The following is a 124,988-nucleotide window of genomic DNA, read 5'->3' as shown; positions in this document are numbered from 1 at the left end:
AGTAGATGCAGAAAGGATGTTTTGCCTGGTTGTGGGGGTCTAGTATTGGGGAACTCAGGGGTAGGCCATTACAGGGGAAGGTGGCAGGTTAGATCCAAAATTGGTTCAGTGACAAGAAACCAAGGGTAATGGTCAATGGGTGTTTTTGCAAATGGAAAACAGTCTCTAGTGGTGTTCCACAGGGCTCTGTGTTGAGGCCCTTCCTGTTTGTTGTACATATTAATGATTTAGATTTAAATGTGGGTGGCATGATCGGGATATTTGCAGACGAGAGAAAAATTGGCCGTGTAGTTGATAATGGAGAGGATAGCTGTCGGCTCCCGGCATAGTTGAGTGAGCAGAGAAGTGGCAAATGGAATTCAATCTAGAAAAGTGCGAGGTAATGCATTTGGGAGGACAAACAAAGCAAGGGAATACTAAACAAACGGGAAGATATTAAGAGGTGTTGAGTGTGGTGCTCTTTGTGTTGCTTATTTCAGGATGTTGGCGTAGTGTTCACAACATAGCTTGAACTTAAACAAAGCTATAAATTTATTAACACTACTAATTTGGATTTGACACATACTCCTAACGAATACACAGTTGATTAATAACATTTAAATACACTTATTTACAGCTAATCTTAAGACGACTATAAACTATGATCTGCTCTCACTTACACTATTTGTACTTCTGGTTCTCTCTAGCTAATTCCTGCACACACTCTCCCCACAAGGCTCAGCAACACTGCCTTATGTAGTTCTAACTGTAGCTCCCTCTAGTGGCTACTCTAGATACTTCATTAACCCTTGCAGTTCTTCCAGTTATGATAATACCACATGGAGGAAGTGACAGACCTTGGAGTGCTTGTCCACAGGTCTTTGAAGGTGGAAGGACAGATTGACAAGGTGGTCAAGAACGCTGTCCTTTATTGGGTGAGGTATTGAATACAGAAGCAGGGATGTAATGACGGAACTGTATAAAATGTTGGTCAGGCAGCAGCTGGAATTTTGTGTACAGTTCTGGTCACCACATGTCAGGAATTTCTCTAAAGAGAGTGCAGAAGAGATATACAAAAATAAATGTTGCCAGTGCTTGAAAATTCCAAATATGATGAGAGATTAGATGGGCTAGCTTTGTTTCCTTAGAACAAAGGAGGACAAGGGCTGGCTGAATTGAGGGGGACAAAATAATGAGGGACAAGAAAGACTTGTTTCCCCTAGCTGAGAGGTCAATTACCTGGGGACATAGATTTAAGGTGATTGCTAGAAGGATTGGAGAGGACATGAGGAAAAACCTTTTCGCGCATACGGTGGTGGATGTCTGGAATTCACTGCCTAAGCAGGTGGCTGAGGCTGAAGCACTCAATTCACTTAAAAGGAACCTGGGGCGAAATTCTCCGACTCCCCGCCGGGTCGGAGAATCGCTGGGGGCTGGCGTGAATCCCGCCCCAGCCGGTTGCCAAAGTCTCCGGCACCGGAGATTCGGCGGGGGCGGGAATCGCGCCGCACCGGTTGGCGGGCCCCCCCGCTCGATTCTCCGGCCCGGATGGGCCGAAGTCCCGCCGCTAAAATGCCTGTCCCGCCGGCGTAAATTGAACCACCTACCTTACCGGCGGGACAAGGCGGCGCGGGTGGGCTCCGGGGTCCTGGGGGGGGTGCGGGGCGATCTAGCCCCTGGGGGTGCCCCCACGGTGGCCTGGCCCGCGATCGGGGCCCACCGATCCGCAGGCGGGCCTGTGCCGTGGGGGCACTATTTCCCTTCCACCTCCGCCACGGTCTCCACCATGGCGGAGGCAGAAGAGACTCCCTCCACTGCGCATGCGTAGGAAAGTGTCAGCGGCCGCTGACGCTCCCGCGCATACGCCGCCCGGAGATGTCATTTCCGCGCCAGCTGGCGGGGCACCAAAGGCCTTTTCCGCCAGCTGGCGGGGCGGAAATTCCTCCGGCGCCGACCTAGCCCCTCAATGTTGGGGCTCGGCCCCCAAAGATGCGGAGCATTCCGCACCTTTGGGGCTGCGCAATGCCTGTCTGATTTGCGCCGTTTTGGGCGCCAGTCGGGGACATCGCGCCATTTCCGGAGAATTTTGCCCCTGATCTGCACCTGAAGTGCTTTAACCTGCAAGACTAGGTGCTGGGAAGTGGGATTAAGATGAGCGGCTAGCTTCTTTTTTGGCTGCTGCAGGTACATAGAACATAGAACATAGAAAATACAGCACAGAACAGGCCCTTCGGCCCACGAAGTTGTGCCGACCTGTGAAACCACTCTAAAGCCCATCTGCACTATTCGCTTATTATCTATATGTCTATCCAATGACCATTTGAATGCCCTTAGTGTTGGCGAGTCCACTACTGTTGCAGGCAGGGCATTCCACGCCCTTACTACTCTCTGAGTAAAGAACCTACCTCTGACATCTGTCCTATATCTATCTCCCCTCAATTTAAAGCTATGTCCCCTTGTGCTAGACATCACCATCCGAGGTAAAAGGCTCTCACTGTCCACCCTATCCAATCCTCTGATCATCTTGTATGCCTCAATTAAGTCACCTCTTAACGTTCTTCTCTCTAATGAAAACAGCCTCAAGTCCCTCAGCCTTTCCTCATAAGATCTTCCCTCCATACCAGGCAACATTCTGGTAAATCTCCTCTGCACCCTTTCCAATGCTTCCACATCCTTCCTATAATGCGCGACCAGAATTGCACGCAATACTCCAAATGCGGCCACACCAGAGTTTTGTACAGCTGCAACATGACCTCATGGCTCCGAAACTCAATCCCTCTACCAATAAAAGCTAACACACCATTTACGCCTTCTTAACAACCCTCTCAACCTGGGTGGCAACTTTCAGGGATCTATGTACATGGACACCGAGATCTCGCTGCTCAGCCACACTGCCAAGAATCTTACCTTTAGCCCAGTACTCTGTCTTCCTGTTATTCCTTCCAAAATGAATCACCTCACACTTTTCTGCATTAAACTCCATTTGCCACCTCTCAACCCAGCACTGCAGCTTATCTATGTCTCTCTGTAACTTGTAACATCCTTCCGCACTGTCCACAACTCCACCGACTTTAATGTCATCTTCAAATTTACTCACCCATCCTTCTACGCCCTCCTCCAGGTCATTTATAAAAATTCCAAACAGCAGTGGCCCGAAAACAGATCCTTGTGGTACACCACTAGTAACTGGACTCCAGTCTGAACATTTCCCATCAACCACCACCCTTTGTATTCTTCCAGCTAGCCAATTTCTGATCCAAACTGCTAAATCACCCTGAATCCCATGCCTCCGTATTTTCTGCAGTAGCCTACCGTGGGGAACCTTATCAAATGCTTTACTGAAATCCATATACACCACATCAACTGCTTTACCCTCATCCACCTGTTTGGTCACCTTCTCAAAGAACTCAATAAGGTTTGTGAGGCACGACCTACCCTTCACAAAACCGTGTTGACTATCTCTAATCAAATTATTCCTTTCCAGATGATTATACATCTTATGAACCTTTCCAAGGTTTTTGCCCACAACAGAAGTAAGGCTCACTGGTCTATAGTTACCGGGGTTGTCTCTACTTCCCTTCTTGAACAAGGGGACAACATTTGCTATCCTCCAGTCTACTGGCACTATTCCTGTAGACAAAGATGACTTAAAGATCAAAGCCAAAGGCTCAGCAATCTCCTCCCTAGCTTCCCAGAGAATGCTAGGATAAATCCCATCCGGCCCAGGGGACTTATCTATTTTCACACTTTCCAGAATTGCTAACACCTCCTCCTTATGAACCTCAAGTCCCTTCTAGCCTAGTAGCTTGAATCTCATTATTCTCCTCGACAACATTATCTTTTTCCTGTGTGAATACTGATGAAAAATATTCATTTAGCACCTCTCATATCTCCTCGGAATCCAAGCACAACTTCCCACTACTGTCCTTGACTGGCCCTACTCTTACCCTAGTCATTCTTTTATTCCTGACATATCTATAGAAAGCTTTAGGGTTATCCTTGATCCTACCTGCCAAAGACTTCTCATGTCCCCTCCTGGCTCTTCTTAGCTCTCTCTTTAGGTCCTTCCTAGCTAACTTGTAACTCTCGAGCGCCCTTACTGAACCTTCATGTCTCATCTTTACATAAGCGTTTTCTATGGTTTCTATTGTTCCATTTAGGACTGAGATGAGGAGGAAATCATTCAGTCAGAGGGTGGTGAATCTTTGGAACCCCCCCCCCCCGAGGCTGTGGAGGCTCAATTATTGTGTATGTTCGAGATTCATATCAAGAGATCGAGGGATTGGGGATAATGCTGAAAAAGGGTTACGGTAGAAGATCAGCCGTGATTTTTTTCTTCATTCATGGGATGTGGGCTTCGCTGCCTTGGCCACCATTTATTTCCATCTCCAATTGCCCTTGAGAAGCTGGTGGTGAGCTGCTTTCTTGAACCGCTGCAATCTCTGAGGTGTAGGGAGGGTGTTCTGGGATTTTGACCCAGCGACAGTGAAGGAACAGCAAAATATTTCCAAGTTAGGATGGTGAGTGACTTGGAGGGGAATCTCCTGGTGGTGGTGTTCCCAGATATCCATTGACTTTTTCCTTCTGGATGATAGAGGTCGCAGGAAGGTGCTGTCTAAAGAACCTTGGCGAGTTACTGCAGTGCATCTTGTAGATGGTACACACGGCTGCCACTGTTCGTCGGTGGGGGAGGGTTTGAATCTTTGTGGAAGGAGGAGCAATCAAGCGGGCTACTTTGTCCTGGATGGTGTCGAAGTTCTTAGGTGTTGTTGGAGCTGCACTCATCCAGGCAAGTGGAGAGTGTCCCATTACACTCCTGACTTGCGCTTTGGAGATGGTGGACAGGCTTTTGGGGGTCAGGAGGTTAGTTACTTGCCGTAGGATTCCTGGTTTCTGACCTGCTCTTTAGCCACAGTGCTTATAGGACTAGTCCAGTTCAGTTTCTGATCAATGGCAACACCCAGGATGTTCGTAGTGGGGGATTCAGTGATGCTCCCTGATCCCCCCAGGGATTGCCAATGGCCTGGGAGACCCCCCCGCAGGTGTCGTGACACCTGGTCCACATTTCTGTGGACCAGTACTAATTGGCACCCGTGTGATCGCTAACTGGGGAGCTGGTTAGAAAATGTGAGGCTGATGGATAGAGATCCTTTCCATTAATGAGATTGGCCTTAATTGGTGATTATTGGTTTCTTGCCACGCCACGGCAAGATCCAGATCTTGCCATGGGGAGGGGGGCGGTTAGATCAGAAACCTATCGGCACCTGGCACTATTCCCTAGTTTGGATCTAACTTGATCTCTCGGAATCGCGCCCTCTGCAACTGAGCAGAGTTTGCACCCTATATCTCTGTTCACTGCTCTCTTTACTGTTGCTGAGTCAAATCTTGAAACTCTCTCCCTAACAGTACAGTGTGTACCCACACCACATGGACTGCAGCGGTTCAAGAAAGTGACTCATCGCCACCTTCTCCAGGGTAATTAGGGATGGGTAAGAGATGCCTATGTCTCAAAAACAAAATTAAGAAAAGCTCGAGCACTCTAATCAAATCTCCACTAACATATATTCTCCATTCCATCTTTTTCACCAGCCAAGGTCAGCCTTAAAGGTACAAAACAGAACTAGCTCTCGCCTTACACTTATGGTAGTCAGGGAACAGAAATCAGTGACATTTTGCAATCAGATCCTCATATACCTGAAGATCAAGTTAGCTATTTGCCTGTGGTGTTCTCATAGTTGATGGTACTTGTGGTGGTTAATTTAACTATATGGTGTAAGATCTGAGGGTCGCTAAATATATGCTCTAAGTGTATACACCTAAAGCATCAAGCACACCCTTCTTTATGACAATTGTCTACATGGGGTGAGAAATTATTTCGCAAGACTCTGAGTCACTTTGCTTTGTTAGAACGCTTTCTCTCTGGCTCCTCTGCAAAAATACAACCCGGGTTATGAGCCAATGAAGTTCTAATTAGTTTCTGTCTGGTTTATGAAGATACTAATCAACAACAAAAGACAATTACTAACAGCCAATTATTAACACTCTCGATAGGGCATGGACTTTGCACATTCTCCCCATGTCTGCTTGTGGTTTCCTTCCACAGTCCAAAGGTGCTTTACATGAGAAGTTAGGGGATTGGCCATGCTAAAGTGTCCCTTAGCATCCAAAGATGTGTCGGTTATGGGGTTGTGGGGATGGGGTGGGGAGTGGTCCTCTGAAAGTGTTCTTTCAGAGCGTCGGTGCAGGCTCAATGGGCCGAATGGCTACCTTCTGCACCGGAGAGATTCATAATCTATGATTGGAGATGTCTCAAAAGGGTGGAAAATTGCACATATAACACCATTATTCAAGAAAGCAGGGAGGGACCAAACAGGAAACCATTGTCCAGTTAGCCTAACATTTGTCATCTGGAAAATGGTGAACATCATTTTTAAGGAAATAGTATCAAGGTATCGTAATACAATCAAGCAGAGTCGACATGGTTTTACAAAAAGCAAATTGCTTTTGACAATTTTTTAAAGAGTTGTTTGAGCAAGGAACAATAAGTGGGCCCAAGTAGATGTAGTGTATTTGGGTTTCCAAAAGACATATCAGATATGATGGTATTGAATCACAGAGTAATTGAATTGTTACAGCACATAAAGAAGCCATTTGGCTCATCATGTTTGCACCAACTTTCCAAACTAACATCACAACTTGGTGCCATTCCCCAATCTTTTCTCCATACCCCTGCACATTATGTCAATTCAAGTAATCATCTAATGTCCTCTTGAATGCCTCGATTAACCAAGAAGGTAGATGAGGGCAGTGCAGTCAACATTGTCGACATGGTCTTTAGCAAGCCCTTTGACAAGGTACCACATGGTAAATTGTTGCAAAAGGTTAAATCTCATGGAATCCAGGGTGAGGTAGCCAATTGGATACAAGGTTGGCACGGCGTAAGTTCAGCATAACCTCCTTGCTCTTGTACTCTATGCCCCTATTAATAAAGCCCAGGATACTATATGGTTTATTAACTGCTCTCTCCACCTGTCCTGCAACCTTCAATGATCTATGCACATATACACCCAGGTCCTTCTGCTCCTACACCCGCTTAAGAATTTTACCCCTTATTTTAGATTGTCTCTCCATATTCTTCCTACCAAAATGCATCACCTCATACTTCTCTGCATTGAACTTCATCTGCCAACTATCTGCCCACTCCACCAACTTGTCTATGTCCTTTTGAAGGTCTACACTGTCCTTCTCACACTTTACACCACTTCCAAATTTTGTCATGTGCAAACTTTGAAATTGTGCCCTGAACACCAAGATCTAGATCAGGAAAAGCAAAGATCTCAATACCAACACCTGGGGAAACACCAGTACAAACCTTCCTCCAGCCCGAGAAATATCCATTGACCATTACTCCCTGTTTCCCATTATTCATCCAATTTTGTGTCCACGTTGCTATGTTTATCCCATGAGCTATAACTTTTCTCACAAGTGTGTGAGGCGCTGTATCGAATGGCTTCAGAAGGACCACGTATACCACATCACCAGCATTACCCTCATCGACACTTTCTGTTACCGCCTCAAAAAACTCCAGAAAGTTAGTCAAATATAGTTTCTCCTTTAGAAATCCAGGCTAGCTCTTCCTAATTAACACACATTTTTCCATGTCACCACTAATTCTATCCGAGATAATTGTTTCTAGAAGCTTGCCCATTACTGATGTTAAACCTACTAGCCTCTAATTGCTGGGGCTATCCATACAACCTGTTTTCAACAAGTGCATAACATCTGCAGCTCTCCAGTCCTCCGGCACCTCTCCTGAGCCTAGAGCAGACGGGAAGATTATGCCCAGCGGCCCTGCCATTTCCATTCTCACTTCTCTCAATATCTTTGGATGCATCTCATTCAGTCCCGGAGCCTTGTCAACTTTCAGTACCCACAGTGCATTCAACACTTCCTCCTTATTAATTCTGAGTCCTTTTAGGGACAGAGTTTCCTCCTCCGTCACCATGTCTGGGGCTGCATCTACCTCCTTGGTAAAGACCGAGACAAAGTTTTAAATTAATACACAGCCATGACCTCTGCCTCCATGTGTAAGGTCTCGAATCAGCCCCACTCCTCCTTTTACCACCCTTTTTCTATTTATATGCCGATAGAAGACTTTGTGATTTCATTTTATGTTGGCTGCCAGCCTTTTCTCATAATCCCTCTTCCTTTCTCGAATGTGCTTTTTCACCACTCTGGTTCTGGATTCCTCTTTGTTCTCAACTGTATTTTCAATCTGACACCTATCAGAAGCTCATTTTTTTCTTCCTCGACTTAACTTCCATCTCCTTTTTCATCCAGGAAATTCTGGATCTGCTTGCCTTACCTTTCCCTATTATGGGAATACACCTTGACTGTGTCTGGACCTTTTCCATTTTGAAGGTAGCCCATTGTTCAGCTGCAGTTTGTCGCGCCAACCTTTCTTTCCAGTTTAACCGGGACCAGCTCTGTTCTGGCCCCATTGAAATCGGCTCCCGACCCCCCCCCCCCCCCCCCCCCCCCCCGCCCACGGTTAACCCGGTTAATTTTCCTTACTCTGGATTTCCCTTTGTCCTTTTCTACCATCACCCTAAACCTCTTGATACAATGATCACTGTCTCCAAAATGCTCCCCCACTGACACACGAGGGACTGGTTTAGCACAGGGCTAAATAGCTGGCTTTGAAAGCAGACCGAGGCAGGCCAGCTGCACGGTTCAATTCCCGTACCAGCCTCCCCGAACAGGCGCCAGAATGTGGCGACTAGGGGCTTTTCACAGTAACTTCATTTGAAGCCTACTTGTGACAATAAGCGATTTTCATTTCATTTCATTTTCACAATCAACTTGGCCCACCTCCTTTCCAAGAGCCAGGTCCAACAGTGCATCCTTAGTTATTGGACGGGACACATACTAGATCATAGAATTTACAGTGCAGAAGGAGGCCATTGGGAAGAGCACTGTACTTAAGCCCACACTTCCATCCTACCCCCATAACCCAGTAACCCCAAACTAAGGGCAATTTAGCATAGCCAATCCACCGAACCTGCACATCTTTGGACTGTGGGAGGGAACCAGAGCACCCGGAGGAAACCCACGCAGACACGGGGAGAACGTGCAGACGCCGCACAGATAGTGACCTACGCCGGGAATCAAACCTGGGACCCTGGAGTTCTGAAGCAACCGTGCCACCGTACTGCTGTGGAAACTTTCCTGAACACAATTTAGGAACTTTTGACCCTCTTCACCCTTTACACTATCACTGTCCTAGTTGACAATTAGGGCAATTGAAGTCCCCTTATCTCTAGTTTAATTGATTCCATCTTTGCACCCTCTGGGACATCCACTTTTCCCACTGCTACAATGCAGTCCCGAACCAGGGGCTGGTTTAGCACAGTGGGCTAAACAGCTGACTTGTAGTGCAGAACAAGGCCAGCAGCGCGGGTTCAATTCCCGCACCGACCTCCCTGAACAGGCACCGCATTGTGTCGACTAGGGGCTTTTCACAGTAACTTCATTGAAGCCTACTTGTGACAATAAGTTATTATTATTATTAACCAATACCACCACCCCTCCCCCTTTCCTATCTTTTCTGAAGGGGCTGTCTTATGACAAAAAAACATACTGTTTTTGTAAACTGTTACTGTACTACATGTTTTGTGGTAAACCACTGCCTGATGGCTCCGCCTCCCCTCGGGCTCGGTATAAAGGTGGCTGACCTCCGGCCCTGCCCCATTTCAGGATCAGAGGCCAGGAGGCTTTCTGTTTAGCTTATTCAAGCCTCAGCTTTGTTCACTACTCGTCTTGTGATTAATTGATGGCACATCAACTAGGTCCACTGGTAAAGGCAGTGAAGTGGCGTTGAGGCCAAGATCAGATCAGCTATGATCTTGTTTAATGACAGAGCATGTCCAAAATTTTTTGTTTTGTTCTGTTAAAGTGTGGAATCCAATAGAAGTCAGCTGCTGTGTTCGTACTTGTACGCAAACTAACTGCGTACGAACATCCACGTACTGAAGTCCAAGGGGAATGTACAGCTTCTTACATAAACTGAGAATCATAAACGTTTCAACACAGCGAGATACCCTTTGGCTCACTGGGACTAGCTGCTCACAGTGCATTTTCCTGCTCTGTCCGTCCACTCTTGAATCATTTTCTTTATCCGACCACCTTGATTATTGCGATTGCCTTGGCATCAGCTATTCTTTATTTTAAAGACATTTTAAAGACACATAATCTCCCTCTTCATGCCTGAGCGCTCACCCTGTGTCAATGCCAGGTTAATACAAATTCACCAGCCAGAGGAAATAGGCCTTCAATAATCTCGGTCAAATTGAGGCAACCAAACATCCTGACAGAATTACACAGAATGTCCCGTCCACAGACAAACCACTCAGCCCGACTGACTCAGTGCAGTGTGCCTGCTCCTCACAACTTTCCATCTCTTCCTCGTGTGTTTATGAAGCTTCCCCTTCACAGGAATTTGGGCCTCGCCGGCGAGACCAGCATTTATTGCCCATCTCGAGTTGCCCTTCAGAAGGTGGTGATGAGTTGCCTTCTTGAGCCGCTGCAGTCCTTCAGGTGTAGGTACACCCACTATGCTGTTAGGGAGGGAGTTCCAGGATTTGTCCCAGCGAGAGTGAATGAACATCGATATATTTCCAAGTCAGGCTGGTGAGTGACTTGGAGGGGAACCTCCATGTAGTGGGATTCCCATGTATCTGCTGCTCTTGTCCTTCTGGATGTTAGTGGCCATGGGTTTGGAAGGTGCTGCCTAAGGAACCTTGGTGAGTTACTGCAGTGCATCTTGTAGACGGTACACATGGCTGCCACTGTTGGTCAGTGATGGAGGGTTTGAATGTTTGTGGAAGGGGAGTAATCCAGCGGATTGCTTTGTCCTGGATGGTGTTGAGCTTCTTGAGTGTTGTTGGAGCTGCACTCATCCAGGCAAGTGGAGAGTATTCCATTACACTCCTGACTTGAGCCTTGTAGATGGCGGACAGGCTTTGGGGGGGGGGGGGTCAGGAGGTGAGTTACTCACCAGAGGATTCCGAGCTTTTGACCTGCCCTGGTAGCCACAGTATTAATGTGGCTAGTCCAGTTGAGTTTCTGGTCAATGGTAACCCCTAGGTTGTTGATTGTGAGGAATCCAACTATTTTAATATCAATAAATGGCAAGGGGCTGCGGTTAGATCCTCTTTTGTAGGAGATGGACATTGACCAGCCCTTGTGCGGCACGAATGTAACTTGCACTTGTCAGCCCAAGCCTGGATATTGTCCAGGTCTTGCTGCATTCAGGCACGGACTGCTTCATTATCTGAGGCGTTGTGAATGGTGCTGAACATTGTGCAGTCATCCGCAAACATCCCAAATCTGACCTTATGAAAGAAGGGAGGTCATTGATGAAGCAGCTGGAGATGGTTGGCCTAGAACAGCACTCTGAAGAACTCCTGCAATGTTGTCCTGGAGCTGAGATGATTGACCTCCAACCACAACAACCATCTTCCTTTATGCCAGGTTTTGGCAATCAGTAGCTAGTGGTGTCCCTCAGGGATCAGTGTTGGGCCCACAACTGTTCACAATTTACATAGATGATTTGGAGTTGGGAACCAAGGGCAATGTGTCCAAGTTTGCAGACGACACTAAGATGAATGGTAAAGCAAAAAGTGCGGAGGATACTGGAAGTCTGCAGAGGGATTTGGATAGGCTAAGTGAATGGGCTAGGGTCTGGCAGATGGAATACAATGTTGACAAATGTGAGGTTATCCATTTTGGTAGGAATAACAGCAAAAGGGATCATTATTTAAATGATAAAATATTAAAACATGCTGCTGTGCAAAGAGACCTGGGTGTGCTAGTGCATGAGTCGCAAAAAGTTGGTTTACAGGTGCAACAGGTGATTAAGAAGGCAAATGGAATTTTGTCCTTCATTGCTAGAGGGATGGAGTTTAAGACAAAGGAGGTTATGCTGCAATTGTATAAGGTGTTAGTGAGGCCACACCTGGAGTATTGTGTTCAGTTTTGGTCTCCTTACCTGAGAAAGGACGTACTGACACTGGAGGCTGTGCAGATGAGATTCACTAGGTTAATCCCAGAGCTGAAGGGGTTGGATTACGAGGAGAGGTTGAGTAGACTGGGACTGTACTCGTTGGAATTTAGAAGGATGAGGGGGGATCTTATAGAAACATATAAAATTATGAAGGGAATAGATAGGATAGATGCGGGCAGGTTGTTTCCACTGGCGGGTGAAAGCAGAACTAGGGGGCATAGCTTCAAAATAAGGGGAAGTAGATTTAAGACTGAGTTTAGGAGGAACTTCTTCACCCAAAGGGTTGTGAATCTATGGAATTCCTTGCCCAGTGAAGCAGTAGAGGCTCCTTCATTAAATGTTTTTAAGATAAAAATAGATAGTTTTTTGAAGAATAAAGGGATTAAGGTTTATGGTGTTCGGGCCGGAAAGTGGAGCTGAGTCCACAAAAGATCAGCCATGATCTCATTGAATGGTGGAGCAGGCTCGAGGGGCCAGATGGCCTACTCCTGCTTCTAGTTCTTATGTTCATATGTTCTTATGTATGACTCCAACCAGCGGAGAGATTTCCCCCTGATTCCAATTGACTCCTGTTTAGCTAGGGCTCCTTGATGCCATACTCGGTCAAATGCTTCCTTAATGTCAAGGGCAGCCACTCTCACCTCACCTCTGGCATTCAGCTCTTTTGTCCATATTTCAACCAAGGCTGTAATGAGGTCAGGAGCTGAGTGACCCTGGCGGAACCCAAACTGGGTCTCGGTGAGCAAGTTATTGCTGAGTAGGTGCCCCTTGATAGCACATTTGATGACTCCTTCCATCACATTACTGATGATGGAGAGTAGACTGACAGGACACACCTGGGTAACTTTCCACATTGCCAGGTAGATGTCCGTGTTGTAGATGTACTGGAATAGCTTGGCTTGGGATGCAGCCAGTTCTGGAGCACAAGTCTTCAGTGGGGCTGATTAGCACAGGGCTAAATCGCTGGCTTTGAAAGCAGACCAAGGCAGGCCAGCAGCACGGTTTGATTCCCGTAACAGCCCCCCCCCCGAACAGGCGCAGGAATGTGGCGACTAGGGGCTTTTCATAGTAACTTCATTTGAAGCCTACTTGTGACAATAAGCGATTTTCATTTCATTTTTTTTTCAGTACTATTGCCGGAATATTGTCAGGGCCCATAACCTTTGCAGTATCCGGTGCCTTCAGCCATTCCTTGAGCCATTTCGAATTGGTTGAAGACTGGCATCTGTGATGCTGAGGACCTCAGGAGGAGACCTTTAGGAAAATCTCTAGAATCACTGAAGGTCACTGATTAAGTCGGGAATTGTTACTCATCAAATATTGTCTAAGGCCACAACTGCAATCAATACCCTGTTTGCGAGCCATATCCAAAATAGTAAGAACATTCAGTTACCAACATAAGCATTTGTTTACTGATTTCTGCCCTCTGTAAATTATGACCTTCTGCCACCAGAGTGAGACCAGGTGTCAGAGATTAAGGACAAGTTCCATAGACTTGGTTGGCATTCCTCCGAGCACATGAAATTGTTAGTCAATCTGGTCGAGACGTTTGCAATTTCAAAAGGAAATGCTTGGACAGATATGAAGAACTATTCTTGGGAAGCAAGAAGAGCTGTACAGATTTTCAAAAGATTCTTAATTAATTCTCGGCCATTAAGGAACAAAATCAGGAAGCACATTTTTTTCCCCATGAGGGGTAAGAATAATATGGAATTTATTTGAACACTAGGCTATAAATTCTGAGTATTATTGGAGCTTCCAAGACTAAAGGCTGGATTTTTACCACTGCGGCAGGTAGGAAGATGGGAAACTTCCTGGTTCGCAGCTTAAAGTATCCGGACACACAAACGTTTCGCTCCGGAGTCCTGGAAGGTCACAGGACTGGTCGAGTGCCGAGGCAGACTGGTTAGTAGTCCCGCCTTGGTTCTCCGGAACTTCATTTCAGTTGTAATGGAATAATTTAGGCCTTCTATCCCTCAGAGTTCACACATTCGCACCCAAAACTCACTCCTCACTGCCCCTTATGCCCGCCATGCTGACTCATTGCCAACTCATTCCCCTCAGCCACTCCCTATGGCCCCCATACTCTCCATGCCAATTCATGCCCTTTCAATGCCCATTCACCCAGTATGCACTCTGTATATAATGATTGAGCCATATAATACCAATGGCAAGAGTGGAACTGCTGACAAAAAAGAACACCCATTCTGAAATGCCCTTTGAAAAACAAAGTGCTGTTCCGGCAACCCCATAAAAGTGCGAGTCAGACAAATTATTAACGAGATTTTAAATGTTTCACACACGGTAGCACAGTGGGTAGCACTGTTTGCTTCACAGCACCAGGGTCCCAGTTTCGATTCCCGGCTTGGGTCACTGTCTGTACGGAGTCTGCATGTTCTCCCCGTGTCTGCGTGGGTTTCCTCCGGGTGCTCCGGTTTCCTCCCGCAAGTCCTGAAAGAAGTGCTGTTGGGTAATTTGGACATTCTGAATTCTCCCTCTGTGTACCCGAACAGGCGCCGTAGTGTGGCAGCTAGAGGCTTTTCACAGGAATTTCATTGCAGTGTTAACGTAAGCCTACCTGTGACAATAATAAAGATTATTATTATCCCTTAATCTTGTCCAAATAAACATTGAGATATTGGAAAAATAGATCACAGAAAGAAAAACGTATTATAATCACCTAAAGATGCCAATCAAGCAAAGTCTTGGGGGCATGAGTTGGCATTAAGTTGACATGGAGGATATGAGGTGCTATGGGGATTGGCTGGAGGCATGGCCAAGACATTTTGAACTTACCTTTCCTTGGATTGTTTCCGAATCCAAACTGTGGTTTATGATCCCTCTGAGCTTCCATGAACCACAAGTCATGGAAAAGCTGGCTCGATTCCACAAAATTCTCAGTGCCTTACCGAACAAGAATCCATAAGTCTCAGGGCAGGATTTCCGCAGAGTTTGGATACTGGATTTCAGGATTCCCAGGCTCAGAAATAAAACTCTGCGGAGATCCTGCCCTGAGACTTATGGATTCTTGTTCGGTAAGGCACTGAGAATTCTGAGCCATGTCAGAAAAATTGAGTTGAGGTACAGATCAGTCATGATGTATTTGAATTGCGGGACAAGTTCAAGGGGCTGAATGGCCGACTCCTGTTGTTATATACTGGGACACAGCAGTTTCCTATCGGAAAGCTGTAGGACAGGAGTTCTATTTGAATAGGATAAAAATAACAACTAAGCTTTTCTCAGACTTGTGTTCAAATCCCTCCATGTCTTTGCCCCTCTATATCTCTGTCACCCTTCTCCAGCCAATCAATCCCATAGGATCTCTGCTTTCCGACAATTCTCTCCAAATATCATTACTCCATCATCAACAGCCATTCCTCAGCCATAGAATCCCCACAGTGCAGTAGAAGGCCCATCGAGTCTGCAGGGACCGTCCAAAAGAGCACGCTACCTAGACCCCACCCCCCTCCCCTCATCCTCATAACCCTGTGCATTGATCATGGCCAATCCACCTGGCCTACATATCCTGGGACATTAAGGGGCAATTTAACATGACCAATCCACCTAACCTGCACATCTTTTGTCTGTGGGAGGAAACCGGAGCACCGGGAGGAAACCTACGCAGACACGGAGAGAACATACAACCCCCACACAGGCAGTCACCCGAGGCCGGAATTGAAGCCGGGTCCCTGGCGCTGTGAGGCAGCAGCGCTAACCACTATGCCACCATGCTGCCCATCTTGGACCTGAGTTCCCGAAATCCCTTCCTAATACTTCGCCGCCTCTCTTTCCTCCTTAACTCCTCCCTCTTTGACAAAGCCTCTGGTCACCTGCCTTCGTACCCCCCTGTGTGGCACCGTGTCAAATTATGTTGGTTAACTCTCCAGTGAAGCGCCTTGGGACATTATGACGACATTGAAGGCGCTGTACAAATTGAAATTCTTGTTGCCTTTGAGTTAGTCAAAAGTGCGATGGCCACTTTCACTGCCACGGGGACCCAGCTTGACAGCAACAAAAAAAATTGGGCGGGATCAGCACGGTTAATATTCTAAAGCGGGGCAGCTCATCAATGAAGTTTGAGCAGCTTGGAGAGCAGGCGGTTTGGCAAGGGTCAAAGGTGAAAGGAAGACTGGTCACAAATGACGCCTGAGTTGTTTATGCAAATGGCCTTCCACTTTAACACGATTAAATCACTGTTCTTACTGTACAAGGCCACTGTGATGTCGGGGGAGGGCTCAACACACTTGCATTTATATAGCACATCAGACAGCTTCAAATCCAGATGGCAGATGCTGTCTCGCAGCCTTGTTTATTAAACCTCTGGCCTGATATAAACATGCCCTGCGGCATTTGAAGACTATACGTCTCGTGCCAACTGTTAGTCATAAAGCAGGGGAAGAGCTTTTATGAATTATATCTTTGTAGAGAGCTACAAAATCCCTTCATGTTTTTCTTGCTCGAAACAGATAACTATAATTTAACATTACCTACTCACTGCCAAATCCCTCTTTTATTTCTCCAGCTATTATCATTCACATCAGCTAAGTCCAATGTCTTATTTCTTTTCGTGTTCCACCCAGGGTTTACTTTGCCTTGCACCTTCATCCCTTTCAAAGAAAATTACTGCGGATGCTGGAATCTGAAACCAAAGAGAAAATGCTGGAAAATCCCAGCAGGTCTGGCAGCATCTGTAGGGAGAGAAAAGAGCTAACGTTTCGAGTCCAGATGACCCAAGATGACCCTCATCCCATTTTGTCATTTCGATCAGTTTGATTCTCATGGTCCTTCCCTTCCATTTTGTTCCTCCACACCTGTTTTTCCTGCGTCTGTACCTAGTTAGAAATCGTCACATGTCTCCCACTTCAGGTGAAGTGTCACCGACCTGGGTTCAATTGGGAATGAGAGGCAGGGGTTCGATGGTACCGAGTGTGCCGGAAACCTGGAAGTAACTGTTGAGTCTCAGGATACCCATGAAACCCTTGGGTCTGAAAACAATGGGAAAGACACATCAAGATCCCTCTAATTGAATGGTTTTCCAAGGAAAGTTGATAGCCCACCTCCCTGGAGGGATTTCAAATAGTCACCCAACACATTGGAATCCAGCAGACTGGCAACCAGCTCTCCAACTCGCCGACACTTTTGCCGGTTTTGCCAGTTTTGACCAGCCCCACCGCCTCCCCTCACTTCCATCATGATCCAAACCCACAATGCTCTTCCACCAGAGAATTCAGCCTCTTGCTTGATTGTTAGATCCCTCAAAGTTGCCACCCAGGTTGATAGGGTTGTGAAGAAGGCGTATGGTGTGTTGGCTTTCATTAACAGGGGGATTGAGTTTAAGAGCCGCGAGGTTTTGCTGCAGCTTTATAAAACCCTAGAATTCGTCGCCCACCACAAAGACTGAATCTGTAGACTGAATTTTTGTACATTTTGTGACTTCATCGATTTAACCTCTGTAAATATTGTTTTGTTTGCCATGTATATATGTTCATTTAGACACCTTTTGTATATAGTCAGGCAGATACGCACGCACACCTTAGTATTTATTTATCTAAAAAAAAAGGGGAGATGTCATAATATCCATTCGTATATAATGAGATGCAGACAGGCAGTGATTGACACACAGGATGACCAGTAAGCACACAGCACAGTGCAGCCAATCACCAGACAGGACACTTCCACTATAAAGCCAGAGGGCACTAAGTTTCCCGCTCTCTCGGGACCCAGCCACTGAGACAGTCAGAATCCACGAGCTAGCAAGTGCAAACACCATGCGGTAGCTAGTAAGTCTGGTCAGGCTACTACAAGGTCTCCAGTCAGTTCAGTATAGTGGCGACCCACAGCTGAATATGTATATCAGTTCTATCATTGAATCTTCTCCAGTGTTAGACGTCTGTTTCTAGCTTCCCTGCATCGGGTGCAGTCCACATCAAACCTACCTGCCTAACACATCAAGACCCACTAAAAATTTCCAACATTTCCGCTGTTTTTTTTTCCAAGTATCCAAGGCACTGGACAAGAAAATCAACAGAGGCGTCAGTCCATCTGCCAAATGCAACTAACCATATCCTGGAGTGGAACAGACGTTAAATAAAACACAGGGTCCTGCCCTCATTCATTCAAGGCCGGCAATCGTCTTTTACAGAGGTGAATAAAACCTCGATTTCACACACATTTCACGGAGTAGTCTGAGAGCTTGCCGAAAAGGGGGATCTTTCATCTGACTGGGGTTAAATTTAGAGAATCGGAGTGAGAGGAGGCCGTTCTGCCCTTTGAGCCTACTCCCCCATTCAATATGGTCATGGCTGATCCTCTACCTCAAGGCCACACTCCCGCCAAATCCCTTGACACATTTAGAGTCCAGGAATCTATGCCCTTTGTGAATATATTCAGTGATTTGGCCTCCACAGATATCTTTACCAGAGAATTCCGCAGCTTCACCATCCCGTGTTCAGTGAAGAAATTTCCCCTCATCTCAGTCCTAAATGGTCTACCCCATATCCTGAGACTGTGACTCCATGTTCTAGACGCCCCCGCCCCCAGCCAGAGGAAACAAGATCCCTGTATCTAGTCTATCTAGCCCTGTCAGAATATGTTTCAATTGGATCCTCTCTCGTTCTTCTAAATTCCAGCGAAAAGAGGCCTTGTTGACCCAATCTCTCCTCATACAGCAATCCTGCTGTCCCAGGAATCGGTCTGGTGAGCACGTGCTGTACTTCCTCTATAGATGTGCATTTAAATCCTAGTCAGAGTGATGAAATGCAACATCCACTCCCTCGACGACAGATGTACCATGGTAATATCTACAGGATGCACTTTATCAACTCACTAAGGCAACTTCAACAGCACTCATCTCCAAGCAAGCTCTAACACAATGCAAACTTACAAGAAGAGGATTATTTAGGCCATTTACATTCTGAAGCGCTGAAGGATATCTACATCCGGCCCGCCAACCAGGTTTTTGCTCGCTACCAGCTCGCCACACGACGGCAATTTCCGGGGGAATCGCTGGACGAGTTTTATAACGCCCTGCAGATCCTGTGTCGAAACTGCAACTGCCCGGCGGCAACAGCGAGTGAACACACAGAGCGCCTGGTCCGCAATGCGTATGTGGCAGGTTTGGCCTCTTCCCAGATCCGCCAGAGGCTTCGGGAGAAAGAATCTCTGGGACTTACAGAAGCTCAGGCCCTGGCGGCATCCCTCGATGTGGCCTCGCGTAACGCCCGCGCCTACGCCCCCGACCGCACTACAGCCCCTTGGGCTCCGTGGACTCCCGCTGCGATCGACCCTCCGGCACCCCCCCACCCCTGCAAACCTGCGCGGCCAAAACACCAGACCAACCAGGGGGGCCCCGCTGCTATTTTTGCGGCCAGCCGAAACACTCTCGGCAGCGCTGCCCGGCCCGCGCGGCTACCTGCAAAAGCTGCGGGAAGAAGGGCCACTACGCGACAGTGTGCAAGTCCCGTGGGGTCGCCGCTATCTCCGGGGAAGAAACGGGACCACAGGCCCAGCCCCCCCAGCGATCCACTTGCGACCAACGGACGCCGCCAATTTGGACCCCGGACGCCACGAGGGAGAGATGGGCGCCGCCATTTTGTCCACCCCCAACCGCGCTCGATCCGTGGATGCCGCCATCTTGGCTGAAGGACCCCGACACAGACGGCCACATACTGCCTGATTACGATGCTCAACTTCAACAGCCACGTCTGGCTTCGACGACCCTCGACCAGTCGCGACCATTTTTACACTGTTCGGTTTCCCCGTCTATATCCATAGCGACAGGGGGTCCTCCTTTATGAGTGACGAACTGCGTCAGTTCCTGCTCAGCAAGGGCATAGCCTCGAGCAGGACGACCAGTTACAACCCCCGGGGGAACGGGCAGGTAGAAAGGGAGAATGGAACGGTCTGGAAGGCCGACCTGCTGGCCCTCCGGTCTAGGAGTATCCCAATTTCCCGCTGGCAGGAAGTCCTCCTGGATGCCCTTCACTCTATCCGGTCCCTGCTGTGCACCACCACGAATCAAACGCCTCACGAGCGCCTCCTCCTCTTTCCTAGGAAGTCCTCCTCAGGAACGCCACTTCCGACCTGGCTAGCAGCTCCAGGACCCATTCTGCTCCGGAAACATGTGCGGGCGCACAAGTCAGATCCGTTGGTGGAACGGGTGCATCTCCTTCACGCCAACCCGCAATACGCCTATGTGGAGTACCCCGATGGCCGACAGGACACGGTCTCCCTGAAAGACCTGGTGCCCGCCGGAGCTACCCACACACCCCCAACGCCAATCACCACCTCCTCACTCCCGCCGGTTCATCCCACAGCCACCCCCTTCCCGGGGGGTTCGGTTCTCCTCCCAGACCCGCCCAGGAGTAAGGACACAGGGGACAGCGCTACGCTCCCAGAGTCGACGGGACTCGAGCCAGCGCCATCACCACCACGCCCGAGACGATCGGAAAGGACGACCAGGGCGCCCATCCGGCTCATCGGATCACTTTAACTCTCAACGTTTTCAGTTATTGTGTCTTGTTATAGTTATGGCATCATGCCGACCCTGTTTGGCCCGTTGGCCCAGTTGAAGCGATAATTTTGTGTTTTGTTCAAAGTTACGACACAGTACCGACTCTGTAAACCACCATGCGAACCACCATCCCGCCGGGTTCTTTTTCAACAAGGGGTGAATGTGGTGGTATGTATTAGGGGTAATACGGTACACCACGTGTCGACAGGCTATTGGTGGACGGATGCCAGGTCCTGATAGGATCTGCCACCTACTGGACTCCACCCAGAAATGCCGGTATAAGAACCCAGCTTTTCCCTCCATTTCCCTCAGCAGCTGCATTCTATAACCCCGCTGCTGGGGATAAAGTTCTGCTTAATAAAGCCTTCAATTGACATTACCTCACCCTGCCTCGCGTCATATTGACAGTGCTACAAGCGCCAAAGACTGTCAGCCATCTGCAAAGGTCAAGTGAGGGTGTCATGGTATTCACTCCAATGAGAGCAGCTCCGATAACATGCAAGAAGCTTGGCAGCGCCCAGGATGAGCAGCCATTTGATTGGCACCCCATCCACCACCTTGAACATTCACCGGAAAAGAAAAGGGGCAGCAAATGATGGAAACAGCAGCACCCACAAGATCCCCTCTCAGTCACTCACTATTCTGTCACTGGACCTCACTCCCTGACAGCACTGTGAGTGTACCTACATCACATGGGCTGCAGCGGTCCAAGAAGGCGGCTCACCACCACCTTCTCGAGGGTAATTAGGGATGGACATCCGATGCTGGCCTAGCCAGCAACATCCAAACCCTGTGAAAGAATAAATTTTGAAAAAGGACGCACTCAAGATCTGAAATAAGAGTCTTCGTCAGCCTCGCCTACAAAATTAACAAGCTATCATATAATCATGGTCTTACCACATTTGATATTTGTGCGTAAACACAAGCGCAGCAAGAACATTATGAGCTTAACCCTGCACTGTAGAAGCTGCTGTGACCACAAGCCCTCTGTGATCTGTCCAGTGTGGTCACAGTGTAGCAATCCATCAGTCAATCATTGGTCGATTCAATCGGCCAAATCCCCTCATCACTGCAGTAAATGCGTCACTTCACGTCAGCAGAATATGCAAACAAAGGGACTCTTGAACAGTTCACTCATCCAAACCATTGCTGATGAGTTTCTTTGGAGGGTTGCTCAAGTAAAATGACACTGTTTGTTTTTCTTAAAATTTAGAGTACCCAATTCATTTTTTCCAATTAAGGGGCAATTTAACGCGGCCAATCCACCTACCCTGCACATCTTTGGGTTGAGGCGGCGAAACCCACGCAAGTAAACACGGGGAGAATGCGCAAACTCCTCACGGACAGTGACCCAGAATCGAACCTGGGACCTCGGCGCCATGAGGCAGCAGTGCTACTCACTGCGCCACCGTGATGACACTGTTTTTTAGGCCTCTGATCAAAAGATGGTGGTTCAAGTTTAACTTCTAGACTGGAAGAAATTGCATTTAAACTCCACATAGTAGTTTTTAACCATGTTTTGTTCCTACACTCTGCTCCCTCTCATCTCCTCTGCCAAAGGCACTGACTAATTCTGGGGAATGGGCCCAAGGGAGCCAGTTGCCCTCCAGTTTCTCACCCAAGTGACCACCCAAGTGATCACATGGGTCAACCTGGACTGTTGGATGTATCACATCTGTTCTCCCCAGTATCAATAGAGGCCACTGGATAGCAGTCAGCAATGATTGATTTGTCTTTCCACAGTCCAGTGGGACTGGGTAGCAGTACAAAGCTGATATAACCAGCTCAAAGCTTATTACTCAGCCTAACACTGTCCAAGATTGAATCAGATGGGGTTGGATTGGTTTACTATTATATGTATCGAGGTACAGTGAAAAGTATTGCTCTGCGTACAGCTCAAACAGATTATTCCGTAAAATACATAATAGAGCAAACGTAAAATACACAAAGTAAATACATAGACACAGGCATTGGGTGAAGATGTGTGAAGAGATCAGATCAGTCCATAAGTCCATCAGTCCATAAGAGGGTCGTTTAGGAGTCTGGTAACAGCGGGGAAGAAACTGTTTTTGAATCTGTTCGTGCGTGTTCTCAGACTTTTGTATCTCCTGCCCGATGGAAGAAGCTGGAAGAATGAGTAAGCCGGGTGGGAGGGGTCTTTGATTATTCTGCCCGCTTTCCCCAGGCAGCGGGAAGTGTAGATGGAGTCAATGGATGGGAGGCAGGTTCGTGTGATGGACTGAGCTGTGTTCACAACTCTGTAGTTTCTTTCGGTCTTGGGCTTAGCACTTGCCATACCAGCTGTGATGCAGCCGGATAGGATGCTTTCTACAGTGCACCTGTAAAAGTTGGTAAGGGTTAATGTGGACATGCCGAATTTCCTTAGTTTCCTGAGGAAGTACAGGCGCTGTTGTGCTTTCTTGGTGATAGCGCGGCGTGGGTGAACCAGGACAAATTTCTGGTGATGTGTACAGTTCGGAATTTGAAGCTGTCAACCATCTCCACCTCGGCCCCATTGATGCAGACAGGGGTGTGTACAGTACTTTGCTTCCTGAAGCACTGTTGCTTCATAGCTCCAGGGTCGATTCCGGCTTGGGTCACTGTCTGTGCGGAGTCTGCACATCCTCCCCGTCTGTGCGTGGGTTTCCTCCGGGTGCTCCGGTTTCCTCCCACAGTCCAAAGACGTGCAGGTTAGATGGATTGGCCATGCTATACTGCCCTTAGTTGTCCAAAAAGGTTAGGTGGGGTTACTGGGTTACGGGGATAGGGTGGGGGGGTGGGCTTAAGTAGGGTGCTCTTTCCCAGGGCCAGCGCAGACTCGATGGATCGAATGGCCTCCTTCCGCATTGTAAATTCTATGATTCTATAAGTCAATTTTTTTCTATAAGTCTCTTTAGTTTGCTGGCATTGAGAGAAAGGTTGTTGTCGTTACACCACTCCACTAGGTTCTCTATCTCCCTCTTGTACTCTGAATCACCATTGTTTGAGATCCGACCCACTCAGGTTGTGTAGTCAGCAAACTTGTAGATTGAGTTGGACCACATTTTGCCACACAGTCGTGTGTGTATGGGGAGTCGAGTAGGGGGCTGAGTACAGAGCCTTGCGGGGGCCCCGGTATTGAGGACTATTGTGGAGGAAGTGTTATTGTTTATTCTTACTGATTGTGGTCTATGGTTCAGGAAGTCGAGGATCCAGTTGCAGAGTGAGGAGCCAAGTCCTCGGTTTTGGAGCTTTGATATGAGCTTGGCTGGGATTATGGTGTTGAAGGCGGAGCTGTAGTCAATGAATAGGAGTCTGATGTAGGAGTCCTTGTTGTCGAGATGCTCTGGGGATGAGTGTAGGGCCAGGGAAATGGCACCTGCTGTGGACCATTGCGGCGGTATGCGAATTGCAGTGGATCAAGGCGTTCTGGGAGTATGGAGTTGATGCGCTTCATGACCAACCTCTCGAAGCACGTCATTATGACTGAAGTCAGGGCCACTGGGCAATAGCCTTTGAGGCACGTTGCCTGGTTGTTCTTTGATAGCGGAATGATGGTGGTCTTCTTGAAGCAGGTGGGGATCTCGAAACGGAGAAAGGAGAGGTTGAAGATGTCCGCGAACACATCTGGCAGCTGGTCCGTGCAGGCTCTGAGTGCACGACCAGGGATCCCGTCCAGGCCCGTCGCCTTCCGAGGGTTCACTTTCAGGAAGGCCGATCTGACTTTGGAAGCTATGATGGTGGGTATGGGTGAATTATGGGCTGCTGGGGCACTCGACAGCGGATTGATGGTTTCCTACTCGAACCAAGCATAGAATTCATCGGGGAGGAGTGCGTTGCTGCCGGAGATACTGCTCGACTTCGCTTTGTAGCCCGTTATATTGTTTAGTCCTTGCCACAACCGCCGAGAGTCTGTCTATGACTCTAGCTTGGTTTGATATTATCTCTTGGCATCCCAGATGGCTTTGCGGAGGTCGTACCTGGATTTCTTGTGTAGGTCAGGGTCGTCTGCCTTGGACGCCTCAGATCTGTCCTTCAGTAGGGAGACAATCTCGCGATTGAGCCATGGTTTCTGGTTGGGGAACGCACGTACTGCTTTCTTTGGCACGCAGTCGTCCACACATTTGCTGATGAAGTCTGTGACGGTGGTGGCATACTCATTTAGGTTGGTCGCTGAGTTCTTAAATATGGACCAGTCCACTGTCTCTAAGCACTCACGTAGGAGCTCTTCAGTTTCTTCGGACCAGCACTGCACGACCTTCTTAGCTGGATTCTCCCGCTTGAGTTTCTGCTTGTATGCTGGGAGAAGGAGCACCGCCTTACGGTCTGATTTCCCAAAGCGCGGTCGGAGGATGGAACGGTAGACGCCCTTGATTTTTGAGTAGCAGTGGTCAAGAATGTTGTCACCCCTAGTGGGGCAGGAGATTTGCTGGTGGAATTTTGGCAGTACACTCTGAAGTTGGCCTTGTTGAAGTCTCCGGCCACGATGAACAAGTTCTCCGGGTGTTCTGTTTCATTGTTGTTTATAACAGTGTACAGTTCGTCCAGCGCCTTCTTCATTTCTGCCTGGGGTGGGATGTAGACCGCTGTGATAATGGCTGACGGGAACTCGCGTGGAAGATAGTATGGGTGGTACCTCACGGTCAGGTATTCCAGGTCTGGGAGCAGTAGGTCGCCAGGGTCGACATGCCCAAACACCAGGAGGAGTTGATGAGGAGGCACACCCCTCCACCCTTCGCTTTGCCTGATGATGCCGTGCGGTCCGCCCGATGAATTGAGAAGCCTTCAGGTTGTATGGCACAGTCCGGTGAGGCGGGGGTGAGCCATGTCTCTGTGAAACAGAGCACACAGCAGTCTCTTACTTCCCTCTGAGAGGTAAGTCTAGCCTTAAGTTCGTCCAGTTTGTTTTCGATCGCTTGTACGTTTGCCAGGAGTCTGCTGGGGAGAGGAGTCTTGAAACCGCGTTGCTTCAGTCTGACCTGCAGACCGCCGCGTTTCCCTCACTTCCTCAGCCGGCGGCTGCGGCTGGGATCCGATGGGAGAAGTCAGGCCTTGTGAAAGGTAGGTGGTTGCGTCTGGTGAGAGTCGGGTCGCTGGCGGGGGCCGTGGCGTGGTTTAATTTTCGGGGTCACGCCTGGCAGGGTGCCTGGCAGGGGTTGCGTTTCTGCGGTTCCGAGGAGCGGGGGAGCATGTGTGCGATCCGGTCGTGCCCCAGTGTTCCGCGGGTATGGGTCTACCTTGCAGCATGTTCAGGTCTTCTCACGGGGTCTCTGTCTTTTTGGGGGTCTTTAATCCGGGTTTGAGTCACAGGCAGGGCTTCCTGGGCCAGGTTGGGCCGGGTCCTGTGTTCTGCTCCAGCTTTGGTGTCTGGTCGGGGGTTCCTGGAGTTAGGCCTTGGTCGGGTCTCCACGTGAATTCTTCCTTCCACCCTTCGATAAGTCGGGTCGCTGGTCGGGCCTCTGGGGTAGAGTCAGTGGGCAGACCTCTCCGGGTCAGGTCAGGCCGGTTCTTGTGGTCGGGGGCAGGGGTGGGTGCTCCGGCAGCTGGATCTAGCAGTCTGCGGCTGATGTCGGTTCCTAGGCCAGGTTGGGAGCTCCGAGGGCCGGGTCAGGTCCAAATAGAGGTTGGGGTCCGACTTCCGGTTTGGGCCTCTTCAACTTCCAGATCAGGTCGTTCAAGGAGTCCTGCTGGATCGGGTTAGGTCAGGTACAGTCCACGGGCCTCTGAGAATCTTCAAACCTGCAAGGGAACATAAAAGGGAAAGGTTAGTGGTAGTGCTAGCAGTGTTTGTTGTCTGGTAAGGAATCCACAGAACTGCTGGTAACTTGTCCAAACCAGGATTCTTATTAAAGCACACGTGGTAAGGTAATGATTAGATACAGAGTCAGTTATCATGGAGTTTCTTTATACTCTCCTGAATCAAAGAATTTTTAGTGCGGAAGGAGGCCATTCAGTCCATCGAGTCTGCACTGGCCCTTGGAAAGAGCACCCCACCCAAACCCACACCTCCACCCTATCCCCGTAACCCAGTAACCTTACCCCACCTTTTTGGACCCTAAGGGACAATTTGTCACGGCCAATCCACCTAACCTGCACATCTTTGGACTATGGGAGGAAACCAGAGTACCCGGAGGAAACCCACACACACACGGGGAGAACATGCAGACTCCGCACAGACAGTTACCCAAGCCAGGAATCGAACCTGGGACCCTGGAGCTGTGAAGCAATTGTGCTAACCACTGTGCTATAGTGCTGTCCTGGAACTACCCTTATGCATGATTGTCCTCATGTATGAATTACAAACCTCTGACGATCACCAGATCTGCACTGACTTATAGCTGAGTGCCTTGTCACATGACCACTGCCTCGAAGCCGCATGGTGGATCTGTACCGCCACTTGCTGGTTGGAAGTCTACCAACTATATACAACACCGTCTACAAGCATCTCACCACATCCCCCTTCCTTAGGAGATATTGAAGTTTGTTTACAAACATGATAACTATCATTACTCTACACATTAGTAATAAGCATAAACATTATAATAGGTTTATCGAGGGTGTCCATAAGCATGATGCTGTTTGCTGCTTCACTGTATGTTTTCTGTCTCTTCTGTCTCTGGCTTGTCAATCATGACCTCACCTTCTTCTCTTTTGCTTTTGTCAGTGGGATGAGCGCGCTCTCCCAGTCTTCTCCTATTCCTCCTTTTGTTTTAACAATTGGCTTGTGAATTATTTTCTTGTTATGTTTGGGCTGGGCAGCCCCAGGTTCAGTGCTGGATTGCACGCTGTGCTTGGAGGTCTGCGGATACTCGGGTGGATCTTGAGGCTCCAACGCATCATCACTGGGTTGTGCGACCATGTCCACTTTTGCGCCCTCAACTGGATGCTGGAGCGTTTCGCTTTCTGGTGCCTGGGTGGAGGTTAGATCTACCACAACAGGTGCCGCCCCTTCTTGGTTCGCTGGAGCAACACTGAATGCCTCCTCATCACTGCAAATAATGATGCAGACACTCTCTGGTCACGATGACCCAGGCGTTGGGTCATCCTGGTCTTGCTCAAGTAGATGTGTGTGATCAGTTGAGCTACACAGTGAGATAGTCATCAGCTCCTCTGCTGACTCACACCCAGAGTCATCATGTTCAACATCATCAGAGCTGGTCTCATCGTATTTATCATCAATATCTTCTCACTCATCAGCTTCAATATCAATTTTATCGTATTCATCATCAATATCTTCTATCTTCCCACTCATCATCATCAATATCAATGTTATCGTATTCATCATCAATATCTTCCCACTCATCCTCAGCAATATCAATGTTGTCGTATTCATCATCAATATCTTCCATCTTCCCACTCATCATCATCAATATCAATGTTATCGTATTCATCATCAATATCTTCCCACTCATCATCAGCAATATCAATGTTATCGTATTCATCATCAATATCTTCTATCTTCCCACTCATCATCATCAATATCAATGTTATCGTATTCATCATCAATATCTTCCCACTCATCATCAGCAATATCAATGTTGTCGTATTCATCATCAATATCTTCCATATTCCCACTCATCATCATCAATATCAATGTTATCGTATTCATCATCAATATCTTCCCACTCATCATCAGCAATATCAATGTTGTCATATTCATCATCAATATCTTCCATCTTCCCACTCATCATCATCAATATCAATGTTATCGTATTCATCATCAATATCTTCCCACTCATCATCATCAATATCAATGTTGTCGTATTCATCATCAATATCTTCCCGCTCATCATCAGCAATATCAATGTCATCGTATTGATCATCAATATGTTCCCACTCATCATCAACAATATCAATATTATCGTGTTCATCATCAATATCTTCTCAATCATCTTCCGATGGGGTGACCTCGAGCAGCAGGGAGTCGATTACCGGAACCATTTCAGAGGCCTGAGACGACCCACCAAGTTCCTCTGGAGAAAGCTTTTCCAAGACTGGTATGATGTCATCTGTTGCTGGCTTGTTTAGTCCGAGGTATCAGCTACTGCGATCTCAGTGTTCGGTGTTCATTGAGTAGTCTTGCGACAATGGCCATGTGACAAGGCAATCAGATATAAGTCAAGGCAGATCGGATGAAGGTTATAAGACGTACATGAGGACAGTCGTCCATAGGGGTAATTCCAGGGGAGTATAAAGAAACTCCATGATAACTTGCTCTGAATCAGATTGTTACCTTACCATGTGTGTTTTAATAAAAATCCTAGTTTGGACAAATCACTAGTAGTTCTGTTGCTGATTGGAGGTTGCAGCACCAACTATATACAACACCGTCTACAGGCATATCACCACACTGCATGGAGTGTAAAAACTGGTACAACTGGACAGGACATTGGTGAGAACGCACCAAGAGCACTGTGTTTAGTTTTGGTCTCCTTATTTAAGGAGGATCATATTTGCATTGGAGGCAGTTCAGAGAAGACTCAGAGAATAATAATAATCTTACGTTAACACTGCAATGAAGTCACTGTGAAAAGCCCCTAGTTGTCACATTCCGGCGCCTGTTCGGGTACACAGAGGGAGAATTTAGAATGTCCAAATGACCTAACAGCACATCTTTCGGGACTTGTGGGAGGAAACCGGAACGCCCAAAGGAAACCCACGCAGACATGGGGGGAACATGCAGACTCCGCACAGACAGTGACCCAAGCCGGGAATCGAACCTGGGACGCTGGCGCTGTGAAGCAACAGTGCTGAACCGGAATAAAGGGGAAGGATGAAGGGAAGGAGGAAGGATTGAACAGATTGAACCTACATTCATTGGAGCTTAGAAGATGGAGAGGTGATCTGACTGAAACATGTGTGATTCTGAGGTGGTTTGAAAGGGCAGAAGCTGAGATAAGGTTTCCCCTTGTGGGGGGGGAATCAAAAATGAGGAGGCACAGTTCAAAACTAATGGGTCTCCCATTTAAGGTGGCAATGGGAAAGAGCCTCTTCTCTCAGAGGTTGGCTGATCTTTAGAATTCTCTTCCCCAGAGAGCAGTGGAGGCTGGGTCATTGAGTATATTCGAGGCTGAGTGAGACTGATTTGCGAGTGACAAGGGAGTCGAGGGTTATGGGGACAGGCAGAAAAATGGAGTTAAGGCCACAATCAAATCAGCCACGACCTTACTGAATGGCGGAGCAGGTTCGAGGGGGCGAACTCCTACTCCTAATTCTTGTGTTCCTGCGATCTTCTTGGCCAGAATTCTCCAGGCATTGCAATTCACTTTTCCCGAAGGAAAGGCACGGGTTTCCCGACGACCTGGGGTGGCTTCAATGGGAAATCCCTTGCACAAGCGACGGGAGAATTGAATCCCGCTGCCAGGGATTGAATTGGATCCCACTGCTGCTGCTCGCCAAGAATCACGAGGCCCAGGGGCCAGAGAGTCCAGCCCACGATCTCCGCTTCAGTCGTCCAAGTTTCTGAGTCACTCACAGAGTAACATGACCGCCGCATGACCTCATCCACTAATGCGGCAGACAGATGATTAATCAAATTATGCAAAAAGAAAAGTCACAACTCTATTAATTATTTGATGCACAACTAAAGCAGTTTGAGCTACCGCAGTTATGAGTTTTTAAAAGCAGTGTCCTTCCACTCTGAGATCGATAACTCAAATTTAAATAAAGCTGTTGTATTTGTTCTATCAGTCTTGAATTGAAAGGGTAACAGTTGCATAATTCCCAACCAAAGTCCTGTGGCAACTACTATGAAACATGTATGAGGGAAAATCTATCCTAATTTCTTCCATTTTGTCATCATCCCTGTCAGCTACCATGTATCTGATCTCTGAACTGTAAAGTAACATCACTGTGTAGTCAGGTTTTGGTAGAGATTTATGCCTCAATTATTTCTAAAACTGATCAGATAATCTACCTTCTCCTATGGAGGGCATGGTAGCATATGGTTAGCGCCAGGGTCCCAGGTTCGATTCCCGGCTTGGGTCACTGTCTGTGCAGAGTCTGCATGTTCTCCCCATGTCTGCGTGGGTTTCCTCCAGGTGCTCCGGTTTCCTCCCACAAGTCCCGAAAGACGTGCTTGTTAGGCAATTTGGACATTCTGAATTCTCCCTCAGTGTGCCCGAACAGGTGCCGGAATGTGGTGACTAGGGGTTTTTCACCGTAACTTCATTGCAGGGTTGGTGTAAGCCTACTTGTGATAATAAGGATTATTATTATTATGTGACTCACTATTCTATGGCAATGTGGTCATTTGTATCATCTTCAGGAATCAGCTGTGGTTCAGCAGCAGCATTCTCAGCTCAGTGTTCGAGGCCCACTCCAGACATTTCAGCAGTAATCTAGGTTGTCACTCCAGTGATGTACTGAGAGAAGGCTGCACAGCCTCTAACAATGGTTCTGACTTTCAGAAGAGACATCAATACAGTGCTACGTAACAGGATTGTGAGAAAAGTTTGGAATAAGGTTTTTACGGTGGCCCAGTGGTTGGCACTGCTGCCTCACAGCGCCAGGATCCCCGGTTCAATTCCAGCCTTGGGTGAATATGGGTGCGGAGTTTGCACTTTCTCCCCGTGTGTGTGCGCGTGTTTCCTCCGAGTGCTCCGGTTTCCTCCCACAGTCCAAAGATATGCAGTTAGGTGGTTTGGCCATGATAAAATAGTTAGTATGGGTTATGGGGATAGGTTGGGAGGGTGGGGGAGGGGTGGGGGGGGGGGGTGGGGGGAAGGTGAATGATAGGCCTCGGCAGGATGGGGGAGGTGAGTGGTAGGCCTACACAGGGTGCTCTTTCAGTGGGTCGGTGCAGACGCAATGGGCCGAATGGCCTCCTTCTGCACTGTAAATTCTACGATCTATGATTCTGCAAATGAAGTCAATTCACATTGCAGCGTCAGCTGGACATGATATCAGAGAAGTGCACTCTATTTACTGACAACTTGTTTTTGTGATGCAGAACAAGGCCGGCAGCATGGGTTCAATTCGCATACCGGCTGAGAATTCCAAATTCTTCCCCAAACAGGTGCCAGCATGTGGCGACTAGGGGCTTTTCACAGTAACTTCATTGCAGTGTTAATGTAAGCCGACTTGTCAGAATAAAAAGATTATTTATTTATTTATTTATTTAAGAGCAGCTATGAAGCAGCTGAACCATTGTCTGTCACTTTAATTGTGGGAGGAGAAGCTGTCCCATCCTACTAGCTGCTGCCCCCGCCTAACATACACACCTGTATACTCTGGCAGTCACTGGTTTGGTTTCACGGACAGGATATTCCTCCAAACCTTTTCCACCCTGAACTATTCAGGCTAATTGATGTTCCCAATCACTGCCCTGCCCCCTCCCACCCCACCGCCTCTCCAATCGGCTGCTACCGTACCCCCTAGCCTCAGAAATACCTCACGGATTCTACTCAACAGAATGGGGGTTGAATCAATTCCAGTCAAAGCCCTACTCTTTAAGCATTTCCTTATATTCCTCAATGCCTTCCAACCCATTGAGCTGAACAGCCTGGCATTTTTGATGAGGTGAGTTGCACCAATAAGCAGACACCACTTTGAGAGTGTGGCTGAAAACTGATTTCTCCTCAAGAGTGGCCTGCCAAATGTAGAATATTGCCATATTTTTGTACAGAGGTGATTGAAATGACTGCAGTGCTACAATTCTGTCTTTTAAAATGCATTTTGACAGTTCTACGGTTTTGTAAGGGCCACGAAGAATCCAGCACGAGTTTTAAGGATACAAAGTAATAACATTTATTTACTATAACATATATACATAACAGTAGCAGTAACTTCCCTTGCTACATACTCCTTCCTGCTGGTTCCTGAACTGGCCAGCTTTATTTATACTAGGAGATTACTAGTGGTTTCTCCGCCCCCCTCATTGGGGAAGCTCATACTCCCACAGGATTGAGGGATTGTCCTTAGTCCCCAGCCAATGGTAAGTAGGCAGGTTATAACATCCGGGAAAGCTGGGTATAGAGGGATATGGCCAAATGTGGGCAATTGGGACTAGCTTAGTGGTAAAAACTGGGCACAGTAAGAAGTCTTACAACACCAGGTTAAAGTCCAACAGGTTTGTTTCGAATCACCAGCTTTTGGTGCTCCAATTCGAACCCGGGTCCTCAGCGCCACAGTCCCAGTGCTAACCACTGTGCCAGGTGCCGCCCCTCAAGTAATCATCTTTATGCTGTTTTGTTCCTGTTTTCAGCTTCTTCTTTGTGTGTTGTCCACCAGAGGCCCTGCCGTTCACACCAGCACTGCTGGCAGCTACAAAATGGTGGAATCTCTCTCTCACGCCCAGAATATGTGACGTCAGCATGTGGGGCGCGTGACCTGCGTACTGCTGAGGGGGCACTATGCGCGCAATGACCGCCATTATGAAAGCCGGTCGCAACCAGCATTTTTAAAAGCCAGTCACGTGGTTGGTCACTTCTTCCCTCGATTGGGAACGCTGCGATGCATGGCCCCGTGACACTCCTGACACCCTTCAGTGACCCATCCGCGGGTCGCGACCCTGGGTTTGAAAATGACTGCTGTAGACCTCTATGACCATGTGACTCTGTGACATTCCGAACACACCATATCAGCAAAGGTTTTCACCCTGGCAGAAGGCTCGATATCTACACTGTCTGCCTGCTTATGATGGCAGGAGGAGAGGGAAAGTTACAATTTGTCACTAGAGAGCAGCTCTTGCGTAATTACAACTGGCCGTGAGAGTCCCGTTTTAGCAACACTTGAGCCAAATGTTGCTGTTTCTCAATTTAAAGATAAATGCATGAAGTTGTGTGAAGGTATGGAGGGCATTAGCTGTGAGGAGAGTTTGGATAAACTCGGTTTGTTCCCACTAGAACGACGGAGATTGTGGGGCAACCTGATAGAAGTTTACAAAATTATGAGGGGCATGGACAGGGTGGATAGTCAGGAACTTTTTCCCAGGGTGGAAGAGTTAAATGCTAGGGGACATAGGTTTAAGGTGCAAGGGGAAAAGATTAGAGGAGATGGACGAGAGAAGTATTTTACACAGAGGGTAGTGGGTGCCTTGAACTCGCTGCCGGGGGAGGTGGTGGAAGCAGGGACAATCGGGACGTTTAAGGGGCATCTTGACAAATACATGAATAGGACGGGAATAGAGGGATACGGACCCCGGAAGTGCAGAAGGTTTTAGGTTAGACGGGCAGCATGGTCGGTGCAGGCCTGGAGGTCCAAAGGTCTGTTCCTGTGCTGTACTTTTCTTTGTTCTTTGTTAACAAAAATCCATGCTTTTCGGTGTCAGCCTTGGCTCAGTGGCTAGCACTCTCGCCCATTGAGTCACAACGATGTCGGTTTGAGTCCCCGTCCAGCACTTGAGGTCGAAGGTCTATGCTGACATTCCAACACAGCACGGAGGGAGCACTGCACTGTCAATGTGAACCATGGTGCCGCCTAGCCCTCTCAGTTTGACATGAGATCCCATGACACTGTTCTAAAGAAGGAGAGCAGGAGAGTTATCCCAAGTGTCCTTGCCAGTATTTATCCCTCTGATCAATCCGACTGATCTCTGTCACGTTGCTGTTTGTGGGAGCTGCTGTGCTCAAATTAGCTGCCTGACTTTCAATATTGCAACAGTCACTACACTTCAAGGTCCTGAGGATGAGGGAGGTATTTCCTTTTTTCAAGGTTGAGTCTTTCCATATTAATAATAATAATTTTTATTGTCACCAGTAGGCTTACATTAACACTGCAATGAAGTTACTGTGAAAAGCCCCTAGTCGCCACATTCCGGCGCCTGTTCGGGTACACAGAGGGAGAATTCAGAATGTGCAATTCACCGAACAGCACGTCTTTCGGGACTTGTGGGAGGAAACCGGAGCACCCGGAGGAAACCCACGCAGTCACTGGGAGAAAGTGCAGACTCCACACAGACCCAAGCGGGAATTGAACCTGCGACCCTGGCACTGTGAAGCAACAGTGCTAATCACTGTGCTACCGTGCTGCCATACAAACTCTCATGGCAGCAGACATGTCTCAGTTAGTTGCACTCTCATTCACTGAGTAAGAAAGCCATTTGTTTCCAAGCAGAGGGGTCAAAGAATTCACATTAGGGTGTTGCAGTTTTTTGTCCAGCCTGATATTGTCACTCCATGATTTTTCTTGCAGAAACATTGAATTTTCTCTTTATTTTTTTATTTATTTATTCATTCGCGGGTGTGGGTGCCATTGACTAGCCCAGAATTTGTTGGCCATCCCTAATTTCCCTTGATAAGTTGCTGGTGAGCTGCCTTTGAGAACTGCTGCAGTCCATGTGATGTAGGTACACCCACAGTGCTGTTAGGAAGGGTTTTGACCTAGCTCCAAGTGATGTAGCTCCAAGTCAGCATTTTGTGCGGCTTGGAGGGAAACGTGCGGATGTTCCCATGCATCTGCTGCCCTTGCTCTTCTTGGTGGTAGAGGTTACGGGTTTGGAAGATGCTGTCAAGTGAGCCATGGTGAGTTACTGCAATGCATTTTGTATGTGATACGTACTGCTGCCGCTGTGCAGCGGTGATGGAGGGAGTGAATGTTGATGTTGGTGAATAGGGTGCCCGTCAAGTTGACTGCCTAGTCCTGAATGGTGTCCAGTCTCTTGTGTGTTTGGGGGGCTGCACTCACCCAGGCAAGGGGAGAGTATTCCATCACACTGCTGACTTGTGCCTTGTAGATGATGAACAGGCTTTATGGAGTTAGGAACTGAGTTACCCACCTCAGACTTGTTCTTGTAGCTACAATACTACATAGAATTTACAGTGCAGAAGGGGGCCAATCGGTCCATCGTGTCCGCACCAGCCCACAGAAAGAACGCCCCACCCAAGCCCATGGCCCCACCTCATCCCCTCAACCCAGTAACACAACCTTACCTTTTGGACGCTAAGGGGAAATCCACCTAATCTACACATCTTTGGACTGCGGGAGGAAACCGGAGTGCCTGGAGGAAACCCACGCAGACACGGGGAGAAAGTGAAAACTCCACACAGGCAGTCACCCGAGGCCGGAATTGAACCTGGGACCCTGGAAGCCGCGAGGCAGCAGTGCTAACCACTGTGCAACCGTGCAGCCCCAGTTTATATAGTTGGCCCAGTTCAACGGTAACTTCCCAGCATGGTGATAGTGGGACTCACTGATGGCCATGTCATTGAATGTCAAGGTGCAAAGGTTGGATCCCCTCGTGTTCGAGGTGATTTATGTGGTGCGAATGTTACTTGACTCAGCCAGTCTGGATATTGTCCGGGTCTTGCTACATATAAACATGGACTGCTTCTGTGTTTAATAAGGTTCGTAAGCCCCAATTGCCCATCAGAGCATTAAATTGTCCATGAACAGGCAAGGAGGTTGAGTGATATAATGAGGAAAAACAGCACCAGAGAGACTGGTTAAAGCTGAACACATTTTCAGTCGGGACACATTATGAAAGGGACATGGTTAGTGATTTAACATAGTTTCCAATGATTAATCTGAGAACTATTCCAGCCTCAGGAATTTATTTACAGCTTTTGCTCTGTGGACTTCAGATAAGCTTCAATATTTTAAACTAACTTCAGAATTAGAGGGAATAAAAACATCAACTGTTCACTGAAAGATGATATTTGCCCAATGCCATTCTGCAGCTGTGCTTAGCTAATCAAGCCTCAGCGAGACCAAGTCGACCGCAAAACAGCTGAATTGAGGAATAAAGCACCATCTGCAGCAAACATAACTTATAGTTGAATAGCACCTCTGATAAGGCAAAATGTCCAAGGGCGTTTCAGCGCAGGGTTATTAAATATAATCTGACACCAATCAACTTGGAGAAACAGTACGAGAGGTGATCAAAAAGTGTCTTAAAGGAGGTGAGGCAAGCAAAGGTTGAGGATGGGAATTCCAGAGGTTAGGGCCTCGGGAGCTGGAGGCAAGGTCGTCATTGATGAATCAATTTAAAATCAGGGATGTGCAAGACACCAGAATTGGAGGAGCGTAGAGGTTTTGGAGATTTGTGGAACTCGAGGGGATTTACAGAGATAGGGCAGGACTAGGCCATGGAAGAATTTGAAAACAAGGCTAAAAATTTTTATCATATTATTATGAAACTGAACAGGCCGAGGTCATTCTATGGACCGGGCCTTATTTGACAGCGGTTTGCTGTACCTTCCCACCTCTGCATCCATATCTGTGCTGCTGCCTTGGAAAAGCTCCTATTTGGTTTACACAAGCATTTCACTCACTGGTAGTCTAAATGAACTATTCCAATGACTCCAAGCATCTGAGGAAAACACAGTTTGCTTTGTCTGGCATGAGACTGCCCTTGAGTCACTGGCAGTTTGACTTTTAACACAAGATGTTTTGTCCAACCAAATTTTGCCTCAAGGTTTTGTTTTCCTTCGTAAAATAACACGAGACTAATGTCTGGGATGTAGCTGTAACTTTGCTTCAAACGGTGTTCCCTTACTGCTCAAACATAGCAGCTGAATTAGAAACTTCAGAGACTTGAGCATGTCTTCTGGGCTGGCAAATTTATGGAACACACATTGAGGGTTCATTTATTGAGACTAGGCACATAGGAACAGTTGTAGAGATGTTAGGTGTAAGGACATGCGGGGCGGGATTCTCCAACCTTCCGCCGGGTCGGAGAATCCCCGGGGGGCGGCGTGAATCCCGCCCCGCCGCCAGCTGCCATATTCTCCGGCGCCGTTTTTCGGGCAGTGGCGGGACTCCAGCCACGCCAGCCAGGGGCCATTGGCAGCAGCCACCCCGGCGATTCTCCAGGCCCCGATGGGCCGAGCGGCTGTCCATTTTTGGCCAGTCACGCCGGCGTGGATTACGGATGGTCCCACACGGCGGGTCCTGGCAGGTAAGTCTGCGGGGGCGGTCCTCGGGAGGTGCGGAGGGATCCAACCCCGGGGGGCCCCCAAACGGTGGCCTGGCCCGCGATCAGGGCCCACCGATCTGCGGGCGGGTTTGTTCCATGGGTGCACTTCTTCCTTCCGATCCGGCCCCTGTCGGGCTCCGCCATGGCCGATGCGGAGAAGAGAACCCCTCACGTATACGACAAAATACGACGGCCGGTCTGCGCATACGCGGAACCACGCTGGCCGTTCCGCGCATGCATGAGATCACGGCGACCGTTCCGCGCATGCGCAAATTCGCGCCATCCCTTCAGCGCCGGCTGGAGCGGCGCCAACGTCTCTGGCATCAACCTAGCCCCCTAGACAGGTGCGAATTCCTCACTTTGGGAGCCCGTTAAGCCGGAGCCGTTGCCGCCAGTTTTGCCGCCGGCGTGGGGACTTAGTCCCCGGAAGGGAGAATCCTGGCCCAGGGGCAAGATTCTCCGACCCCCCGCCGGGTCGGAGAATCGCCGGGGGCTGGCGCGAATCCCGCCCCCGCCGGTTGCCGAATTCTCCGGCACCGGAGATTCGGCGGGGGCGGGAATCGCGCCGCGCCGGTTGGCGGGCCCTCGCCCGCGATTCTCCGGCCCGAATGGGCCAATGTCCCGCTGCTAGGATGCCTGTCCTGCCGGCGTGGATTAAACCACCTCTCTTACCGGCGGGACAAGGCGGCGCGGGCGGGTTCCGGGGTCCTGGGGGGGCGCAGGACGATCTGGCCCCGGGGGGTGCCCCCACGGTGGCCTGACCCGCGATCGGGGCCCACCGATCCGCGGGCGGACCTGTGCCGTGGGGGCACTCATTTCCTTCCGTCTTCGCCACTGTCTCCACCATGGCTGAGGCGGAAGAGACTCCCTCCACAGCGCATACGCGGGGATGCCGTGAGCTGCCGCAAATGCTCCTGCGCATGCGCCGCCCGGCAATGTAATTTCCGCACCAGCTGGCGGGGCACCAAAGGCCTTTTCCGCCAGCTGGCGGGGCGGAAATTAGTCCAGTGCGGGCCTAACCCCTCAAGGTTGGGGCTCGGCCCCCCAAGATGTGAGGATTCCGCACCTTTGGGGCGGCGCGATGCCCGACTGATTTGCGCCATTTTTGGCGCCGGTCGGCGGACATCGCGCCGATACCGGAGAATTTCGCCCCAGAACTGTGCATGGGGAGGCTGTTGAAAAGCAAAAGGGGAACTAAAAGTGGATCGCACCGCCTTTCTAGTGATGTAGTTCTCCAATCCCTGATCGACATATAACATCACCCCTTCTTTTTAAATATACCTTCCCTCCCCCCTCCTCCGAATAAGTATAATTGGTGGCACAGTAGCATTGTTGCTTCACAGTGCTAGAGTCCCAGGTTCGATTCCCGGCTTGGGTCACTGTCTCTGTGGGGTCTGCACGTTCTCCCCGTGTCTGCATGAGTTTCCTCTGGGTGCTCCTGTTTCCTGCCACAAGTTCCGAACGACGTGCTGTTCGGTGAATTGGACATTCTGAATTCTCCCTCCGTGTACCCGAACAGGCGCCGGAACGTGGCGACTAAGGGCCTTTCACTGTAACTTCATTGCGGTGTTAATGTCAGCCTACTTGTGGAAATATATCGCCGTTCCTTCACTGTCGTTGGGTCAAAATCCAGGAATTCCCTCCCTAACAGCTCTGTGGACGTACCTACACCTCTGGAACTGCAGCGGTTCAAAAAGGCAGCTCACCACCACCCTGTCAAAGGCAGTTAGCGATGAGCAAGAAATGCTGGCCTGACCAGTGATGCCCTCACCCCCGAAATGAATGCCATAAAAAAGTACAGATACAAATGTAAACCTTTAAATGAGGACAGGGATGTTGATAGATGTATGACAGAATAGTCCAGGTCCAAACATTAATAATTTCCTACTTCAACAGAATGTCCCAGGGTTATCATTGAACAATGACCCCACCATGAGTCACTGCCCTTTGTAGCATGTTCCACCACAGTGAATTGCTTCCTCCTGAACAATGCTCCACCATCAATCACTGCCCACTGAACAATGCTCCATCACGAGTCTCTAGCCATTTTATTGTCCTTCAGCATAAATCACTGCTCATTGAAAAGAAAGGAATCTCTGGTAGAAAGTGAAAGGAGGGGCTTCAATTACATTCGGAACCACAGTTCAAACCCAGGTAGCAGCATGCTCTTCATAGTTAAGTCAACATGACCCCTATTTCGACTTTAATTGCAAACTTCAAGAGAGCCTCCGGGCAGTCATTCGATTGTTGAGAAATCATTTGAAACCAAACTGTTTGAATTAGGAAGCTGCAGCGGAATCTTCTAAAAAAGGCATAATTGACACATGTTCACAATCATTTTCATGTCACTGTAGTGAATTATCACAGTAGGAGTTACTGACCATAAAATAAAAACAGAATTAGAACCGTTATAAACACCAGCTGGACACATTGGATCTATTAGTCAGGGCAGATTAACTGCAGAATTTGTTTCTCTTAATACCGGTTCTGTTTAGACAACATGCTCTTTAAAATACCACCAATATCGCAAATGTTTCATCACCTCGACAGCCATGTTGAGTAACAGAGTGACAGAGCTCATTGCAAAGGGATTGTGGTTGGTACAGCACATTTCCAGGCTTCAAAGCAGATTTTAAAATGGTCGGCAGCATGGTCGCAAAGTGATTAGCACTGTGGCTTCACAGTGCCAGGGTCCCAGGTTCGATTCCCGCTTGGGTCACTGTCTGTGTGGAGTCTGCACATTCTCCCCGTGTCTGCGTGGGTTTCCTCCGGGTGCTCCAGTTTCCTCCCACAAGTCCCGAAAGACGTGCTATTAGGTAATTTGGACATTCTGAATTCTCCATCTGTGTACCGAACAGGTGCCGGAATGTGGCGACTAGGGGCTTTTCACAGTAACTTCATTGCAGTGTTAATGTAAGCCGACTTGTGACAATAAAAGATTATAAAAGAAAGGGGTCCAATTCTGCATCGGAAGGCCACCAAAAGTGCACATGTGCCATAGTGATCCAGGTTGAACAGACATAGGATTGCAAAATTTAGGAGAATAGGCCATTCAGCCCTTCGAGCCTGCTACGCCATTCAGTCAGATCACAGATGTGCTGTCTGCCCCCAATTATTCTTGGCTCCCTTGTCTACCCCGTGTCCCTTGTTGCTCGATGACCATCCAAAATGGCGCCTTCCAACAATTGCAGCTATCATTAAATATGATAATGAGAGCCCTGCAGTGCAGTCGGGTCCTGTTAAATTGGTGCCTGTGCATGCCTGAAACACCACTTCAATAAACCGCCCAGGAAATCATGGTGGGGGCAATTGCCAAACAGCTTTCGCAAACCGCTATTTAACGGGATTGAAAGCCCACTTCAAAGTAAGTCTCTCAGTTGCTGAGTTAGGCTGATCAGGTCACGTTGTTTTAGTAAGTGTTTCCCACTTTAATATATTTGAAGAGGGACAACCACTCAAGAACTGTTTCACGTGAATTACTGAACATGGGATGCTACAGCAACATCTGCAGAGAGGGCGGCAGCAAAGATTTGCACAGACTGCAAGATGAAAGCACAGGAAGTATTACGGTGTTTCAACAGAACATTACGGTGTGTCGAAAGGAGACTGACAGTAAATGTCAGATAGATTTATGTACAAGTATTTACAATGGTCTGCATAACCCAGTGCATTCATCACTGGGAGAACTTATCTCTCCAGGTCTTGATCTCGGCCTACTTTGGATTTGGATTTGATTTGGATTTTGCTTATTGTCCCCTGTACCGAGGTACAGTGAAAAGTATTGTTCTGCATACAGCCCAGACAGATCGTTCCACACATGAAAAAAAACATAAGACATACATAAAAACACAATGTAAATACATAAACACAGGCATTGGGTGAAGTATACGGAGTGTAGTACTACTCAGTAGAGAAGATGTCTGAAGAGATCAGATCAGTCCATAAAAGGGTCATTCAGGAGTCTGGTAACAGCGGGGAAGAAGGATTTTGACCCAGCGACACTGAAGGAACAGAGATATAGTTCTAAGTCAGGATGGTAAATGGTTTGGAGGGGAAATTGAAGGAGTTCCCATGCATCTGTTGCCCTTTCTAGATGGTAGAACCTACATGCTTGGAAGGTGCAATGGCAGAAGCCTTGGCAAGTTGCTGCTGTTAATTATATGTGTGGTACACACTGCTGCCACTGAGGTGGTGGAAGGTGTGAGTTTTTAAGATGGCGGATGGAGCATCGCTCAAGGCTTTGTCCTGCACGAAGTTTCCTGAGTAGCACCCAACCAGCCAAGTGGGGAGTATTCCATTGCACTCCTGACTTGTAGCTTTTAGCTGGTGAAAAGTCTTTTGGGTGTCATGAAATAATCACCCATCACTGAATGCCCAGCTTTTGACCTGTCTGGTGTCTGGTCCAGTTCAGTTTCTGCTCAATGAATTCAGGTGGAGGATGGTGGAGGGTTTGACGATGGTGATGGACAATGGAGGTGGACCTTAGATTCTCCCATATTGGAGATGGTCATTGCCTGGCATTTCTGTGGCATAAATGTCACTTGTCACGGATCAGCCCATGTCCTGAATGTTGTCCATATGCTCATATGAACATGGATTGTTTCCGTTTCTGAGGGGTCAGGAACGGTGCTGAACATTGTGCAGTCATCAGCGAACATCCCCACTATTGACCTTATGATTGAGGGAAATTCAATGATGAAGCCAGCTGAAGATGGTTGGGCCTAGGACATTATCCTGAAGAACCTCTGCTGTGATGTCCTGGGACTGAGATGATCGACTTCAAACAACACAACCACCTTCCTTTGTGCCAAGTATGACTCCAACCAGCGGAGAGTTTCCCCCCCATATCTATTAACTCCCGTTTAGCTGGGGCTCCTTGATGCCACATTTGATCATATGTTCCATGATGTCAAGGACAGTCACTCTCATCTCACCTCTGGAATTAAGCTCTTTTGTCTATGTTTGAACCAAGGCTGTAATGGGGTCCTGGCAGAATCCAAAGTGATCATTGAAGTTATTGGTAAGTGCTACTTGACAGCACTGTTGTTGATCATTTAAACAACACATGTCATGTGAAATTCATTATGATACCAAATTTTTGTTCCTTTGGCTTTCTATAAACCTCTTCTGATCGTATAATAGCACAGTGTCAGGGTCCCAGGTTCGATTCCCGGCTTGGGTCACTGTCTGTGCGGAGTCTGCACGTTCTCCCCGTGTCTGAGTGGGTTTCCTCCGGGTGCTCCGGTTTCCTCCCACAAGTCCCAAAGGACATGCTTGTTTGGTGAATTGGACATTCTGAATTCTCTCTCGGTGTACCTGAACAGGCGCCGGAGTGTAGCGACTAGGGGCATAGTAACTTCATTGCAGTGTAATGTAAGCCTACTTGTGACAATAATAAAGATTATTATATAAAAAAATTCAGGGAGATTTCTGTGTTCACGCTGATCCAGAAGGTCACTGATGCACTGTCTACCATTATAGCTGATAGGCTGAATTGGAATTGCTAGATTCTTGCGGATACAGGGCACCATGTTATTCTCATGTAGCCCCGAGCGGTTGCCCACAGGAACCATCTCTGTTTCTCAACAGGAAGAGCTTCCATTTGTTCAATCTTCAACTTGTTTATGACCACAATCAGTAACTCACATATGCCAGCGCCCAGTTTCCTGGCCGTAGTCATGGCGCTTTCCACACTGGTCCATTCCTCTTTACTCCCTCTATTCTCTGCTTTCTTTCAATGCTGTTGGAAGATCCTGGTGACCTAATCGATTTATTTTGCAACTTACCTAATGCTAAATGGCTGCCCACTGCTGCCAGGTGGGTAACCAGGGCCAATCTGACTCTTCCTCCAGCAGGGAGGGTCGTCTTACCTACCTAATTTCAAAAATTTCCCACACTTTCACCTCTATAGCCCTTCCGTGCAACTGATAAGATCCAACCAATGAGCAATGCTCAGCGAGAAGAGCTCTGATTGAAGAAACCATTGTATCCTGAAACAACAGATGCCTGGACAACTAGGAGGTGGGAGAGGGATTACTTCAGCGCATCCAGCGTGAGTTCCAAGATACATTATTGTTTGCTGACGGCTACAGAATATCTGCCACCCAAAGTACTTTGAACCCGCCGTGGTATAGAAAGACCTGAGCAAGAAGGAAGAGAAGTTACCTCACAAAGAGGAAGACTCACCCTCAATAAATAAGAAGTGCAAAGTGAATTTTTAACCATTAAACCCTCATTAAACAATCTACATTCCCACGGAGGCCTTGGGGGGGCAATGAAGTAGCCCATTCAGTGCGTCACACACCAAATCATATTACGTATTAACAAAGGTGACTCGTCTATACCTCCATAACATAGAGAACATTAATCTCAGTGCAATTGCTCTGATAAACCAAACTGTTTAACACCACACTGCAAGTACTCAGACAGGAGATAATGCTATCCTGGATTTAAGATTGTGTGTTTTTGCACTTTGGCTTATCTTTGAGTTCAATGAACTCCTCTGGGTAATATTTCAACAGCCACCTTTGGATTTGTAATTATATTTGTTCTAGGTCTGCGGGTTTAGGTACTGCCCTGTAAATCGGGTGAGTCATTTCTTGTTGTCACCTTTCCTATAATTCTCTTCTCTCTCTTGAGGCTTTGAGATGAATTATTCCAGGGAATGTCAGTCTCCGTCTCACCTCAACAAGTGATCATTCTTTACATGAAAAAGAGAAATTTTCCCAGTGTCTCGATTGACACTAATATTTCCAAACAAAATGATTCAGTAAACAAAGTTGCACAAGCCGGCCGTTCACCTTATGGCCAGTAGTGTGATGTGGTCTGTTTAAAATGGCGGTCATGTTTGGTACGGTCGCCATTCCTAAAAAGTAGTTCATTATGGTTTGAGATGCTTCTGTGGTATTATGGGCATAACATTTGGATTTCTATTGCCCAGTTTGGGGCCATTAAAGGCCCAAAAAGATATCCATGACATGGATGCCCATTTACGGGGCAGGTCACACTAGATACCAGATTAGTGAGGGAGGTGGCAAGCAGGCAGTGAGCACACTGGGGATAAGTAGAGTTTTCAGTCATAATAATAATCTTCATCAGTGTCACAAGTAGGCTTACATTAACACTGCAATGAAGTTACTGTGAAAAGCCCCTAGTCGCCACATTCCGGCGCCTGTTCGAGTCACAGAGGGAGAATTCAGAATGTCCAATTCACCTAACAGCACGTCTTTTGGAACCTGTGGGAGGAAACCGGAGCACCCAGAGGAAACCCACACAGACACGGGGGGAACGTGCAGACTCCGCACAGAGACCCAAGCCAGGAATTGAACCTGGGACCCTGGTGCTGTGAAGCAACAGTGCTAACCGCTGTGCTACCATGGCAGCACTGCTGTTTCAGAGATCAGTGCTCCAGCTAATGCCAATTCCTATTATGGTCACAGTTGGTTAGATAAGCAGTCAGCATGAAGAAAGACCAACGCTATTTAAAAGCACTATCAAATACTTTCATGGTTAGATGTTAATTGATTTCTAATGGCTTTTTCTGACTGTAAAAGGGGTTCGGCGCTTCTCAGAATTCTTTAAAGTTCCTAAAATCTCCAGGGGATGGTGTAGTGGGTGCTGAGGAACATTGTACTGGCTGTAAGGTTTCTGTACAAACCAGCTGTTCCCAAACAATATGATTCGAGGATGAGCAGTAGGCACAAGCAGCGAGATAAACTGCTGAGACATGGAGAAGGAGATCGGGAGAAGGGCTCTTAACAGGCAGATCACCTGTCCACTTGAAATGCCACAGCATGCAAGGCTCTGACCATGTCCTGGAAAATGGGATCGGAATAGATAGGAGATGCAGAGACGATGGGCCGAAGTGCCTCCTTCTGTGCAGCAAAACTCTGTGACTCCATGACACGATGTTCAGGAAGCAATTCACTTACCTGAACCTCGGTGAGGAACAATGGCCAGGATTCCCTGATCCGAGTTCACTCCACCGCTGCGGCGAGCGGGGACGGAGAATTTGAAGCTCAGCCAAACCGTCACTCACCGCAATGGGACCAGAGAATCCCGTCAGAGTGAACGGACAGAGAATTCCGGCCAATGTCTGTGCTTCAGTAGGGGGCGTCCTAAGCTATAATCTACTGAAGCCACAGCTCTAAGCACAGAAGAGGGTGATGACGGCATTCCCAGTGACTGTGAATCTGATGGTATCCATGAACTTTGATACATCACGGTCCTTCCAGGCTACAAGTGATGTGCAACATCTCGCAATTTACCATCAACTGCTGCAGTCCAAAGTCACCAAGGCTCTCTATTCAAACACAGGTGACTACGTTTCATTTTCTCTTACCGGAGACAAGCAGGCAGAGCCAGCCTACGTCTCAGTGAGGAATGTGTGAAGAAGCTTCACACCCTGCAGGGTACCATTGACTGTACATCCACTGCTTTGCAGGAGGCTCATTTTAGCTCCGAGATGCACCGCAGCTAAAACAGATTCCACCCTCTTAACCTGGGGCTGGTGTGTGACCTCACACAGAGTATCCTGCAGCAGCCATGATGCCGGTGGTGGCAGCCCACTGTGCTGAGCTACCAAAGGGTGGTTCCTCAGCGATAAGGGCTACCTGCTGATGACTGTGGTGCACAAGCCATGCACACGTGGGAACCTGCCTCCAGTGAAAGCCGGGCTGATACAAGAGATGTGACAGAGCAGAGCGGCTCTGCAGTAAGAGGCAACGTCGGTGTCGAGACCCATGCTGGTCTTCTGCAGGCCGTACGCACACCCTGGCTACCATGAGGCCATAGATACTCAGCCAGCAGCTGAGGAGCAACACGAAGAGCAGAAGTAGGAGGAGGATAGAGGACGAAGGGTGGCACTGTGGCACAATGGTCAGCGCTGCTGCCTCACCCACAGTGCCAGGGACCCGGGTTCAATTCCGGCCTTGGGTGACTGTGTGGAGTTTGTACATTCTGCCCGGGTCTGCCAGAGTTTCCTCCGGGTGCTCCGGTTTCCTCCGACGGTCCAAAGATGTGCAGATTAGGCGGTTTGGCCATGCTAAATTGTCCATTAGTGTCTAAAAAGTTAGGTGGGTTATGGATTACGGAGGTAGGGCAGGAGAGTGGGCTTGGGTCGGGTGATCTTTCAGAGGGTCGATGTAGGCTTGAAGGACTGAATAACCTCCTTCTGCACTGTAGGGATTCTATGATTCTCAGAAGGCAGTCCCATTCTTGTTGGTTTGCCCATGAGTTTGCCCACTCTGGATGTGACGCCTCCGACTGCAACCTCAATGCCACATTCCCCAACAGCCCCATAACTTTCCCTTCCTTCTGAAACTGATCGGCATACAATGCACAATACCAAAATAAATGGCAACACAAAATAAACATTCTAGAAATCGTACTGTGCCATATCGCTTACAATCGTCTGCCAGTCGTCCTTGTACATCCCCTCAGTGCATGTCTTCTTTGTGCTTTTGAATCACCCACAGTTCCTCCACAGTGCTTCCCCGGTGTTGCTACCTGATTGGCGGAGGTTGTTCACTTTCAGTGGCAGAGATTTCAGGAGGGGGCCTTCCAACAGCTCAAGGCCTGGCTTCGGACTGCACCATCGGCATCTGGCCTGGCTGGCCGAGAGGCAACGGCAAGGGCACCGGCTGGGTGTCAGGAGCGGGTGTGCCATCCTGAGAGCTGGCAGCAGGTTCCATACCCCATTCACCACTGCCATTCCCTTGTGGTTGGAGGTGGGACTCTGGAGGAGAGTGGCGAGGGTGGGGGGGGGTCAGACCTAGCAATCTTTGGAGGATAGACTGCTATGAGAGCCTACAAGCCCCCTTGAGCACAGGTAGCTGCCGCCATGGTGACAGCAAACTGAGATTGCAGACCAGCAAGCCATCTATCAAAGAGACAATCCTGAGATTCCATCCAGACTATAGCTGGATTCTGCTTGTACTGCAGTGAAAGCTGAGGTATCGGCCATCGGATGCTGCATCAGGCGTCCACAAGTGTGCTAATGGCGTTGGTCAACGCTCCCAATCCGGAAAAGGTCGGCTCCAAACTCTGCGCAAACCCCAGTGCAAGGTTAGTGCTCTACTGCTCCATTCTCCTTGATACTTTGGCATTCTAGCAGGCCTGCCAATGAACCAAACATGTCATCGGGATTATCCATCAGCCTTTCTCTAGCCTTCCCCCATCAAAGTCCTCATCTGAATCCTCATTATGGTGAGCTGGGACCTGCGCCATCCTTGCCCTCTGCCCTGGCTGCAGCCCAATCTTACTTGGTGTCTCACCACTTGCAAAACCTGCCTTTATGCCATCCTCTATGTTCCTGGCAGCATCAATGTCTTAGCCGCTAGTTACATGTGTGAGAAAAAGTGAAAACATTTTTTCCTCATCGCCGCTGCCTGACCAGGTGGCAGGTCTGGAAGGACAAAGCCTCAAGGTTAAGGTTGTCATGGGGAAGCAAAAGGCCACAAGACCATAGGACGTAGGGGCAGAAGTAGGCAATTCGGCCCATTGAGTCTGCTGCGTCATTCAATGAGATCTGGACTGATAGGGTAATCCTCAACTCCAGTTTCCCGCCTTATCCCTATAACCTGAAATTCCCTTACCGATTAAAAATCTGCCTAGTTTACACCATCTGCAGCTGATAAATCAGAACAGAATTCGGGATGGGGCGGGGAGGGAAAGCGAGATGTGAGAATTGGATATGAGGACACCATGATTGTCGATGGTTTCACCCCTGTCACTGACCACGGCCTCAGTTGTGGCCTCTCCAATGGTGACGAGCACTGCCCCTTCCATGGGATTAAGGACATGCAGGAATGCCTGTTCCCCACCAGTAAGCTCCTGCAACCTCTTACTGACGGCTGTGCAGAGGAAATTCACTAGGTTAATCCCAGAGTTGAGGGGGTTGGATTACGAGGAGAGGCTGAGTAGACTGGGACTGTACTCGTTGGAATTTAGGAGGATGCGGGGGGATCTTATAGAAACATATAATTAAAATTATGAAGGGAATAGATAGGATAGATGTGGACAGGTTATTTCCACTGGCGGGTGAAAGCAGAACTAGGGGGCATAGCCTCAAAATAAGGGGAAGTAGATTTAGGACGGATCTTAGGAAGAACTTCTTCACCCAAAGGGTTGTGAATCTATGGAATTCCCTGCCCAGCGAAGCAGTTGGGGCTCCTTCATTAAATGTTTTCAAGAACATTTTTGAAGAATAAAGGAATAAAGGGTTATGGTGTTTGGGTGGGAAAGTGGAGCTGGATCCATAAAAGATCAGCCACAATCTCATTCAATGGCGGGGCAGGCTCGAAGGGTCAGATGACCTACTCCTGCTCCTAGTTCTTACGTTCTTATGTTCTTATGCACAAGCTTGTCCTGGGAGGGAGAGGGAAGCGTGTCTGTGAGTGCGGTGCAATAGCTTTGGGTAATTTGGCCAAATGTTTGAATAGTGTGTGCAAATTGTGAGATGTGGGTTGTGTGGTTTGCAGCAGTGTCACGGGTGTGAGGACAGAGAAGTGAAGCACATGAATGTGTAGTGAGTGTCCTAATTGATCGGGCTATGGCTGTAGGTGAATACTGGCGGGAGGTGTACTGCCTCGAAGTGCCTTGGTCTAGTAATGGAGTTGGTGGGATTTTGCGTTTGAGGCTGAATACACTGCGCTTGACGACTTGTGTATGGTTCTTGAACTTGCTGCTTCAGGTACCTCAGGACTTGAATCCTGGCATTGACCACGACAACTACCTGGTGCCACTGCCTTCTAGGCTTTCTTCTGAGGGGTCATCTGACTCTGTATGGATGCAGCACATCTGCCACCATTTGCAGCTCTTCTGCCTCCAGTCCAATTACAGAAAACCTCGAAGTGTGCTCTCTCCCATGGCCGGCACGGTAGCACAGTGATTAGCACTGTTGCTTCACAGCTCCAAGGTCCCAGGTTCGATTCCCACCTTGGACCACTGTATGTGCCGAGTCTGCAAGTTCTCCCCGTGTCTGTGTGGGCTTCCTCCGGGTGCTCCGGTTTCCTCCCACAGTCCAACGATGTGCAGGTTACGTGGATTGGCCATGCTAAATTGCCCCTTTGTGTCCAAAAGGTTAGGTGGGGTTACTGGGTTACGGGGATAGGGTGGAGGTGTGCGCTTAAATAGGTGGCTGTTTCCAAGGGCCGGTGTAGACTCGATGGGCCGAATGGCCTCCTTCTACACTGTAAATTCTGTGATTCTATGATGTTGTGCCGATATTCAGTCTTTTCATGTTAGAGCAACTTGCACACAGGTCGTCGACCACCTGTTCCAGCCACACTACAACTCACGTTTTAAGTGTGGCTTTAAGTAGTGCAGGCTAGTTTTAACTCGTGCTAGCCACTCACGATTTCGTGCTCATTGCTGAGATGTGCACTGTCAATGCAGATGTGCAGTGGAATCATGGTAATGTTGTTGTGAGCGTACCATCACGCCTACATACTGTTTTGTATCCTTTGGGGCATAGTGAGGGAGGTGTTGGAAGGATTTCCAAGCTGATCATCAGCCAATTGAACCATGTTGAACGCTCCTTCTGTGGCCAACAAGTCCTGCCGTTGGGCTCGAGCCCGAAGGTTCGGGTCCAGCGGTAGGGGCATTAAACGGGTAGAGGCTAACTGCACCTGGCAACGCCAAAGTGCATTTTCAGGAACTATCCAATCTAGCATTGGAACAAGAGGAGACCATTCAGCCCATCGAGTCTGCTCTGTCATTCAATGTGATCATGGCTTGTCAATCAGTTCAATGCCTTTTTCCAGCTGTGCATTTACACCCTGACTGCATTGACGTGTGTGTGAATTTGACCTTTGGTAAAGTGTCTTCACAAGCCTCCACTCTGACCAGCCTCGGGAAGATCACTGGCAGGTCAGGGTCCCTCATTGCCTTTAACCTGTTCTATGTTTATCACAGGCGTTTGTGTTCTCTAAAGATTGGAAGGGTTGGCAAATAATGTGGTGTGTGTTTTTGATGCACCTATCAGCAGGCTGTGATTAAAAGTAATGATAACAGTCATTGGGAGTAATTACCGTAATTTATCAGATTGTACTGTAATTTACCGTTAATCTTCTATTTCAGTGCTCCTGAGAACCAACCTGTTATCTTGGTGCTCAATTTGCCAGGTGTGCCAAGGTGCAGTTTAGAGCGCGATTTAATGGAAACATTTTGAAGTGTCAATTTCACGTCAGACAAAATAATCTTACCCTCCCAGTGAACACATGTCCATTGCCTCTCAGGATCTTCATCTGAAGGGGTCAGGCCATCTGGAGTCATTTCCCCCCCTGTCACCCAAGAGACCACTTCAAAGGAGAGCTCCGAGGAGACCGCCATCTCCGTGTCACAGCTATCATTCACATCCTCCACCAGTGCAGAGACACACACCTCGGAGGGCGACATTAGAACATAGAACATTACAGCGCAGTACAGGCCATTTGGCCCTCAATGTTGCGCCGACCCGTGAAGCCACTCTAAATCCCATCTACACTATTCCCTTATCGTCCATATGTCTATCCAATGACCATTTGAATGCCCTTAATGTTGGCGAGTCCACTACTGTTGCAGGCAGGGCATTCCACGCCCTTACTACTCTCTGAGTAAAGAACCTACCTCTGACATCTGTCCTGTATCTATCTCCTCTCAATTTAAAGCTATGTCCCCTCATGCTAGACATCACCATCCAAGGAAAAAGGCTCTCATTGTCAACCCTATCTAATCCTCTGATCTTTATGCCTCAATTAAGTCACCTCTTAACCTTCTTCTCTCTAACGAAAACAGCCTCAAGTCCCTCAGCCTTCCCTCATAAGATCTTGCCTCCATACCAGGCAACATTCTGGTAAATCTCCTCTGCACCCTTTCCAATGCCTCCACATCCTTCCTATAATGCGGTGAACAGAATTGCACGCAATACTCCAAATGCAGCCGCACCAGAGTTTTGTACAGCTGCAACATGACCTCATGGCTCCGAAACTCAATCCCTCTACCAATAAAAGCTAACACACCGTACGCCTTCTTAACAACCCTCTCAACCTGGGTGGCAACTTTCAGGGATCTATGTACATGGACACCGAGATCTCCCTGCTCATCCACACTACCAAAAATCTTACCATTAGCCCAGTACTCTGTCTTCCTGTTATTCCTTCCAAAACGAATCACCTCACACTTTTCTGCATTAAACCCCATTAGCCACCTCTCAACCCAGCACTGCAGCTTATCTATGTCCCTCTGTAACTTGTAACATCCTTCCACACTGTCCACAACTCCACCGACTTTAATGTCATCTGCAAATTTACTCACCCATCCTTCTATGCCCTCCTCCAGGTCATTTATAAAAATGACAAACAGCAGTGGCCCCAAAACAGATCCTTGTGGTACATCACTAGTAACTGGACTCCAGTCTGAACATTTCCCATCAACCACCACCCTTTGTCTTCTTCCAGCTAGCCAATTTCTGATCCAAACTGCTAAATCATCCTGAATCCCATGCCTCTGTGTTTTCTGCAATAGCCTACCATGGGGAACCTTATCAAACGCTTTACTGAAATCCATATACACCACATCAACTGCTTTACCCTCATCCACCTGTTTGGTCACCTTCTCAAAGAACTCAATAAGGTTTGTGAGGCATGACCTACCCTTCACAAAACTGTGTTGACTATCTCTAATCAAATTATTCCTTTCCAGATGATTATACATCCTATCTCTTATTAACCTTTCCAAGACTTTGCCCACAACAGAAGTAAGGCTCACTGGTCTATAGTTACCGGGGTTGTCTCTACTCCCCTTCTAGAACAAGGGGACAACATTTGCTATCCTCTGGCATTATTCCTGTAGACAAAGGTGACTTAAAGATCAAAGCCAAAGGCTCAGCAATCTCCCCCCTAGCTTCCCAGAGAATCCTAGGATAAATCCCATCCGGCCCTGGGGACTTATCTATTTTCACACTTTCCAGAATTGCTAACACCTCCTCCTTATGAACCTCAAGCCCTTCTAGTTTAGTAGCTGTATCTCAGTATTCTCCTCGACAACATTGTCCTTTTCCTGTGTGGATACTGACGAAAAATATTAATTGAGCACCTCTCCTATCTCCTCGGACTCCACGTACAACTTCCCACTACTGTCCTTGACTAGCCCTACTCTTACCCTCGTAATTCTTTTATTCCTGACATATCTATAGAAAGCTTGAGGGTTATCCTTGATCCTACCTGCCAAAGACTTCTCATGTCCCCTCCTGGCTCTTCTTAGCTCTCTCTTTAGGTCCTTCCTAGCTAACTTGTAACTTTTGAGCGCCCTAACTGAACCTTCACGTCTCATCTTTACATAAGTTTCCTTCTTCCTCTTGACAAGTGTTTCAACTGCTTTAGTAAACCACGGTTCCCTCGCTCGACCACTTCCTCCCTGCCTGACAAGTACATACTTATCAAGGACATGCAGTAGCTGCTCCTTGAACAAGCTCCATATTTCCATTGTGCCCATCCCCTGCAGTTTTCCTCTCCATCCAATGCATCCTAAGTCTAGTGGACGGGCCTCTGTAGTGCACCACCGGAGAGGTCCCGGCATTGAAACCGCATTTTGAGCAGTCCGATGCACCGCTCACTGACAACACGGGCCTCATTATATCGGGTCTCAGCCTCGGACTCCAGCCTCTGCACTGGCGCCATCAGCCAGGACCTCAACCATTATCCCCCAAGAGCAAACTCATCATCCTGGGATGGTTCTTGAAGATGCCGGGGATGTCCGAGTGTCCCAGGACATAGCTATCATGCACACTCCCTGGAAAGAGTGCACACACATGCATGCTAACATGGTGGCGTTCGCACATTCAGGGAGTTGAACGTTCAGGGAGTGGAACCCCTTCCTGTTAATGAAGGGCACTCTCCGATGACCTGGGACACGCATGGCGGCCTGCATGCCATCAATTATCCCTGGATCTGGGGCATCCAGGAGAATCCTGCAACCCGGGCATCTGGGTGGGCCTGGTCCAGCTCGGCACTGCAGGTGCTGAGAAACACCCCGCTAAACGCACCCAAAACGGGACTCTGTTTTCTCCCATTAAATTTCAGTCATGACCTCATTGAATGGTGGAGCAGGCTCGATGGGCCGAATGGCCTACTTCTGCTCCTTTGTTTTATGGTCCTTTGTGGAGAGTTGGCAGGGCTCGACAGACTGAATGGCCTCCTTCTGTCCCATAACCATTCTATGATTCTACCATGCGACGTTCAGGTATGGCAGGCAAGCACCACACCTTTTGTCGCGTTTCTGAAGGGCTGCTGATTTTGCCATTTCTGCTTCTGGTCAATGTGTTTGATGTGTGTGGAAATATTTAACTGACCAGAGGTCAATATGGCGCCATTTTCCAAAAGTTGGCATGGTAACATAAAGACAAGAAAAATCCAACCCAGATAATTATCACTTGATCAGTCTACACTCAACCATCAGCACAGTGATGGAAGAGGTCAGAAAAATCGAATGAAGGTATATCAATAACCTGCTTCGCTGTCCTGTCACGATCTTTTTGTTTTTAATATTCTATTCCTCTGTTTACAAATTGCTTTTTACGACAAACATATATTCACAGGCGCAAGTTAGAGCAGCATATAAAATGGTGAGTCAATATTTAGCTCTCTGATACATTTTTTAAATAATAATAATCTTTATTAGTGTCACAAGTAGGCTTACATTAACACTGTAGTGAAGTTACTGTGAAAAGCCCCCAGTCTCCACATTCCGGCGCCTTTTTGGGTCACAGAGGGAGAATTCAGAATGTCCAATTCACCTAACAGCACGTCTTTTGGAACTTGTGGGAGGAAACCGGAGCACCCGGAGGAAACCCACGCAGACACGGGGAGAACGTGCAGACTTCGCACAGACAGTGACCCAAGCCGGGAATCAAACTCGGGTTCCTGGTGCTGTGAAGCAGCAGTGCTAGCCACTGTGCTACCATTGTTGACACGGAAATAGCGTTCAGATTCTTTCAGCCCTTTTTCCCTTCAGCACCTTTCACTTTGATCCCTTGGACGAGTTTGTTTTAAACCTGAGGCACTCATGGGAATCTGTCACATGGCAGTAGAGTCAAGATGAGGAATGACCTCAAGGCCTTTAAACCGAAGAACGTCTTTCATATCACAGGCAACAACTTTATAGAATCATAGAATTTACAGTGCAGAAGGAGGCCAAACGACTCTCAGGTCAGCACCTGCCCTTGGAAAGAGCACCCTACCTAAGCCACGCCTATCCCCAAAACCCAACCTAATCTTTTGGACACTAAGGGGCAATTTAGCGTGGCCAATCCATCTAACCTGCACATCTTTGGAATGTGGGAGCAAACCGGAGCACCCGGAGGAAACCCCCGCAGACACGGGGAGAAAATGCAAACTCCGCACAGGCAGTCACCCGAGGTCGGAATTGAACCCAGTTCGTTGGAGCGGTGAGGTTTTGTTTTAAAGTAGTCTTTACCGATTGGTACATTAAGATTTTAATATTCAGAAAACATGAATAATTCTTGTTTTACAGTTTGACAGCAACAAATCTTACTGCAAAACACACTGCAGTATATACATTCCTTAACAGATTGCTTGCACTGTGCCAATAGCTCAATTATCTTCTCACAGTCCTGGTACTTATAATTTGCACTCTTTGCTTCTGCTTGTAAAATTACTTCTTGCCTTAGTGTCAGTGATGAGTACATCATCTTCCTGGAGGTTCACTAATGGTCTTCAGGAACATTTGAGGGAAAAGGCAGGACTAGAAAGCAGCCAATCACATGATACAGTGGGAATGGCAAAGATCAATTAACAGCCAATAAATGTCTGACAAAACAGAGTCCAAAGGGTTAAAAATGGTTCCAGTGGGAATGGCCATTTTAGAAGAGTTTGAACGAGGTAGACTGGGCTTGGTCAGTCTATAACTAAGCTTTCAAAACTACAGTGCTCCATAGCCACTTACACTTGCTACCCACATTACTGTGGGCAGCATGGTAGCACAGTGGTTAGCATTGCTGCTTCACAGTGCCAGGGTCCCGGCTTTGATTCCCAGCTTGGATGACTGTCTGTGCGGAGTCTGCATGTTCTCCCCATGTCTGCGTGGATTTCCTCCGGGTGCTCCGGTTTCCTCCCACAGTCCAAAGATGCGCAGGTTAGGTGAATTGCACATTCGGAATTCTCCCTCTGTGTACCCGAACAGGCACCGGAATGTGGTGACTGGGGATTTTCACAGTAACTTCATTGCAGTGTTAATGTAAGCCTACTTGTAACAATAAAGATTATTATTATTAGGTTTGTTTATTCAGAAGCCATTGTTAACCGAAAGAGGCTGCTCGTCCTTTACAACTGGCATGGAGGCTGCAGTCAGACATTGTGTGCGTGCCTCACTTTCTCCATCACTGTCCCACCACCTCCTCTCTCCCTTCCCCAACTCCCACTACGCAAACACAAAATGCTTTAAAAGGAAGTGGACGGCAGAACACAGTTAAATTACTTGTTCATAGGTAATGTTCTCAAACTCAAAGGCCATGACTTTCTTTTATTCAGAAAACACTGTCCGGCCTTGCTGGAGCCGAAACGAAGAAAGAAAAGACAATTGTTTGAAAGGGTAAAAACCGTAATTTTTTGTCATTTCAAATTTTCATAGTTAATTGATGACAACGGTGATGGTAGACTTTGATCTGCCTGGAAAGTGCATTTTGAGCTGTATGAAGCTCAGTTTCAGTGCTGGTGATTACATGTCTGCCACTGGTGAGGGTGGGGATGGTTGGTCCATTCAAGGATATTGGAGGGAATCTACGTTTAGAACCAGAGGAAATGGGAGAGATACTAAATGAATACTTTGCCTCAGTATTCACCAAAGAGAAGGACTTGGTAGATGAGGAGTATAGGGTAGAGTGTGTAGATATTCTGAGTCATGTTGATATTAATAAAGAGGTGCTGGACATCTTAAAACACATTAAAGTAGATAAGTCCCCAGGGCCTGATGGGATCTACCCCAGAATACTGAGGGAGGTGGGGAGGAAATTGCTGGGGCCTTTACAGCAATCTTTGTATCCTCATTGGCTACAGGTGAAGTTTCAGAGGGCTGGAGAGTAGCCAATGTTGTTCCATTGTTTAAGAAGGGCAGCAGGGATAATTCAGAAATTATTGGCTGGCGAGCCTTAACTCAGTGATGAGCTAGGATTTACTCACATTTGGAAACAAATGGACTTATTAGTGATGGACAGCATGGTTTTGTGAAGGGGAGATTGTGCCTCATTAATTTGATCAAGTTTTTCAAGGAAGTGACAAAGGTGATAGATGAGGGGAAGGCAGTAGATGTTGTATACATGGACTTCAGTAAAGCCTTTGACAAGGTTCCTCATGGTAGACTAGTACAAAAGGTGAAGTCACATGGGATCAGAGGAGAGCTGGCAAGTTGGATTACAGAACTGGCTTGTGCACAGAGGACAGAGGGTAGCAGTAGAAGGGTGCTTTTCTGAATGGACAGCTGTGACTGGTGGCATTCCACAGGGATCAGTTCTGGGGCCTTGTTGTTCGTGGTGTATATAAATGAGTTGGAAGAAAATGTAACTGGTCTGATTAGTAAGTTCACAGACGACACAAAAATTGGAGGAGTTGCGGACAATGAAGAGGATGGTCAGAGGACACAGCAAGATATAAACTGGTTGGAGCCTTGGGCGGAGAAATGGTAGATGCAGTTTAATCCGGACAAGTGTGAGGTAATACATTTTGGAAGGTCCAATGCATGTAAGAATTACACAATAAATGGTAGAACACTTGTGAATATTAACAGGCAGAGAGATCTGGGCGTGCATGTCCACCGATCACTGAAAGTGGCAACGCATGTGGATAAGGTGGTCAAGAAGGCAGTCGATTTCAGCGGGAGCGGAGCAGGTTAGTCAATTTCAGCGGGAGCAGTGTGCAAGTGATTGCTGGGAGGTAAGTTTCTCCTTTAAAAACACTTGTCTTTGCAGGAGCAGGCCAGTCGATTTCAGCGGGAGCGGAGCAGGTTAGTCAATTTCAGCGGGAGCAGTGCGCAAGTGATTGCTGGGAGGTACGTTTCTCCTTTAAAAACGCTTGTCTTTGCAGGAGCAGGCCAGTCGATTTCAGCGGGAGCGGAGCAGGTTAGTCAATTTCAGCGGGAGCAGTGCGCAAGTGATTTCTGGGAGGTAAGTATCTCCTTTAAAAACACTTGTCTTTGCAGGAGCAGGCCAGTCAATTTCAGCGGGAGCGGAGCAGGTTAGTCAATTTCAGCGGGAGCAGTGCGCAAGTGATTTCTGGGAGGTAAGTATCTCCTTTAAAAACACTTGGCTTTGCAGGAGCAGGCCAGTCGATTTCAGCGGGAGCGGAGCAGGTTAGTCAATTTCAGCGGGAGCAGTGCGCAAGTGATTTCTGGGAGGTAAGTATCTCCTTTAAAAACGCTTGTCTTTGCAGGAGCAGGCCAGTCGATTTCAGCAGGAGCGGAGCAGGTTAGTCAATTTCAGCGGGAGCAGTGCGCAAGTGATTGCTGGGAGGTAAGTTTCTCCTTTAAAAACACTTGGCTTTGCAGGAGCAGGCCAGTCGATTTCAGCGGGAGCGGAGCAGGTTAGTCAATTTCAGCGGGAGCAGTGCGCAAGTGATTTCTGGGAGGTAAGTTTCTCCTTTAAAAACACTTGTCTTTGCAGGAGCAGGCCAGTCGATTTCAGCGGGAGCGGTGCGTTAGTGATTTCTGGGAGAGCTTCACAGGAGCAGGCTAGTCAATTTCAGCGGTAAACACTTACCTGGTCCCGTTTTCGGTCCCTCTTTGCTGTTTTAAAATTTTTAGTGTTTTAAGGCGGGAACAGTAAGTTCGACCCGCGGACTTCTGGGAAGACCCTCACCAATAAATTCTGGTGGGGAGGAAACCCGAGACACTACACGTGTAGTGTCTCCCACCCGCCCTCCTCCTCTAACCTAATAATAAAACCCATTGGTGTGAAGTAAGTACCATATTTTATTATTATTATTTTTTTTTTTTAAATTTAAGTTAGTTGTTAGCCAGATCTTGGTAGAAAGTTAGAGGGATGGCAGGGAAGGGAGTGCAATGTTCCTCCTGCAGGATGTTTGAGGTGAGGGATGCCGTTAGTGTCCCTGCTGATTTTACCTGCAGGAAGTGCTGCCATCTCCAGCTCCTCCAAGACCGAGTTAGGGAACTGGAGCTGGAATTGGAAGAACTTCGGATCATTCGGGAGGCAGAGGGGGTCATAGATAGCAGCTTCAGGGAATTAGTTACACCAAAGATTGGAGATAGATGGGTAACTGTAAGAGGGACTGGGAAGAAGCAGTCAGTGCAGGGATCCCCTGCGGTCGTTCCCCTGAGAAACAAGTATACCGCTTTGGATACTTGTGGGGGGGGGGACTTACCAGGGGTAAGCCATGGGGGTACGGGCCTCTGGCACGGAGTCTGTCCCTGTTGCTCAGAAGGGAAGGGGGGAGAGGAGCAGAGCATTAGTAATTGGGGACTCGATAGTCAGGGGCACAGATAGGAGATTTTGTGGGAGCGTGAGAGACTCACGTTTGGTATGTTGCCTCCCAGGTGCAAGGGTACGTGATGTCTCGGATCGTGTTTTACGGGTCCTTAGGGGGGAGGGGGAGCAGCCCCAAGTTGTGGTCCACATTGGCACTAACGACATAGGTAGGAAAGGGGACAAGGATGTCAGGCAGGCTTTCAGGGAGATAGGATGGAAGCTCAGAACTAGAACATACAGAGTTGTTATCTCTGGGTTGTTGCCCGTGCCACGTGATAGTGAGATGAGGAATAGGGAGAGAGAGCAATTAAACACGTGGCTACAGGGATGGTGCAGGCGGGAGGGATTCAGATTTCTGGATAACTGGGGCTCTTTCTGGGGAAGGTGGGACCTCTACAGACAGGATGGTCTACATCTGAACCTGAGGGGCACAAATATCCTGGGGGGGGAGATTTGTTAGTGCTTTTTGGGGGGGTTTAAACTAATGCAGCAGGGGCATGGGAACCTGGATTGTAGTTTTAGGGTAAGGGAGAATGAGAGTATAGAGGTCAGGAGCACAGATTTGACGTCGCAGGAGGGGGCCAGTGTTCAGCTAGGTGGTTTGAAGTGTGTCTACTTCAATGCCAGGAGTATACGAAATAAGGAAGGGGAACTGGCAGCATGGGTTGGTACCTGGGACTTCGATATTGTGGCCATTTCGGAGACATGGATAGAGCAGGGACAGGAATGGAAGTTGCAGGTTCCGGGGTTTAGGTGTTTTAGTAAGCTCAGAGAAGGAGGCAAAAGAGGGGAGGTGTGGCGCTGCTAGTCAAGAGCAGTATTACGGTGGCGGAGAGGATGCTAGATGGGGACTCATCTTCCGAGGTAGTATGGGCTGAGGTTAGAAACATGAAAGGAGAGGTCACCCTGTTGGGAGTCTTCTATAGGCCTCCAAATAGTTCTAGGGATGTAGAGGAAAGGATGGCGAGGATGATCCTGGATAAGAGCGAAAGTAACAGGGTAGTTATTATGGGAGACTTTAACTTTCCAAATATTGACTGGAAAAGATATAGTTCGAGTACATTAGATGGGTCGTTCTTTGTACAGTGTGTGCAGGAGGGTTTCCTGACACAATATGTTGACAGGCCAACAAGAGGCGAGGCCACGTTGGATTTGCTTTTGGGTAATGAACCAGGCCAGGTGTTGGATTTGGAGGTAGGAGAGCACTTTGGGGACAGTGACCACAATTCGGTGACGTTTACGTTAATGATGGAAAGGGATAAGTATACACCGCAGGGCAAGACATAGCTGGGGGAAGGGCAATTATGATGCCATTAGACGTGACTTGGGGGGGATAAGGTGGAGAAGTAGGCTGCAAGTGTTGGGCACACTGGATAAGTGGAGCTTGTTCAAGGATCAGCTACTGCGTGTTCTTGATAAGTATGTACCGGTCAGGCAGGGAGGAAGGCGTCGAGCGAGGGAACCGTGGTTTACCAAAGAAGTGGAATCTCTTGTTAAGAGAAAGAAGGAGGCCTATGTGAAGATGAGGTGTGAAGTTTCAGTTGGGGCGATGGATAGTTACAAGGTAGCGAGGAAGGATCTAAAGAGAGAGCTAAGACGAGCAAGGAGGGGACATGAGAAGTATTTTGCAGGTAGGATCAAGGAAAACCCAAAAGCTTTCTATAGGTATGTCAGGAATAAGCGAATGACTAGGGAAAGAGTAGGACCAGTCAAGGACAGGGATGGGAAGTTGTGTGTGGAGTCTGAAGAGATAGGCGAGATACTAAATGAATATGTTTTGTCAGTATTCACTCAGGAAAAAGATAATGTTGTGGCGGAGAATGCTGAGACCCAGGCTAATAGAATAGATGGCATTGAGGTACGTAGGGAAGAGGTGTTGGCAATTCTGGACAGGCTGAAACTAGATAAGTCCCCGGGTCCTGATGGGATTTATCCTAGGATTCTCTGGGAGGCCAGGGAAGAGATTGCTGGACCTTTGGCTTTGATTTTTATGTCATCATTGGCTACAGGAATAGTGCCAGAGGACTGGAGGATAGCAAATGTGGTCCCTTTGTTCAAAAAGGGGAGCAGAGACAACCAGGGCAACTATAGACCGGTGAGCCTCACGTCTGTAGTGGGTAAAGTCTGGGAGGGGATTATAAGAGACAAGATTTATAATCATCTAGATAGGAATAATATGATCAGGGATAGTCAGCATGGCTTTGTGAAGGGTAGGTCATGCCTCACAAACCTTATCGAGTTCTTTGAGAAGGTGACTGAACAGGTAGACGAGGGTAGAGCAGTTGATGTGGTGTATATGGATTTCAGCAAAGCATTTGATAAGGTTCCCCACGGTAGGCTATTGCAGAAAATACGGAGGCTGAGGATTGAGGGTGATTTAGAGATGTGGATCAGAAATTGGCTAGCTGAAAGAAGACAGAGGGTGGTGGTTGATGGGAAATGTTCAGAATGGAGTTCAGTTACAAGTGGAGTACCACAAGGATCTGTTCTGGGGCCGTTGCTGTTTGTCATTTTTATCAATGACCTAGAGGAAGGCGCAGAAGGGTGGGTGAGTAAATTTGTAGACGATACTAAAGTCGGTGGTGTTGTCGATAGTGTGGAAGGATGTAGCAGGTTACAGAGGGATATAGATAAGCTGCAGAGATGGGCTGAGAGGTGGCAAATGGAGTTTAATGTAGAGAAGTGTGAGGTGATTCACTTTGGAAGGAATAACAGGAATGCGGAATATTTGGCTAATGGTAAAGTTCTTGGAAGTGTGGATGGGCAGAGGGATCTAGGTGTCCATGTACATAGATCCCTGAAAGTTGCCACCCAGGTTGCTAGGGTTGTGAAGAAGGCCTATGGAGTGTTGGCCTTTATTGGTAGAGGGATTGAGTTCCGGAGTCAGGAGGTCATGTTGCAGCTGTACAGAACTCTGGTACGGCCGCATTTGGAGTATTGCGTACAGTTCTGGTCACCGCATTATAGGAAGGACGTGGAGGCTTTGGAGCGGGTGCAGAGGAGATTTACCAGGATGTTGCCTGGTATGGAGGGAAAATCTTATGAGGAAAGGCTGATGGACTTGAGGTTGTTTTCGTTGGAGAGAAGAAGGTTAAGAGGAGACTTAATAGAGGCATACAAAATGATCAGGGGGTTAGATAGGGTGGACAGTGAGAGCCTTCTCCCGCGGATGGAAATGGCTGGCACGAGGGGACATAGCTTTAAACTGAGGGGTAATAGATATAGGACAGAGGACAGAGGTAGGTTCTTTACGCAAAGAGTAGTGAGGCCGTGGAATGCCCTACCTGCTACAGTAGTGAACTCGCCAACATTGAGGGCATTTAAAAGTTTATTGGATAAACATATGGATGATAATGGCATAGTGTAGATTAGATGGCTTTTGTTTCGGTGCAACATCATGGGCCGAAGGGCCTGTACTGCGCTGTATCGTTCTATGTTCTATACGGCATGCTGGTCTTCTTTGTGCGGGGCATTGAATATAAAAATTGGCAAGTCATGTTGCAACTGTACAGGACCTCAGTTAGGCCTCATTTGGAATATTGTATCCAATTCTGGTCACCACACTACCAGAAGGGTGTGGATGCTTCGGAGACGGTACAGAAACGGTTTACTAGGATGTTGCCTGGTATGGAGGGCATGAGCAATGAGGAGAGGTTAGATAAACTCAGCCTGTTCTCACTGGAACAGAGATTGAGAGGCAACCTGATAGAGGTCTACAAGATTATGAATGGCATGGGCAGAGTGGATAATCAGATGCTCTTTTCTAGGGTAGGAGAGTCAAGTACTCGGGGACAGGGTTTAAAGTGCGTGGGGAAAAGTTTAGAACAGATGTGCGAGGCAAGTGGTTTACACAGAGGGTGGTAAATATATGGAATGCGCTGCCTGGGCAGGTTGTGGGAGCAGGTACGATAGCGGCATTTGAGGGGCATCTAGACAAATATATGAAAAGGGTGAGAATGGAAGGATATGGACTCCGTAACTGCATATGGTTTTAGTTTAGGCAGGTACCATGGTCAGTGCAAGCTTGGAGGGCCGAAGGTCTGTTCCTGTGTTGTATTGATTTGTTCTTTGTACTAATAAAGATTATTTATTTAGGAGACATAGCAATGTAAAATATTCGCCCCAGACTCGCAACATAACTTGAAGATAGTGTTAGAAATTGCTGCAATGCATTCCTAATTAGAGCAGCGCTTTTCTTCTAGACTACTACTCAGCTGCCAAGATTTCCCTTCGGAGTCAAAAGTCTGGAAAATTCAATCCCCTTTCGGCTTTGAGCACATGATCCAAGCTGACATTTCAATGAAGTGCTGTTGTATTATTGCTTAACAAACCTCAGTGAAACAGATTAACTAGTCCAATGCAATAACTCCTCATTGGCTGAGAAGCATTTTGGCACTCACTGGGGATATTTTGATTTGATTTATTGTCTACATGTACAGAAGTACAGTGAAAAGTATTTTTCAGCGGCCGAGGGAACGTACACAGTACGTATATAGTAGACAGAAAAAGAATAATCGCTAGAGTGCATTGACAAATGGTACATCGGCAAACAGTGATTGGTTACAGTGTGGAACAAGGGGCCAAACAAAAGAAAATACATGAGCAAGAGCAGCATAGGACCTGAATATGAACGCCTTTAGATAAATGTGAGTTTTTCCACGTTTCATGCATTATCCGTTATGAATGGGATATATGCTTTCAAAATCATAGTGACAGACACAGCAGCAAAAGCATTCAGGAAAGACTGAACACTCAAGAATAAGCCAAAGATCCTGGGCGCGATTCTCCACTCCCACGCCGGTTGGGAGAATCGCCTGGGCCGCCAAAATTTCCGGGGACGCCGGTCCGATGCCCTCCCGCGATTCTCCCAAGCGGCGGGAACGGCCCGGTCGAGTTTCGCGGGCCGCAGGCCGGAGACACCCAAAATGGAGATTCTCCGGCACCCCCGCGATTCTGAGGCCCGGATGGGCCGAGCGGCCAGGCCAAAACGGCGGGTTCCCCCCGGCGCCGTCCACATCTGGTCACTGCAGTCGTGGGCGGTGCGTGAACACTGGGGGGGCGGCCTGTGGGGGGGCGAGGGGGGAATCCTGCACCAGGCTTCACCTGCAATGTGGGGTGGCCCGCGATCGGTGCCCACCGATCGTCGGCCGTCCTCTCTGAAGGAGGACCTCCTTCCTTCCGCGGCACCGCAAGATCCGTCCCCCATCTTCTTGCGGGGCGGATTTGGACAGGACGGCAACCACGCATGCGCGGGTTGGCGCTGGCCAACCTGCGCATGCGCGGATGACGTCAGTTATGCGGCGCCGCTTTTACGCGGGCGACAAGGCCTGGCGCGGGTAGATGACGCGGCCCCGATACTGGCCCATTGTCAGGGCCTGAATCAGTCGGGACCGGGGCCGTTCCGCACCGTCGTGAACCTCGACGGCTTTCACGACGGCGCGGCCACTTCGGCGTGGGAGTGGAGAATCCCGCGCCATGTAGTTGTCACTCTGGATTCTTTTCTTCAACTCCCTCTTCCCCTGAACCCTCATCAAATTGCAAAACTCTGGAGAAGATCGGAGGGACAGAATGCAGAACACCATCAGAGTTAGAGGGAACCATTCAGCTCGATAATTTGTAGCTCATCTCCATCCTTCCGCCTTTGCTCTGTAACCTGCTCTACCCTTGTCTCACAAAACAAAATCAATTTTGAACCTTTCAGTTGACCTCGGGGTGGAAAAGAATTGGGAAGCTCCGCAACCTATTAATCACGTGAAGTCACTCGCTCTGGTCAAAAGAATAGAAAGGCAGGATTTTTATTTTTTTTTGAAGATGTGAAACTCATAAATGTTAATGTTCAAAGAGACCTGGGTGTGCTGATGCGAACATGATAAAGTAAGCACGGAGTTGCAGCAATCGGTTAGGAAGACACGCAGCATGTTGCAGTTTATTGGCAAGGATTTGGAGAACAAAAACAAAGTCTTGCCACAGTTGTACAGGGCTTTGGTGAGACCACATCTGGAATAGTGTGCAGTTTTGGTCTCCACATTTACGGAAGGGTTACAATTGCTGCAAATTGGTCCCCCGGACTGAGTAAATTGGGTCCACACTCTCTGGAGTTCAGGCTGCGTGGCGGCTTCATTGGAACTTACATGATTCTGAAAGGGCTTGATAGGGTAGACATGGAGGATGTTTCCACTGGGCTGCAGAATCTGAAACATGGGGAGGTACAGACTCAGGCTGAGGGGCCGATCATTTAGGAATGAAATGAGGATAAATTACTTTGCTCAAAAGGTTTTGAATCTTTGGAATCCTCTACCCCAGAGGGCTGTGGATGCTCCCATCGTTTAACACGTTAAAAGCTGAGACGGAGGGATTTTTGGTCTCTCAGGGAATCCTGGGAAGTGGGCAGGAAGGTGGAGTTGAAGCCCAACATCAACCATGTTGGTATTAAATTGTAGAACACACTTGCTGGGTCATATAGTCTTGCTCATAGTTCTTGTGTTCTAGATATAGCAGGAATAGGTCACTAGATCCTTCAAGCATGTTCTGTTATTCAGTATGATGGCTGATATTCCACCCTTCAATTCTACTTTCCTACCCTATCCCCATATTGCTTGATCCCATCATGTGACGAATTGCTTTCTGACATCAGGCTGTGATTGATCTAGCTCCAACGTAAGAGGTAAAAAAAAGTACACGTGAGGCAGTATCTGTGGAGAAATAGCGTTAGCATTTCAGGGCTCCCACCTTTCATCAGAATGCATTTTTGGTTCTTACTTCAGATTTCCAGCCTCCGCAATATTTTGCATTTGTATTGGATAAATGCAGGAGTGAATTCTATGATGCAAAGGTCTGAACCGGCTTGTAGGATCCATCACGGAAGGAAGGGGAAACTGAAGCAGGTAAAACATTATTGCTGAATAAGAGACATTATGTCGAAGCATTTCATCCTGCCCTCATCAATCGCAAAAATGCCAACGTGAGGGTGCACACTCCATGACAACCAACCAGAGTCTACTTGCCAGCTAATTAGCACTCTCTTCACACAAGTAGTTTTTCCCCCCTGGCATTATACTCTTGAGATTGTCCTGATGAGTGCAAGATGAAAAGCTTCTACAAAAAGTGTCATTATTTCAGCAATATTCAAGTTCTGTACTGCAAAATTACTATTTACATACCACAATATTGAAGACCTGGGAATGGAGGTAGTTTCTTGTTTTGTTTTTAAAAAGGCTGCTGAGACATTTAGTATTGTATATACATATATAAAAAAATTTATTTACATTCTGAAATGAACATAGAAATAAATTAGGTCCACAATATACAGAGAACCATAAAGGACGGCACTTAATACAAGACAATTCCAGGAATAAATACAACAAACAGGCTTCTGGAGTTCAATAGTTTCTCAATACATGGAGTGACACAGCGATAGGAAAAGCTTTTAACTCTTCCTTTACCTTTAAAAGGTTACCTTAGTATTGCAGCCAGTCTTGAAAAAGTCATATGATCCTAACCACCCTTGAGAAAATTATATATAATGCAGGTTTTCCTTCTTGGGCATTTGGGACTATTATCAATTCACCGTGCCTCTCACTGCTTCTGTAATATTTTTCTCCCAAACGCTGCTTTAAATAAAGTGACTGGCATTTCCAAGCTCATTATCACATGATCAATGAGCTTGGCTATGAACTTCTGGTAATAATACACGCTGCCTGCGTTCGGTTTCTGCTCTCAATAGTTTACGACGTCCGTTTAGTTTTATCGTGAGGTGACCTAGCCCCTGCTCTGTTCACAGACTTCCTGCTACCAGGCCTCCAGTATTCCACATGTAGTCATGTTCTGGATTTTATTTTTAAACACAGTGATGCCGAAAGACTCTACTGAATACATGTTTCAAGCGGGGACGCAGGAGGGTTGCGAGTGAGTCTCCATGAAGGAAAGGAGAGTTTTGGCCAGGGTTAGGCGAGCGGCTTGTTGTCCTTGTTCCTCTGCACTAAATTTCCATAACAAGTACATTCTCACCTAACCTTCAAGATAAAAAGGGACGAGTATGCCCTATGTCTAGAGATTGTTGTTAAACCGTTAACTGTGCAGGAGAGACACAAATATTCTTCAGTGGCGTCATTTGTAATTTAAAATATCAGGACATCAAGTGGGGTGTGTGTTCTATGGAACATCTAAATCGATTTCCACGCATTAAAAATTGACACTGTGAAGACAACAAAAAAACCTTAGACTTTGTAAAAACTTCTACAATCCTTAATGTCATCGAGCTCCTTCAATTCATAACAATAAAGTTTTAAAAACACATCAATGCCTGACCATATTATTCCTCAACAATGGTGCAGGATATTCTCAAAAGGAAACAGCAATTTATTAAGAATGGGAGCTTTTAATGGTCATCGACGTTAGGCAAAACAAGGCAAATGTGGAGAAGCTGCAATGATCTCTTGCGCATTATCCTTGCCTCAGTCGGGCAAGAGGTCTCGTTGGGAACCCGGCCTCACAGATTTTACGGTTTCATTGCCTTGAGGACACAGTGCCATTTTGGTAAATATTCTCACCAATCCAAAAACAGAAAGAGCAGCCTGTGATTAGTGGGGCACAGAGGTCACAATAGCCTTTTTCCTCATGCTATCTTAGTTCACAGTGGAAAAGCACAATTAAACCGAGTTCCAGCAGCGGCTCCATTCTGTGACCGATATATTCTTTGATTGAACAACCGCAGCAACAAATGAATATCAGTGACAACAATGCCTGTAGTAATTCGATACTTGGGAGCGAGCAATGTACTTAGCCCAAATTCATCGCTCATTCCCCTTCCTCCAAAACCAGATAGCCATCCACCGGTCATTGAAATGAGTACCAGGTTTTAATAAATGTAAACAATTAAGTGCCAAAAAATGGTATTCCAGTTTCCACTGGTAAAGTTTGTTGTGTATGTTCAAACAGTTCAACGTGCAACAGGATGGAGAACAGGAAGGTGCAATGGCTCATTCGCACCACTATTTACAAGTCAAAAACATGTGGAGGGCACAGAACGGGGGGTGGGGTTGGGGGGGTGGGGAAGTAGAAAAGAGAAAGGAGTCTCGTCCTAGTGAGTTCATCATAGGCTACTTCCAATGCTCATCACCAGGTTTTCATCTGCAATTTCATCACTTCAGATCGCAAAGCGTGTGGAAAACATTGTTTGGTTTATTCAGTGGCCATCAGTCGGCAGCTGCTTTTCTTTGGGATTTTGTAGCAGATAACCAAGGCCAGATAAACATTTGTCTCTGGGAGTATTGTTGAAAAGTCACAAACAAATATGTACAAAAATATACAGAAAGAGTCACTCATAAGGTGCAGGTCAAAATTAAGGCCATGTGGCTGTAACGTGGTGACAAGGACAGGGGCTTGGCAAAGTGCAGCAGCCTGGGAATCTTGACCTAGGTCCCCCATCCCCAATTTTCCAGTAGCAAAAAAAAATAAAATAAATCGAGCTTTCTGAATTTTCCACTCATACATCGTTGAATCTAGGTCTGAAGAGAAGCTTCTCTGTGCCAGTACAGCCTTGGAACTAAAAGCAACTGCCTTCTTTAACGCCTACAGTTCCTGGCTCAAAAACAATTGCTCAAAGAGGCTTGTTTCTTAAACCGGTCATTCAAAAGAAAAAAAACACAACAGTATATAAAAAAAGAGTTCTTTGAATATCTTTAGACTTGGAAACGTTTTAGTTTCCGTCACAGTTTCCATCCCAGTCAACATTTATGCTGGAAAGTTTGCTCTCTGGCTCTCCTGTTTAGAAGAGGAGTGCTTCTTTTTCAGCTGAGGCCTCTTATTTTTATTTCGAAGAAAAAGGGATTGTGCTCGTGTCTCGGGAAGCGTTTTGATTGTACAATCAAGTGTCTGTCACGAGCAGCTCCTCCAAACTAACAGGGTGCCGCCCGCCACCTGTCCGCCTTTTGCTCAAGTCCTGCTGCTGAATGAACAAACTGGGACCAGGAAGTTTGGAGAAGGGAGTCCCCCAGGTGCCTTTGGTTATATGACCACTTCAACGTTGTGCACTTTGTTGTACCCGTTCATCAGTTGCTCGTAGTCAGGTGGACGACACGTCTGGTAGTCTGAGTGGACGGTGCCTGGTGTCAGCACCAGGACATCAGACTCGCCCTCGTCCACCATGTTCTCATCCAGCGACAGTTCCATCTTCTCGTCGTCGCTGAGCAGGTTTTGTTCGTCTATGAATCTGATGTTGACATTCTCAAAGAACAAAGGCGGGCGGGCGCGCGTGTCCCACACCGAACAATCCTCCCGGGCGGTTTTATCCAGTTGATTCTCTTGCGTGGTGCAATCCGCCCGGGTGTTCGGGTCTTTTCCTTCATTTAACGGTGCTGTCATCTCAGTGTCCTCAACGGCAGGTAGATTGGGTGGCTCATAACGGAATCTTCTCAAGCCTATTTTTCTCAACTGAACCGTTGCAGGTTTACCGTTCCCCTCATCCTTAGCCGTGGGTTTGGCAGAGCCTTGAACACCCAGGAGTTTGCTGCTGTTATTTTTCAAAGTCTTTGAGCCAATCTGCTTGATGAGATCATTGTAGCTTTCTTGTTTTTTGGAAAGGAAGCGAAATATGTTTACCTCAGTGGAGTCTGACATTTTAGATTCTGGCATTTTTGAATCAAGAGGCTGGGTGTTCGACACGTTTACCACAGATTCCCTCATTCGTTTCCGCCGCTTCTTGATGGCTTTGTGTGCCTGGACGAACATGCTAACTTTCCAGTTGAAGAAGAGGGAAAGCCATGCCAGACCCAAGTAGATCCACAGCTCTACAAAGTATCTGTAAAGGATATGGTAGTTTGCGTTTGGGTCAACACCTATAAAAGAAGTGGACAGTTAAATATTGTTGCAGCTATTGAACTGAAAATCAAAGTAAAATCATCTCAAGTAGACACAAAGTAATGAAAATTCATCTAAATCTAAGATATCAATTGTCATGAATTTATTTTATTCATGCAAGTATTAAATTGCTTTATTCTTCCTTTTTTTTTGCTACAAGGTCTGGTTAGGCCACATGCCTCTTGGCATTAAAGTTGAACATCCTGATTCAAAGGCCCTACTAATGCTGGCTGGTGGGAGATGAGGAGGCTGATAAGAGCAGCCTGGTAATAGCTCTCCCCCACCCACCCCCTAATTCCCCCCTCCTACTCTGTAGGGAGAAGCCTCAGAAATCTGGAACTAGTGAAAGAGGGAATGAGGAAGTGAGATTTTTGAAAGAAAAGTCAACCCACTATTTCATGCAATTGCACACATCTTAGGAAGGTCACAAGCTGAAGTCCAGCTGGCCAGATTGAGACAAAACTGGACAAGCTGAAGGGGGTATCTCTTATCAACTGCACTTACCTTCTCACCGGATCACCCCACCCCATTTCCCTGAGACACATATTCAGAGGGGACACTCGCTGTTCTTTACTGGGAGTCTGCCTTGGATGGGAAATTTGAATTGCAGTAATGCAGTTGGATACTCGTTCCAACAGCTGAATTGGCCAGGGTCAAAAGTTAAAGAGAAGCAGCTTTGGCAGTCAGGACTCCCTTACTCCACCCAACCTGCTCAACAGGACAGGTTAGGCAGCTGTCTTTGTAAAGCAGTGATAACTCTTGGTGGGCAAGAGTCCCTCTCGTCTCGTTTTCCTCGACTCTCCACCTCAGGATTACTCATTCTGGTCATCACACAGTAAACCTCAGCTCCTCTCCCCTCGTTACATGGCTAAAACTGCAAGTGTATAGTAAACCATGAGGTGGGCAGTGGGAGCACGAAGAGATCATCACATTACACATCCCGTCATGCATCCCTTATTTGAGAATGGCACCAAGAATCTCCAGTGTTTCACCCCTCTCTGCAGTGTAAAACATGTCTATCCTCAGCTCAGGGCCAAGTGAACAAATATCATCAACAGCAACTGTACATCCCAGCATTCTGCTTCCCCATTTTACAAAAATTAAAGTACCCCACAACTTTTAAAGAGCAAGGCGTGACAGGGTCTTTGCCTTGCTGGGACCAGAGAATGGTGATGCTGATTGTAGTGAATGTTTCATCCATTCTTGCCTTGGCCTGTTTGTTGGATCCTTCTGCTAAAAGCCGAAAATGTTTTCAGGCACTCATTCAGCTTCACAGTGGAAGGAAAGTGGTTACCACTCTGAAGTTGTGTGCCCGCTGGAGGAGTTCCAGGTTAAGCAGTGACATTGCAGATTGATATAAGCTTGTGCACTATGTTGGTGGTGCTACAACAGTGGTTAGTGGGCAGCGGAGTCCTACTGGGCTCTTGCACGGCGATTTGTGACAGATGACACTGTTGCAAAGCGCTGTGTGGAACAGGCATTTTTCAAACAAATAAAGTCTTCGTACTCAAGTCTCACCATCATTTCAATCTCCAAAATGACTCGATTTGAAAGCGAACTCTATACGCATAACCCAATAAGAGGCAATTTAATCAGAATATGACGCTTACCTGCCACAAAGTCTCCAAATCCGATGGTGGAGATGGTGATGAAAGAATAGTACAAGCCTTCAATGTATGACCATCCTTCAGTCACCATGAAGACAAAGGGTGGAATTACCAGATGCACCAGGACACCCCAAACAATGAAAATAGCCGTGCAGGTTATCTGAGCCTTCCGCTATTAAATGAAAGGATCAAATAGAGCATTAGAGCAAGGTCAGAGGAATGCACAGGACAATTACTCCCCATAATAGCAATTACTTTGACATGGTTACATTTCTTATAAGTGCTTTCCCACCTTTTAATCTCCAATTTCATTTGATGGTTTCGTACCAAGAAAGCCAATTTGGCCACATTTTTATATATAATCTGTGATAATTGTATGCATTTCAAAAGCCCTAAATATCCTAGCTGTACTGCCTGAGCACATTAAACAAAAATCTTGACCTGCCCTCTCTCTCTACAGATGCTATCTAACCATGATGGATGGACTAGCTTTTCCAGCTTTTGGATCAGTTGATGACAGGCTTGCCTTTGAGTCATGCAGCTGCTGATTCAAGACCAACTCCAAAGACTCGTGCATATAAACTAGCCGAAGCCCACTGTGCAGTTCCGAGGGTGGACTACTCTGCTGGGAGCACTCTGCCATCCTTCAGGCGAGATGTCAGACCGAGGGTCCTGTCGATGTTCTCAAGTGGATGCAAAAGATTGCACGGTGTCACTTGAAGAAGGGCAAGGGAGTTCCTCCCGGGATCCTGGCCAATATCTATCCGTCAACTGCTTATCGTCACTAAAACTGATTATCTGGTTATATCGCTGTTTGCGGGATCTGGCTCTGGAAAATAATTGGCAGCTGCGTTCTTCATGTTACAACACACTACACTCAAAAAAAATAATGAATTGGCTGTAAAGTAGTTGGTGACATCCTCAAGCTATTGCAAGCATTACACCGGTGCAAGTATTTCATTCCAGTCACATTCTGTCAAACAAATAGACTGATGAATGAGGCCAATGGATAGGGGTCAGGAGGGAGGAATTGTTTTTGGGGCATCATATTAATTTCCTGGTTTGTCTGGCTCAGCTTGATATTTATTTTTTAAACTTGCGGGGTTCCTTTCAGGAATAAACCTTTTACCAATCTTACAAGGACATCCCCGGTACGCCTGCTGAAAGTTACTTGGAATTTTGAACGCCCGTAATGAAGAGGAAATAATAGCTAATAGCCCTTACCGGACTCATGCCTTTCCTGGTCAAGGCTTCACCCAGCTTCTTGGCTCGTCCTCCAAAGAACTTCCCCAATGCACTGATCCAGGAGAGGCAGAGCGGTGTGCCAAACAGCCCGTAAAAGATGCAGAAGAGGCGTCCCTGTGAAGTCTTGGGTGCAATGTTTCCATACCCTGTCGCCAGAGGTGAGGGGAGCAGAGGGAGGAGAGAGAGAGAGAGAGAGAGAGGGAGAGAGAGAAAAAAAGAGAAGACGATGAATGATCCGCTCATGCAGTGGGGCCGCCTTGTGACATTCAGATCTGCTGCCGGTGAGGTAACTTACCGATGGTGGTGATGACCGTTGCAGCAAAAATAACCGCATTGGGCCAGTTCCAATTGTTAAAGGTCTTATTACCGGTGATCGTGACGCCATTACCAGCAGCTTGTTCGACAGTCTGCAATCACAAAAGTGGGGACATTTTCTTAAGTCAGCTTAAAATTGAAGCCCCTCACAGATTCAGAAGGACTAAAAACAGAAAGCACCTATGTTTTTAACCTCCTCCTCAAAAGGTGGTCACTAGCCCCCTCCCCCACGGTAACAATGCAACAAATTATTATAACACGAGGATACACTCATGGTTCCTCCCTCTCCTGAGGTGTCTCATTAGGCATGCATATGAAACATACCACTGTGAGAATTAATTTAAAAGCTGAGCACTTGTGAGGGAGATAAATACGCTCCGTGCTGTGGAACTGGGAAACACAGAAAACTTGAGGGGGTCCTCAGTTCAACCCATGAAGTTGGACTGAGATCAGCCGTGTGCACCAACGGTGCTACAATTGACCCTTCTTTTAAGTGCCTAGAGCAACATAGGGAACAGAAATAGGTGATCCTTTCACAGCAACAGGAGCAGACAGTGCATATGAAGGAACAGGAATAGGCCATGCACGTAGGTAGCAGGGCCTGGTTGGGGCTGAAGGACTTCCATACAGTTAACTGATCACCGCCCACCTTCATCAATGAGCAATGACCACATGACAGAAGGTTGTTGGGCAACTATAGAATTGTAGCACAATAACGGAGACTATGATTTAATGGAAATGAAACAGAGGCCAGTGTCTAGCGTTTAGCCTGGTGTTTCCCAGCGCTGGCAGCACCAAGAAGGACCCCGCTATTAAACAGGGCTCTGCTTCATTTCTGGGCCTCAGTGAGGAACGCCCCACCGAGGCCATACTTAGTCAAATTTCCTGCACTAACGAGCTCCGCTCGCCAGTGCAAGAGGAGATCAGAGTGCCATTTACACCCCACCACGGCCTCAAGACCTCCCCAATGCCCCAACTTACCAATTAGGGGGTCCTTGAGGCCCCTCCCCCCCCCCCCCCCCGCATATGGGCACTGATCCCCAGCATGGTCAAGATGCCAACCTGGGCACCTTGGCACTGCGTGCTAGGCTGGCAGTGCCACAATGTCCGAGATACAGCGGGGTGTTAGGCTCCCACCCTGCCTGGAGCGCCACCACCCAGGAACCCCCCCCCGATCTCCCAGAAGACCCCACTCTCACCAAAGTGCCGGTACGACTGGTCCACGTTTGTGGAAACCAGTTCTAAACGGCGTCCACTCGGGGTCTCCGAGGCGAGGCCGTTAGGTCCCTGCCGCTGTGTCGTGTTGAGAATGTCATCTGCATCTATCTGGTAAAGGGATACACAGGAAATCCAAAAATACCCCCTGAACTACCACTCGTATTTTACTCAAACAAGAATAGAAATGGCTCAACACAGAATTCACACGGTGTGGTGGTATGTATTAGGGGTAATACGGTACACCATGAATGCCGAGGAGCTATTGGAGGACAGATGCTGGGTCCCGATTGGATCTGCCACCTACTGGGCTCCACCCAGACAGGCGGGGTATAAGAACCCGGTTTACTCCCCGCAGCTGCATTCTGTGACTGAGCTGCTGGGGAACAAGTCTGCTCAATAAAGCCTCGATTGAAGTTCTCTACGTCTCGCCTCGTGTGTGATCGATGGTGCTACACACGGAAATGGGCAAAGCTTGTTAAAGTGTCAAGTGACAGCAGCACTGGGGACAGTCAGGGGCTGTTTAGCACAGGGCTAAATCGCTGGCTTTGAAAGCAGACCAAGGCAGGCCAGCAGCACGGTTCAATTCCCATACCAGCCTCCCCAAACAGGCGCCGGAATGTGGCGACTAGGGGCTTTTCACAGTAACTTCATTTGAAGCCTACTTGTGACAATAAGCAATATTCATTTCAGTAGACAGATGGGTGAAGCCAAGTGACAATGTGGGGGAGAGAATTTGCACAGCATAAGTCTCCCAAAAACCTCTATATTGACTGCCAGTGGTTTGATTTGCTGACCAATTTTTTCTTCTGCAAAAGGCATTGGAAATGCCTTTAGCGGAGTGCTTCTGGATGACTTAACACTCCAAGTGACCCAGTGGTGTTCAATAATCGACTCAATTAACATTTAATAATAATCGCTTATTGTCAAAAGTAGGCTTCAATGAAGTTACTGTGAAAAGCCCCATTCCAGCGCCTGTTCGGGGAGGCTGGTACGCTAATTGAACCTGCGCTGCTGGTCTTGTTCTGCATTACAAGACAGCTGTTTAGCCCACTGTGCTAAACCAGCCCCTTTGAATAAAAATGCCACTGCGACGTCTTTAGAGCAAGCACTTGCATGTAGCACCATCCACCTCAAGATGCTTCACAGCTAAAGCGTTACATCTGAAGTGCCCCAATACAAGAGAGAATGAGAGAAAGACAGAGCAAGATAGAGAGCACATATACACAGAGGCGCACACACATAAAGCACACAACACAGGCACGAGCTGCAGGGACCAACGCAGAGTGGGCAGGACGCAAGGCAAGTTTATTTAATTTTTTGCACTGGAATGGTGGCCAAGGGTTAATAATAGAAATCATCACTGTCAGATGGCGACAGCATTTTCTAAAGAGCAAGAGGGACCCACAGACCTGGTGAGTCTGCAAGAGAGGGTTTTAATTACAGGCCGTGCACAGTTTGAGCGAGTGCAGCTCAGAAAACAGGGATCAGTCTCTTCAATCTGCGCAATGCGGCACTCTGGAGGAGAATGAGAAACTTTCAAACATTAATTTGGGCTGGGGATTTGCTGCTAATTCCGCAGGTGATCATTACAACCTCAGCAAAACAAAGCAGAGACTTGGCACTGTGTGAATATTCAAAATCACTGCTCTGCTACCTACCTCAACGGCACCCCACCACCACCACCCCCCAAATCCCAACTCCACAGATCACACTTGGGTGCCTGGATCGAGAAAAACTCACTCAACTCCTTTGCTTCCAAATTACTGCAGAAATAAAATGAACATGAGCATTTGATCGCTGGGCAACACAACCACATGAAACTTTGCCCACAAGGTTTTAAGGAAGTGGTTTTTCCCCCAGGTCTGCCTGCTGCACTCCAATCCATCAGTTTGAAAACATCACAAATATTCCTCCGGTTCTCGGGATTGGTGAACAATAATCGAGCGTTCAGTGCCCCAGGGTCGCTCCAGACGACCAAGTCACTGAAGAGTTGGCTATTTTATCGCCCCTCCCGCCCCAACCACACCCACACTCCCTCCGCAACCTCGCCCCTTCAACAAGTTAACCCCCACACAGAAACATAACCAAGAGTCAGGCCAAAGGCCTTATTGAAACAAGATGGTGTTTCTCGGAATTGCGTTTTGCTACATCTTTACTGAGAATACTGAGAATCCAGGTTATGAGCAAACTGATAACAGCAGCAGTAGACCCACCCCAATAACCCTTCCATATGCTCTGGCTATCTTAGCTGTCAGGCATGGTGCGGTAATCTCCTTGCTATTATGCAAGGTACACACAAGCCTGCAAAATAAATACTACATATACACCCTGGGCTGATTGGCAGAACATTCAGAAGTTTTACAGTGTAAAGCAACTTTGTGAAGACCTGTCCATTTTGGACTGTAAAAAAATTATTGATGTGTCCACTGGTAGGGGACACTAGAACCCGAGGTCACAGCCTCAGACTAAAGGGATGATCCTTTAAAACAGAGATGAGGAGGAATTTCTTCAGCCAGAGGGTGGTGAATCTGTGGAACACTTTGCCGCTGAAGGCTGTGGAGGCCAAATCACTGTGTGTCTTTAAGGGGAAGAAAGATAGATAGGTTCTTGATTAATAAGGGAATCAGAGATTAATAAGGGAATCAGGGTTATGGGGAGAAGGTAGGAGAATGGGGATATCAGCCATGATTGAATGGCGGAGCAGACTGGATGGGCCGAATAGCCTAATTCTGCTCTTATGATCCCTTGCCTTTAGATAAAGAATTTGAATGTGTCTGTAGATGATCGTCAGTACAGGCCCCAGCTCTCTTTCCACAGATGAACACTGACATGTCGACCAGGGTTTTTTTTACGAAAAATATATTTTTAATTGAACATCATTTAAATACAAGCACAAAGTTCAAAAAATCAAATCAGAAATGGTAAAAGAAAGAGCAATGTTGACTATAGAGAATCAGTGTTACCACAAAACTGCTTGGATGTGTGGTCTTATAGACACCTTAAAAAAAAGTTACCGCGCAGGCCTGATCTTAGACAAATAATGCAGGGCCACACAAAAAAAATGAATAGACAGGCTGTGCAGAACAGCTACATTTTAAAGGGAACTGTGGTCAGGATTTTGAAGACGCTCATGGAACATTAGTCTTTTGAGAAGCCAACACAAAATTTAGATTACACGATTTTTCCATTTGAGACAGGATTTGAGAATCTCGACTTAAAGACAAGTCACAGGGGGCACCATAAAGGGTACAAGCTCTTCACTGGAAAGCTAAAGAAAACACTCTTCTCTTCCACGTGTTTCTTTAAGCCATAAGATGCACAGAGCCAAGCAAATTGGTTTCAAGGCGACACTTTTAAATACAATAGAAGAGCAAGTCAAGAGGCTGAGGGTTGTGAAGAGCATGTGTCAGAAGTATTCTGTTAGAGAGGGTGCAATAGGGTTGTATTAAAGAGCGTTGCTCGCAGGACAATGGACTTTTGCCCGATTGCCATAATGGGAAAATAGCACAGTTGTCATTTTTGAAGGATCAAAATAGGCCAAAAGGTGGCTTCCAACTAAACCGACATTGTGGCTGGGAGTTACACAGTATTTTATGGCATTTAGTAACTGCGGTTTAAAAAAAACTTATTGCAGTTCTATGATTTTGCGATTGACAAACGCAACACTTGTATTGCTTTTAATTAAGTTAGTTTACAAATGTAAGAATGTCCAAAAAGGTTCCTCCTTTCCTTTTAGCCTGTGAATATGCTTAACCACACTGCAGCAGCCAAACAGTGGTCAGTTGAGCCATCATGATTGGGAAATAACCATCACGAGAAAAATCACGAGAGGAAGTTTCAGAAGAGAACCAACTCATACTGAAACTGCAACCTTTTTTTAAAAAAAGGAAATGCTTAAGAAAGGAAACACATCTCACGCTGCAACTAAAGGGCATGGGCTTTCAAATCAATTGGAGCATTTAGAAACACATTCCCCGTTTTTAAAAAAACCATGTGGAATTATAAGGAAACAGATTTGATACGGGTCAACTCCACACAGTTCAACCCCTTTACATAAAGGAGACAGTCACTGGATGCATCCACCAAGCGCTTTTTGAAGCTTGCTGTTGGAACATAGAGTCAATTGTGCACACAGCAAGCTACCTCAAACAGCAATGTGAGCAATGTTAACCGAAGGATACATTTGGTCAGTGCACCAGGGAGAATGCCTCTACTCTTGCCACGGCATCTTTTACATTCTCTTGAGAGAGCGGACAGGGCCTCGGTTTAACATATCGGAAAATACAGCACTCTCAGTGCATCAATCGATTGTCAGCCTTGGAGCTTGTGTTCCAGCAGGACTTGAACCCGAGGCTGTGTCACTCAGAGGCGAGAGTATTACTAGCTGAGCCACACCTGACACTCGACAGGTTTGGAGTGCTCCAAGCGTGCAAGAAGAATCAGCTTAGCTCAGAACCAGGCCTAGACTGGAGGGAGTGTTTCCTAGTGTCGCCAGGCATCTACATTCTCCCCACTTGGTTCCAAACAACTTATAAAGCTAAAGCCCCAGTGCGATAGTGAGTAGAATGAAGCTTGTCAATGTTCTGCACCAATAATCGGTGTGGCATTTAACTCATTAAACTCTAGCTGTTCTTCTGCACGCACCTGGAGGTCGCTAGACCTTGGCTTTTGGTTAATGTTTAGCCAAAGTCTTGGGACTTGGACTGTGTCCCTGTGGGGAAGAGAGAGCACAACAGCAGAAAAATAGGAACTCTGGTGAGACAGAAAACCAAAGCCCTGCCTCAGGCGAACATGAAAAATCCCATGGCAATATTAGCAAGAGTAAGGGGGGGGGGGTCTCTTTGCTGCCCCGACCACCATCTATTATTTCACTATGATTACTAAGAAACAGGTCATTTATCACAATGTTGGTCTGGGCCTTGCTATGTGTAAGTTGGTTGCCGTCTTTTCCTACAGTACAGGCGTCCACATAGAACATTACAGCGCAGTACAGGCCCTTCGGCCCTCGATGTTGTGCCGACCTGTGAAACCACTCTAAAGCCCATCTACACTATTCCCTATCGTCCATATGTCTATCCAATAACCATTTGAATGCCCTTAGTGTTGGCGAGTCCACTACTGTTGCAGGCAGGGCATTCCACGCCCTTACTACTCTCTGAGTAAAGAACCTACCTCTGACATCGGTCTTATATCTATCTCCCCTCAATTTAAGCTATGTCCCCCTCGTGCTCGACATCGCCATCCGAGGAAAAAGGCTCTCACTGTCCACCCTATCCAATCCTCTGACAATCTTGCATGCCTCAATTAAGTCACCTCTTAACCTTCTTCTCGCTAACGAAAGCAGCCTCAAGTCCCTCAGCCTTTCCTCATTAGATCTTCCCTCCATACCAGGCAACTCTCCTCTGCACCCTTTCCAATGCTTCCACATCCTTCCTATAATGCGGCGACCAGAATTGCACACAATACTCCAAATGCGGCCGCACCAGAGTTTTGTACAGCTGCAACATGACCTCATGGCTCCTAAACTCAATCCCTCTACCAATAAATGCTAACACACCGTATGCCTTCTTAACAACCCTCTCAACCTTGGTGGCAACTTTCAGGGATCTATGTACATGGACACCGAGATCGCTCTGCTCATCCACACTGCCAAGGATCTTACCATTAGCCCAGTACTCTTCCATTCAAAAGCACTTCATTGGCTTTGGAATGCTTCAGAATACAGGTTTGGAAAGGCAGTACATTGTTTTTTATTTGTTCATGGGATGTGGGTGTCGCTGGCTGGACCAGCATTTATTGCCCATCCCTAATTGCCCTTGAAATGGGTGGTTTGCTTGACCATTTCAGAGGGCACTTAGGAAACAAACACATTGCTGTGGGTCTCTAGTCATATGTAGGCCAGACCAGGTAAGGTTGGCAGATTTCCTTCCCAAAGGACATTCATGAACCAGGTTTTAACGACAAAAAAAAAAATGGTTTTATGGTCATGGTCAACATTAGACTTTTTAGTTCCAGATTTTGATGGAATTCTAATTTCTACATCTGCTGCGGTGGGATTCAAACCCAGGTCCCCAGAGCATTACCCGAGGCCCCTGGATTGCCAGCCCAGAGACAATAGCACTACGCAACTGCCTCCCCCATAATCTAGGCAGAATGAATGAACACTCATACATTTTACACGTTCAAGGCATGAAACCCATGGCCTTTTCATTCAACAGCTTTTTATACCACTGAGCCCAAGTTGAGACAAATAGAAGAAAATATAGCAAGTATTGAGTCGGGAGATCGATCAGCCATGATCGTACTGAATAGCGGAGCAATGTCAAAGGCCGAATGGCTGACTCCTGCCCCTTTTCCTCATGTTCTTATTCTTGGGATTTCAGTAAAGTGTAAATGGTGGCAGCGACCTTTCCATAATCCATTTGAACATTCTCACAGTTAGTGGTTCAATTTACAGATAGTGACTTGTATAACGTCAGATTGCTGGGATGTGGTGGTGAGCATGAATGCAGCAGATCACACCACAATTAGAGTGCATCTGCTTAACAGCTTATCCTGAAGTATACCGGTATGGATGTACAACACTGTTTGCCAAGGGCTGCGCTCGAAGTGGGTAGAGAAGGGCGGATCTGCTAGCTGCCACGGGAACAGGATCATAAAATCGAAGGCACAGGGACAGGTGAAAGTATTTCAAAACAAAAACAGAGCGAGAAGCAAGTACAACTTCCTCAACCTATTTCAGCCTAAAGATGATTGTGAAGGCAGTGGGACCTTCCTCCCATTCTGGATCGGCAACCTTAGACTGGCGAACAGAGAAAACAAATTGCACTAGGGCAAATGTAACTGGTATTATACTCCTTTGTAAGAAATGATTGCTGGTTGGGAACACAGGGGCCATGCAGTCTTTGCATGGATAAACCTTGACCGGCCACAAACAATGAGAGACATAAAGGAAATCTCCAGAAGCAAAATTGCACTTCAGCCTCATGACTCAGCGTCACAATCACTTATCTGCATTGGCAGCAAATAAAATACCATTTTGATGCAGGAAAGCACCAACATTAAACACAGACATCCAAATTACTCAACAGTCGGAGAATTGTACATTGTTAATAGTACTTATAAAAATCGATACAGAGTCATGCATGTACACACACTCAACACTTTCCATAGTGCATATTGGCCTCAAAAAGTTTGTACTTTTATTGGGAAACCGGCCTCCCCTGACAAATGTGCATTCTGTAGGCCTCACACATGCTTTTTAATCTGTCTCTCCAATGCAACTTTCAGATATCCCAACTCCTATAGAGAGTGACCTGGCCATAGAGAGATCAGAGTGCAAGATTCTCAGTCTGGTACATTCCTCCCTCTGACCAGCAGAGAAACATGTCAGGAATTTTACTTTGGGATTTTTTTATTTTTAAAAAAAATTCCTAATGAGTATTTTTGTGATAAATATGTCTCTATCATACTCCATTCCAGACACAATAAATCCTGCCTATGTGCCTTGAAACCTTGAGGTAGTTATCATTTTGATAGCAGAGGACACATTTGGAAAGTTCTGATAAATCAATTAGAGTTGTCTTTGTTCTTCCAATGATATTTCAACTCAATAACAATGTAGACATTTCAGTGCAGCTCCAAAATTCACGTGCAAACCAACTTGACACCCTTAAGGAGGCTATCTCATTGCACTTAAATGTCATGTTACATAAGAGTACCAGCATAGTGGTAGACTTTTATTCGTACTTGGCATTGGAAACAGTTCAGGGAAGGTTCACTAGGCTGATTCCTGAGGTGAAGGGTTTGTTTGATGAGGAAAGGTTGAGTAGGTTAGGTTGGCCCTATTCGCATTGAAGTTTAGAAGAATGAGAGGAGATCTTACTGAAACCTACAAGATCCTGAGGGGGCACGGCAGGGTAAATACTGCGAGGATGTTCCCCCAGTAGATCCCAGAATGAGGGGGCAGTTTCAAAAGAAGTATGGTCAAGAATAAAATGGTTACCCATTTAAGAGGGTGATGGAGGAGGAATTTCTTCTCACAGAAGTTTGTTAGTCACAGAGTCTCAGGGCGGGATTCCCCGTCCCGCCACTCCCGTTTTCCGGCGCAGTGCACGGCCCTCCATTGTGGGCCACCCACGGAATTGGGAAACACACGGGCGTGGGTGAGTTGCTGGCAGGGCAGAGGTTCCCACCGTTCGAGAATCCCACAGACAGCGTTTTACAGCACGAAAGAGGCCCTTCGGCCCATCGTGAATGTACAGTGAATGGTAGAACTCTCAAGAGTATTGAAAGTCAGAGAGATCTCGGTGTACAGGTCCACAGGTCACTGAAAGGGGCAACACAGGTGGAGAAGGTAGTCAAGAAGGCATACGGCATGCTTGCCTTCATTGGCTGGGGTATTGAGTATAAGAATTGGCAAGTCATGTTGCAGCTGTATAGAACCTTAGTTAGGCCACACTTGGGAGTACAGTGTTCAATTCTGGTCGCCACACTACCAGAAGGATGTGGAGGCTTTAGGGAGGGTGCAGAAGAGATTTACCAGAATGTTGCCTGGTATGGAGGGCATTAGCTATGAGGAGCGGTTGAATAAACTCGGTTTGTTTTCACTGGAACGACGGAGGTTGAGGGGCGACCTGATAGAGGTCTACAAAATTATGAGGGGCATAGACAGAGTGGATAATCAGAGGCTTTTCCATAGGGAAGAGGGGTCAATTACTAGGGGGCATAGGTTTAAGGTGCGAGAGGCAAGGTTACGTGGTGGAAGCAGGGACGATAGTGACATTTAAGGGGCATCTTGACAAATACATGAATAGGATGGGAATAGAGGGATACGGACCCAGGAAGTATAGAAGATTATAGTTTAGTCGGGCAGCATGGTCGGCACGGGCTTGGAGGACCGAAGGGCCTGTTCCTGTGCTGTACATTTCTTTGTTCTTTGTGACTGTGCCGGCCATCGAGAACCTATCTACTCTAAACCCATGTTCCAGTACTTGGTCCGTAGCCTTGTATGCTACGGTGTTTCAAGTGCTCATCAAAATGCTTCTTAAATATTTGAGGGTTCTCGTCTCTACCACCCTTCCAGGCAGTGAGTTCCAGACTCCCAACCCCCCTCTGGGTGAAAAAGGTTTTCCTCAAATCCCTTCTAAATCTCCTGCTCCTTTACCTTAAATCTATGCCTTCCGGTTTTTGACTCCTTGACGAAGGGGAAAGGTTTCTTCCTATCTACATCCCTCATAATCGTGTACACCTTGATGAGATCCATGCTCAGCCTTCTCTGCTCCAAGGAAAATAACCCCAACCTAACCAGTCACGCTGAATAGCTGAAACGCTGCATCCCAGGCAACATCCGGGTGAATCTCCTAGCCACCCTTTCTAGTGCAATCACATCCTCCCAAGCGTGGCGACCAGAGCTGCACACAGTACTCTAGCTGTGGCCTAATGAACATTTTATACAGCTCAATCACAACCAAGGGCAACACGGTAGCACGGTGGATAGCACAATTGCTTCACAGCTCCAGGGTCCCAGGTTCGATTCCGGCTTGGGTCACTGTCTGTGTGGAGTCTGCACATCCCCCCCGTGTGTGCGTGGGTTTCCTCCGGGTGCTCCGGTTTCCTCCCACAGCCCAAAGATGTGCAGGTTAGGTGGATTGGCCATGATAAATTGCCCTAAGTAACCACAATTGCCCTTAATGTTGGGTGAGGTCACTGGGTTATGGGGATAGGTTGGAGGTGTTGACCTTGGGTAGGGTGCTCTTTCCAAGAGCCGGTGCAGACTCGATGGGCCGAATGGCCTCCTTCTGCACTGTAAATTCTATGAACCTCCCGCTCTTATACTCTAAGCCTCAGCTCATTTCCTAGTGTTCAACTATTCCATCATTTTCTGTGAAAAATTACCAATCTGTGGCCTTGGTTATAATCTAATTTTAGATTATGGAGGAAAAAAGTTACCGTGTCTGTACCCTTGAAAATAATGTAATTGTTTCTCTATTTCCTCCTCCCCACCCCCCCCCAACCCCGGGTGTCTGGCATCAACAATTCACAATAGAAAACAAATTGCGGTCCCTAAAATATGCCCCCCGACAGCTGAGGAACTTACTGTATAGATAACTGGATGGCCCATTTTAAATCATTCCCACCACTGCAATATCTATTCCATGAAATCACTACAATGCAGAAGGGGGGCCATTCAGCCCATCAAGTCTATGCTGACCCTCCAAAAGAGCACTCTACCTAGGCACACTGCCCTGCCCTTTCCCCGTAACCCCACGCATTGATCAGTGCACATGTTGGGACTGTGGGAGGAAACCAGAGCACCCAGAGGAAACCCACACAGACATTAGGAGATAATGCAAACTCCAACAGACAGTCACCCGAGGTCGGAATCGAACCCGGGTCCCTGGCGCTCTGAGGCAGGAGCGTTTCTTAATTCCAGATTTTTGACTGCAACTCCGAACAAACGTGCTTTTCATGTATCAACCACCCTTTCGATAAAAATATTATTGATTTCCCTACGAGTAGTTTGAACGTGTGTCCATTTGTCCTACCATCATAATTATTTAAACTTTAACACCACCCCTCAGATGGAGCCCCATAGACCTTGGCTGATATGTACTTACAGTCAATTTACCTTTCTGAGCTCCATATCTCTCGATAACCTTCCACCTTCAGGTACCATACTCTAAACCTTCCTCCTTCAAGTACCATACCCTAAGAAGGCGTTGGTGACCATGAACATCCACTGGATTTGTCCATAATTATGTTCAACAAATACTGCAGTGGTTTATCATGTCTTCTGCAGTCTAACTGACCAGGAAATTCTCCTGTTCCTCACCGCCTGCCATCAGAGATATTGGAAGAATTTACAGGCTGATAATCAACCCAATTGGCCACATTATGAATTCAGCTTCTGTGGCCATCAAGTCTTGATGCTGAAATTGAACCTGGAGCTTCTGCTGGCCCAGAGGGTGCTACCATTGCATTATTAAACTTCCTTGATAACCGTAGACAACAAAAAAATCTTGCAAACTCCAACTATACCCCGGAGTGTTGATACGTGTGTGTTAAGGGGTTGAAGCCGGGGCAGGGAGGGGTAAAGAGAATTCCAGATTCCAAACCTCCTTTCTTAGAAACTGCCTCCTTATTTCACTCCCAAATGGGTTTGTTTTTGCTTTCACACTAAGACGTGTTTCTCTAGTTTTCGATTCCCCAGCAGAAGTAACTATTTATTTTGTATCTACCTTATCGAATCATTTTAAAATTTTAAGCATCTTGCTCATTTTCAAAATGGAAGCCAAGTTGGTGCAAACCTCAAAGCCCCGGGATCATTCTGTCAAGAGTGGTGAGGCCACTTGTCCAAGAAAGAAAGACCCAAATTCCCCCAACTCTCACACGGAGCTCAGGCCTCGCAACCAAGTGCCAATCTTATGGCTCTTCTCGAGTCTGCTTCCAATAGTTGTACGTCCCCCTAGGTTTCGGTGCTTAGAGCTGGAAGCAGTGCACGAGGTGGAGTCGGAATTAAAAGGTCTCTGCAGTAACTCAGTGAGGCAGAAAAGCAAAGCAAAGCAAAACCATGTTGAAGCTTTAGCATTGAACTCCGAGTCAGCTCCAGAGTCTAATTAGAGAGTAAGCTACCTCCGGGAGCCCACACCCAGTCTTTTTGTTGCAATTAGTGGGTTTCTTCTTTATTTGTAAATCTTTCTCTCTGCCAGTTTTCTCCCCTCTGTAAGATATTGACGCTATAACATTTCAGGGCCCTGTACTTCATGCATGCTCTTCGTTTGTAAGCCCAGGGGGGAACCTGGTACTTCACCATGGAGAACATTGGACGAAGTGAAACTCTATCTTCACACTAACTGTGTATACCCACACAGACACATTTCAGTGCAGTACTGAGGGAGGGCTGCACTGTTAGAGGTGTCATCTTTTGGATAAGATGTCAAGCTCAGGCCACATCTGCCCTCTCAGGTGCAAGTAAAGGGAAGAGGGGATTTTCCCTTGGTATCCTGGTCAATGTTTACCCCTCAGCTATCATCACTAGAACCCCTTATGTGATCATTACCAAGTTCCCGATTTGTCGCTAGCAAATTGGTTGCTATATTCCCTGCAAGTGTGTCAAAAGTATTTCAGGGCATCCATCCTATGGTTGCGAAATATGCTTTATCAATTTAAGGGTTTGTTTTTGGCTTTGCAAGTGAAGAGGATAAATTTGGGGGGGGGGGGGGGGGGGGGGGAATGCTAATTTAAAACAATGCCACTTAAGGAAATATTGGAAAAAGCGACCAAATGTTTGATCAAATACACAGCTTTCAGGAAGCAACTTAGGAGGAGGAGGAGGAGGGCTAAATCGGGAAGCAGAGAACTCCAGGAGCTGAAGATTCGGCCTCCACCAGTACTGCTGAAAATATTTTCTTTACAGGTGTATTTGCCGACATGTCCTGCCTCGCAAATCACATTTTATTTTCTTTGTTTCCATTACTTTAATAAATACAGAATTCACCACGATTTACTGAGCTTTTCGAATCTATATCATATAGAACATTCCTCAGCAAAACTACATCACAAACACCATTACTGACAAAGCATAATTTTTATTAATTTGTGGAATACATCACCCATCCCTAATTGCCCCAGAGTGGCTTGCTCGGCCATTCCAGAGTCAACCACATTGCTGTGGATCTGGAATCGCATGTCGGCCAGACAGGGAAGGATGGCAGATTTATTTCCCTAAAGGATATTAGTGAACCGGATGGGTTTTCACGACAGTGGTCATTGCACTTTTAATTGAATCCAAATTTCACCATCTGCCATGGTGGGGCTGGAACCCAGGTCGGTGTTTCTTTGGATTACCAGTCCAGTAGTAATACCACCATGCCACTGCCTCCCCCACTGAATGGAAAGCAGTCTGACTGAGTCGCCTCACTGCCACAATACTGTAGAACAGAGTGCAAGTTCTGTACCTTTCCCCAACAGGGAGAGACCAGAAAAGCCCAGTGTGATTGAACTGTCCAACTGGAATGAATGTATGGAATGAAAATGGTCTACAATTGACCCTATTATAGATTCCACTTCACCCACATAATCTGAACTAGGAAATGTGAATCTTTGGATCCCTGCAGTGCAGAAGGAGGCTATTTGGCCCTGCGAATCGGCAACGACCCTCCGAAAGAGCACCTAACCGAGGCCCACTCTCTTCACCCCTCCCCCCATCTTAACTTCTTGTTTGTTAAGTGTAACGCTTAAGTCCAGTCACATTTCTAATGCCAGATTTTTAGCGTATCCTCTTGCTCATCAGATCTGTTAGCAAGTAATTAATAGCATAAACACGCCTGAAAGGTCTTTGGGGATTTTAACACAGATGGAGTCAGCAATTGGTTGCTACTCACATGACCTGAACAAAACAAGGGTCGATGTAAAAGCCTTTGAGAATACTGGCTCCTCACTCAGGATCAAGTTAATATTTATCGCGTGCAGCTGCAGTTCAATAACTGCACCTAAATGGGTCGAATCAGCAATGATTGCATCAGCAATTAAGACCAGAAAACTACAGAATGTTGCCAACACATTAAAAAGTGACTCATTTACAAAATGCCAACACGTATTGGATTCCACCTGTTGTTGCCAGTCTCAAAACAAAGGCTTTATCTCGCACCAACCAGGCGTAGGCTTTGACAAAGAGTCATCCAGACTCGAAACGTTAGCTCTCTTCTCTCTCCATAGATGATGTCAGACCTGCTGAGGTTGTCCAGTATTTTCTGTTTTTGTTTGAGATTCTAGCATCGGCAGTAATTTGCTTTTATAGACAGGCTAGGTGTCACCACCCCTCCCTTCCACCTCTCTCAATCTACATGGTCTTATCCAAGTCGCATACTGACTACAGCCAAAAAGGCACCTATCCAATCCATGTTCAGACTGCCATCAAATTCTCCCTGGGCTCATTTCTCAATGGTGGTGTGTGTCCCGCCACCCTAACTAGGTGCTATACTGAAAAGGCGCTCAACATCACTGACCCACTGTTGAAAGAGGATGGACCTCGTGAATAACAATATGGGCCTCCTCTCGACGCTGGATAATTGGCCCCCTCAAATGTTACGGAATCTGAAAGATCCACCTTTGCAGATGCTCCCCCGCCCACTGCGATGGTGTTCCGGGGTCCAAGGCTGCTGGCGGCCTCCATCCCAAACTCCGGAGGCAGTCCCAGGCATTGTTCAGGTAAAGTCCAGGCTTCTGCACACCACGATGTCCAGACTTGTTCTGGACTGGTGTGAGATCCCACTGGTTCTGCGGAGAATCGGGCATGAGCGTAAGATTCCGGTCGGGTCTTCATCTGCATCCAATGAGCAGGATGGAAATTAGTTTCACACTGGCCTCCAGCAGATTTCCAGATCCGCCATGGCAGGTACCACAGGAAGATCCTGTGGAAATTCACGCCAGTGTAACCCGCATACAGCCCTAACTTTCTGCCAACTGGGTGGGTGAATGCATGGCACAGCACACTATCGACACATGCCTGGTGATGCATTTACTCACTGGCTTGAGCAAACAGTGGCAGGGTGCCACCAATATACAGCCCCACTGTGGAATAGATTTTATGGCACCCGTTCTCCAGGCACTATGTGAAGAACAGTCACCGGAGAAGATCTCAGGGCGTTCTGTCCACCAGTGCATTTCAGAAGAGTGGGAAAAAAATGCAAAAATGTATATAAATAAATATATACATAAATAAGTCATTTTTAAAATTCAGTAATCGTCAAGGCAGCACAGCCCATCTTTAAATGAGGTTTCTTCCTTAGATTTTAAACTTTTTTTTTTTTTTAAAAGCTTCTTGGCCATTTAAAAGTTACGTTTCCGTGCTCAAGTCAGGCAAAACACTACAGAGGTTTCCGAGGTCCCACCAGTCACTGGAGGCATCATATTCACAGCAACAACAAACAAATCCCGAAGCTATTTCTGGTGCATTCGGCATAGTCACAAGTTTAAGTTTTTTGTTTGAAGAGTTTTAAAGTAACATCTGAAAATGCATTCAATGCAATATTGGAGGTGGGTGAGCATGATGACTCACGATTGTTTCTGAAGCCGTCGCAGCCACATTGAAGCTAAGAATTTGAGCTCCGTTCCCAAGCACATTGAAAATCCACTTCCAATGGTTATTTAGTTATCATTTATCATGTTCTTGAAACCTTGCCATCTCAGAATTGAAACGTACTATAGTCACTGAGAGTCGGTCACAATAACCTCAATTGATAACCGTAGAACTGGATGGGTCGAATGGATTCCTCGTGTCCCATAATGACTCTCCCAAGTTTACTGGATTCACCATTTTAGTGCTGACACTTTGCTGGAGCAACTCGAATCTAATTTCACTGCCACCACCACCACAACCCCCACCCTCCCTTGTCCCATACAGCGTACGTCATCCTCTGCTCTAACTGTGCATCAACTTTTCCCCTCAAAAGATACAATGGTCTCTGCCCCAAACACTCCCCACTGTAATGCATTCTACATTAACAATTACTTAAGAGGAATTAAATTGCAGCTTTCCCGCTCATACATCTGATCACTTACATCACAGCGCATTGGGAGGAACCTTTACAACATTAAAATAGCCCATTAAACTTCCGATATCGTAAATCAGAATTATGCAACTTGTTGTAATAAAATAATAAGTGCCAGAATTAATTGCTGGCTTTGGGATTCTCGAGCTGAAATGGAGCAGGACCTATAACATGAAGATCAAATATTGCATAGCAATCTTCGTTAGTAATTGCTAATTGAATTTCATCGAACCTATCCTTGGACAAGTGCACCAGAAATCCCCATGGATGTTCTATCTAATCTCCTCCACTAAACAGCTATTAAGTGCCATGGAATGTTTCACTAGGTTAAAGACTCTGTATAATTACAGTTTGCTGTTGATGAAGCAATTTCTCTGGGGTTTTCACCAATTACCCAGGGTTATGACAGGAACTCCCCTACAAAAAATACTCAACTGTTTTTCTTGCTGCGCCTATCTCGGTATTTTGTTTAACACTGTTGTTTATATAAAAAAGAAACTGATATATTTAAGACCTTTATAATGTGAAAACAACATGCAATACCAAAGTCTGAAAAACAGGATGTGTGGCTGCTTATATTTGATTGAAATACTTTGATTTATGTACGTGTATCACATTTTTAAACCAGAAATTGAATTGCATTTTCATTTTGTGCATGAAACCTCCATTGCATCCCAATGGGCAGTAACCTAACATCACATGGGTGGAATTATTCGGCCATTGGGATTCATTTTTCCCACTGGCAGCACAGCCCCCGCCCGTAGGTTTCCAAGCAGATGAGGTGGCTTAAATGGGAAATCTTATCAAGTAGCGGTGGGAGTATAGAATCCTGCCACCAACGAACGGCACGCCACCGGGAAAGCGACTGGAGGACCGGAGTATCCAGCCCCATGATACCAATCCCAATGCTGCATGAAAACCAGCTGCATTATGAAAGGAACTACTGGTGTTATTTATTGCTCATCGATCAGTGCTGGTTACACATTACGATTGATCTTGAAATGTGAACTGCACAGAGATTAAAATTTTACCCAGCTTTCATATAACTTACTGCGGTCTGATTAAAAGTAGCAAACGCAATTCTTGTCTCTAACTTCCTGCCTAATCCTCCAACAGTTTCTCATGACTTGCTGCTAAATTCCATTTGTTCTAAAATGGGAGTGAGACTCCATGCAGTGGAAAAAACAAAGTGGTTTCCTGATTCTTCATTGGCCTTGTTTACTGTTCAAACACATTTACTTTTCACTAAAAGCCAAGTGGTGGTGGTTGGGGGTGGGGGGGGGTGGAGAACATGACCCCAAGACAGTATGTCAGTCAGTAACTGTCTCTTACAGATCTGTGGCGGAGACGAAGATTGAACATTAGCCTGCATTCAGTCAAGAGCTTAAGCAATGTGCCAAGAAAATTCCCTGGTGGAATGACATTTTTCCTTCACTTACAAATAGCCTGACATTTTAGAACGAGGGAACGCAGGCTTCTGCCAACAAACGCCACACCCGATGAAGATCTGAAGGACAGAGTTGGGAGATGGAAGCCCTCCCTCTCGAAGGCTGAAAACCCTCTGTCCTCCAGCACAATAGTTCAGGATTGGATTCTATTGCTTCCCTGTAGGGTTAGGCACACTTAACTGCAAAGTTGGGGCATTTCAATGTGGTGGGGAGGCCTGTTTCCACAGGGTTTTATTCTTACATTTCTGTGGAAAGGCAGGAGGTAAAACTGCAACTGGGTGGAATGTTTGAATCACAGTTTACTCATGTTGCAGTGCAAGGCTTGAAAAGGTCAGAGCACAAAGAAACTGGAAGAGGCATACCTAGTCCAACCAGATTTGGCTCCTTCCAGCATATTTTGTCAGTGCTAGAAGAGTTGTGAAAGAGAAATAAAAAGCGAATAAGAATATATTGTTCCTGAGGAAGAGGAGGCTACTGTCTGCCTCAAGTGGCGAAATATTTCAATGAACGGAGACGTTCCAGAGAGGAAAGGGCAGTGGCTGTCAAAGTGAAGAGAAAGCAAGTTTCCACAGCATCCCCACTCTGAGTGCAGGCATCCCATGTTGGAGGAGAAGAAGGTCAGAAGGTTTCTTGGTCGATAAAGCCCAGAGTTAATCAGTCATACCCACTGGCCTTGGCAAAGAAGAACCAAAGCAAAGCAACATTAGCAATAACTAACTGAAATATATTTGCGCAGCAATGGGTAAAAGGACAAATTTGTTTGGAACAGAGCATTTATCAGAATCTTGTTGGATAGCTCAGAAACTATAGGAAAGCGGCCTGAAAGTAAACAATATTTTCACACCATTTATATTTTAACCGTGGGATGATATAACTTTTTTTATTTTTTACTTTTAAAATTTTTTTAGAGTACCCAATTAATTTGTTCCAATTAAGGGGCAATTTTAGCGTGGCCAATCCACCTATGCTGCACATCCTTTTGGGTTGTGGGGGCAAAACCCACGGAAACACGGGGAGAATGTGCAAACTCCACATGGACAGTGACCCAGAGCCCGGATCGAACCTGCGACCTCGGCGGCGTGAGGCAGCAGTGCTAACCCACTGCGCCACCGTGCTGCCCGGGATGATACAACTTTGGACATAGAAAAGATCCCAGCTTGACCGCCTCATAAGGTAAGAAGTCTTACAACACCAGGTTAAAGTCCAACAGGTTTGTTTCAAACATTGCTTTCGGAGCACTGCTCCTCCCTCAGGTGAATGAAGTGGTATGACCAGTCCAACGCCGGCATCTCCTCAAAAGGTGTACAAGGATGGCCCAGAGCTAGGAAGAGGGTGTAGTTTGTTGCAAGTAGGGGTAGGATGGGGGAGGTGAAAGGGTTAGATCATGCAATTGAGAAAAAAACTCTCCAAGAGTCAGCAGAATGAGAGATAGAAAGGCAAAATGGTTTTGGGGCCAAAAAGGTTCCAGGGGACATGGTCATCAAGCCTGAATTACTGGCCAGCAAACAACGTGTAAAAAGGAATCATTTCCTCCACAGACTAGGCAGGGAATGGGTTCAAGTGTGGCGGGGTACTCTGCTCTTCAGTGCAAACACGATGGGCCAAATGTCGTCCTCCTGCACTGTAACAATCCTGTGAATCTTTAATCCATTTGTTCCCAGTGTCTAATAATCCGTGTGTATTGTGATGCAAAATTCTTAGCAGCTAGACTGATGTGGATTGGTTTTCGGATACCAAATGCACACAGGGAACAATCCCCAAAGCCAAGACCAGAACCTAAGAGTAAGCGCTCCTTGGCCCTCATCTTAATAGTAGCGACACACTGTAAGTGCCAAGCAACATGCCAATTGGCCTTTCCCAATTGTTACCCTAATTTTGACCAGTTTGATTGCGGAGCCAGCCACAGAAAAGTCCAGTTGGGAAGGGGACCAAAGAATGGTTGGTATTATTCCACGGTTTTTCCATGAAGCCGAAGGAAATTCCTGCTCCCTCGGAGTCCACATCAATGTAAAGTTAAGATTAAACACAGTCTTTGCTTGATGGCCTCAGTGGTCCTTTTAAGGCCTAATGGTTAGCCATTGTCGAACAGGAGCACAAAAAGTGCCTCACCAATCTTGCTTGGGGGGGGGGGGGCGGACTTCAAAAAGGCACAGAACCCTGCTTCGTAAATTCCATGCAGGACCTTGTAAGTGCAATTTAGTACATGTTTACACTGGGAAGTGTTTACAGTCACCAAATTCTCCACCAAGATCTTTTTCAACCTCGACATTTCGTGAAATTTCCAAAATGGCAAATGATGGCTGCCGACATCTGCCAAGGTAGTGTCCTTATTAAGGTCAGGGTTGCTGCTGTTTTGGAGATAGGTCTTGAACATTGGGGCAACAAGAGCAGCACTACCTTTAGTTTGCCCTATGCTGAAGTCTGGTGCTGCCTTCAAATTCAATTCTGCATTATTAATACATCTAAAATTGATTAAAAAGTAGATCTTCCGTGGCATTGATTACGGGCTAAGTCAAGGGACAGATTTAGGAGGACATTTGTAAATTTGAAACAACTGAGTGCAGAACCCTATGAATTTTGGTGTGTGCTTTCAAGGCCACCATGCTTAATTGCTCTGAATATAGAGACTGAGCTCCAATTGGAGAGCAACTGATTAGGCTGAACAGTTTGGCAGTTACTTGTAAATATCAGACTTATCAATCAGTAGAATCCAGTCAGGGAACCTCTGGTTTTGTCTTTTTGTTTGGAAACAATGCCTTTTATATATAAGATGGTAACTCGCATGGGAGATGCCTCAAGTATGACAAATGCATCTTAATTTCTTTTTCACATACACACACTATGTAGTTATGGGAGAGCAAGAGATGGCCTTGATCCCATCTTGTCAATTCAAATTAGTTAACAGAGGGAAAAGAAAACATAAGATGGAGACACGGAGGCAATTTAGCCTACGAGGGTGATGAGGGTTTAAGGATCAGTGAGTGTTTGCAAATGCCCTCTTCCTTGGCCATGTGGCATGACACATTTCAAGCCTAGCTTTGCACTGCTAACTAAATCTTGGGGAAAATCTGTCACTTGCCCGATGGTACTCCAGTACAATTTCTCCCACGTCCTTCTTGTGCTCCCAGCATCACCAGGGTCAAAATCGAGAGACATCAGCGCTCGTTGCAGTTGCCTCCGGCTGCACCCTGTTATGCCACTTAACGTACAAAAGAGAAAAGAATAAAGTTAGGGATTAAGAACAGTGGCCAGTGGCCCCCAGGTCTGGGGTGCTACTGGTTTAACAGGCTACATCAAGCAGAAAATGTTCTTCTGTGGCAGAAAGTGCTCTTCTGTAGCCCGGTGGGAGAGGGAAAGGTGCAGGAAAAAAAAAAAAGGCCAAGCCTTTCCTGGGTAATTTTTCTTTCCTTGAAGTGAGGGGATGCGTCTCTGGGAAAGAGAGCAACTTTTCAGTTTGGCCTCATTTCATCTTTGGCCTGAGCTTTCATTCTACTGAACTGAATTATAGGAAGAGATGGGTTGGCTGTGTAATGGGTGGCCAACTCGCTACCACCCATCTTGCGCCCTTGTCAAAAGTAGAACATCAAGCCACCATTCCTCACGTTCCCAGATCGAGTAAAATTACATTAAATAAAAAGAGTAAATGCTTCCTCTACTCTAGCTCAACAACATGCCTCAACCGCAACTTAGGGTGCGGCATCTTGATATCGTCTACCCCGCCCCTCTGAATTTTCCAATTCAGAGAGCAAACAAAAGGAGAATTGCTCCTCCATCAATATGGATTGGGTTCAAACCCTAGCACCAGAAGTGAAAGGTCAGCATCTAATCGGCCTCGAAGGAAGAAGGGTTATTTGAGCAGCGTTTAACTGAGGAGAGGGTATCTTTGAACAAAAAAGGATGAGGTTGATTGGTGGAGGAGGGGGGGGGGGAATTACCACAAGAGCAAAATAAATAATTATCCGCAGTATAATAAAACGCCCAAAGATCTGGCGCTTGGATCACCTTTGGCGACTCCTATAGGATGTGCAAGTTTAGGACAGGACCAAGTTTGGCTGTGGCAGCTTCTGCAGTCAACATTCTCTGACAAAGCTTGCACAACCATCATGGTACAAGAGAGCTACCAGCACCCAGAACTGTACTCCAGCAAGAGGTCAACAGTTACAGGTAGGTAGCAGGAAAGAGTTCCTTGTCATAGCCTCTCTGAATTTAAAAATAGTACCAAGTGTTCATGTACTTTGGAAGGAGGCCTTGGGACGTTCCATGCAAGCCTTTCAGTTCACAATCAGCTGATAGAAGCTACAAAATGAATCAAACAGCAACACGGTTTCCACGTGAACGCCAAAGAGCAACGTGTGAAGCACAGGTTGGAATGCAACAATCAGTCTATTAAATAATTATTACCACTGGCATTACCATGTGGGTGAAGGGCCATCACCGTAGCCACAACGGAACGCAAACTGGTTCAGAATCAGAACGAAGGGGTTTTCTTTCCTCTGTGCGGAATGCGTGCTGGTTAACGAGTGCTTTAAAATCCTGCCCAAACTGCTATCCCCCTTTAACCACAGCCGTTGAACCAGTTTGTTGCAACAGAGGGAATTAAACCCCCCCAACAGTCAAGTCAAAAGAGAGAAAAATAGAGTTCAGTCATCTCAGCTTACTGAAGGGGGAGGGGGGGTCACCACCACTGCGAACTGCTTGGCGGACCTTTCCACAGCGCTCATGTACGGCGCGACGTTAACCAGTTCAGCCGCGATGCAATTATGTCGCCGACCATAGCTGCACGAGAAAATACATTTTAGAGTGCACAAAACAAATCCAGCGAGAAATGCCCAACAAAAACTCACAAGACAACAGTCCATGCAGAAACAGGCACCATCACACCCATGCATAAAACAAAACACCTTGCGTTAGCCAAGGTGGCTGCAATCGGAACTCTGTTCCCCCACCCCGACCCCCCCATATCACTTGGTCACCAACACTTCCTGGGGTTTCACCCAAGCAAAGAGATAGCTGCCTTTAAAAGCGGTTTCATCAGTAGAGGGAGGGAGAGAGAGCGTGAGATCACGAGAGAGAATGAAAACCAACTTGGTTGCCACTGGCAAGAGTGATCGACGCTCTCCCACTCCTCCCTCTGAGAGTGAGGGTAGGGTTTCAGCGTCACTCACCTATACAAAGATTACCCGGCAACTGGGGGAAACTTGTGGAGCTATAAGAGAAAAGACACATGTTTGAATTTTGTTTTTCAAAATTAACTGCACAAGTGCGTAACATCCCCACCACCACTCTCCCCCTTCTGAAATCACCTCCCACCTCCGTTTCTCTCCAAACCACCAACCCGACACCATCCCCACTTTTCCTGGGGGCGCGGATTCATTCTGCACTGCATGTCCCATAGAAAAATAGCTTAATCCTCGGACACGTGGCCATTCTTTGCGCTTGAACACTGACACACTATTTAACTGCGTGTGCCTCACAAGCGAACCTGAAAAGACCTAGCCCAATGTCCTTGTGTGCATTTTATAGCAGGAACAAGAATCCTGCTGGATTTGGCCCCGGGCTCAGTGGCACTGAAGCTAGTTCTATGATTGTCAACATCCTGGATGTGATCAGCTAACGCAACACAGACCAACAAATTACACCAGACATTTACAATAAATTTGCTCCAACAACCTCTGCAGGATTTGCATTAACAAAGCAATTTTTATGACCTCGGGAAGTCGCCATGGGCTGCATGCCCAACAAGGTGGTTTTGAAGAAGTGTAGACACTGTTGTAACCTCAGAAATAAGGCAGCCAATTTGCACACAGGGAGCTCCCAGCAACAATGAGGTATATCACCAACGTTGTTTGTTGAGGGATGAATATTAGCCAGGACACTGCTCTTCTTCAAAGCAGAGCCATAGGATCATTTACTTCCCCTGGGAGGGCAGAGAAAGCCTCGGTTTAATGTGTCACCCAAATGACAACAACCCCGACAGTGCAGCAGTCCTGTACTGCACTGATGTGTCAGTCTTGACCAGGTGCTCAAGTCTCTGGAGTGGGACTTCCCTTCTGACTAAGACACAAGCTCGCTACCCAATTAAGTCATGGCTGCTAAAAACCTCAAGTGTTTTGTAACTCATACTTGGAGGATCAGGATGGCTCAACTCGCACCACTGGACTAGCACTAGTGACTGGATAAGTAATCTGGGTTCAAATCCTACTACGGCAGCGGATGGAATTTGAATTCAGTTGATAACAATCTAAAATATAAAGCGAGTGTCAGTGATGGCAACCATGAAACAATCTTCAACTGTCGTGAAAACCTATTTGGTTCACTCATCCCCTTTCAGGAAGGGAATCCACTGTCCTTGCCGGATCTGGCCTACATAGGACTCCAGACCCACAGCAACTTGGTTGGCTCTTAATTGCCCGAAGAAGCCAATCGGTTCAAGGGCAATTAGGGATGGCAACAAATTCTAGCCTTGCCAGAGTTGCCCAGATCCCATGAAAGAATAAAGAAAAAAAAAATCTAATGTCCTCTATCTATAAGGATAATAACACGGAAAGTTGTGCTCAGGTCAGAGGTTTGAACATCTTGAAAACTTACTTCCTGGCGAGCCTTCAATAAGCTGAAACAAAACTGACTTTTCAAGTACCCAAATAAAAGGTTAATTTATCTCCTTGCCCCCAAGATAAGTGGTATGTTAAAGGGAAAACTATCTACAGTATTGATCTTTGGCAAAGACTTAAAAGACATTTACAGCCTTACACGGAAGGCAGGTTCAAGGATACCAGAATGTAGATAGCTTCTCTTAAAGGGCCATTGTCATCTCCTGAATACTGGCCAGTTGCAAACGGAGGTGTATGCAATAACTGATCACAAGCATGCCACCTCTTAAAAGAAATGGCTCTACAATTCAAAAACTATTGAACCAAAGAACAAAAACAGACAGTGGAAGAAGAAAAGAATCCGCAGAAAAAACGCTGTTCTGAATTAATTCAGCCTCGGCTTTGACTTTCCACCTGTATGGCTCTGTGTATAAAGCGGGAAAGTGGAGTTGAGGGTTATCAATTCAAATCAGTCATGATCTCATTGAATGGCGGAGCAGACCCGATTGGCCACGTGGCCTACTACTGCTCCTACATCTTCTGGTCTTATGGTTCGACAGTATAGCTTTTCCAAGTAAGTTGCGGCCAGTTTTAAAGACTTTGGTATTTTTGTCTCTCTCCTCACTCTGTCTTAGTGTGGAGACATTGCATCCAGCTACATATAATATACAGCACAAACTTAGGACGTTCGACCCAACTGATCCTTGAGGTTTTTAATGCTCTTTCCACTCTTCTGCAGAACATTCTATTCATTTCTCCCTCAGGAATTTATCTAGCAAAATGCCGCTATCTATTCCTTAGCGAATTTCACAAACTCTCTGAGTAAATATGTTTCTGCTGAATGCTTTCACTATCTAATATTTGTACATTGAGAGTTTAGGAAAACAAAAGTAGATTTAAGGGATTTATATTTGTATTGATAAACAGTAGAAATAAGGTATAGTTTTAAGTGGGTTTAATTTAATGTTTCTGTGCCTGGAAGGGTAAAACCTATAGTTAGATTCATGCTGGACATACGTGTTTAATAATATCACAAGTAGGCTTCAATGAAGTTACTGTAAAAAGCCCCTAGTTGCCACATTCCGGCACCTGTTCGGGGAGGTCAGTACGGGAATGTGTATGTGTGGGGGTTGGTTAAGCTCCAACTGTGTTTCTATTGTGCGGAGAGATTGCTACAGCGTAAAAAATAAATAAAAGGTATAAGTATGTGCTTAGAAACTGGAGCCCTGTAAGGTAGAGAGAATCTTTTAAGTTTTAGTTTTGCTAATTTGATTGTAGTTGGAGACAGGACCTCAGGAAGTGAACATCTTTCAACTCTGCTCGAAGAAACACTAGGCAAGGCCGGAGCTGAAAAGAGGTGAGCTTCTTAAAGTGCTAGTTACAGTCCAGACAACCAGGGAATGTTTAAGATGACTGGAGTTAAGTGGACAGAGACCAATGTATTGTTTAGAAGAATTCAAGAGTAAGCAGAAGAATTCAAGGAAGAGTAAGCAAAGTGTTCTGAGTTTTTAAAATAAATTTAAAGTACCCAATTAATTTTTTTTCCAATTAAGGGGCAATTTAGCGTGCCCAATCCACCCCTGCACATCTTTGGGTCGTGGGGGTGAGACCCATGCAGACACGGAGAGAATGTGCAAACTCCACATGTTCGGAGTTAAAGAGAAGCACTAATCAGATTTAAAGTGGGACAGCAGCCTTCAAAGATAAAAGAAACATCTTCTGCCAGTTTGATACCACCTGGGAATAAAGTTAAAGCAATTGTGAGCAGTTAGCACTGCAGTCAAGACAAAGAAATCCTCAAGGGGTTGGTGTAAAATCCTCGACTGGATTCTCCGTTTAAAGTTGATGGAAGCTTTGTTTAAAATTTGGAAAACTTGGTCTGGATTTCGGAAAGGGAAACTAATTATGAGAGAAGACTTTAAAGCGTGTTTTGGGGAGTGGAGTTTGGAAAAACACACGTGACAATCATCAGGGGGGATTCTGAGCAGACATCCACAAACATCCACTTGAGGTTCAGAGTGCAGACTACATTTGCCCACAGTCATCTTGTGCGCTTAAAAGAGACTGTGTGTATTAATGTTAAAATCCGTGTAATTGTTAAGGTGCGTGGGGGGGGTGGAAAGTAAGAGAATATTGTATCATAATCCAATTTTTTCATGCTTAATAAATGTTTTTTTGTTAAAACTAATAATCAGTCCTGTGACTCTGTTCCTCCATGTTTTATAAAAAACAGTAAATGTTACCGGGCTGGATTCTCCGTCGGCAGGATCCTCCACTTTGCCAGGAGTGCACTCACGCCCGTAGGTTTCCTGACGGCGTAGGGGTGCCCACAATGGGAAACTCCATTAGTCAGCTGGCAGGACGTAGGATCCAGCTGCAGACAGGGCGGAGAATCTTGCCCACTGTATTTTGAGCTAGGTTTCCATTGGGATCTTCTCGTCCAGTAATATCATCAACTGGGATCATTGGGGTGGCATGGTAGCACAGTGGTTAGCATTGCTGCTTCACAGCACCGGGGACTCGGGTCACACTGTCTGTGCGGAGTCTGTGTATTCTCCCCGTGGGCTTCCACCGGGTGCTCCGGTTTCCTCCCACAAGTCCCAAAAGACATGCTGTTAGGCGGATTGGACATTCTGAATTCCCCCTCGGTGTACCCGAACAGGCGCCGGAATATGGTGACTAGGGCATTTTCACAGTAACTTCATTGCAGTGTTAATGTAAGCCTAATTGTGTCACTAATAAAGATTATTATTATAACAGATGTCAGAATGGGTTCTCTTTTCCCGGAAGCAATGTCCCCTCAGACCTTCTCAACTCCGAACAGCTTTGTCCAATGTGTCAGCGCCAAGGCAGGTGACAAAAAACAGTCCCCGCATATTGAGCTCTGCTCTCTCTCTCTCACATCTGAAAAAAAAACCGCCTCAGCCCACCAAGAATCGCAATCTCTTTCTCACTCACCAAGTTTCACTTCTGCCGAGAGCTACCAGTGGCGTCTCTGAAAAAACACAGAACATGTGCACTTCACTGTGAAAACACCCAACTGCTTCCCCAGTAGGTGGGGAGAGTTGCAAGTCAAACGGGTTCAGGTACAGGCATGGGGAGGGGGTGGGGAGGAAGAGGAAGGATAGAAGCAAAGACAAAATTGATGGGAGTCCCAACTGCTCAAGTCGCATCTTCAAAAAAAAAAACACATTTATGCTCACAGCGTCATTATAACTTATATAAAGTCAGGAAGGGATCAGAACTTTGAGTCAGAAACATCCAAAGAGGAGAAATTATACTGTTGCCCCACTTTTCTTTCATGATGTGCAGATGCCAGCATTGGATTGGGGTGAACACAGTAAGAAGACTTACAACACCAGGTTAAAGTCCAACAGGTTTGTTTGGAATCACTAGCTTTTGGAGCACTGCTGAGGAAGGAGCAGTTGCTCTGAAAGCTAGTGATTCAAAACAAACCTGTTGGACTTTAACCTGGTCCTTGCAGCCATCCGAACAGGCACCGGAATATGGTGACTAGGGCATTTTCACAGTAACTTCATTGCAGTGTTAACATAAGCCTACTTGTTTCACTAATAAAGATTATTATTATAACAGGTGTCAAAATGGGTTCTCTTTTCCCGGAAGCAAGGCCTTTTGAGCGGAAGCAATGTCCCCTCAGACCTTCTCAACTCTGAACAGCTTTGTCCAATGTGTCAGCGCCAAGGCAGGTGACAAAAAACAGTCCCCGCATATGGAGCTCTGCTCTCTCTCTCTCTCTCTCTCACATCTGAAAAAAAACCCGCCTCAGCCCATCAAGAATCGCAATCTCTTTCTCACTCACCAAGTTTCACTTCTGCCGAGAGCTACCAGTGGCGTCTCTGAAAAAACACAGAACATGTGCACTTCACTGTGAAAACACCCAACTGCTTCCCCAGTAGGTGGGGAGAGTTGCAAGTCAAACGGTAGAGGCATGGGGAGGGGGTGGGGAGGAAGAGGAAGGATAGAAGCAAAGACAAAATTGATGGGAGTCCCAACTGCTCAAGTCGCATCTTCAAAAAAAAACACACTTATGCTCACAGCGTCATTATAACTTATATAAAGTCAGGGAGGGATCAGAACTTGAGTCAGAAACATCCAAAGAGGAGAAATTATACTGTTGCCCCACTTTTCTTTCATGATGTGGAGATGCCGGCATTGGATTGGGGTGAACACAGTGAGAAGACTTACAACACCAGGTTAAAGTCCAACAGGTTTGTTTGGAATCACTAGCTTTCGGAGCCCTGCTGAGGAAGGAGCAGTTGCTCCGAAAGCTAGTGATTCAAAACAAACCTGTTGGACTTTAACCTGGTCCTTTCAGCCAAGTGATTTGCATTGTTTTAGGGAAGGGGGGGGGGGGTTGAGAGAGAGAGAGAGTTGTGGTAGCATTGGGTTAGTCAGCTCCTCCCCAATGTATTCGACACAATTATAGAAAAGGATTTCTTGGTCCGGCAATAGTTCAGTGTATCCGCGGGAGGAGTTTGAAGGGAAGGGAAGGGGGGGGGGCAAAAAAAATAAAGTGCAATCCGGAGGTTGTCCATCTTGAGCACCCAGCCATCCACTCCCTCCCCGCACACGTGGCTGTTGTATTTTCACCCCCATCCTCCTCTCTTCATAATCCTTCATGCTTCCGCGTAACAGTTACCGAGTTATTTATTCTATATGTACACAAGTGTATTCTGCCCCGCGGTGTAGAGAGTGGATCTTATCGGTGAATAAACAGCGCTCACTAATTCCTGCTCAGGCCCAATGTTTATTTTGGCTCGGTATCAGGCGGCGCGGTATTTTTTAAACATTTGATCATAAATCCCCCAGAAAACGTTTCTCATGAGCCGGAGGTGTTTTATTTAAGGGGGAGGGGAGGGGGGTGTCTCTTGCCTAAGTCAATTCAAACCGAACAGTTTAAACAAACTGCTTCCTCTGGGTAGAAGAGGGTAAATATTGATTCTTCAGCCTCAGTGCAAAGCTGCAGAAACTTTCTCCGAGTTGGGGAACTACGTTACCAAGTCAGTGGACCGAGAGAGGGCTTTGTGAGGAAATGGACTGAGATCCACGCAGGCGGCAGTCCCTCTGGATTAAACTCCCTCCAACATTGAAGTCCCAGCGTGGGGGTCTTCTGGCGCGTTTTCCCTTTTTGCATCTCCAGTGAAAAATCGTTTTAAGTGGTGCCTGTCCAGCTGAGGGACACGGGAAGAGCCGGGACCACCACAAGGTCCTCTACTTAAAATATTCACTTCATTGCGAGCATAAGGCCGCTTGTGACACTAATAAATGGGAAGCCAGACAAGGATTTTATCCCGCCCACCCCCGCAGAAGGTCAGTCAAGTGTTGACCACCCTCTCCCCTCAGAGACAGCTTTGACCAGATATTTTTGTGTTTTATAAGTAAACCCATTGCCGGGGCGTTTAGAAGAAAAAAATATATAAAAATATACACAGCTTCTGTTATTCCGAAGTTTGGGAATGCTCCAAATAAAACATATCACCCCTTCCAACGCATAACTTGGGACGCGAGATTTCGACATTAAAGCAAAAATTGGATGGCCACGTCAAAATAAAAATATATATTTTCATTTCCATTACGACTTAACTCAAAACTCTTTGACCATAAACGCTCCCGAAAGTGACTCGCTCGGTAATTTAGGGAGTTTTAAAAAAAGTCACATTTTATTTGGGGATATTTTAAAGTCATACATTAATAATAACCCGGGAGGGTGATTTTAAAATCAAAGATAACTCGGGGGAACTTTAAAATCATTAAACAAAAGCAGAAAATGCTGGGCAAACTCAGCAGGTCTGACAGCGTCTGTGGAGAAGGGAGTCTGCTCGTAGCATTCAGATTATATCAAATTTGAACAAATGTCATCAACATCGTAAAGAGGATTTGAGAGGGGGGACTTTCAAATCATAAAGGCGATTTGAGGAGGGAGGAAAGACTTTAAAACAACATATTGATTGCGGGAACTTTTAAAATCATGAAGGTTAATTTGGGGGAACTTTTGACTTACCTTTTGGGGGACTTGAACTCCTGTGGAAGAACGGAGAGATTGGGGGGGGGGGGGGGGGTGAAATTGGAGTGAGAGAGAGACCGGTGTTGGGGTGAAGGGAGGGAGGACAGAAGTTGCACAAAAAAGAAACACTAATTTCTAAGCAGGATTAGTAAAAGCAATGGCATTTGCATCGAGCGAGTGAGTGAGTGCGAGTGGTGGGAAAGGAATGAAGCCAGGGTGTAGTCCTTACCTCCAGAATCCTTTCCAGAGCCGCTTGGGTGAGACAGGGGTGTTCCCTGAGGATCTCAGACTTCTTCAGCTTGTAACGTTTCGCCGCATCGGTCCAATTCGGTTCTTCCAGCACTTGGAAGATGGCAGCCCCGATTGACAAGTAGAAGATGATGGCTGAAGTCAGCAAGGGGCCCCTGTCGACCATACTTTTCACTTAATTTGGAGAGAAAAAAAGGACGGCCGGCAAACCCCCGCGAGAGGAGAAAAGCAAAGGAGCAAATCCCCGTCTTCCCTTCCTATATGCATATAAATAAATAGATAAAACAGCACTTTTGTTGGCGAGATTCGCGTTTGAATTTGTGGCGCTCTTTGCCCGGCGCTTGCGCGCTGTCTTCCCCAGCGGCACAAAAAAACTTTCCTCAAGTTTTCTTCACCCTTCACCTCCTCCCAAAAATTAAACTCTTATTTTTTTTTTGGGGGGGGGGGGGGGAGGAAAAAAAAATCCCCCCTGCCCTAATGCAAAAAAATAAACACACTCAGAAACAGTCACCGTAAAGAGGGGGGGGGGATAAAATTGGTGGGGGTTTATTTCCTCCCCTCAGAAAAAAAAGTAAAGTTTCTGGAAAGTTTTTTGAATGCTTTTTAAAAAAAATAAAATAATAATAAATAAATAGAGACAAAGTTGTCTGTTGTGGGAAGCCGGATTTTGGGTTTTTTTTCCCCCCCTCCTCGCTGGTGTTTAGGACACGTGTCGGTGGCTCGGTGCGGACTCAGTTTAAAAGTCTACAGCACCAGTGCAACACTTCATATCTGGAGCTGTGGCTCTGAGGAATTTAACATCGTCCGGGAGGTGGAGTTACTTCCCGCCCTCTGCCCGGCGCAACAAGTTTAAAAAAAAATTCACAAACGTATAAATGCAATCTACACGAGTTCACAGATAAAATCCGAAGTAGGTAAAAGGCAGAGCTTCTGAACGAGGTCAGGGGTGGAAATTTAAATTAAAAACATTTAAAATTAGAGGGGGTGGGGAAACGTTCATTTCACTCCCGAAATGTCCGTCCCCGTTTGCAAGTCGAATTTAGAACTCCTTTTGCAATTTGTTTGCCAGTGATCTTTGAAAGTTCAAACGTTACCCCAAAGAGCCCAAGCCAGCGTCCGGACGATTTGGGAACATTTCTGATGTACACACGTTTGAAGATTAAAAATGCTTCATTCATGCAATTCCCCCACCCACAAATCTTTGTTTTGGTGTGAAAAAGTGGAGTGTGAGGACTAGGAACTTTTTCACAGTAACTTTCTTGCAGTGTTAATCTGACAATAATAAAGATTATTATTATGAATTCAATCAAGCAACTCCTCATGTCTTTTCTCTCGCTGGCAATTGACCATTGTAAATCTGAGCGGGATACATGTGCAATGGACTCAGCAACACTTGTGTTCCCCCCCGGCCACGGACAGCCCCCTGGTCACGCAAAAGGGGGATGGTCACGCTTGGAAAGTGGTCACTGGCACACTTTGGAACAGCTCGATTTGTTTGCCATCAAGGAAGCCTCTCCACTAACCCTCGCTCGCTTGCACTCCAATCCAATTGGATCATTAGGGGCTGGTTTAGCACAGGGCTAAATCGCTGGCTTTGAAAGCAGACCAAGGCAGGCCAGCAGCATGGTTCAATTCCCGTACCAGCCTCCCCGAACAGGCACCGGAATGTGGCGACTTCATTGAAGCCTACTTGTGACAATAAGCAATTTTCATTTCATTTTGTTCATAGAAATGGAGCATAGAATTTACAGTGCAGAAGGAGGCCATTCAGCCCATCGAGTCTGCACCGGCTCTTGGAAAGAGCACCTTACTTAAGCCCATGCCTCCACCCTATCCCCGTAACCCAGAAACACCATCTAACCTTTTTAGACACTAAGGGCAATTTATCATGGCCAATCCACCTAACCTGCATATCTTTGGACTGTGGGAGGAAACCCACGCAGGCACGGGGAGGACATGCAGACTCCGCACACAGTGACCCAAGCCGGGAATGGAACCTGGGACCTTGGAGCTGTGAAGCAACTGTGCTAACCACTGTGCTACCGTGCTGCCCTTTGAGTCCCCTTGAGATAGAAAGTGGCAAACAACTTGGGCCAGTAATAAGCACAATACAGTACAGTGATCTTTCTTGGGCTGTGAGATTAGTTTGTGCCACAATGAGATAAGATGTTCCTCTGTACATGTATGTAGGCTGTGGAGGCCAAGTCCCTGAGTGTATTCAAGAAAGAGATAGATTTAAAAAAACATTTTAATGGTATCAAGGGGTATGCGGAGAAAGCAGGAATATGGCATTGAGATTGAGGATCAGCCACGATCATATTGAATGGGGGAGCAGGCTCGAAGGGCCAAATGGTTTCCTCCTGTTGCTACTATTTCCTGTTTTAATATATATATATGGGCCATCCTGGTGCAACTGGTTAGCCCCAGAGGGAGGAACCTGGTGCTGGCAGGCAGTGCAATGAGGCAACTCGTCATGCGAGGGCTCACCCTGCAAAACAATATACAGTAGTTAACTGGAGTATGGACAATGGAGGTTAAGTTCCAGTTTTCTATTTTTTTTTAATTTAGTGTACCCAATTCATTTTTTCCAATTAAGGGGCAATTTAGCATGGCCAAACCTCCTACCCTGCACATCTTTGGGTTGTGGGGTCAAAGCCCACGCAAACACGGGGAGAATGTGCAAACTCCACACGGACAGTGACCCAGGGATTGATCCTGGACCTCAGCACCATGAGGCAGCAATGCTAACCACTGCACCACCGTGCTGCCCAAGTTCCCGTTTTCTAACTGTTTCTGAGCAGATAATAAGAGCACGGTAGACCACAAAGTACAGTCAATTTGTTTACATGTGATAAAGTAATAAATTGAGGCTGTTCTGGCCCTTTCTAATGGCATTAATTAGCTTACCTTTAATAAAGGTCGACTCAGTTCCAGGAACAATAGATGCGAGAAAGTCAAGTCCTCAGATCCAAATGGATGGAGTGGTGGTTGTGCCAAGCTACAGCCATAACCTCTTAACTCAACATTGTACTGCACATTCAAAACACTGGTAAAGTACCTAACCTTTTCCATTCACGTCCAATGACCATGCCTCCCCTCGAAAAGGATGAGGCTCTCACATGGAGACAGAATTGAACTCAGCTCTGATACCCTCCCCTGATTGAACAGTGAACAGTCAACTGCTTATGCTCACCTGGGAATTATGACCACTTGGGCAAGGGGTCAGAAGGTATTCAGCAACAACATCTTGCATTTATACATGGCAGCACAATGGTTAGTACTGTTGCTTCACAGCGCCGGGGTCCCAGGTTCGATTCCCGGCTTGGATCGCTGCGGAGTTAGCACGTTCTCCCCGTGTCTGCATGGGTTTCCTCCGGGTGCTCTGGTTTCCTCCTACAAGTCTCGAAAGACGTGCTTGTTCGGTGAGTTGGACATTCTGAATTCTCCCTCTGACTTCACAGTAACTTCATTGCGGTGTTATGTAAGCCTACTTGTGACACTAGTAATGATTATTATTATTATATCAATCACAAAGTAGTAAAACGTCCCAAGGTGCTGTTCAGGAGATGAATCAGCCAAAAACAAATGTACCAACCCAAAGCATGAGAATGTGATGAAAAGTTTGGTCAGAGAGGTAGGTTTTAAGTAGAACAGAGAGATTTAGGGGGAGAGCAAAAGAGGTTAAGGGAGGGAATTTCAGACCTTGGAGCCTTGATGATTGAAGACAGAACCCGTAATGGTGGAATAAAGAAAGTAGGAGATGGACAAGAAGCCTGAATTGGAGGAGCACAGAGGTCTGGAGGCTGGAGGTGGTTCCAAAGATAGTGAGGGGTGAGACCATTTCTTCCTGTGGTTGAATGCACAATGGATGCTCACTATCTGGGTTTGGCCACTTGGTCAAGAAACCAGGCAGTATTCAAAATGTGAATGGTGGACAATTAAACAACTCACTGGAGGAGGAGGCTCCACAAATATCCCCATCCTCAATGATGGATGAGCCCAGTACGTTTGTTCAAAAGACAGATCTGAGGCATTCGCAACAATTTTCAGCCAGAAGTGCCGAGTGGATGATCCATCTCGGTGTCCTTCGGAGGTCCCCAGCATCATCAATGTCAGTTTTCAGCCAATATGATTCACTCCACATGATATCGAGAATTGGCTGAAGGCACTGGATATTGCAAAAGGCTATGGGCACTGACAATAGCTTGACCATAGTACTGAAGACTTTTGCTCCAGAACCTGCCGCACCCCTAGCTAAGCTGTTGCAGGACAGCTACAACTCTGGCATCTACCCGGCAATGTGGAAATTTGCCCAGGTGTATCCTGTACACAAGAAACAGGATAAATCCAACCCAGCCAATTACTCCCTTATTACTCTACTCTCCATCATCAGCAAAGTGATGGAAGGAGTCATCAACAGTGCTATCAAGCGACACTTACTCAGCGATAACCTGCTCACAGACGTTCAGTTGGGTTCTGCCAGGGTCACTCAGCTCCTGACCTCATTACAGCTTTGGTTCAAACATGGACAAAAGAGCTGAATGTCAGAGGTGATATGAGAATGACTGCCCTTGACATCAAGGCATCATTTGACGAGTATGGCATCAAGGAGCCCGAGCAAAACTGGAGTCAATGGGAATTAGGGGGGAAACTCTCCACTGGTTGGAGTCATAGCTGGCACGAAGGAAAATGATTGTGGTGGTTGGAGATCAATCATCTCAGCTCTAAGACATCACTGCAGGAGTTCCTCAGGGTAGTGTCCTCGGCCCAACCATCTTCAGCTGTTTCATCAATGACCTCCCTTCCATCATAATGTCAGAAGTGGGGATGTTTGCGGATGACTGCACAATGTTCAGCACCATCCACATCTCCTTAGATAATGAAGCAGTCCGTGTCCAAATGCAGCAAGACCTGGACAATGTCCAGGCTTGGGCTGACAAGTGGCAAATTATATTTGTACCACGCAAGTGCCAGGCGATGATCATCTCCGACAAGAGAGGATCAAATCACTACCCCTTGGCATTCAATGTTGCTGAATCCCCCATAATCAACATTCTGGGAGTTACCATTGATCGGAAACTGAACTGGACTAGCCACATTAATATTGTGACTACCAGGGCAGGTCAAAGGCTAGGAATCCTACGGCGAGTAACTCACCTCCTGACTCCCCCCCCCCCCCCCCCCCCCCCCCCCCCCCCCGCAAAACCTGTCCGCCATCTACAAGGCTCAAGTCAGGAGTGTGATGGAATACTCTCCACTTGCCTGGATGAGTGCAGCTCCAACAACACTCAAGAAGCTCAACACCATCCAGGACAAAGCAACTCGCTTGCTTACTCCTCCTTCCACAAACATTCAAACCCTCCACCACTGACAAACAGTGGCAGCTATGTGTACCATCTACAAGATGCACTTCAGTAACTTGCCAAGGTTCCTTAGGCAAAACCTTACAAATCCACACCACTACCATCTAGAAGGACAGGAGCAGCAGATACCTGGGAACCCCACCACCTGGAGGTTCCTCCCGTGACTCACCACCCTGACCTGGAAATATATCGCTGTCCTTCACTGTCACTGGGGCAACATCCTCAAACCACTTCCCTAACGGCACAGTAGGTGTACCTACACCCTCAAGGACTGCAGCGGTTCAAGAATGAACTCACCACCACCTGCTGAAGGGCAACAAGCGATGGGCACTAAATGCTGGTCTCACCAGTGACGTCTACATCCCATGTTCTTATGACATGTGATTCTTCTGATTGTCTATATTCCTCCTGAGCTAAATGCTTTTCCATTGAAACAATGCCACGTTAAATAAAGGTAAATATCGCCATAGTCCTAGACGACCATAGGCTTCTTTGCCCTTTGAGGCGCAGAGCTGACTGGTGGTGATTTAACCTGAGGGTCAATACACCTCAGGCGAGGGGCAAGGTTGAGAAGGCGGGGCCTTCATGAATAACCTCAACCGGTACAGGAATTGAACCCCCACTGCTGGTTTTGCTCTGCATCACAAACCAGCTGTCTATCGGGCCTCCGTTAAATATCTGGAGCAGGATTGTCAGGCAGTGTGTTTTTTAATCTCTGTGGCTACATTGGTTAAGTGCAGCCGGGTCTACTTCTTAGGAGGTCCTTCTGGACCGAGGATGACTTGTTTCTACACCTATTTAACGGATTCTGAAATGGCTGATAAGAACAATGTGAAATCAGTGGTCTCTGCAACTTGTGGGGCAGATGATGCTTGGTGGGTTGTGTAGATGTGTTGCTGGGAGGATTGTGCGTACTGTCTGATGCTTTGGCCGGGATTTTACTGTAAGCCCATAAGTCATAGGAGAAGAATTAGGCCACTCGGCCCATCGAGTCTACTCCGCCATTCAATCATGGCTGATGTTTTTCTCATCCCCATTCTCTTCCCTTCTCCCCATAACCCCCAATCCCCTTATCAATTAAGAATCTATCTGTCTCTGTCTTAAAGACACTCAGTGATTTGGCCTCCACAGCCTTTTTCGGCAAAGAGTTCCACAGATTCACCACCCTCTGGCTGAAGAAATTCCTCCTCATCTCTGTTTTAAAGGATCGTCCCTTTAGTCTGAAATTGTGTCCTCGGCTTCTAGATTTTCCGACCCGTGGAAACATCCTCTCCAAGCCCACTCTATCCAGGCCTCGCAGTATGCAGTAAGTCTCAATAAGATCCCCCCTCATCCTTCTAAGCTCCAATGAGTAGAGATCCAGAGTCCTTAACCTTTCCTCATATGACAAGCTCTTCATTCCAGGGATCATTCTTGCGAACTTCCTCTGGACCCTTTCCAAGGCCAGCACATCCTTCCTTAATTACGGGGCCCAAAACTGCTCACAATACTCCAAATGGGGTCTGACCAGAGCCTTATCTAGCCTTAGAAGTACATCCCTGGTCTTGTATTCTAGCCCTCTCGACATGAATGCTAACATTGCATTTGCCTTCCTCACTGCCAACTGAACCTGCATGTAAACATTAAGAGAATCGTGAACAAGGACTCCCAAGTCCCTTTGTGCTTCTGATTTCCTAAGCATCTCCCCATTTAGAAAATAGTCTATGCCTCCATTTCTCCTTCCAAAGTCCATAACCTCATACTTTTCCACATTATATTCCATCTGCCACTTCATTGCCCACTCTCCTAGCCTGTCCAAGTCCTTCTGCAGCTGTCTGCTTCCTCAATACTACCTGTCCCTCTACAGATCTTTGTATCATCTCCAAACTTAGCAACAGTGCCTTCAGTTCCTTCTTCCAGATCATTAATGTATATTGTGAAAAACTGTGGTCCCAGCACCGACCACTGAGGCACACCGCTAGTCACCAGGTGCCATCCTGAAAAAGACCCCTTTATCCCCACTCTCTGCCTTCTACCAGTCAGCCAATCCTCTATCCATGCCAGGATCTTACCTTAACACCGTGGGCTCTTAATTTAGTTAACAGTCTCCTATGTGGCACCTTGTCAAAGGCCTTCTGGAAACCTAAATAAATCACGTCCACTGGTTCACCTTGTCTAATTTCTTTGTTACTTCCTTAAAGAACTCTAACAGCTTTTGTCGGACATGACTTCCCCTTGAAGAAACTGTGCTGACTCAGTCCTATTTTATCATGCACTTCCAAGTACTCCGCGATCTCATCTTTAATAATGGACTTTAAATCTTACCAATGACTGAAGTCAGGCTAACAGGCCTATACTATCCTGTCTTCTGCCTCCCTCCCTTCTTAAACAGTGGTATTTCATTAGCCACTTTCCAGTCCTCTGGGATCCTTCCTGCCTCCAGTGATTCCTGAAAGATCACCACCAATCTCTCCACAACCTCCTCAGCTCTCTCTTTTAGAACCCTGGGGTGTAGTCCATCCGTTCCAGGTGATTTATCCACCTTCAGACCTTTCAGTTTCCCCAGAACCTTCTCCTCTGTAATGGCCACTATACTCACCTCTGCCCCCTGGTTCTCCTGGAGCTCTGGCGTCCCACTCGTGTCTTCCACCGTGAAGACTGATGTAAAGTAACTATTCAGTTCCTCTGCCATTTCTTTGTTTCCTATTGTTACTTCTCCAGCCACATTTTCCAGTGGTCCAATGTCTATTTTTGCTTTTCTTTTACCTTTTATATGTTGAAAAAATCCTCTTCCTATCTTCCTTTATATTACTAGCTAGCTTGCACTCCTACTTCATCTTCTCGCCCCTTACTGCTTTTTTAATTGTCCTCTGCTCGCTGCGGCTGGTTTTGGAGATGGCTCGGCATTGGCCTGCCCCACTGAAGTCAATGGCCACTTGCGTTGCTCACAGGCTGTCCCTCCAGGGAACCCGTGACAGGGGGTTGCCCTTGGTGGGACTGGGAGATCCTGTTGCCGCAAAAAATTGTAAAATTCAGCCCCTTGACTTGACCTCTGCATGTTCCCAAGAAGTTTCTTGATGTGCTCATTGCCTTGCCGAATGAATGCTCTCCATTTTGGTCAGTCTGCCATGGACTCACATGTTTGGGCAGGGTATGACACCTCTTCAGGGATCCTTTGAGGACACCCCAAAGCATTTTGGCTGTCCTCCTGGGAGTGTCCTGTCATGACCAAGTTCCAAGTAGAGCAGTTGCCTCATGAGACTGTTGTAGACCTGGGGCTTACTTTCTTTTTTGTTCATTGGATGTGGGTGTCGCTGAATGGGCCAGCATTTATTGCCCATCCCAAATCACCCTTGCATTAATTCCAGAGGGCATTTGAGAGTCAGCCATTGCTGTGGTTCTTGAATTACATCTAGGCCAGACCAGGTAAGGACGGCAGATTTCCTTCCCGAAAGAGCATTCATGAAACCAGAAGGGTTTATACAACAATTTGCAATGGTTTCAAGAATTTGAGATTCAAATTTCACCATCTGCCTGCTAGGATTTGAACCCTGGAACCCAGAGCATTATCCTGGGTCTCTGAATTACAAATCCAGTGACAAGACCACTATCCTATCTGCCCCATAGTAAAACCATGGCATAAACCATGGTTTGGTGACCTCCAAATAATCAAGGGTGGCCTCCCTTCCATCATCAGGTCAGAAGTGGGAATGTTCGCCGATGACTGCACAATGTTCAACATCATTTGCGACTCCTCAGATACTGAAGCAGTTCATGTACAAATGCAGCAAGACCTGGGCAATAGCCAAGCTTGGGCTGAAAAGTGGTAAGTTACATTTGTGCCACACAAATGCCAGGCAATGACCATCTCCTAAAAGAGAGGGTCTTGTAGGCGGGTTTACTAGTACTGCTGGGAGAGGTTTAAACTAATTTGGAGGAGGAGGGATGCAGACGATTAGCAGATTAGGGGCACAGCATAACACAGAAAAGCAAAATCAAGTCAGAGGGAATACAGCGATAGTAAGTTTCAAGGGAGTAAGACAAGGCTGGATGGCCTCTACTTTAATGCCAAGATGTGGAGATGCCGGCGTTGGACTGGGGTGAGCACAGTAAGAAGTCTTACAACACCAGGTTAAAGTCCAACAGGTTTGTTTCAAACAGTAGCTTTCGGAGTACTGCTCCTTCCTCAGGTGAAGGTGAGGAAGGAGCAGTGCTCCGAAAGCTAGTGTTTGAAACAAACCTGTTGGACTTTAACCTGGTGTTGTAAGACTTCTTACTATTAATGCCAAGAGTATTACAGGTAAGACGGATGAATTAAGTGTGCGGATTGACATGTGGAATTGTGACATAGTAGCCATCAAGGAGATGTGATTGAGGGAGGGGCAGGATTGGCAGCTGAACATCCCAGGATACAGAATCTTCAGGAGAGACAGGGGAGAGGGCAAAAGAGGAGGAAACGTTGCATTATTAGTTAAGGAGTCAGTTATTGCAGTAAGGAGAGACAATATCTCGAAGAGGACATCAAATAGAGCTTTGTGGGTAGAGCTTAGGAATAAAAAAGGGACAGGCACATTGCTAGGTGTTTATTACAGACCCCAGATAACGAGAAATTGAGGAGCAAATATGTGCGCAATTGGCAGAGACGTGTAAACATAATAATAGGGTAATTATATTAGGTGATTTCAACTTTTCCAACATTAATTGGGATAGCACTGTGTTAAGGGCTTAGATGGCGTGGATTTCTTAAAATATATACAGGAGAACCTTTAGTTCAATATGTAGAGGGTCCAACAAGGATGGGGCAGTGCTGGACCTAATTCTGTGGTTGATGTGTTGGTGGGGGAGCATTTTGGTGATAGCACCACAACATAGTACAATGTAAATTTGTTATGGACAAAGAAATCGACAATTTGCAAAAAAAGGTTCGGATTGGGGGAGAGCAGATTTCAGTAAAATAGGTAGGATTTGGCCAAGGCAGATTGGAAAGAGTTACTTGTGGGAAAATTTACAGGAGAGCAGTGAGGGTGTTTAAAAAGAAAATGGGGAGGGTACAGGCCCACCATGTTCCCTCTAGGATAATAGGAAGGAGTAACAATCCCAGAGAACCATGGATGACCAGAGACATTCAGGATACGATGAGAAGGAAAAGAGAGGCCTTTAGCAAGTACAAAGGGAGCAAATCAACAAAGACATTAGTGGAGTACGGAAAGTGCAGGATGGAGTTTGAGAAAGTAATTAGGAGAGCAAAGAGGGGATATGAGAAAGCTCTGGTTGATAAAAGTAGGGAAAATCCCAAGATATTCTACAAGTATATCAATGAAGAGTATAATTATGGGAAGAGTAGGGCTCATTAAGGACCAAGGGGGGAAACTGTGGATGGAGCCAGAGGACAGAGGAAGGATGTTAAACAAATATTTCATATCTGTCTCCACCCAAGAGAATGAGAAGGTATATATAGAACTCGGGGAGAGAGATTTAAGGTCCTTGAGCAAATTTTCATAGGGTGTGACAAGGTATTGGAGGTATTGACAGGCTTCAAAGTGGACATATATCCAGGTCCAGATGAATTGTGTCCTAGTGTAGATCTCCAAATTTCTTTCTCTGTCAGTCTGGCCTCAATAAAAGTTGAGACGGATTCGCACGTAAACAGAAGTTATTTATTTAGCTTGCAAGCTTGAATCATCTTACAGAAATGTAAGAGACATCCAGCTTCTTACATTCCAGAAAACGACTGAACTAAAAGACAAAGGGATCTCTGCAAAATCAATTCAAATGGTATCAAGTTTCACATACTCGACGGACATAGGTCAGCCTATGTCCCTCCTGACCTGTTCGATCTATTCTGGTTGGCTCACTTCCAATCCCTTTCTATGGCCCCTATCAATGAAGCATCACTCTCATAGACACACCTCTTCCTGCTTTTTCCATGCGGTCTCAAATTCCTTTGTCCCTAACTGCAAGAATCAAAGTGGCTTATTTCTACATTACATTAACTAGTAACTCTAAAGTAACTATTTTATATCACATTCGTCATTCCCTCCTTTTATCATTCCATGATAACCGAACTATCCAATCTATAGCTACGGTTCCTCATCTAAAAAGATCCGTCGCTGCAGTTCCAATTCCTGCCTTAGCCCCCCTTCATCTGCTTCACCCTCATGGATTTTAACAGTTAAATTTTTTTTCTCGGTGATTGGGGCGGTGATCTGATCCAGTGCACCCCGCATTCTACCCATCACACATTTAAGGATGGCCAGGCCCACAAAGATGCAGCCGATAGCTACCACTAGATACATGGCCATATTTATCAACCAGTCCTTCCATCCTCCAGATCCCCAGTTACCCCAAGAGTCAGGATCCTGCATCCCGTCCAAGTGATCCCGTATGCGATCCATAAATGTAGTAATGTTAGCGGTCAAGTCCTGAACACCCATGATCCACTTGCCCTGTACTATGGCGCATACCCCACCCTCACGGGCCAGAAGATAGTCAAGAGCATACCGGTTCTGCATTGCAAACAACCGTAGCTGAGACAACTCCTTAGTTATTGCCCCGAGGGCTCCCAAGGTTTCATTTCCCAAGATGGTAAGGCCGCAAATAAAATAATTCCGATCACTAACAGCCAAGGAACCCCCCACACCTTCCAGTGTCAATACGCTCAGAATGCCCCACCCGGCTGAGTGGCCCCGGTTGGGTGCGAGAACCTGAGGTTTTTTTCCAGTTCTCGCAAAATTCAGCAGAGAATGCCCGACATGCTAACTGATTATGCAGGTTCCACGCCGAAGGGCAGGGGACTGTGGTAGGGACTAGAGTCCCTATAGCAATTCGGCGGGGAAATGGGGTGACAAAACGTTGGTCGCCGTACCATTAAATAAAAAGTAGTATCCTTGTTCCGTATGGAGACTAGCATCACAATCAGCATATCGGTTGCGTAAGGACCTCCCAGTAGCCCAGTTTATCCAATTTTGAAATGCCCATTCGGGCCGCCCAGCAATGCAGAAAGCCCTATTCCCAACAGTGATATGAGAGACATTCGCCCAGCCACAAAGGAGCTGGAGGCCAGCGTTCAATGGAACGCAAGTGGTGCTATAACAAACGCATTGGCCAGACGCCTGGGTGATATGGCACCTCCTGTCCGTACAGGTGGGAAACAGACATGTTATATTTGTGTCCACCTCTACCAGCAAACAGCCGTACCCTTCACTGCTGAAGCAATTCTCGTACGACCGGGAATCCCTATTGGGAGTGAAGTGGCTAGGTATGTACGCCCTCCACCGTCGCAGCCTATCGTACTGTGAGTGGGGATTACCCCGAGGAAGGGGAAGGCAAATAGCCGGTGGTGCTGAATCCGGATCGTAAGGAAGAGTGACTTGCTCGGGCAATGGCTCGGAACGCTGACAATGAACCACCGTTTGGGGAGTGCCCCAAAGCGGTGAAACAGAAAATAACCTAGACACCGCTGCGGGGTTTGGGTAGCAGACAACCCGTCCCTGGCCATACAGACGGTGGTAAATCTGGTAGAAGAGATTCATACTACCCGGGTTTTCCGCAGTTTGGCCTTTAATTAACTTAAGTGCATCTCCCGGTAACCTACGTTCTAGCTGTACTTCCCTTCTCACACGCCCCGTCCTCTCTCTAGTCCCTTTCTCTTTCTCATGGTCTCTTCCTACACTCTTCTGACAGCCTGATGTTACCTTTATTGTACCACTTTTAACACATCCAAAATCAAATTTACATGTATTCCAAAAACAAGGCAATGTCCATATAATGTTCCCTTCCCATCGCCGGGACCGGTGCAACTGCTTCATGACTCCTGCATTCTCCTTAACTTTGATGACCTTCCATGAGTCGATACCATGTCCTTGTATATGGGGGCAGCGAAGAACATCACCTTTGCATAGGTGATGTATCCTTGTAGATTGGTTGGGGCTACACAGATACATAATATTCCCCTTTTCCATGTCCATCGCCAATAACACGCCAAGCGAAGTGAGGCCAAATATCAGACAGACGATGCGTAGCCACTCCATCATGCTCCACACCTGTAAAATAGCACTGGAGAAGGGAGGCAGGTTAGTATCCGACCTTTTACAGTAGTGGAGATGGACTCAATTTACAGTGATGTAGGTGGACCCAAGCACTTCGCCCCTCCACTTTAACTGCTGTGGGGGTGGTAAGGAGAACTTGGAAGGGCCCGTCCCATCGCGGCTCCGACCCCTTCCTAGTCCAATTTTTGACCATGACATAACTACCGGGCTGGACTGAAAGTGAGCTAGGTACTGGGGCAATGGCTGGTGAGCCGCACGGACTGGGCCATGGAGTTCCTTGAGCACTTGCGTAAGGGCTAGAACATAGGTGGTCATTTCTTCAGTCATCTGATGAAACTGAACCCGTCTGGGAACCTGCAGGCTCCAAGGAATTCTAAGAGGCCTGCCATAAAGAATCTCGGCGGGAGAGAGCCGGGCTGGTCCCGCAGGTGTAACCCGCAGCTGGAAGAGGGCAACGGGGAGCAACTTAAGCCATGTCAGTCCCATGTCTGCTCTTAAGTTAGCCAATTTAGTTTTGAGGGTCTGATTGTGTCTCTCAACCACCCGGCTGCCTGCGGTCTGTAAGTACAGTGTAACTGCTGGCGTATGCCCAACTGGGAGCAAAACTCCTTGTTAATTTGTCCAATAAAATGAGGCCCATTATCAGAACTTAACTGAGCTGGTATACCGTACCGGGGAATGATTTCCCTCATCAAGACTTTAACCACAGTAGCAGCTTTACTATAGATAGTCGGATACGCCTCGACCCATCTGCTGAACACATCCACAATGACCAAAACATATTTGTAACATTGACACCTTTCCAACTCAATGTAATCCATTTGGAGCGTCTCAAAGGGACCACTGGGCAACGGGGTTTGCCCCTTCCCACAAGGGATACCTTTTCCGGTGTTATATTGCTGACAAATCAAACACCGATTACTGATACTTTGGGCCAACCCCTGCATTTTAGGGTGCCACCAAGTGTCCAGCAACAAATCACTAGTCCCTCGAGCCCCACAATGAGTTGCAAAGTGTACACATTCGATGACCCATAAAGCCAGTACATCAGACATACAAGTCTGATGTGCAGGCGTGGTCCATAAAGAGGAAACAGAATCATATGTACAACCTAACCGTTTCCACATTTGTTTATCACTCTCAGGAGCGTCCTCCTGTAACCTTATGACGTCTGGCATTGGCTTGTCAGAAGCAGACACATTCATAGTAGATCGTTTAGTCTGACTTAACATTTTAGGCACCATCACTTGCTGAATTTGTGCGGCTGTGCGCGCTGCACAATCTGCTCGTTCATTACCAACGTCAACTGGGGTTGTACCATTCGTGTGGGCAGCGCATTTAATAACGGAAATCTGCGCTGGCATAAGGAGGGCCTGCAGTAGGTCATTAACTAAACCCCGGTGGGATATTTGACCACACATAATCATGTCAGGTTGTTCTGACGAAATGTCACTCAAATCGCCCCTTATTGTGGTAGTTTCCTGAATCAAGGCTAAACAGTCGTGGCCAGGTGCGTCTTCATGGACAGGGGGACCACTAAGAAAACAGGCTGGATTGATAGTGGTACAGTGTTTAAATGTCAGACGTGGATTGTTCAAAAGGTATATCTCATACCTATTCTGACGAGCTGCGGTAAGATGCTGACCATTCGCCCCATATCCCTGGCATGGTACTGGTCATGGACCTGACGTGTAATATGAGGGCTTACCGAAGCTGACTGTGGCCATAAATGTGGTGATATTGTAACAAAATCGGCTGTACCTTCTTTTCCCGTGACTGTGGCTGTAACCTTGACTGGCCATTCGGTCTCAAGTAATGGCCGGTATTTGTCCTCCAACTTCCTGTTTCGTCCAGTTCTGTCATAGGCCAGGGTAACGTGATGGAGTGACTGTTCAATGTCTAACGTCCACCACTGGGGGGTGATAGAAATATAGCACTGTTGTCTCATCCTCCTCTTCGCTGATCCACCCACCCAAAGTCACTATATTGGAGCTCCTGCTGGTAAACTACCATTTCTGCCGCTTGTTGGGATCGCAGATCATCCTTTTTCATTACATACTCAGTCTTAACCTTTGTAACTGAGCCTCCTTCTTGGCCTACACCCTCCTTCCAGTAAAATCTGACTGCCCTTGCCATCTGGGAAGGGTCGTTCTCTGTCCAATTCATGTTATTACATTTCACAGCAGTAACCACAGAAGGTGGTAGGCAATGCATTAACATAGCACAGTATTGAGGGGAATTCTGACCATTTTGATACAGCAAATCGCCTGACTGCCCCCGGTAGATTTCATTAAAACGCCCCAGACATTCCTATGGCTCGTCAATCTTCCTAGGTTTTAGGTCTAAGATAACAGAAAGATTTATGGGCCTTTGAAATGTGCTATTCAACGCATTCAAGATCTGTGTCCTTCTTTTCTCTATTTGCTCTCTTTTTTTTTTAAAACTTAAAAATGTTTGAAAATTCAAATTGAATTACTGCAACTTGCAAGCTTAGCTCTGATCTCAACTCAGAACTAAATTTACAATTTGCTTAACACAAACTTGTATAACATTTACAACTTAATTATTTCTTTATCTTAACAATTTTTCTTTTAACAAGTTTTTTTCTGTTACATACACATAAGTATTAGCAAAATCAACTATCATCTCCAGATTGACACTTTTTAAAATGGTGTCCATGATCTTCTTTAAGTTTCTATTAATCTCCAGATAAAATGAGATAAACCTTATTTCAAGTAAGTAAAATTTAAGATTCTGGCAATTTCAATCAATTGCTTTTGAAAATAATAACTTTTATCAAAGAGGTGGAGAAACCCACTGGTTTCCTTTAATTAATTCAAAACGTAACTTTGCTGGTGTTCACTGACTCAAAGGAAAGGTATCCGATTACACTGCAGACTGGTGCTGTTATCTCAAGGCCTGAGTGAGAAGCACTGTCTGTTTTCAACTCCGCCTGCTGCTGTTAACCCTTTGAGAGACTTCTGCTTCAACCAATATGCAGCATTCCTCACAATCTCAACTAGACCTCGGAACTTTACAGTCCAAGGAGACAATTTTAGCTTAATCAACTATATATTTAAAACACTCACACATAGAGTTGAACCATCTTCAGATTTAAAAACAGTTATACTGGACTGAACCTTCATTAATTAAGTCACATCAGCCTCTGAACCCTGATAATAGACTGAACCTTCATTAATTAAGTCACATCAGCCTCTGAACCCTGATAATAGACTGAACCTTTATTATTTAAGTCCCATCAGCCTCTGAACCCTGATAATAGACTGAACCTTTATTATTTAAGTCCCATCAGCCTCTGAACCCTAACCCAAGCCGAAACAACAATATGAAATCCCATCAATTAAAGTGCTAATCCCCAGACTGACCTGTGATTTCGTCGAGGCGGTCTTTCTGTGCCAACCGCGAGTGACCAGACTAATCAGACGATAAGAAGAGGGGAACAATCAATGCTGGTCGTTTTCCATTTCTACATTGAGGGCCCTTTGTTCCCGTCCTCCTGTTCATAATCAGTCTAATTCTGATTTCGCAGTTGGATCAGGATCGCCCAGAGAAATCCCGGGTTTCGGCACCAAATGTAGATCTCCAAATTTCTTTCTCTGTCAGTCTGGCCTCAATAAAAGTTGAGACGGATTCGCACGTAAACAGAAGTTATTTATTTAGCTTGCAAGCTTGAATCATCTTACAGAAATGTAAGAGACATCCAGCTTCTTACATTCCAGAAAACGACTGAACTAAAAGACAAAGGGATCTCTGCAAAATCAATTCAAATGGTATCAAGTTTCACATACTCGACGGACATAGGTCAGCCTATGTCCCTCCTGACCTGTTCGATCTATTCTGATTGGCTCACTTCCAATCCCTTTCTATGGCCCCTATCAATGAAGCATCACTCTCATAGACACACCTCTTCCTGCTTTTTCCATGCGGTCTCAAATTCCTTTGTCCCTAACTGCAAGAATCAAAGTGGCTTATTTCTACATTACATTAACTAGTAACTCTAAAGTAACTATTTTATATCACATTCGTCACTAGGATGCTGTGGGAAGCGAGGGAGGAAGTGCAGGGGCTCTGACACAAATTTGTAATTCCTCTCCGGCCTTGGGGGAAATGCTACTGGAGATCAGCTACTGTGGTCTCACTATTTAAGAAAGGCTGTAGAGAAAAACCAGGGAACTAGAATTTCACATCAGTGGTGGGGAAACTAATGGGGAAAATTTTGAAGGCGAGAATCTATCTCACTTGGAGAGGCAAGGTTTGATCAGGAATAGTCAGCATGGCTTTTTCAGAGGGAGGTCATGCCTAATAAATTTGATTGATTTTTTTGAGCTTGTGACCAGGTGTGTAGATGAGGGTAGTGGAGTTAATGTAGTTGACATGGATTTCAGCAAAGCCTTTGACAAGGTCCCACATTGGAGACTTATAGAGAAGTCAAATGCACATGGGATACATGGTAACTTGATAAGGTGGATACAAAATTGGCTTATCTGTCGGAGGCAGAGTGTGATGACAGGTGGCTGCTTTACTCACTGGAAACCGATGTCCAGTGGCGTACCACAGGGACCTGTGCTGGGTCCCCTATTGTTTGTCATTTGTATAAACAACAAAGCATGATAGCATAGTGGGTAGCAGGGTCCCAGGCTTGATTCCCGGCTTGGGTCACTGTCTTTGCGGAGTCTGCACGTTCTCCCAGTGTCTGCATCGGTTTCTTCCCGGTGCTCCGGTTTCCTCCCACAAGTCCCAAAAGACGTGCTATTTGGTCATTTGGACATTCTGAATTCCCCCTCCGTGTATCTGAACAGGCGCCGGAATGTGGCGACTAGGAGCTTTTCACAGTAACTTCATTGCAGTGTTAATGTAAACCTATGTGTGAAAATAAAGATTATTATTATAAGATTACTATGTGTATGGTAGGATCAGTAAGTTTGCAGATGACATAAAGATTGGCTAGGTGGTTAACAGTGAGGCGGAGCGTTTTGGGTTACATGAAGATATAGACGGGAAGGTCAAATGGGCAGAAAAGTAGCAGATGGTATTTAACCCAGAAAAGTGTAAGAAGATACACTTTGGAAGGAGTAATGTGACAAGGAAGTATTCAATGAATGGCCTGACACTGGGAAGTTCCGAGGAACAAAGGGACCTTGGCATGTTTGTCGATAGATCTCTGAAGGCAGAATGGTGAAAAAGGCACTTGCCTTTATCAATCGAGGCATAGATTACAAAAGCAGGGATGTCATTTTGGAGTTGTATAGACTTTTGGTGAGGCCACAGCTGGAGTACTGTGTGTAATTCTGGTCGCCACATTATAGGAAGGCTGTGATTGCACTGGAGGGGGTACAGAAGTGATTCAACAGGATGTTGCCTGGGATGGAACATTTAAGGTATGAAGAGAGGTTGGGTGGGCTTGGGTTGTTTTCGTAGGAGCAGAGAAAGCTGAGGGGCAACCTGATCGAGGTGTACAAGATTATGAGGGGCATGGACAGGGTGGATAGGGAACATTGTTCCCCTTAGTTGAAGGGTCAGTTACGAGGGGACACAAGTTCAATGTGAGGGGCAGGGGGTTTAAGGAGGATTTGAGGAAAAACCTTTTTACCCAGAGGGTGGTGACGGTCTGGAACGCACTGCCTGGGAGGGTGGGAGAGGCCGGATGCCCCATATCCTTTAAAAAGTACCTGGATGAGCACTCAGCATAGATTCATAGATTCATAGAATTTACAGTGCAGAAGGAGGCCATTCGGCCCATCGAGTCTGCACCGGCTCTTGGAAAGAGCACCCTACCCAAGGTCCACAACTCCACCCTATCCCCATAACCCAGTAACCCCACCCAACACTAAGGGCAATTTTGGACACTAAAGGCAATTTATCATGGCCAATCCACCTAACCTGCACATCTTTGGAATGTGGGAGGAAACCGGAGCACCCGGAGGAAACCCACGTAGACACGGGGAGGATGTGCAGACTCCGCACAGACAGTGACCCAAGCCGGAATCGAACCTGGGACCCTGGAGCTGTAAAGCAATTGTGCTATCCACAATGCTACCGTGCTGCCCAAGGCATGCCAAGGCATGTTATAACGTTCAAGGCTATGGGCCAAGTGCTGGGAAGTGGGATTAGGTAGGCAGGTCAGGTATTTTCCATGCGTCGGTGCAGACACGTTGGGCCGAAGGGCCTTTTTTTGCACTGTATTATTCTTAGATTCTGTGAAGAGAGAATCTAACCATCTCCTCTTGACATTCAATGGCATTACCATCACTGAATCCCCCACATTTCACATCCTGGGGGTTACCATTGATCAGAAACTGAACTGGACGAGCCATATTAATATTGTGGCTACCAAGGCAGGTCAAAGACTAGGAATTCTACGGCGAGTAACTCACCTCCTGACCCCCCCAAAGCCTGTCCACTATCTGCAAGTCACAAGTCAAAAATGTGATGGAATACTCTCCACTTGCCTGGATAAGTGCAGCTCCAGCAGCACTCAAAAACCTCGACACCATCCAGAACAAAACAGCTCGCTTGATTGCTCCTTCTTCCACAAACAATCAAACTCTCCACCACCGACGAACAGTGGTAACCTTGTGTACCATCTACAAGATGCACTGCAGTAACTGGTGGACAGGCTGTGGGGGGGGGGTCAGGAAGTAAGTTACTCGCTGGAGGATTCCTAGCCTTTGATCTGCCCTGGTTGTCATAGTAGTATTGTGGCTCGTCCAGTTCAGTTTCCGATCAATGGTAACCCACAAGATGTTGATTGTGGGGGATTCAGCGATGGTAATGCCATTGAATGTCAAGGGGCGATGGTTAGATCCTCTGTTGGAAGAGATGACCATTGCCTGGTACTTGTGTGGTGCAAATGTAACTTGCCACTTGTCAGCCCAAGCCTGGATATTGTCCAGATCTTGCTGCATTTGGACTTTGATGACTTCATTAAAAGGACGTGTTAAAGGACATGGATGGGCTAGCAAAATGGGCAAACCCGTGACAGGTGGATTTAATGCAGAGAAGAATGAAGTGATGCATTTTGGCAAATAGATGGAATGAGATAGCCTGCACCTAATGGCACAGTCAAACGAGTGTGCAGGGACTCAGGAACTTGCGGATCGGCAGTTAAGAAGGCAAATGCAATGTTAACATTCATGTCAAGAGAGCGAGAATACAAGACCAGGGATGTACTTCTGAGGCTGTATAAGGCTCTGGTCAGACCCTATTTGGAGTATTGTGAGCAGTTTTGGGCCCCATATCTAAGGAAGGATGTGCTGGCCTTGGAAAGGGTCACAAGAATGATCCCTGGAGTGAAGAACTTGTCAGATGAGGAACGTTTGAGGACTCTGGGTCTGTACTCGTTGGAGTTTAGAAGGATGAGAGGAGATCTTATTGAAACTTACAAGATACGGTGCGGCCTGGATAGAGTGAATGAGGAGAGGATGGTTCCACTTGTAGCAAAAACTAGAACCAGAGGACACCATCTCAGACTAAAGGGATAATCCTTTAAAACAGAGATGAGGAGGAATTTCTTCAGCCAGAGGGTGGTGAATCTGTGGAACTCTTTGCCGCAGAAGGCTGTGGAGGCCAAATCACTGAGTGTCTTTAAGACAGAGATAGATAGGTTCT

General features: G+C 46.8%; 1 protein-coding gene across 4 annotated transcripts; it reads right to left on the bottom strand.

Moving 5' to 3' along the window:
* Positions 1-66,087: 66,087 nt before the first annotated feature.
* Positions 66,088-104,742, bottom strand: kcnk5a (potassium channel, subfamily K, member 5a). 4 transcript variants are annotated; one of them, XM_072500183.1, is made up of 8 exons: positions 103,950-104,070; positions 100,654-100,690; positions 96,271-96,311; positions 95,764-95,881; positions 72,866-72,977; positions 72,550-72,716; positions 71,329-71,497; positions 66,088-69,696 (listed from the first exon to the last, which is right to left on the bottom strand). In XM_072500183.1, the coding sequence occupies exons 4-8, from the start codon at positions 95,824-95,826 to the stop codon at positions 68,867-68,869; spliced, it is 1,341 nt and encodes a 446-aa protein (XP_072356284.1). In that variant the 5' UTR covers positions 95,827-95,881; positions 96,271-96,311; positions 100,654-100,690; positions 103,950-104,070; the 3' UTR covers positions 66,088-68,866. The 4 variants fall into 4 exon arrangements, with proteins under 4 accessions (XP_072356284.1, XP_072356285.1, XP_072356286.1 ...); XM_072500184.1 differs by lacking the exon at positions 100,654-100,690 and having other exon boundaries at positions 103,950-104,093; XM_072500185.1 differs by lacking the exons at positions 96,271-96,311; positions 100,654-100,690 and having other exon boundaries at positions 103,950-104,081.
* Between the last annotated feature and the right edge of the window lie 20,246 nt (positions 104,743-124,988).

Source organism: Scyliorhinus torazame, chromosome 4, assembly GCF_047496885.1.
Source record: "Scyliorhinus torazame isolate Kashiwa2021f chromosome 4, sScyTor2.1, whole genome shotgun sequence".
Classification (NCBI taxonomy): Eukaryota; Metazoa; Chordata; class Chondrichthyes; order Carcharhiniformes; family Scyliorhinidae; genus Scyliorhinus; species Scyliorhinus torazame.
Note: the sequence above shows the minus strand (reverse complement) of the source record. Positions and strands in the feature narration are given on the sequence as shown.

Coding starts and splice junctions, on each gene's coding strand:
- kcnk5a (XM_072500182.1), bottom strand. CDS start 104,135: ATGGTCGACAGGGGCCCCTTGCTGACTTCAGCCATCATCTTCTACTTG. Junction 72,717..72,865: donor AACGGTCATCACCACCATCG/GTAAGTTACCTC, acceptor CTCTGGCGACAG/GGTATGGAAACATTGCACCC. Junction 69,697..71,328: donor ATTTGGAGACTTTGTGGCAG/GTAAGCGTCATA, acceptor CTTCTTTTATAG/GTGTTGACCCAAACGCAAAC.